Here is a 136,394-nt window from a genome sequence, read left to right on the forward strand (position 1 = left end):
CATAACCTTAAATATAGATTAGATTAACTATGTGGAAGGCTTTATTTGATTACAACACTGAACGTTGTTCATACATGTTCATTATCCATCATTCTTGCTTATGTGCTAACAATCTGAAAAATGAGACAGCCTACTACCCTTCTTTTTCCCTTACCATTATTCAAGAAAAATATCTTTTTTTCCACGATCAAGAAGCCATTGTATAATAGAGCCTAGAATTTGTCCCATATACAACCCGGAATGTCATGTCTATTTGAAGAAATCTTTCTGGATTACGTAGAGGAGGGGGAGATCATTTCCCAAACAGAATCCTATCATATCTCTCCTCCAGGGCTGAGCTAGTAAATAAGGTTAGTATGCAACATAAATAACTAATCAGTCTCCTTACAGAATAATCTCTACTTGTATATGTAATGAGGATGAGATTCAAATAAAAACAGAGGCAACCTAGAGCCCATGCTCCACAACAAGAGAAGCCACCGCACTGAGAAGCCACGGAAATGAGAAGCCTGTGCACCACAATGAAGAGTAGCCCCCGCTCGCTGCAACTAGAGAAAGTTGGCACGCAGCAACAAAGACCCAATGCAGCCAAAAATAAATAAATAAAATAATTAATTTTTAAAAAACAGGCAAACTGGCTTCTCCCTGGACTTTGCCTCAAATCAGAGTCATTATGACATGTACCTTTTTTTTTTTTTTTTTTTTTTTTTTGCGGTACACGGGCCTCTCACTGTTGTGACCTCTCCCATTGCAGAGCACAGGCTCCAGATGCGCAGGCTCAGCAGCCGTGGCTCACGGGCCCAGTCGCTCCACGGCATGTGGGATCTTCCCGGAGCGGGGAACAAACCCGCGTCCCCTGCATCAGCAGGCGGACTCTCAACCACTGCGCCACCAGGGAAGCCCAAGATGTACATTTATTCACTCAGAATCTACTATGCTCTAAGTACTATGTTGAGTGCTGAAGAAAAAGCAGTAAATAAGCAGTAAATATTTTGTAAATAAGCAGTAAATACGTTGTAAATATGTTGTAAATAAACAGTAAATATGTCAGGTGCTGAAGAAAAAGCAGTAAATAAGCAGACATGGAATCTACCTTCACAGATTTCATAGCTAGGAGTGGAAATAGACATTACAAAGTTAACGACACAATTTTATTATAATTGTGGTATCTACTAAATGAGAAGTAGGAGCTTTTAAGAGAGCAACTCACCTACACGGAGGGTTAGGGGGAGGCTTCCATGAGAAGGTGACACTCAGCTGGACGTGGAGGATGAGTGGGAGTTGGACAACAAAGAAGGAGGTGATGAGAACCTTAGCAGAGAGAGCCACATATTTAAAGACCCCTTAGAACTACAAAGAACAGGGGCAGGGGGTGTCTCTGAAGCAAGGGTAGTATCATTTGTACTGATACTAATTTGTATTGATAGCCAGGCCCTAGGCCCTCTTCAGGACCCTCTGACCTCTCCATCCCCTCTCATGTTCTGAGGCCTGGAAGTAGGACAGAACTTAAACTGTTCAAGGAAATAAAAAGTGAAGCACAGCAAGAGAGGGACAACATGCATGAGATTTAAGATGAGCTTGAAGCAATGGGCAGAGTTAAAATTTTTAGACTTTAACCTAAGAGCAAAGGGAAACCATTGAAGGCTATTAAGTAGAGAGGAAAATATGTATTTTCTGAATGAAACCATTTAGGGACCATTTGATAGCAGTCCAGACAAGAGGAAATTGCAGTCTGGACTAAGGTGGTAAGAAATAGGTATTGAGGGCTTCCCTGATGGCACAGTGGTTGAGAGTCCGCCTGCCGATGCAGGGGACGTGGGTTCGTGCCCTGGTCTGGGAAGATCCCACATGCCGTGGAGCGGCTGGGCCCGTGAGCCATGGCGGCTGAACCTGCGTGTCCGGAGCCTGTGCTTCACAACGGGAGAGGCCACAGCAGTGAGAGGCCCGTGTACTGCAAAAAAAAAAAAAAAAAGAAGAAGAAAAGAAAAGAAATAGGAATTGAGAGAAGTGCAACTGATCAGATATTCAGCAACTACTTAGATGAGAGTGGTGATGGCAGGTGATGACCAAAATGAACAACTGGGTAGAGAAGAAGCCAGTTTGGAGGGCGAGGTGATACACTCTACACTGGCCCCATTGAATTAGAGGTGCCTCTGAGACTTTGAGTGAATATGTCCAGAGTGGTCAGCTGGACAGAGAGATGTAGTCTGGAGATAAAGCACAGTAGGTTGGGTGTCATTGCTATAGAGATGGAAAATGAAATCCTGGGGCTGGAGAAAATCACCAAGGGGAAGAGTGTAGAGTGACAAGAGAAGAGAGCTTGGAACCAAGCCCCAGAGAAGCCAGATATTTATAATTCAGAGCAGGAGATGCTGTAAAAACAACCTGAAAGGGTGACCTGAGTGGTAAAGAGAAATAACAGGAGAGAGTGGTATCCCTGAGGGCAAGGAAAAAAACTATTTCAAAGAAAAAGGATTGGTTGGCTGGATAAAATGCTATTGGGAGGTGAAATAAGATCAAGACAAAATAGCCCCTACTGAATATAGCAAGTAGGGGCACTGGTGACTTTATCAAGAATAGTGCAGGAGAATAGCGGGAGATGGGAGATAGATGATTGTATACATGGGAGGTGGAAAAGTGGGATGATGTGTGTGGACAGCTCTTTCAAGATGTTGGGCCAATAGAGGAGGAAAAGAAGTTGAAGACAGAGGAGAGAGATGAGAGAACTGATAAAGACAGATTCTTCAGAAAGCAGGAAAGGTAGGATGCAGGTAAAAGGAAGGAGGGCTCTTGAAAGGAGGAGGAACTCCTTCATTGAATAACAGGAAGGAAGTAGGGACAGTGGGTACAAAGGCAGTTTGGTTTGAAGATTTGTTGGCAGGAAGTTGAGGTTGTCTCCATCAGATGGTTTCTATTTTCTCTGACAAGAGTCAGTAAGGACGAGAGAATGCAAGGAAGTTTGAGGAGAGAAACAAAGATTTGATATGATGTTGGTAAAAATGTGGAAAGCAAACAACTCTCGAGAAACGTGGCAGATTTCCAGGCAGTGCTGAGCTCAGTTGAAGTAGGTGAGCACGAATTGAAGTGGTCTGCCAGGTTATGTAATCTTTCTCAGGATTCTCTTGGCAGCCTGGGGTGAACATAGAGAAGGTAGAATTGTTTTGCCCCATGAATACCACAAAAGGACAAGGGGAAGAGGGCATTGAGAATACAGGTAAGAGCCTGATTGGAAAGATGGATCCAGGATTCAAAGTTGAATAATGAGGGAAACAAAGACAGGAGAGAACTGATAAAAAGAGATAACGTAGATAAGCCAGGCAATGGACTGGAGGTTCTGCTGAGAATGAAAGGGAGAGGTGGAAGATGTTTGAGCGTCCTGGAGCATCTGGTGGATTCTTATTTCCACATACATACAGTTCTCAGAGTTTCATACACTGGACACATGATCATGTTAGATTTTCCAAATCTTAGAGGACAAGAGATCTACATTTCTTAGGAGATTCCCTAATATAGATTTCTTGGACTTTCCTAATAAATAAAAGGACCCATATATTTGTAAATATATCTCACCAGATTGAAGTCATTTTTACGTCAGAAAAATAACGATGTTCAAGTATTAACCACACACAACCCTAGAGTCACTCAAATCAAGAAGCATATATTTTTTGCCAAGATGAATCATCATCCAATGACACATCCAACTGGGAACCTCCAAACACAGATCTTTCCTCTGGTGTGCATGTCCTTTACCCCCTCGGGGTCTCTTCTATCTCACATATTATCATTGTGTATCAATTTTTCCTACACAACAGGAGGACAGAAAATCACCATCAAGAAAGTGTTTTCCCAAGTATAATTTGTCTGTTGATGAAAAGTGAAGGCCCCATGAAAACAACAGTGCAAAATCTAATCTCTTCCTCTGATGTTTGGCTCAACAGTACAACCAGTAATTCTCCCATCCTCATCTTGGCTGAGGCCCCCAAGCATCAAACATTCTGAGCTGCAGTCTAGGAAAGAGAATGGAGGCAGAAAGCTGTCTAAATCAGTGCTGCTCTGGGTGACCTGAAGACCGTTGTCGGACTACCAACAGTGACAAGACCGTGGCAAGGGAAGAAAAGAAATGAAGAGTAAGTGCTTAAAAAACTTCATAGCAACTTGGTAGGGTATGTTTTTGTTTGCTAGATTAGATTGAATCATTGAAAATGGGGTTTGTATTTTGTATGTTTTTAATAATTTTTTACTTCATTTTCCTAGTAATTCCTGTTATTGTATTTTATTAAAATGTTGATCCATAATGGATTGGAATTTTTTCTTCAATCTGGTTCTTAGCCTAAGACAGTTTGAGAAGCAAGGTTCTAAATCACACACAGCCAAGCTTATTCCCAGACTCATGGAAAATCTAAATTAGAAGAAAGAGGTAGTGAGATACAAATGGTAGAAATAAGATATATGCACCCCAATGTTCACAGCAGCATTATTTAAAATTGCCAAGACATGGAAACAACCTAGGTGTCCATCAACAGATGAATGGATAAAGAAGATGTGGTATGTGTGTGTGTGTGTGTATACATGCGCGCACACACACACACACACACACACACACACACACACTGGAATACTATTTAGCCATAAAAAAGAATAAAATAATATGATTCATAGCAACACGGATGGACATAGAGATTAGCATACTAAGTGAAGTAAGTCAGACAGAGAAAGACAAATATTATATGATATCACTTCTATGTGGAATCTAAAATGTAAATACAAATGAATTTATTTACAAAACAGACTCACAAACACAGAAATCAAACTTATGGTTACCAAAGAGGAAAGCGGAGGGGGAGGGATAAATTAGGAATTTGGGATTAACAGATACACACTACTGTATATAATATAGATAAATAACAAGAGCCTACTGGGAATTCCCTGGTGGCCCAGTGGTTACGACTCAGCGCTTTCACTGCTGGGGGCCAGATTCAATCCCTGGTCAGGGAAATAAGATCCTGCAAGCTGTGTGGCATGGCCAAAAATATATATAACGAGGGCCTACTGTATAGCACAGGGAATTATATTCAATATATTGTAATAACTTATAATGGAAAAGAATCTGAAAAAAAAATATGTATATAAAAGTGAATCTCTTTGTTATATACCTGAAACTAATACAATACTGTAAATCAACTATACTTCTATTTAAAAAATATATATATATACATATATTATACTTAGACTAACCCAATTTCAAATCCCCACTCTACCACTTACTGTTGACCTTGGGTAAATTAGCTAATCTCAATTCCTTATCTGAAGGTAGGGAAAATAGTCCTTGATTTGCATATTAAGATGAGAATTATGTGAAATACTATGCTAGTGGCCTAGCACAATACCAGGCCCACAGTAAGGACTGTGAGTTGCCTTAAAGACCATGGGGTTGAACCCACAACCCATTGCTCCAATTAGAATCTCAGGCCCCAACAATGTACCAACCACAGGTTGGTACCTAGCATAGGCAGCATATCCTGACAAGGAACCCAGCTCAGGCAAGCCAAGTTGTACTGGCCAGGTCACCTCTCCCTTTTCTCCATTAAACCAAAAGAACTTAACATCCTAACCAGGAAGGAAATGTGGCAGCTGCCCGTTGGCTGTCATTCTTCCCTTCTCTCTTGATAAAGAACCTTTATTTTGTTCAGATGTCAGGCATCTGTGTGCTTCAAGGGAGCTGGGTCCCTCACATGGTAATTTTATTTCCCGTCCAGTAACTGATTTAGAAAAGGGTCTGTGATATAACTTGGTCAAAGAAATATGAGGTTGGCTGAGGGACTACAGGGAAATGTGTTTCTCACTTTTTTATTTTTTCTTAATCCCTAGAATAAGTTACCAAAGGGACTGTGTTCCCTCAGCCTCTACGATAACCCAGGCTTTATTTGTAGGAATTGGATAATAAATTCTGTGCCTATTCTTTTTTTTTTCTCTTTACTTTTATTTATTTATTTGTTTGTTTGGTTTTTTGCAGTACGCGGGCCTCTCACTGTTGTGGCCTCTCCCGTTGCGGAGCACAGGCTCCGGACACGCAGGCTCAGCGGCCATGGCTCATGGGCCCAGCCGCTCTGCGGCATGTGGGATCTTCCCGGACCGGGGCATGAACCCACGTCCCCTGCATCGGCAGGCTGACTCTCAACCACTGCGCCACCAGGGAAGCCCTACTTTTTTTTTTTTTTTTTTAACATCTTTATTGGAGTATAATTCCTTTACAATGCTGTGTTAGTTTCTGCTGTATAACAAAGTGAATCAGCTATACATATACCTATATCCCATTATCTCCTCCCTCTTGCGTCTCCCTCCCACCCACCCCATCCCACCCCTCTAGGTGGTCACAAAGCACCAAGCTGATCTCCCTGTGCTATGCAGCTGCTTCCCACTAGCTATCTGTTTTACATTTGGTAGTGTATATATGTCCATGCCTCTCTCTTGCTTTGTCACAGCTTACCCTTCCCCCTCTCCGGGTCCTCAAGTCCATTCTCTACGTCTGCATCTTTATTCCTGTCCTGCCCCTAGATTCATCAGAACTTTTTTTTTTCCTTTTAAGATTCCATGTATATGTGTTAGCATACGGTATTTGTTTTTCTCTTTCTGACTTACTTCACTCTGTATGTCAGACTCTAGGTCCATGCACCTCACTACAAATAGTTCAATTTCTTTTCTTTTCATGGCTGAGTAATATTCCATTGTATATATGTGTCACATCTTCTTTACCCTTTCATCTGTCGATGGACATTTAGGTTGCTTCCATGTCCTGGCTATTATAAATAGTGCTGCAGTGAACATTGTGGTACATGACTCTTTTTGAATTATGGTTTTCTCAGGGTATATGACCAGTAGTGGGATTGCTGGGTTGTATGGTAGCTCTATTTTTAGTTTTTTAAGGAACCTCCATACTGTTCTCCAAAGTGGCTGTATCAATTTACATTCCCACCAACAGTGCAAGAGGGTTCACTTTTCTTCACACCCTCTCCAGCATTTATTGTTTCTAGATTTTTGGATGATGGCCATTCTGACCTGTGTAAGATGATACCTCACTGTAGTTTTGATTTGCATTTCTCTAATGATTAGTGATGTTGAGCATCCTTTCATGTGTTTTCTGGCAATCTGTATGTCTTCTTTGGAGAAATATCTATTTGGGTCTTCTGACCATTTTTGGATTGGGTTGTTTTTTTTTTGATATTGAGCTGTATGAGCTGCTTGTATATTTTGGAGATTAATCCTTTGTCAGTTGCTTCATTTGCAAATATTTTCTCCCATTCTGAGGGTTGTCTTTTCATCTTGTTTATGGTTTCCTTTGCTGTGCAAAAGCTTTTAAGTTTCATTAGGTTCCCATTTATTTATTTTTGTTTTTATTTCCATTTCTCTAGGAGGTGGGTCAAAAAGGATCTTGCTGTGATTTATATCTTCTGCCTATGTTTTCCTCTAAGAGTTTTATAGTGTCTGGCTTTACATTTAGATCTTTAATCCATTTTGAGTTTTTTTGTTTGTTTTTTTTGTTTTTTTGGTATGCGGGCCTCTCACTGCTGTGGTGTCTTCCCCTTGTGGAGCACAGGCTCCGGACGCGCAGGGTCAGTGGCCATGGCTCACTGGCCCAGCCGCTCGGCGGCATGGGGGTTACTCCCAGACCGGGGCACGAACCTGCATCCCCTGCATCCACAGGTGAACTCTCAACCACTAGGCTACCAGGGAAGCCCCATTTTGAGGTTATTTTTGTATATGGTGTTAGGGAGTGTTCTGATTTCATTCTTTTACCTCTAGCTGTCCAGTTTTCCCAGCACCACTTATTGAAGAGGTTGTCTTTTCTCCATTGTATATTTATAGAGGATAAGGTGACAATATGTGCATGGGTTTATCTCTGGGCTTTCTATCCTGTTCCAATAATCTATATTTCTATTTTTGTGCCAGTACCATACTGTCTTGATTACTGTATCTTACTCTTAAAGGCATGAAAACTAGGTTTTTTCTGCCTCTGGTTGTTGTCCACATTTGAAGCCTGGAATATCTGAGCCCTTCTTGAGACCAAGAGAGGACTCAGCCTAATAGGATAAATCAACAAGCAGAAAATAACAAACAGAATAATGGAAAGAACTAGGTCCTTGATGACTTTGTTAAATCCATGAATTAACCGATCGATCAGTTAACCAATCAAATTCTGAGAACTACTTCAGGATTTTCAATATGTGAGATAATAATTTTCCTTTTGACTAAGTCACTGTTATTTGGGTTTTAGGTTACTTACAGCCAAAATCTGTATGAAAAATATGCATGAACTCTTGGGCTATAAACAGTCCAGCCACTTCAATCTTGAGGCTCCCCTTATCCCTTCCTCTTTCTGGGTTGCTGAGTCACCTCTGACTCATCCACTGAAACCCCAATATTTGAGGGAGTTCAGGATAGGCAAGGAGTTCATTCCCTTTCACCACAGGACATGAATACTGAGTTTTAGCAAATTTTTAAGACAGCCCTCATCCCACCTTCTGACTGCTTTCATCTAAGGAAACCAGAGCTCTGCAGAGCTAAGTCCACACTGTGATGCCAGGAATGAAATGTGTGAGGAGCACCAGTTTATGTATCTTGCCCACATCTGCCTTTCTCACAGGGCTCTACCATCTCACCTCCTTTCTCCTGAGGTGGAACCTCCTTTACAGCTCTTTCCCATCCTCTAAGGGCGTTTTCAGATGATTCTTCTTCTATGAAGCCTTCTACCACAATGAAGACCACACTCTTACTCCACTCATTGACCAAACCTCTGTATAACATGTTTAGACAACTGATGATAGTCTGAAAGATTTTGTCTTCTAGTTATTTCTTATAAACTTGACATTGTTCCTCCAACCTGACTGTGAACTTTTGAGTGCAGGGTCTTGATAGTCCTATATCCCCAACAGCATCAGCACAGAGAAAGCATTTAAAAAAATGCTCGTGTTCAATGAAAAACAAAACTTTCTCTTTAGTCATAAAATCACAAACATTTTGAGTTACACCTTCAAAGGCTCTCTTGTCCACTGTCCAACTGCCATCCACAATGATCCTAACAGATAGAACTCAAGCTTATTCTTCAACATTTGCAATAAAACAGAACCCATCACTTTGTGTGCCATCTGTTTCATTTCTGGACAGCTCTCATTATTGAAAAGTTATTTGAATTTTATTATCAGGCCCAAATTTGTTTCCCCATAACTTGCCTTCAGTTGTTTCACTTTTATTTTCTAGGATACAGTAGAATAAACATATTTCATCTTCACATGGATAGCCCTTCAAATACTGAAGGCAGCTATTCTACCTGTTCTAGTCTTAATTTCTTCAAGCTAACTATCTTCAGTTACTCAAATTATTCTGTAAAAGTTGTGGTTTTCAGGATCTTTTCCATTCCCACTTTTTTTTCTTGTATTCACTCACTAAGAGAGTCATTTCTCTCTTACACCTCATTTATTAATTCAACAAGTATTGACTGAGTTCTTCCTGTGTGCCAGGAATATAGCAGAGAATCAGACGTGGAGCATGCAGCCTCAGGAGGGAAGACAAGTAAAAAACAACACTGAGGAACCAAGTGTGTGTGCCTGGTCACTGCATTGCACAATGTTGGGGGCAGCATTCACACATAATACAACACAAATTTCACCCCTTGGAGTTGTGCAATGGGGTAGACTAGTCACTGATGGGAGCAAGAGTGCATCAGGAAAGGCCTCCCTACAAGAAAGTATATTTAAACTGAGACCTGAAATATGAGTATAAGTTAATTAGGCAAAGAGAGAAAGGAACAGTGTGCTGTGCTGAGGGAACAGCAGGTACAAAGACATGGAGGAGAAGGAGGAAGGTGTGAGAGTCAAAGGCAATACAGAAAAGTGAATCTTGAGAAGTAAGCAGGGGTCAGGCCATACATTTTCTATGAGACCATGTTGGGGAGGTTGACTCATATCCTAAAGAGGGTGGGAATCCATTGAAGGGTTTTAAGCAGGGAAATAACATGATTATATTTGCATTCTGGCTGCTGTGTGGAAAGTGGATTAGCTGAGAGTAAGACCAGAGACTGGGAGACCAATTCAAAACCTGTTACAGTTATCCAAGCAAAAAAAAAAAAATCAGACAGTGGCCTGAACCAAGGTAGTAGCAGTGAAATAAAAAGGAAATTATATAGACATACTTGTGCAACAGTTCAGATGTAGCATCAATTAGATTTGATGTCTCACTGAATGTGGGGAATGAAGGAAAGGGAGAAATCAAGGATCTCTGAGACAAATGGTGGTGCCATAGACTGAGACTGGAAATCCTGGAGGAGGCCCAGGTTTTAAAAAAGGAGGAAGATGCAAATCCCAATTTGGGATATATTCAGTTGAGATACCTTAAGATATCTAAATGGATATCTAATTTGATTTCAGGAGATATTGGCACAGATTTTGGAGTCATCGGTATGTAAACACTTACTGAAGTTGCGGGAGAGGATGTCAACTCACTCAGAAAAACTACAGAGCATGAGAACAGAAGATTTAAAGCACCGAGGGATACAGTCATTTAATGGGTGGGCTGAGGAAGAGGTATCAGAAGTGGAGACCAAGGAGGAACAGCCAGAAGGATAAAAAGAGAAATGGATTGTGATGCATGGAAGCCAAGGGGACTGGGAGGAGTGAAGTCCTGCTGAGAATCCTCAGGATGTGCCCACTGGCAGATTAGGACCACCACTCTCTTTCCCCAGGATTATCTACCGTGATGTCACCTCATCATTGTCTTGCAGATCCTTCAGTTGCAGCCACACTACATTGTTGGCTGTACTTGGTGTTGTGGGTTGAAGCGTGTCTCCCAAAAATATCTGTTCAAGTCTTTTCAATTAAAAAAAAAAAAAAAAGATCTGGACTTCCCTGGTGGTGCAGTGGTTAAGAATCTGCCTGTCAGGACTTCCCTGGTGGCACAGTGGTTAAGAATCTGCCTGCCAATGTAGGGGACACTGGTTCGATCCCTGGTCCGGGAAGATCCCACATGTCACAGAGCAGCTAAGCCCATGCGCCGCAACTACTGAGCCTGAGCTCTAGAGCTCGCGAGCCACAACTACTGAGCCCACGAGGCACAACTACTGAGCCCACGTGCCACAACTACTGAAGCCCACGTGCCTAGAGCCCATGCTCCACAACAAGAGGAGCCACCGTAGTGAGAAGCCCACGTACCACAACGAAGAGTAGCCCTCACTCGCTGCAACTAAAGAAAGCCCATAGTGCAGCAACGAAGACCCAGTGCAGCCAAAAACAAATAAATAAATAAATAAAGATCTGTTCAAGTCCTAAACCCCCAGTACCTGGAATGTGATCTTATTTGAAAATAGGGTCTTTGTAGATGTAATTAAGATGAAATTATACTGAAGTCTTGTGTGCCCTGATCTAATGACTGTTGTGCTTATAAGAAAAGGGAAATTTGGACACAGAGACACAGACACACAGAAAAGATGGCCATGTGGAGACAGAGGCAGAATTGGAGTTATGTTGCCACAAACCAAGGAACACTAAGGATTGCTGGCAACCACCAGAAACCAGAAGCGGCAAGGAGGAGTCTTTCCTAGAGCCTTCAGAATGAGCATGGCCCCGGTGACTCCTTAATTTTGGACTTCTAGCCTCCAGAACTGTGAGCAAATACATTTCTGTTGTTTTAAAACACACAGTTTGTGGTGGTTTTTTACAGAAGCCCTAGGAAACTAATACCCTGGGGTCAGCTAAAATCCCAATCTTTTGAATTTGAACTAAGACCAAGTTACCTCATCCTCATTCTGTTGTATACTGAAGATTTTTACAGTAAATTTATGGCGTGTGCTCATCCAGGTCTGCTTTACTCTTAGATATTTGGACAACTGATCTAGCTTTTGATAAATGTGGCTTCTATACTTTTGCCCAAGTTGATAGAACATTAAACATGGTGTGTCAAGGCCACAGCACATCAGCTAACAATCAAGGTCCTTCTGTCAGCTAGAAATAATAGACAACTATAGCTTAACTAGAAATTGACTTTCTCAGATGCCTTGATGAAATCAAGATACTCAAGTCTGCATAATGGAAGTTCAAACCTACCAGTCCAATGACCATAGGAAACAAATAGCTTATTTAGAGCAGAAAGACCTCAAATCTGTCCTGTCCACACAAGACAGGCACTGTGTAAAAGCATCTGTTCATTTTGTTGAGCCTCAATTTCTCTGACCCACTGACAATCTTGCCCCAGCCTTCAGATTTGAGGTACTTTGTCTCCCAGGCATGAGTTTAAGGCCCCTCTAACATATGACTCTGCACCCATATCTGCAGACTCTTCCTGACTCAGGTGTCTCCCTAATGACAAGTGGCATGGCAGCCTTAAAGTTGAAAACTTAAACAGTGAAAATTTACTGAGTCCTAGTGACAGCTGCCTTCTCCTCCACTTGCTCACACACCATTGGTTTAATAATCTGGCATTCCTCTCCCCTCCAAAGGTAGAGAGAGGCAGTGGGGGCAGTTTCCACATAGAAACTGGGAGTGAGTGGGAGACTGAGAAAGGAAAGATGCTCACATATTAGGAAAAAGAGATGTCACAGAAGCTGAAATTTGTTCAGTAGGAGATGGGACAAATACAACTCCATGTTTACTGCCAGAAACCAAAGCTTTGGATGAGGTCTTGAATTCATAGAGAGGAGGGAGGTTAGGGAAGTTCCTGACCTGCAGCTCCCTTGGGCTTTGGTGCATGACTGGGGTGTTTATTGGGTGGTTGATTTTGCTGTACTGGGTTCTTTTTTTCCCCTCCCTTCTCCTATTGTTTTATAACACATGATAACTTTCTCGTCCCTCTCCTCTTACTTCTATAGGAAAATACTATGAATGAATAAAGTCATATTAATACAAATAAATAATCCCTCATTCCAGAATCACCACATCTTTATTCCTATATCCTGAATCAAATGGCTTTGCTATCCACAATCTCTTTGATAGACAAGCAGTCAGCACCTTCTCTCAAGCCAGAAAGGAAGAGATCCAACGTTTTGGGGTTTTTCTCCAGATTTCCCAGAAGCTTCTTAGGATATAAGGATTAATTAGACAGATATGATTAGAACTACAGAGTCAGATTTATCATCAGCTATGTTAGTTAAGGTAATACCATAATAGCTTGCTGTGACAGATAAACCCTGAAATCTCACTAACTTAACACATTAGAAATTTATTTCTCACTCCCGGAAAGAATGTGTGTGGACGGGGAGCAGCAAGGGGGGGTATGAAGAGATACAGACAAGAACTCTGTTCCACATGGTCATCCATGCTGATGGAGGTTCTGTGTCAGAGTCACCCTCAGAGACAGGATGGACCCCAAACACACCCAAAATGTGGTTCAGATGACAAGACTGATCATCACACACGCGCGCGCACACACACACCTCAAGAGGATATGGAAATGTTTATTGTTTACATAATGAGGCTCTCTGTGGGGAACAAGGTGGCTTCTCAAACAGGTCCAGGAATGGCTTGAGAGAGAGCAGGGGGTTGGGATTTCGTGATAGTTAGGTGAAGGGCTTGCTAAGGATTCCCAGGCACAGGCTGAGACCTGCATGGTTTGAACCTCCCACCAGTGCCAAGGGAGGGTGTGCTTAAGCTTCCTTATCAGTCTCCTGGGGGCAGAAGAGACAACGGGAGTCGCAGGCTCTACGGATGTCAGCAGTCAAACATCAAAAACGGAGTCAGGGCCTCCCTGGTGGCGCAAGTGGTTGAGAGTCCGCCTGCCGATGCAGGGGATACGGGTTCGTGCCCCGGTCTGGGAGGATCCCATATGCCGCGGAGCGGCTGGGCCCGTGAGCCATGGCCGCTGAGCCTGTGCGTCCGGAGCCTGCGCATCCGGAGCCTGTGCTCCGCAACGGGGGAGGCCACAACAGTGAGAGGCCCGCATACCGCAAAAAAAAAAAAAAAAAAAAAAAAAAAAAAACGGAGTCAAACTTAATTCACTTTGCTATCATCGACCCATAGCTCTCGTGGTTGTCTTGAATGTCGACATGGCAGCCCGAAGAGAAGGTATTGAATGGAAAGGAAAATGGAAGATTTATGGGAGGTTTTTATAGGTAAGGCCTGAGAATGTGGGCATTTCCTTTCTGCCCACATTCCACTGATTAGAACTCAGTCACTGAGGAAAATGTAGTCCCTGGCTGGGCATCCACTTCCCAGCAACAACAATAGAAGGGACAGAAATCTGTAGTGCAGAGCTAGCCTTTCCTGCCACAGTGAATTACAAGCAGTGAGGGATCTAGGCTTTGTGGGGCCCAAAGCTTGAATAATTTGGAGGCTGTCTCTAAGAAAAAATAAATTAAAAGTTACAGGTACGGACTTCCCTCGTGGTGCAGTGGTTAAGAACTCGCCTGCCAATGCAGGGGACGTGGGTTCGAGACCTGGGCCGGGAAGATCCCACATGCCGTGGCGCAACTAAGACTGTGAGCCACAACTACTGAGCCTGTGCTCTAGAGCCCGCGAGCCACAACTACTGAGCCTGCGTGCCACAACTACTGAAGCCCGCGTGCCTAGAGCCCATGCTCCGCAACAAGAGAAGCCAGCGCAATGAGAAGCCTGTGCACCACAACGAAGAGTAGCCCCCGCTCGCTGCAACTAGAGAAAGCCCGCGCGCAGCAACGAAGGCCCAAGGCAGTCAAAATAAATAAATAAAGTTATTTAAAAAAAAGTTACAGTTACAAAATTAGAAAAGGCCCGCGCAACTCAGCGCTCTGAACTGAAGCTCTGTTAGCTTCACTGTAAATGCCTCGCAGGACGATTCTAAAGTGGCCACCACTTGCCACTCTTCAGGGTCACCGAGGACAAACCAAGAGGAAAGTGTTGTGGGTTCTGACAGGGCTACAGAACTGTTTCCTGGCAGGGGGTGGGGGGCTGGGTGGAGTAAACTCTGACATTGGTGACAAGCTATAGAGTTCATGGAACTCCAGTCCAGATCCTATGAAAACAATGGCAAATGTGCTATAAGAATTGGGAAAAAATATTGTTACATATTTTCTGTTAGTGAAAACATAAAATGTTACCACTTTTGAGACAACAATCCCTCAAGAAATTACTTCCCTTTGGTTTTTGCTCTATATGTAGCTACTCAGTGGCTTGCGGCAGGGATACTTTTTAAGTAATAGGTTTATAAGGGTGAAGCATGAGCAACATTATTTGGTATTCTATGATTTCAGAAAGTCTGGGAAACAGCGGTATCCCTTTGTAGGCCTCCAGCCCTGAGATTCTCTGATTCAGGGATGTTCTCAGAATGTCCATCATTCAACCTATTCTCTGATATACCTGGATAGGAGCATGTGATACAAACCAGAGAGGTTTTATGGGGTCTTAGGATCCCATAAGAATTGTGACCCTCCACTCTCCCTATAAACAACAGGAGGACTTTAAAGATTTTTTTTAAAATTTATTCGGCCATGTCAGGTCTTAGTTGAGGCATGTGGGATCTTTCATTGCAGGGCATGGCCTCTCTAGTTGCGACATGCAGGCTCAGTAGTTGTGGCACATGAGCTCCAGAGCGCTTGGGCTCAGCAGTTGTGGCACACAGGCTTAGATGTCCCGCAGCACGTGGGATCTTTGTTCCCGGACCAGGGATCGAACCTGCGTCCCCTGCATTGGAAGGTGGCTTCTTAACCACTGGACCACCAGGGAAGTCCCAACAGCAGGGCTTTAAATATCTGGGTTTCAGCTCTACTGCGTAAGAGCTTCTATGGGGTGTACTCCTCCTTACTACCCCACTTTTCTTTTTTCCTTGATTTTCTCATTTATTTTTATTCAGCTTTATTATACCACATCGAATACAGTTTGGGAAGCTTCTATGGAGAAAAGTGATATAAAAATAAAATACTAAACACAATAAATAATAAAGTGAAATAACCAAAAACTTGTTTAAATGATGTAGCTGCTGAAATCTAGACAGACGCTAGGTTATTAAAAGGATTCTCAGGGTATCTTTTAACCTTCAGCCACATCCATCCACTCACCCAATATTTACTGAGCATCCTCTGTGGGTCCGCTTTCTGACAGGTGCCAGGGATTGTGCCTCCAGGGGTTCACCCTACTCCAGGTGCAAAGCGTTTTCGGCTTGCCCTCCCGAGCTGCACAGGTTTGTGGCTACTTTGTGGCAGCCCCTGCTGGGCCTTCTGGGACGTCAGGTTGAGGAATGAGATGGGTTGGAATGGTTGGTGCGGTTCCTGCCGCAAGACCCACTGAGGGCAGAACGAGAGGAAACGGGCTGAAGCAGCAGCAGGAGGGATGGGGGTTTGGCAGAGGGAGGGCTTCCCCTCTGTCTGGGAAGGAGGAGCTGACTCAGGTGACAGGAGAGCTGGAAGGGTCAAGGTGCCAGCTGCCCTCTGGCACCTAGACCCAGGGTGGCTTTCCCTGTGTCTCACCGACCTCTGGGGACTGCTCCTAGCCCCAGCACGTGCTGCTGTTTCCGCCACACCCTTTGGCACTTAGTCATACAGTGCCTGGTGTTGCCTCCTCCAAACTGTCAGGGAGGTGGAGTCACCGTCTTGTGCTTGTTACTAGGACGTTACTAGGTTCCCGCCAACGTTCAACAAATAGGGACTACTGTGTGCCAGGCGCCGGGATGTATCGGTGAATAAAGCAGACACTAATTCCTGCCCTTGTGGAGCTTGCATTCCAGTCATTATAAATAAGTTAGATGGCTTTTTAGAAGGTGATCAGATCTATGGGGGAGGGGGGATTAAGTAGGGTAATTGTTTTGTATGTACATCATACATCAATAAAAAACGGTTTTTAAAAATAAAGCCATGGAGGAGAATCCAGTGCCCAGAGTAAGGAGGTGGGGGTGGGAAGGAAGCCGGCAGTTTGAACTAGACCTATAAGTGCAGACGTTATTGAAAAAGTGACACATGAACAGAACGTAAAGGAAGTAAGTTGTGCAGATATCTGAAGGAGGACCGTTCCATCCGGGGGACCTGGGGGCTGGCGGGGGGCGGGAGGTGCTGCACTGTGCCCTTCCAGCCCTCAGGTCCACGAGTGCTGTGGCTCGTTCACTGACAAGCGGCCGTGAGCCTCTCTGAGCCTCAGATGACTTCACTGCCTCCTCTTTGCCTTTACGAGGTGTTCCAAGCAAGCTGTAAACTCCTGCTGACCGTGTCAGGGCCCTGAACTACAGAAGGTTTTTTTCTAGGCACTCAATCAAGTTGAGCCTCCACTTACAAGTCTATAAAATGGGGATGATAATACCACTATCTCATAGGGTTGCTGGAGGTCAAAATCCATGAGAAGAGAGGTCACAAAGGGGGATGGGGCCTTTGAACTGAGCTGGGCGGTTCCTTCATTCACTGTGTGCCAGGAACTGGGCTAAGGGTTTACACTGATTAGCTATTTAATTCTCACAACACAGTATGACAAAGATGCCCTTTCTGTCACTGTTTCACTGATGGGAAATTGAGGCTTACAGACGGTGAAAGCTTTGAGCTGGCAAGTGGAAGAGCCAGAACGTGACCGGGATCTGTGGGAGTCCAGGGCGCTGGCCCACACCGCCTCTCCTGCTCAACCACTCAAGCCACACTGTATTTGCTGGTGTGAGCACAAAGAACCAGGTTCTGAAACCCAACCTAGACACAGGTTCTCTCACATTTCCTTTCAATCAGCCCCAATCTCTGTGGCCTCCTTTGCTGGGATATAACCCAGTGGTTTTCACCCCTGAAGTCAGGCACCTGATTAATTTTGTCAACTGTGGGAGGGAGGGAAGGGGATGCATTCTTAGAACTGGGGCCGAGGCTGGGGCTGGCGGGCTCCACTTTCAGCTCATGCTAGATACCAACGGCATAGGGGTTTTGAGAGAAACCCTGTGACTCAACCTCATCTCTCACAGCCCCTGTTTCACTCGAAGGCACACCGTCTTCCCATCAGCCTCCCTTGGCCCGCAACTCTGCCCAGCTGCTAACGCCCCCCAGTGACACTACCCCACCCCCCCAGCTACTCGCGCTGCCTCCCAGCAAGTCACGTCCCAGCATGCGCGGGGGTCCTCTTTGCGGGCTGAAGAGCAACAGATCCAGTGGGTCCGAACAGCCCCACCCCAGACCCTATAGCAGACTTGCTCAACCAAAGCCACCCAGTGTTAATCACCTTTACCCAGGCAGAGAGCAACGGGTGCCAGTCCAAGACACTGCTGGGACAGCTGCCACTGTTATTATGAAAGGGCATGGGTCAGCAGGAAGAGAGAGCTCAGGAGGAATAGAGCAGGGAAGGGGCAGGAAGACACATTTCCAGATTCCCAAACCCAAACTCTCCTTTTTAGTTAAGTCAACCTGCTCGCACCGATACAATAATCAGACTACTTCCTATGATACATAATAACGAGTGCTGTGTGCCAGGCATTATGCTCAAGTTTTACATGTCTCTTACACAGTTTTTCATTTGTTCCTCAAAACAACTGAATGAGGTCAGTGATATTATTTTGTTAGTCTGGGTCCTCCGAGAAGATGACAAAAAGGGATTAAACATGCAAATGTTTTATGAGGGGAAATGCCTTTACGAGAGAAAAGAGGGTGGGAGCCAGGCCAGGCAGGGAGAGCCATCATACCACGTCTGACCCCATCGAGGAGCGAGGGAGAGGACTCTGGGCACAGGAGTACTAGAGATTCCACAGAGTTGCCAGGGAGTCCTCCAGCCAAAGTCACTAGAGTTCTGGTCCCCCCAGGAACCCATGTGCCTTAGCATCCCTGCTATGCCCAGTAATTGGTTGGGGGCAGATGCAGGAGAGGATGGCCTCAGTGCAGATGCAACAATGGGTTTCAGAGCAAGCAGCTGGGGCCCTTGGATGATTATGCTGTAATTGGATATCTGTGAGGCACCTGCTCATAATTAATAATTAAGTATTATAAATATTAATATTTAATTAATAGTTGTGGGGTGCCACAATTATTATCCCCATTGTACTGGTTGGTAAACTGAGGCTCAGAGAGGTCAAGTCACCTGTCCATAGTTTGAACCCAGTTGAGTGTAACTCCAAAGCTTTCTCCTGTGCGGTGTGCATCTGAGTTATTGACCACCGTGTCACAAGCCCGATCTCAGACTCGGTAATCAGCAGAGGGCTGAGCACACAATCAGTGTCCCAGAAAGGGTTTTGGGGGGAAAATGTGGTTGAGCTCCTGAATAGTAAGAAAAAATCCTTGCATGTCTCCTGTGTCTCCCATAACACCTAGGACCCTGAGTCAGAGCTATCTCCTCTGCCATGTGCCTTTCTTTCCCCACTCTCCCTAATCAGAGGGGCCATCCCTCCCAGGTAACCTCCCATGGGCCTCTTACAGCACCCACCAGTCTATCTTATGTCAAAGTCATTTGCACACTGCAAACTCCTAGGTGCTCCACCTGGGACACTCGCTTCCCAGTCTGAGGAGTGGGTCAGGTAACCTGCTCAAAGTCAAATACCAGTAGGAGGCTGAACAAGGCTGAACCTCAGAATTGTCTTTGAGCCATTCTGCCTACACACCCAAAATTTATGCAAATAACCATAATTGAGTGAGCAGAGCTGCTGATGTGTGAGGAAAGGTTTTAGGAATCCCCTTGCCCCCTCCAGATCTGATTTTTCCAGTCGCCCACCATGTGCCCAATGGCATGCATCTTGCATCTTTTGGTTTTGAGAAGTGCTTTGAATGTCCTCTTATTTTCAGCTGACTTATTCTGTCCCCAGATTGCCCCACCACTGGCAGCAAATCCTTTCATGGACCTCTCATTCAGAAAACAATATGCAAAGTGCATTCATTCATAAATCGATACTGTCTTTTTGGCAGTGCTTACCAAATCCTAAAATGTGTACACCCTTTGATGTAACTATTCCACTTCTAGGAATCTATCCTACAGAAATCCTTACACATGTGCACAAAGATATTGTACAAGATGTTTGCAACATTAATACAAACAGTTTTTAAAAAAAGAAATGAGACATCCATCAGTAGCAGATAAATTATTGTATAGCCACACTATGGGCTGTTAAAAATAAATATAATGGTTCTGAGTTCAGTCATGGGCACCCACTAAGAAATGCTAAGTTAAAAAAGCAAGTTGCGGGCCTCCCTGGTGGCGCAGTGGTTAAGAGTCCGCCTGCCGATGCAGGGGATACGGGTTCGTGCCCCGGTCTGGGAGGATCCCATATGCCGCGGAGCGGCTGGGCCCGTGAGCCATGGCCGCTGGGCCTGCGCATCCGGAGCCTGTGCTCCGCAACGGGAGAGGCCACAACAGTGAGAGGCCCACATACCGCAAAAAGAAAAAAAAAAAAAAAAAAAAAAAGCAAGTTGCGTGTTGATTGATGGTATGAAAAAGTTCTGGGGATTGGTTGTACAACAGTGTGAACATACTTAACACTACTGAGCTCTACACTTAGAGATGGTGGTAGTAAACTTTATGTTATGTGTATTTCACCACAATTTTTTTTTTTTTTTTTGGCCGCGCCATGCGGCTGGTGGGTCTCTGTTCCCCGACCAGGGATTGAACACATGCCCTGGCAGTGAAAGCACCAAGCCCTAACCACTGGACTACCAGGGAATTCTCTCACCACAAGTTTTTTAAAAAGCAAGTTGCCGAACAATATGCCTAATGATTTCATTGCTACTTGTTACAGCCTTCAAAGGAATTTCTCACCTGTGTTTCTAAGCATATATGTATGTAGACAAATAATTAGAGTTTTTGGTAAGACTGGATAAAATCAAAATAAAATCAAGCCGCTAAAAGTAGTTATTTCTGAAGAGGAAGTTGGCATAGTTAGGTGAGGAGAGGTTATAAGGAGAAAACTTTCACATTTCACTCTGTATGTATATGTAATTATGTGTGTATCTAATTTCTTTTAGTGATTGGACTTGCTTGTGTTAATTGTTCTTTAGACGCATTCATCCAGCCAGCAGGTACTGCACACGCACCTACGCTGGGTGAGCTGTCATCCTCAGAACCAGGGCTTCCCTGGTGGCGCAGTGGTTGAGAATCTGCCTGCCAATGCAGGGGACACGAGTTCGAGCCCTGGTCTGGGAAGATCCCACATGCCGCAGAGCAACTAGGCCCGTGAGCCACAACTACTGAGCCTGAGCGTCTGGAGCCTGTGCTCCGCAACAAGAGAGGCCGCGATAGTGAGAGGCTCGCGCACCGCGATGAAGAGTGGTCCCCGCTTGCCGCAACTAGAGAAAGCCCTCGCACAGAAACGAAGACCCAACACAGCCAAAAATAAAAAAAATAAAAAGAACCTGGAATAGGTGGATGAAACTGGATTTCTTGTCTAGCTCTTCCTCTTCTTTGCAGACTGGCTCAGAGAATGGCCTGCCCTCGTCTCACTGTTGGGTGGGTGGGGTGAGAGGTAGGATTAGAGTCTCACTATGAGGACCATTTCCATAAAGCAGGTTTCTGATCAGAAAAGGAGACAGCTGAGTGCCAGGGAACCACTGGCCCCTCTAGGTCTTACTACAAACATCAGATCTCCCCATACCACAGGCTCCAGTCACAACTAACCAAGGTTTCGTTCTCAGAGACAGATGAGATTGTGATTTCTTTGAAAAGTAAACCTCTGCCTGGTGAATTCAGAACCACTGGCCTCCAAATCAGAGGCTTAAGGGCTGGGAGAACTCAGCTCTTTCTGAACCTTAAGGCCTCACAGCCTCTGGAGGCTCTAGCTATTTGAGGAACAAGAGACAATCAGCTGCAGGAACTGAGGAAGGAACAAGATCACGTTTCACATGGTCCCAGGCAGCAGTGACCTGAGCCAGCAATTTGGCAGGAGCTTGGGCCAGAGCCACCCAGACTGGGGACTCATTTGCATGACTTCTGCAGTACTTTGCATCATGGGGCCCGGGAACACTGTTACCCTAGGATCAGAGAGGTCAAGACCAGTATTTGGTCACACGGGGCCTGGGGGACAGAAACAAAATTCAGGGGACGAGAGGACTCAGGAAGGGAGGGGGATGGCAAAGGGAGAAAGCCAGTCCCAATACTTCCCTTGCAAATACTGGCAAGGGTGTCGGATGGGGTAGGAAACTTCACTGCCCCTTAGAGCAAGAAAGTTATGCAAACGAATATATTTGCATGGCAGCCTGGCCCCTAAAATGACTTACCACATGCAGGTTCCTGGCCTCAGGAGCAGCCACTCCCCCCAGAGCCCCACCTGAGATCCTGCAGGCTTGAAGGCCAAGATTTCCTGACCAGAGGCTCTGGGTACTGACTTCCCTGCAGAGCAATCATTCCTTGCAGAGTGTGGATGGACATTCCAAGGTAACTCCAGGCCTGAGATGCTGGTGTGTGACAGAAAGTGTGGAAGCTTAGGTACACTAAAATGTGTATTTGTTACAGGGAAGCTCCTAAGGGCTTCAGGTTTAATACACCTGGAGCCCATGGTGTAGGGACCATGGTGAACGGGGATGAGAAAGACCTGCAAAGAACTCTGGCTTTTCAGTGACACTCAGAGGGGAGAGGGGCAAGGAAGCCCTTGACAACCATTCACCCCAATTTTCCAGGACCCCCAAATCTCATGTAACGTTATCCTTTTCTATAATGATCCGTAAAATGCATAACTAAAAATGATCTAAGTTTAACGTATAGCCTTGTAAGGATTCTTTAAAAATTAATGAACTTAAGAATAGGTGGTGGTGGCGGGGTTTGGGGGGGACTTCCCAGGTGGTTCCAGTGGTTAAGACTCTGCGCTTCCACTGCAGGGGCTGCAGGTTCGATCCCTCGTCGGGAAACTAAGATCCCACGTGTTGCGCGGTGCAGCCAAAATAAATAAACAAATAAAATAATTAACTAATTAGTTTAAAAGACTGGGGGGGGGGCGGCACTTCCCTGGAGGTCCAGTTGTTAAGACTCCGAGCTTCCACTGCAGGGTGCACGGGTTTGATCCCTGGTTGAGGAACTAAGATCCCGCATGCCCCATGGCACAGCCAAAAAAAAAAAAAAAAAAAAAAAAAGAATAGGCAGGGGTGAAGAGAAGGAAGGGGCAAAGGGCAAGATGGAGGGATTAAGAGGTACAAGCTACCATGTCTAAAATAAATAATCTATATAGCAGCTATTGTACAGCACAGGGAATAGAGCCTACATTATATAACTATAAATTGAGTGTAAGCTTTAACAATTGTGAATCACTATGTTGTACACCTGAAACTTATATAATATTGTAAATCAACTATACCTCAATTAAAAGAAAAAAAGAATATGTGGGGAAATCCCTGATAGGCTAAGTTTTGGTTTTGGGGGAACAAACATGGTGAAAGAGGGGAACCCAGCTTGAAGGGGCTGAAAAGAGAAAATGAACAGAAAATATCAAGGACCCCCCACTGAGGAGAGGTCAGGTTTCCCATGGACAGAACCGATGGCCAAAGGTCCAGCTGGAGTGATGAGCAGACGGCAGTTCAGACCAGAAGACAGAGGGGTGAAACCAGGAAGGAAGAGCTTTACTCTTACTCTGCAGAAACCGGAGCAGAAATCTGATGGCAACACCTCCACCATTCTGCTCCCTCATTTTCTACCATCAAATTTGTTGAATTTGCCAGCTTGAAGGCCTCCTGAGTCTCCGCCAGAAAAGCTCTACCCTCCCCACCGAAGCCCCCTGCTCTATCCCTGTCCCAAGAAAGCGTTGATCCTCCCTGCCTTCCATCATATTAACCCCCACCTATACCTCTGAGTCCCAGGAGAGCTGGACCCACTTCTAACTCAGCTGTGTCTCCCCGAAATCCCAAGCGCTGGGTGTGGCACACGGCAGGTGCTCGAGACGAGCTGAATAGGAACGTGGCACTTCTGTTCCTGGAGGGAGTCTCAAAGAACAGCTCGGGTCCAGGAGGCCAAGGCACTGACCCTGCAAAGGGCGGCCTGTTTGGGCCCTGCACACCCGGACAGTGCTTCCCTCCTCTTGAAGTCCTGGCATGGCCACGTGTCATCCTCCTGTGCCTGGGTCAGGGAGGACCGACTCTTGTTGTCCTGAGCAAGGCATGCATGGAGGGCTTCGTCCAACAAGAGATGAGGATCCAGGATCCAGGATCTTCTGACCTCACTCATCCCTCCAGTCTCAAACCCTCTAGGGCCCTAAGAGGCCACTTGGGCTGGGGCAGTTTTGAACAGATTGACTCAGACCACAAAGTACGTGTCCAGGCCTCCGGATGCAGAGAAAGAAAAGACAAGGCCTCTGATGGTTGCACGCAGATTTTGTATCTCGCTGGGCAGCAACTGGGTCTTACACTTGGTTTTTCCCAAAGCATAGCACATATAGTAAGTGCCTGGGTATTTATTTGGTGATTTAGTATGTTGGGTCCGACTGAGTGCAGGGAAAGGAAGATGAGTCCACCAAAAGGCCCCACCAGAGCCTGGTGTCCCTTCCAAAGAATGGCTACTCCCCAACGCAGCCAGCCTCCCCCTGGGGTGGCCCCTAAACATGGGCTTCAAGAGACAGAGCCAGGGAGGGGCTGTATCCCTGGGGCTGATCAGAGGCTGGCTCCCAAAGCCTCCTCCAGCCCCCTCTGGCCCCCTGGAGAGCGCCCAACAGGTTTGTTTACATTCACGGGGGGGGGGGGGGGGTGGGGGTGGCGCGGTGAGACAGCCACCTTCCCCAGCCTCAACTCCACCCTCCTCCCTTGAATAACTGAATTTCCTTCGCACCCTGAGCAGGCCAGCCTACCCACTCTACCCACTGTCATTCCCAGCCATCCGCGTTTCCTGTCTCCAACCCGGTCAAAGGCAAACCCCAAATTTTCTGTTATTGTTTACCAACCCAACTGCCTCCTCACCCCAAGGCACAGGTGATGCCCTCAAGCTGACAGGAACATGGACTCAGCCTAGACCACCAACCCTGCTCCAAACCTGGGCTTCCCTGTGCCCTCTGGGCAGGGCAGCCCACCAGAGGGTAGGACACCAATAGTGATAAAGGCCACCTGGCCCCTGACCAAACATTTAAATCCATCATCTTGCTGCATTCCTCAACAGCCACAGGGCCTAGGAGTGCCACCCCCATTCCCCAGAAAAGGAAATTCACCTCTACTCAGTGGAGAGGAATCCAGCTGTCTCCCTGCTTGGCCTCCCTTATCAAGAGGACTTTGGTGGTGGTGTTGTTTTTTAAGAAACTCTAAACTTGGAAGCAGGAGACCCAAGTCAGATTGACCTCTGCTTAGTCATGAGGCCTTGGGAGAGTCACTTTACTTCTCTGATGCTGAGTTTTCTTACAGGTAAACTGGAGGCTAGACTGACTCCCTCAGAGGGCTTTGATGATGGTGATGAGATCAAGGGAAAGAGTCCAGCACAGCACCAGTGCTTCCTAGGTGCCTGCAAGTGTCCGTAAGCCCTCCTTACATCTCACACCGCTGAAGGGTGTTCAAGAACCATCTCCTGTTGCCCTCTGCAACCATGCAAGCCAGCATCTGCCTTTACAAGGCAAGAGAATCTCCTAGAGCCTCCAGAACACAGCTCTGCTGAGACCTTAGATTTTAGACCAGGGAGACTGTATCAGACTTCTGACCTCCTAAATCTAACATATTAAATTTGTGTTTTAAGCCACGAAATGTATTACAACAGCAACAGAAAACTAACATGGCCTCCAAAGACAGCAGAGCACTGACAACGCCCTTCCCCTGTACCCCAATTCCCACCCTACCACCCCTTATCCCGTTTTCCCCCAAGTTGTTATCAATCACCTCTGATACCCACATAAGCACAGACAACATGACTGGATTTCTCTGAAAGCAAAACCTCATGCTGCTTCGTTCGAATGGTGGTTCCTAGAGGGATGGGTAGAGTTTCAAGGTAGGAGCCGAGCACATTCGGGAGCTGTCGGGGGGAGGCCATGGGGCCACAGGTGTGTCCTGCCTCTGCCACGAACCCGAGCAGGGGGATGCGATCCCACTGATGACTGGGGAGCGAGCAGGCCTCTCCTCCAGGCAGGAGACCAGGTCTTAGGATGAGACCACCCCAGGCCTTGGGATTCTGAGTTCTAGTACAAACCCATTAGCTCCGGGATCCCCAGCATATCCCTTCACTCCCTTGGTCAGTTTCCTCGTTCATTAAACAGGGATAACCATCCTGCCTTGCCTTTCTCCCTGACAGCTCAGAGGATCAAGTGAGAAAATGCACGTGAACTTATCGACGACTATTTTTCCATCTGACTGGGAGGGAGAGCAGTGGGGTCAATAGACCGATTTCTATCTTGGGCCCCACTGTGAACCAATTCACTGTGCGTCTCAGATACGCCACCTCTGAGCCTCAGCCTTCTCATCTGTGAATCGAGGGGAATGGGTCATAGGAGCCCTGAGGCCTCTTCCAGGTCTGAGGTGGAGTATTCTGGCTTCTGCCTGACCCCTATCACCTCCTCCTGCAACTTTCAGGAACTACGCTGACCTGCTCCTCTGGACTCTTTCCCAGGATTTGAACCAATTCACCACCAGCAACTTCTTCACAATCCTCATACCAGCCAGCCCCCCAGGCTGAGGGTGTCAGCGCCTGATTGTGGCTAAACAAGTCGAAGAACTGGGCTGAGAAGCAGCTTGGCTCCTGATTCAATACTTGGCAAAAGAGCATGGGCTCCCCGCAGCGTGGTTGGCACCAGCCCTGCTCTTCGTGTCCCCATACCAGGTCCTGGCCAGGCCCTCAGCGGGGCGTGCGCTGGCTCCCTCTCGCCCGGGAGCCCTCCCCTCCTCTCCCAGGACACACGGACTCTGCCCTCCCAACTCACAGAACCGCTCTCCACGTGTGGAAAGAGGACAGGTGGGGGGTCAAGGGGCTGAGCCCCACAAAGGAAGAGAAAGAAAACCTTTCAACTATTAAATCTGTTTAGTAAAGACAATTTTGCTCATACAAAACAACAAGTTTACAACAATCTGAGTGCTGGACACGCCATCAGAGATGGGAGGCGCCGCGGGCACGCGTAGCCCTTCCCTCACACCCAGAGAAGACCCTGGGTGCGCCCCCCAACCCTGCCCCTGAGGGAGATGAAAGCTGAAGCATTACTGTCACCCCTGCCCCAAGGGACCATGGCACAGAGGGTCTCTCCCCACACCGCTGCAAATTAATACTGGGGAGGGAAGGCCCTCCCCCCCTCCCCCCCACTGGCCTGGACACACGACGCTGAGTTGTTTGGGGTCGGGGGGGAAGGGGCTGATGGGGAGGGGGCAGGATCGGGACATCTTTGGTGTGAAGCCTCCCCCGCCCACCCGCTAGGCCGCACGGATGGAGATCTGCAGGAGGGCCGCAAGAGTGGTGCTGTCTTTGCCCACCAGAGGGTGCTGCCGACGCCCCAGAGCCCGAGAGGCACACAAAACGCAGCAGCTCTGTGTCACTCATCGACTGCCCAGGCTCACCCATGAGGGCTGAGAGTGGGCCTGTTGAGAAACAGCAAAAAATGTAAGAAAATAAACACGAACGGGTTAATAGTGGCAGGAAGGGAAAGCAGAGAGATGACGTGGTAGATGAGCGCCTCGGAGGACCAGGGCCAGCACTCAGCAGGGAGTGGGGTCCTGGGCGAGGCTCCAGTCTTCCTGGTCGCTGTGCCAGTGCTAAGTCACTCCTCTCCACCTCCCAGGACCCGCTTACAGAGGCAGGCACGGACGGCCTGGCTCAGAATCTGGACACGCTTCCCAGGCACTTTGGCAGAGCCAGCGCGGGCAGGGCAGGCCTGAGGAGGGAGGCAGTTCCTGAGCCCCGACAGAGGCCCTCCCTCTGCAGCCCTGCACGCCCCTGGCCCCTCAAATGCACAGGCCCAGGCACTGATCCAGGCACACGGGCACGGGCACACGCACACACACAACCACACTCACTCCTATCCGTCTGGCACACCGGTGACGTCTAAGGGCTCAGCAGAGGAGGTGGGTGGCCTCCTGGCCCCAGCCCTCCACGGCCTGCAACTCCCGGAAGGCCTCAGCCAGCGGGGACCTGGGGCTGTAGTGGGGAAATTACAGGGCTGGTGGCACGACACAGGGACGCCCCCTATAACAGTTTCCACAAATATCCTTTAACAAACCCCAAACCCTTGTAGTATCCAGACAGGAAAGGGTTTGGGGGGAAGGAGCAGGAATGAGGGCAAGAACGATAAAAGAAGTTTCATAAAAATTCTAAGTCAAATTATCGATAAAACTGCAAAATGAGCACAGGTTCAAGAGCACCTTGCTCCTTCTCTCCACGCCCTCCCAGCCTTCCAGGCTCTCCCTCTCAGGGGTGGCCAGAACCAAAGGCAGAATTCAGCCTATGACGAGGTCCGGGCTCCATGAGGCTGAGGAGGAGGGGAGGCGGGAGTGGACAGTTCTGTGTCTCTTCATTTAAAAAATAGATTCAGGTCACGAGTTATTGCTTGTCCTCCAGTGGAGCAGGACGGGCCCAGCGGCTCAGTGAGCGAGGGCCGCGGCCTCCAGGGCCCGAGCTTTCTTCCGCCTCTTCAGAAGCAGAGGGTTGGATGCGTCTTCAATCTTTTTGATCTTGATCTGCTCATAGTCGACCCGCATCGTGGCCAAGGCACTGGTCATCTCCTCCTGGGGGGCAGTGACCGAGAGAGCCGTGAGAGGCGACAGGCAAAGCGAGGGCAGGATGCGGGTGACGGGTGGGAGCAGAGGAGACGGAGGGCAGGCCGGGTGACGGGCCCAGGGCTGGGTCAGCAGAGCCTGGCCACCGTGCTGCCACCGCTCTCCTAGAGCCCTCCAGCGACCCCAGGGGAAGGCAGAAAGACTGCCGACCAGGAGTCAGGAGACCTGGGTTCATGTCTGCCCCAGCCAATCACTAGCTGCATGACCTTGACCAGGTCGCCCCCACCCCGGACGTCAGTTTCCTAGTCTGCAAAGCGAGGAGATGGTACCAGATGACCTTTCAGGTCCCTTTAGAGACCCAGACAGTAGAGGGCTTGTAGAAAACAGCCACGGCCAACTTTAGACCAAACACAGAACCTCTACCCACAACCCAGCAGGGAAGTGGCTCAGAGCCGCTGTTCCTGTTGTAACAGACACCCCCTGGGGTGAGCAAGTACAGAAGCAACCCCTCTGGGCCAGCACAGCCTCTCACAGCCAAGCACCTTGGCGCGCACCCTCTGAGCCCCTCTTGGCCAGTGGTCCCCTCACCTTGACGTCCTCCCACCTCTCCTTGTCCTCCTTCAGGACCCGGCTGGTGTGCAGTGGAGTTTGAGGGACCTTCGTTGATTGCTGGGGATAGAGAAAAGTGTCAGGGTGAAAGCCTGGGTGGGGTGGAGCCCCAAGGGACAGTCCGCGTGAACCCAGGCCCCTCCGGCCCACCAGGCTTACCATGATCCAGGGGTGGTTCATGAACTCGGTGATGGTCATCCTCTGGGTGGGCTCTGTCTTCAGCAGGTTCCGGATGAGCATCTTCACTGTGGGGGAAAGCGAGGTGCGGGGAGGGGACAGAGATGGCTAAGGGGCCACCCCCCTTCTGCTGCTCCTTCCCACAGTTTTCAGGGAAAAACCAGATTCAAAGGGGCATGGACACACACCACCCAAGGAGCCAGCCTTGAAGACCATTACGGCTCCAGCCCTGACAGCCCCACGCGCCCCATACCCCAGCTCTGCCACAGGCCCTTCACACAGACAGGACGTACCCAGCAGCTGTGGGCCAGGTGCAGATCCACATCCACGCCACCCACGTGAGACCACCCCTGCACACGCACACACACCTGCACACACGCACATGTACACGTGGGTTCTCTACCTTCCTCTGATACTTCTGACCATTCTGGGTTGGGGAATTCATACTGGCCCATTCGGATGCGACTCTTCATGCCCGGAGAGATGGCAAGGCCATGGTTGGAATAGAAGGGGGGATACCCACACAGCCTGAGCCGAGAGGAAGTGGGAAGAGAGGGACAGAGCTGATGTTATTTAGGGTCCTGCGCCAGGACCAGAGCGAGACACAGGCTTCTCCTTGCAAAGGTCACAGAGAAATTGGGACTCACTGACTCAGGTACAATATACAAAGTCAAGGACAGGGACCGGGAATCCAACATACTGAGTATCTAAACCACACATTTTCCTGCCCATAAGCTAATTTATAGCATTTAGCTGTCAGAATCCACTAAACGCAGAGAGACAGGGACATGCAGGGGATTCTCAGGGCATCTCCCATCCAGAAGGGGAACGCTAATCTTTGCCTCTTCTTCTCATCCCACCCCTGCCCCAGCCCAGCCCCACTTCCCCCAGGTCCCTCCCCACACACTCACAGGATGTACATGATGACACCCAAGGACCACATGTCACAGGACTTGTCATACTTCTCTGGGCCCAGCACTTCTGGAGCTGCAAACCAAAGGTCAACGTGGGTGGGCCTGGCCCTCAGAACACTGGGATCCACCGCAGTTCCTCGGTGGCTGGTGCTCCCCATCCAACCCTTCAACCCATCTTGATGGGACCTTAGCTGGGCTGGGAAGGGGAACAGTCATAGCCCAGACCCAGGGTTGGACAAAAGAGACCAGAAGACCCTTCTCCAGGAGAGCCCTAGGGCTAGAATCTCAAGATAAAACAAGTCTTGAACTGCAAAGCCTTTCAGACTGCCATTTAATTTGACAAACACGTTTTGAGAGTTTATTCTGTGCCAGTCAGCTGGGGCTCCTGAACCAAATTTGCATCCCAGACTCCACTGGGAATCTGATGGGAATGACAGCTCTTCTCAGGAAAAGCGTGCATGTGTGCAAAATCCCACCCATAATCTCAGGCAGATAATTTCCTATAATGCTTCAGTCCCAGCTGAGTTCTGACGAGCCCTAGTTTGGGTCGGGTCACATCAGAACCAGTGCTAGAAAGGGCCTGAGGACTCAACTCTCCTAGGACCTGTGGCCCTGAGCCCGGCAAGAGGAGGGTTTGAGAAAAGCTCTGGGGAAGACAAGCTCCCCAGGCCTCCTCTGGACTTACCCACATAGTATGGCGTGTAACAAGGAGTGGTCAGAGAGTTGTGGCTGGTGGTTTCCTTGGCAAAGCCAAAATCAGTGAGTTTGAGAATGGCGTTGGGCCTTTTGGAGGTGTATAAGAGATTCTCAGGCTACAGAGAGAGAGACATAAATAGAACCTCTGCTGAACCTGTGAGGGGCTATCACTCCCTCCCTCCCTTCCTCCTTTCCTTCCTTTCTTCCTCCATTCAACAACCATTTGTCCAGCCCCTGTGATCTGCACAGCTGAGGGTGAGGACCCTCAGCTCTCTGCCTCCCAAGAGCTTACAGCGTGCATGGGAGTCGGACACTGATGCAGAGAACCGCAGTGAACACTGCAGTGACAGAGACCGAAGGTGTGGCGGTGAGGTGTGGCTGAGGAGCGCCGCAGGGTGAGGGTGGCCTCACAAGGCTTCATGACTGGGGTGCGGGTTTGCCCAGCGAGGGCAGGGCCTGCGGGGTAGAGAGTGGCACTCCGCCCCACTCTCGCTCAGGAACCGGGCAGCGGGGATGCAGGATGACTCTGGGGACCCTCCCTAGGGTCACCACGACCCTGACCCCTACGGCCTCCATGGCATCTGAGTTGGGGGGACTTGGGGGGGGGGGACAAAAAGAACAGCTGGTACCTTGACATCCCGATGCGCGATGTTGATTGAGTGTAAGTACTGGATCGCCTCACCGATGCTCTTCATGATCTCTGATGCCTCTGCAGAGAAGAGGGAATGTGGGAGCGGGAAGGAAAGTCACAAGATGTGTCATTAGGTTTGAAAACCCAATACACCGATCCCCCCACACAGCCTAAGGCTCCCTACGTCCACTCCCGCCCCCCAGAAACCAGGGAATGAGGAGCAGCCCTGGCTCAGCTGAGGAAGAAGGCCCCAGCGGCGAGCCGGAGAAGGCAGCAGGCCTTCGCACCTCTCACGAGAGCCCCTTCAGACACCCCGTGCCCCTGCCTGCCCAAGCCCAGGCCCCACAACAGACCCTTTCTACCTCTTTCTGTGAATGCCTGGTCTCCTCGGTCCTGGATTCGGCTGAAGAGTTCTCCACCATCCAAACTAAAACGAAGCCACAGTCAGATCTGAGGACATAGCATCCCACTAGCACTCTCCCCACTGCCCCTCCAAAAATCAGGCGTTTACATTTTAAGCTTCCGAGTCCCCATCTGGCAGTCCTCAGAAGGTGAGAGGCCTGGGTGGGGAGTGGGATCAGGCTGGGCCAGGAGTAAAGCGGAAGGGCTGCTCACCACTCCATGACGATCAGCAGGCACTTCCTCCCCGCGTACAGGTTCTCATAGACGTCCACGATCCGCACAATGTGTGGGCACTGGGAGGCCCGCCAGTGCAGCTCCACCTCCCGGCGGGCCTTGGGGCAGTCCTGAAGCATCTGCAAGCCAAACGTCTCCTGAGTAACCTCAGCGGGGCAGCCGGCTGCTGCGCCATCTGGACCTACTGCAAGGCCTGGCCCACGCGCTCGCCCACATCCCCACCGACACACCACCGACTCTCCTGACCCTGGTCCAACACCAGCCCTTAGCACTTTCCCTGCACTTCCTTCTCCTAAGCCCCGACTCAGAGCTCTGCAGCTCCCTCATCTGCTCTAAAAGGAACCTCAAGATGACCCCTCGTGGGGTCTCGACAGCTACTCTGAGACCACCCTTGACCATTCAGGGGAAAGGCCCAGCTATGGGCACGAAGTCTATTCCAGAAGGCGAGCAGAGTTGAGCATTGGGAGACAGAGGGTAAAGGACACCTGGGCAGAAAGACAGACCAAGAAAAACCCAAACAACAATGGAAAGGGGCCTAGAGACAGAGGAGACTCCAGATCAGTTAGAAAAGGTACCTCCAAGATCCCTAAACCCAGCATATCAAATCCCGAGCAATGTCCTTTCAACCAACAGATAGCCTCAGGAGTCAGCCCGGTGTGGTTTGAATCCTGGTTCTTACTAGATCTGCAACCTTGAGCAAGTTACTTAACTCACGGGCCTCGTCCTTGTCCCCTCTTCTTCCATGGACCAGGTGGCCAGGGGTATTAAAGCAGCCTGGTGCCCTCACCTGCCTCAAGGGCTGAATCTTTTTTTTTTTTTTTAACATCTTTATTGGTGTACAATTGCTTTACAATGGTGTGTTAGTTACTGCTGTATAACAAAGGGAATCAGCCATACGTATACATATATCCTCATATCTCCTCCTTCTTCCGTCTGCCTCCCACCCTCCCTATCCCACCCCTCTAGGTGGTCACAAAGCACCAAGCTGATATCCCTGTGCTACGGGGCTGCTTCCCACTAGCTATCTATTTTACATTTGGTAGTGAATATATATGTCCATGTCACTCTCTCACTTCGTCCCAGCCCACCCTTCCCCCTCCCCGTGTCCTCAAGTCCATTCTTTACATCTGTGTCTTTATTCCTGCCCTGAAGGGCTGAATCTTGACTAGTCTAAGCCAGGCCCTTTACTAAGACCTGACACTGGTCAAGAAGAACTTTATAGGAAGTCTGCTGAGAGGCCTCTTAAAAGGAGCACAAGGAATGCACACCACCTCTCCTGCATATGACACCTAGTGCCATGGCAGTCATCTTGGTACCAAGAGGTACCCTGGGGTGGTGGGTGATGCATCAGGAGCACTAACAGACCTGCTGGAAAGTGCATGAAGCTTGGTGAGTAAGATCAGATGGCCAGGACGGAGCCAGATTACAGAGGGCAGGGAAAAGCAAACACAGGAATTTCCAAAAGTAAAACTAACATTCAGTTATGCTATGGTCTATGATATGCTGGTCCTTTCCTAATTGTACAACGGCTGCCCATTTTACAGGATGCGGAAACTGAGGCTCAGAGAAGTAGTGTGTCCCAGGCTCAGTTCCTGGGGAAAGGCAGAGCTGGGGTTGGAAACCAGGCGTGGTGGATTCCAAAGCCTAAACCTTTTCCACGATAACACGTAACTTTCAGAGGAGGGGCAGAGACCGAGATTTGTCAGTCTCAGATCACCAAATGCAAACTGGCTTTGCAGAGGCAATCTCCCAACAGCGGCCCAGATAATTCAGTCTCCTAGAGAGCAGGCAGAAGACAAGGTCGCCATGGGGTCACACTGCCACCTGGTGGCCATCTAAGGACACTGCACAGGTCCTGAGTTTTGCCACCTTCAACTTCATTTATTTGGATGGACCAAGGAAAAAGGTTATTTTCCTTTCCCACGCACTATGAGAAGGAGGAGGAGACGCTGGCCAATTTCATTTGCATGTATTTCAATTTCAACAAGCATTTATCGAGCTCCTACTATGGGCCACACACTGTGCTAGACGTCAAGACCAGATAGAAGAGTCCCAATCTGAAAGAACTCAAACTGGGGAGTGAGGGCATGAGGGGAGGTAGACACACAGAAAATGCTTCTAATCCAGAGAGATAATGTGCTGTAAGACTTATAAGTTCAAAGCGTTCAAGAGAAAAAGTACTCAGAGCACCCAAAATAGAAAGACCTCTATCGCCCCCTACAGGCACATAGGAACTGAAGCCCAGAGAGGAAGAACTGAAGTTGTCAAATTTACTCAGAGGCAACATGAGGTCATTGGATTTACAATCATGAGAGACTTGGGCTTAGTCTGGAATTTGTCAATTTCTGGTTGCACAGCCTTGGAGAGGCTATTACCTTTCTGAGCCTGTTCCACATTTGTAAGTTGGGGGTTAAAATACCTGCCTGGCCCTCTCCCTCACAGAGCCATTGAAAGCATCTAATGAAAGAATACCTCTAAAGTGTGCTTTGTTATCAGAAAGGCACTCACCACTGTAAACCATCAACATAACTGTCACAGCACAGGGGCCCTCTCCATCACCTCTGAGTTGAGGCTGGAACATCCTGATATAACCAAGAAACCCTGATATATACAAGTCACCAGCAAGACTATAGGCTGGGTTTCTGTCTGCAGCCCTGTGAGACCACTGCCTGGAAACCAGCTCTGTGCTCTAACCAACCACAGCTGTGCTAAATGAGGACACACCAAGGCCCAAACCCAAGTGCATGTCCCTCGGCCCCTCCTAAACTCAGAGCACGCACTGCAGGTTCTGCTTGCTCTCTTTGCTATAGACACGTTAGCGTGTGTGGCATTAGGTAAAAGAGAATCTACAGCCAGAATACCTGGGTTCACATTCCACCTCCAGGTTTACACACAATTCCTTACCTGGAAGAGGAGCTGGATTGGCCTAGCACAACAAACCTGGTCTTGGGAATCGCACACAATTTGCATCCCGGTTCTGCACTTCCTAGCTTGTGTCAGGCAAGCCAATCTACCTTTCTGAAAAGGGTTTCCTCATCTGTAAAACTGGATTCAATGTGGCAAAATAAGAAAATTGGAAAGAGCAGTATTTTTAAATTCTAAGAGAAACATAGTAAGAATTTCCCACGAAGACTGGTAATTGACAGCCAGGTATGTATTTATCAGAAATCCTTGAATGGATATAAAAACCAGGCCACGCAATGAAGGCAAGACCTTCAACCCAGTCAGGAGGACAGGCTGGCTGACGTCACAGGGGCAAAGCCATTAAGAGCCAAAGAGGCTTTGTAGACAGCTGTGGGGTACAGAAGCCTGGAGAGAGGAAAGCAAGAATGTGCTAATCTGGAGTACCATACCAGGCTAAGTAAAGATCCGCAAGGGGGGTGCTGAGCTCTGAGCCAGAGAAGAGTCAGGGAGAGAAAACAGGATTCCCGGGGTGCTGCCAGGGGCCACCAGCAGAGGAACACAGCAGGTTCAACCAGAAGCCAAGAGAGTCACGTGGGACAGGCTCCTACCCCTTTGGCCTGGACAAGGACAGTGGAGGCGAAAGGGCCCAGAAACACAGCCCTGAGGGCTCACGTCTGAAGGAAAGAAGGGTCTTCCCACCAAAAAGCCACAGGCACTGAGACAAGGAATGCCTGAAAGGGATTATAAAATATTTTAAGCCCATGCTAAGCCTGGAATGGATACTGTGACTTGCCTCGGCCCCCCTGTAGTTTGCATCTGAAATTCCCTTGCTCTGTAGAGAAGGTTAACTGTTCCATGTGCTAGACTGCAATGCAATAATAGGCAAGGTCACCTACCTACCAAGTGTGGCGGGGGCCAGGGACCAGGCCACAGAGCCCATTGCCTGGGGAGGAACCTCTAGGGTAATGGTGGCAATGAGGGAGCTGTGGGAGCTCTCTCAAAATACCGTTCCATTACCATGCAATCCAGCAATCCCAATCCTGGGCATATATCCAGAAAAGAGGAAAATTCTAATACAAAAGATACATGCACCCCAATGTTCACAGCAGCGCTATTTACAATAGCCAAGACATGTAAGCAACCTAGATGCCTGCCAACAGATGAATGGATAAAGAAGATGTGGTATATATATATATGCAATGGAATACTACTCATCCATTAAAGAGAATAAAATAATGCCATTTGCAGCAACATGGATGGACCTAGAGATTGTCATATTAAGTGAAGTAAGTCAGAAAGAGAAAGACAAATATCAAATGATATCACCTATACATGGAATGTTAAAAAAATGATACAAATGAACTTGTCTATGAAACAGAAACAGACTCACAGAGAACAGACTTGTGGTTGTCAAGAGGGAGTGGGGTGGGCGAGGGATGGAGTGGGAATTTGGGATGCAAACTAGTATATATAGAATGGATAAACAACAAGGACAGCACAGGGAACTCTATTCAATATTCTGTGATTACCTAAATGAGAAAAGAATCTAAAAAAGAATGAATACATGTAGATGTATAATTGAATCCCTTTGCTATACACCTGAAACTAACACAACATTGTAAATTAACAATACACCAATAAAATTAAAAAAAAAAAATACTGTTCCATGCCTGTCTTTGCCAGAACGTGGAGGGAAGAGGATGGTGCCCCCTTATAAATCCCCCACCAAATCTTCCATCATGGGGCCACATGAAAAGACTCGGGAGTAATCAGCATCCTAAGCCTAGGTGAGCCAGAGAAAAGGAGAGAAACAGAGGCTGGGGCCTGAAGCGCAGCTCACCAGCAAGGCCGATCTGAGGACAAGACAGGAAGGAACAAGCCCCAGGTCCCAAGGCATCATCCCCTTCACAAGCTCCACCGCTTACCAATTGTGTGAACTTGGGGAAGTTTTTAATCCCTTTGTGCCGTAGTTTCCTGATCTCTTAAATAGGATAATAACAGAACCTACCTATATTAACTGAATTAATACATATGCATTATGTAAATTACTAAGAACGGTGCTTGGCACATAGTAAGCACTGCATTAGTGTTTGCTATTATTGCTCTGCCCCCCAAACCACCCCCCACAGTGTGCCAGAGTCCCACTGGGGTGGGCAGCTGGGATCCCACTCACACCCATCTCATTTAAGGTGCTATTAATAGCTCCAGGCGCTGGGTGGAGGGGGATCCAGAACACTGGGAGAGAAGCGGGCTTAGGCATCCTAGCCCTGAGTCTCCCTCTCCCTCCCACACCACCTAAACTAGACAGCTGGGGGGTGGGGTGCACAGGTCCTGAGAGAATGAAGCCATCCATCCCTTCCCAAGACTGATTCGGTGCCAAGAGTGACGCAAACGTCTGAATCAGGCAGAGCGTGGTGCCAGCGTGTGGTGCACCTTGGTAAATAAGACCTCCTCTGCACTCCCAGCAGGAGGGCACCAACCCTGCTGTGGGCCAGGCTCACCCACTCCCCTCCCCCCAACAAGGAGGGGGCTGACCTGGGCACTCTGCAGGCCAGAAGAAAAGAGGAGGACTTGGGAAGGAGAGGTGCTGCTGTGGGCTGAGTCCTAGCAAGCTCCTTAGCACAGAGCTGGCAGCAAGCAAGCAGCAGCCAGAAAGGAGCAGGGAGAAGGGAGCCCCTGCTTCCAGGGAGGGCTCTGAGCTAAACGTGTGCTAAGCACCTCCAACGGGGAGCCCTCAGACCCGCCCCAGGAGGACGCATCCTATTTTATAAATGAGAAAACATAGGCTCAGAGAAGCTACGCGATCACTTCAAGGTCTGAGCTGGCTGTCCCCAGCAGGGCTGGAGTCTGAACCTCATTCTCACTGCTCCCAAAGCCTCTTTCCCACCACCCCGTGGTAAAGCAAAGGGTACAACATCTGCCCAAGACTGTCCATGATACCAACAGCCAAAATGGGGGCTGAAAATGTACATAGGCCTTAAAGTGCAAACCAACCTTTAGCTCCGAGATTCTAGAATTCAAGAACTGTAGAATTTTAGAATTTTACCCTATGGCACTAATCACAGGTGGAGCTTTAAGGCTATGTATATTCTAAGAGTTGTTCACCTTAACTAGAAATGGCTAGCAAACCAAATGCCCAGCAACAAGCAATAGAGGTTGCTTGTTCAAAAAGAGTTTATCTATACACTCTTCAATCATTAAAATGATGTTTCGGAAGAATATTTAATGCGAAATGGATTCCTAAGTGTCTCAGTCACCTTGTCGCTATCAGCAGTAGCACTTTATTTTTTTTCTTTTGCAGCACAACTCCCAATCTGAAATTTCCTTAAATTTATCTGACAGTATGCGAAAAAGCAACCTACAAAGCTTTATGTACAGTACAGTTCTATATGTATACCTATTTATATTCGTGTGTATACATATACATATATATGGAAGTGCATTCACAGTACAATGTTAATATTGATAATTATATATCTCAAAGATAGGATTACAGGTGCCTTAATTTTCTTTATTATATCTTAATTTTCTAAGTGACTTACAATTAGCATATATACTTTTTAAAGAGGCAAAGAAGCTTACTCTCCAAATTCTACTTGGAGGCTGTCACCCATACCCCCAGGCCCTGTGGCCAGGGAACAGCAGCTATGGGCTTCCAGGCAGTTCTGCCAAGTGGCTTAGCCACAGACCAGGGGCTGCCCAGTCGAGTCTTGAGCAAGAAAGCAGCTCATGCCCAGTGGGCGCTGGATGCTGCACAGCCCTCCTCCAAGGAGAGAAGAGCAGAACTGTAGTGCAACCTACACAGTCACTCTCCGTCCTGCTCCAGCTCCACCTGGCCCTTGACCTAGCCTCCCCAGCTCTCCAGCTAGGGGTGGGGCATCCATGTCTGGCTCAGAAATCACTGGACCTCTCCTTTCAACCTGAAACCTACAACACTGGGCCCCCGGATCCCTGAACAGTGAACAAGGAGGTTATGAGGAGTCACAAGGCTGCAGGACCAGGACATGCTGTCCTGGCATCATGTGTTATCTCTCTAAAGAGCCAGGTCCCTCCAAAGCCCCCGTCCCTGGCTCTGCAGCCATCGAGGGGATGGGGAGACATGTGGCACTCACAGCACTTGACCTCACCTGCCCAGATTGCCATCACTTGGCAAACCCGGAGTGCCTGGCACGTGCCACACGCTTGGAAGGTGCTGGGAAACAACAGAGAACATGACAAATAAGGCCTGCACCCCCATGGAGCTCACGTTTTAGTGCAGGAAGTACACAACAAGCAAGATTTTTTTTTTAATTACACATCATGATTTGTGCTATAAAGGACATAACTTGTGTGCTGCCACAATATCTCCCAAATTTCAGAGAGACGAAAGGCTGGAGAGAGGTGTCACACATCTCTTTTCATCTAGCCCAGCTCGGGAGCATAAGACATGACAAACAGATAAGTCTTGGTTGAAATGATGGTTTTCCTCTACGTCTATAGGGGCAGGAAGAGTATGTCCCTCTTCTAGAACCTCTGCACAGGTCAGAGAGGAGCAACTGATGGGCCTCCCCAGGAAGTGATCTAAACAAACAAATCTAACAGCAGATTTTTTTCCGATCTTAGAAGGTCACTGAAAAAAAAGACACACAGAAGTACATCATCGGGTCCTTCATGTTGGCACACACATTCCCAAACATTTGGTTGGGAGGTAAAAGCGGTTTTCTATTTTGCTAATTGATTTTCATTAATGTGATGGGGGAAAATCCCGACCTAAAACAAAGCTAAAACTTAAAACGGGGAAAGAACCCAGTACAAAAAGCCTTTAAAAGCACTGAGCCACACTGCCCAGAAGAGGAGCATGACCTTCCCTGTGGTCCCCGCCCTCGCCCTTGCTCTTACTCTCCAGGACCTTCCCTGGGGAGCCACAAAGGACCAACCTTCAACGAAAAGACAAGAGGCTTAGAAGTTACACTGTAAATGACAAAGTTTTTTAAATACTTGCAACACATGACAGATAAAAGGTTAACTTAACTCTGGCAAATCAATGGTAAAAGATTAACAATCCAATATAAAAATGGCCAAAGAATAAGAACAGGCAGTTCAAAGCCAAAGAAACACAAACAAAAGATGCTCGATGCAACTCATTAAAAGAGAAATGTTTATAAAAACAGTAACAATAACTTCACCAGAATGGCGAATTTTTTTTTTTAATGTTTGACCAAAAACGAAACAAAAAAGGAACTTCCCTGGCTGTCCAGTGGTTAGGACTCTGAGCTTCCACTGCAGGGGGCACGGGTTCGATCCCTGGTCGGGGAACTAAGATCCTGCAAGCCGTGAGGCCAAAAAACAAACAAACAAACTCCTGAGTTTACGCAAAGATTGCTGAGGAAAAGGCACTCTCTCATACACTCAACAGGGATATAAACTAGAATATTTTTGGCTATATCTATCAAAATTGTAAATGTTCAAACCTTAGGCCCAGTAATTACTTAGCTAGGAAATCATCCTACAAATATGTTCCTAAAGTATCTTAATGGCAAAAAAATTGGTCAGAACCTAAATGTCTACCACTGAGGAGATGGTCAGATAAATGGCAGCATCTCCACATAACAGAGTGTGGCACAGCCTGCTGAAAGAGCGTGGCAGGGTTGCATCCGCCACTGTGAGGGGAACTGGGTGTTAATAAATGGAAAAGCAGACAAAGAACATGATGATACTTTGGCTTTTTTGTTTCTGTTCTCATTTTTTTTTTAATGGAGCTGCATTCACATTACTTAAGTAACTTTTAAAGTATATTCACATAGACAAGAAGCAAACACACCAAAAGGTTCATTAGTGGTTATTCATAAATGGTGGTAATATAGGTAGCATTTTCTTTTTTGTGTTTCTTAAATTTCCAAAAATAAAAATGTACTAAACAGAATGTAAAATATACCACTTGGGTGGTTTTGTTGTTTTGTTTTGTTTTGTTTAAGGCAGAGGGAGAAGATATACAGATTTGTGGATGCTTAACATTTTTCTGGAGGTATTTACCCCCTAAAGCATCGACAGAGTTGACCCCAGGGGAGTAGGCACTAGAGAGAAGCTAGTACCATTTTCCATTTTTTTCCCTTTTCATTTTATATCTTTCTGTATTGTTTGGATTTCTACCATCTGCGTGTATTTCTTCTTAAAAATTAAGTCTAGGGATTCTCAGGGGCAGTATGCTTTGGTCCTATAGTTGACCCCCAGCCTGAGTGCCCCAGAAGCAAGCTGACCTGCTTGTTACAGCAGGAGGTGGGTGGAGATGGGGACCCCATGCTGACCTCGGAGGGGGAAAGAAGGACCTGCTGGAACTCAAGAGTATGACAGAAAGACCGGGCATCTTCCTGGAGAGTATAACCCAAATATGATAAAGAGCAGGCTGAGGCCCCAAACCGCTACTGCTGACCACTTCCGACTTATTTGGAAATGAGCCCTGCGCACAGCAGGGATGTCAACCACGGTGGAGTCTTGGGAAGGAAAGTGAAAGGCTACAGGACACAGATATTTCTGTTTCTTCCAGCCGACTTCGAAAGAGAAAGAAGAATCTTCGTGTATACCGCACCAACCATGCGTCAGGTGCACTTTATATATAGAAAATATGCTATATTTAAGCCTCCTAACAGGCTTCTGGAATAGAGCCAATGGCTGACTCCATTTACAGGTGTGGCAACCAGGGCTGTCGAGGTAACTTGCCCAAGGTCACACAGCTAGTGACCGACAGAGTCAGGATTCAACCCAATTCAGACTCTAACCTCCAGGTCCCTTTTTTCACTACAAACGAGGCTTTGACAAACAAACCCTGAGCTGCTGATATTAGTGTACTGTTACCCTGTCTCCTTCCTCCTAAAGGCCTCCTTTCCCTGCTCTGTTTGCTGGTCAGCCCCATTTATCTCTGCATCCATCAGGCCCAGCACAGAGCTTAGTGCAGAGGAGCTGCAACACACACTTACTGAGTAAATGGGCAGCCTGTGTATCAGAACAATTCTACAGGCCATGGCTTACAGCAGGATACAAGGCATCTTTCCCCAGGAGACAGGGTAGATGACGGTAGGAATGAAACACACTAGGCTCTCCAGGCTGGCTGTAAGCTAAAATCTGAGTGGCAGGGAGAAAAAATGCTCTGCTCTTTGTAGTATGTAGGCATGACTTTACGAAACCCACAGAGATGGACAAACTATCAAGAGAAAATAAGACAGAAGGAGGGCACGAACACAGCTTCTGGTCCACACGTAGCCCCCATCCATTTGACCCTATACAACTGACAAAGCCAATATAAATTTTCAATTGGAAGTGATAAATGCCACTTATCTTCATCACCCCAGTTTAGCGGAATGAGACTCAAGGCATATATACCTTAATCAACAGATCTAACGGGAGGTGGAGGGAGTTGAGAGAGAAAGTAGAGGAGAAGGGTCTTACAAATGACACAGACACACACACACACACACACACACACACACACCCTGACAACAATTCCACACACCTAAGACTGGAGGACAGCTGCGTGAAGAGAGAAGGAAAAAGAACAATAAGTAGCTATTGTGGTAACATATGGAGGAATATGTGGTAGAAGATATGAACCACTCTTTCCTACACAGTTTACAAAATGGCCCAGATGCAAGACAGAACTCAAATCACCCACCATGAGCACGAGGACATCTGCGAGAGAGACTAAAAGTCTTTTTCTGCCAAGAGCAGGGCACCTGATACATTCCTGTCTTGCCTTACTAAAGAGTTTGCCTCTCACACAGATGAAGATGGAAGAAGGGAATTGCTACCCAGATCTCGATTCTGACCAGAAAGCAAAGCCTAGTAAATTATGTTTAAAAAAACAAAACAAAACCTTAATTAGCAAAACAATAACAAGAATACCACATTGGGAGGAAGTAACCTTGTCAATTCAGAGTTCAAAGGAGGGAAGAAAAAGCCTTAGGACAAAAACAATTGTTTAGCCTAGTCTTCCAGAAAACCAGTATTTAAAAGTTGAGACAAAGGAATAGTATGAGCAGAGATCCCAAAAGGGAAGGCATTTTGAAGGACAAGGCCTGGCCTCCAACAAGTGGATTCTGATCATCTAAAGCATGATAATCCCGGAAAAAGGAACCAGGAGGAAGCAGCTGCCAATGGCAAGGCCATGCACAGGGGGCTCTAAGGATGTGTCCAAAGACACAGGCACCTGCCCATAATCCAGGACAGATCCAAAGACAGTGGTGTGGGCTCATAAAACAGCATGAGCAGAGCTTGTGAAAATGCAAGAACTACTAGAAACGTGGCTAAAGCCTACATGCAAAGCTTTAAGAAGAAGCAGGGAGGAAGCGGGCCCCTCATGGGGACAGAGGCTCTAATCTACCAAAATGACAGAGAAGGGGGGAATGTTCATCTCCAAAGTGGTCCAACTTTTCTATCCAGGAGAAAGCACTTCAAATTGGGACATACTTAAGGGAAACCTCAAATCCAAGATGGCCCAAGAACCAACCAACTTATAATCACCCAAAGATGACTGAGTTAAAAGACACCAGTCTTAGAAGAATCACATCCCAGGATACAGAAGGAACCTGCAGGTACGATTCCCGAACCACCGTTGGTAATCACTGAGGGGCCATGGGGAAAACAGGCAACGCCCTGCTTTTTGGCAGCTAGCATTCCCTCAGTACCCACTCTGCTCCAGGCACCAGGGGGTTCAAGGAGTTCAGTCTAGTGAAGGAAACAGAGTCAAGGCAAAAGAAACAATATGTACACAGAACTGTTAAGAAGAAGAACTGCTTAACTTCACGTCTGTCTCTGGCAAAGCTCTGGAGCAGATCATGAATTGGACCTTAACAACGCAGCCTGCTTCCCTAAGAAGCCATGGCACACTAGTCTTGTTACCTTTTCTAGCAGGGTTACTAAATTATAGACCAAACAAATAACAGATACAAGGATCCTTGACTTCTACAAAGTACATGGACAAAGTCTCCTGCCAGACCTTTGGGATGACAAAGAAAGAGGGGGTGAGATGACAAAGCATTTTGATAGTATTTGTAATTGTTATAAATGACCAATAACAACGTGTTATTTAATGGACCTAGGACAGGCTGAACATGCACCAAATTGAACTCACTGCTCCCTCTGACTTGTTGCCCAGTCTCAGTAAATGACAATGACATCACCACGTAGCCAGGTTCCCACATATAAATCTTGAAGTAGTCATCTGCAGCTTCTCTCCCTCCCTCACCCACAGAACCGATCCAATCTTGTCTACGGAAAGATCTCCCAAATCTATCTTCCCTTTTCCAGTCTTGCTGCCGCTTGCTTGGTTCCCTTTTCTTTTATGTGCTTTCTAACTGGTTTCTAGACAGTAGACCTAATCTGCTCTCCAAAACATCCCACATCAACCCCTGAAAGGCAAATCTGAGCAGGACATTTTCTTCCTTAAAGATGTCCATTGGCTAAGAGGATAAACCCCAAATTCCTTAGCTTGGTCTTTCCTAACTCCTAGCCGTAATATCTCTGCCCTCACCTCCGAACACATCCTATTTAAGCTACACTGAACTTCACTGTCCTCAAACATGCCATGCCTTGTCATGACTCCATGTCTTTGCATCCTTTGAGCGCCAGCGCAATGTCACCTCTTCTGTGAATCCTCCCTGATGACTTCCAGGCACAGTCAGCCCTCTTTCCTCTCTGCTCCCACAAGACTCTTGTTAAACTCTTACTGCAGCACTCACTGGTGTTGTTTACAAGACTGGTCCTCCTTCTGCTGTATACACCACGTGCCTTTTGGAGACTAGGACCATGTCTTGTTCACCTTTTGATTCCTAATCCTGGGTCTAATACATGGCATTATGGACGTACTCAATAAATATGTGCTTGTTGACTAAACCCAGAGAACACCTCCAGTGACAAACCAAGGCATGCAATCTTTGGCTTTGCCTAGAATTTTACCAATAAGCTGGCTGAAGACATAGTAGACAGCAAGCTCATCAAACTTGCAAGTGACCCAAAAATTGGGAGTGTGCTAGGTAACAGATTTGTTACAGATCACAGTAGGTGAAAATACGGGCCAAAGTAACCCCCTAAAAAAGTCATTATGTTGGGGCTCAAAAAATCATCTATAACGGCCTGTGATGAGAGAGACCTTTCTCAAGTCAGATCCATACCACACGATGAGTGAGAGCAAAGGCTCTGAAGCCAGGCTGCCTGGGTGAGTCTCAGTTCTTCCATTAACTAACCATGAGATCCTGGAAGTTTCCTAACTTATACCTCCAGTTCCCTTCATTGTAATACAGGGATAATAATAGTACCTACCGTATAGGGTTGTTGTTTAATAAAAATAACAATAATGTACTTGCACTTAGAATTGTACTTAATTCAATAAACTCTACTACTGTTTGTTGGTGATATTGTTGTTGCTGTTGTTAAAAGCTACTTCTAAGAGAAAAGAAGCTATAGAGCACTGTGAACAGCAAGGGCCCTGCAATTAAGACTATCCTGAATGCAAGCCAGCTCTAAGCTTAGTAGCTGCCTGACCTTAGGCAGTTATTTCGCTTTCTTTCTTCCTTTTTTTTTTTTTTTTTTTTTTAATAATTTCCCTGACCAGGGATGGAACTCAGGCCCCCTGCAGTGGAAGCACAGAGTCCGAACCACTGGACCACCAGGGAACTCCCTTCACTTTCTAATCTCCATTGTTTCATCCATTAAATGGGGCTAATGATAGTATATGTCAGAGATACTCGCTTTATCATTACGGTTGATCCTTGATCAACATGGGGTTAAACTACACAGGTCTACTTACATGTGGATTTTTTCCAATAAATACATATTACAGGACTACAGCATCCCCAGTTGGTTGATTCCACGGATGCAGAACTGCAGATGTAGAGGGCCGACTGCAAAGTTATACGTGGATTTTTGACTGCATGGGGGTCAGCACCCCTAACCCTCACACTGTTCAAGGGTCAAGTGCATTTCAAATGGGTAAAAACAAAAGAGATAAACTAAATGCCCATTAATAGATACTGGTCAAATAAATTAGGGTATACCCATAATGGTGCATTAAACAATATGCAATTATAGAACAGAAGGAAGTAGATCCAGACAAACTGAGATCAAAACTTCTCCAAAAAAGATATTCTTCCATGAAAAAGGCAAGCTGCAGATTGATACATGTAGTCTGGTCCCATTTTTATAAAATGTTTTGAAAAAGAAAAAACAGACGTACGTGTGTGTGCGCGCACGCATGCGCACGCGTGTGTATTTACCCAAACTTCTGTAACTATAGACAGCCCTTGCTTTACTTAGTAACATGGAACCATACGAATGACCACACAGAGCAATCTTAATCATCAGTGGGGAAAATTAAGATTGTTCCACGACCTTTAAAAATTTTTGTCGAAACATTAAAAACTCTTTTACTGTCAGCTATAAATGAATAGAGAAATGAAAAAAAAAATTTAGTATAAAACTAATATTTATTTAGCACACTGTAACTAAAAAATATCAGAGACATTGAGAATGAGTGTTCTGTTGCTTTGTAAAGACTCATCCAGAGCCCTCTGAACAGGGCTTGCCTTTTTGTTATTTAACACACAATACCGAACAAGCATCGCCTTTGCAAATTGCCACACTCCTTTCTAAGTTTGGATCAGTTTCCAACATTTTATCCTTTGTGCTTTCGATGTTGCAAAATATCTCCAAGAGTGCCTTCAACGTGAAGTTTTTTTCCCAGTGTCGCTTCCTCTGGAACTTCTTCATCCTTTGCGTCACAACCACTGTGTCAACGAGTTTGCCTTCACTGAGTTCCTCTGGCTGCATACGCAGAGTCTCAAACAGCGGCAATGTCAACATTCCTACAATCAGCTCTTTATTCTATAATTTCACTTATGTTCAGTTATGGAATTTCACTTTTCATTTCTTTGCTGAAATTTCATCAACGGTGGGCAATTTCCTCTTTTGATTATCCATTTTTGTAAGATGTCACACGAGTTTATCGCTAGGAGACAAGGAGGCAACACAACTGCACACTGTCTTGTGTATGTGTGAACTCAACAACAGATGGGCGGTGACCACCACCAACAGACTCTGAAAGAAGGGCTGTGACTGGTCACTGATCATAACAAGCATCTGTTCGTTACTTAGTGATGTGTGGACTGAAGAGCTAGTAGCAAAGCTTGTACTCTATGCAATCACTCAGAGCTCATATACCATGGCATCTGGAATTGGAACCATGCTGTTGGGGGACTGGTGTTATGTAACTAAACTGTGATAAATGAAATTCATGTATATTGTAGCTGTGAAAAGCAAGGACTGCCCTTACAAAGAACATAATAGGGAAGTATATATGCTAAGGTGTAGCAGTAGTTACCCTTCAGGAAGAGCTACATTATTTAAAATTATTTCAGGGCCTCCCTGGTGGCGCAGTGGTTGAGAGTCCGCCTGCCGATGCAGGGGATACGGGTTCGTCCCCCGGTCTGGGAGGATCCCATATGCCGCGGAGCGGCTGGGCCCGTGAGCCATGGCCGCTGGGCCTGCGCATCCGGAGCCTGTGCTCCGCAACGGGAGAGGCCACAACAGTGAGAGGCCCGCATACCGCAAAAAGAAAAAAAAAAAAGAAAAAAATAAAAAAATAAAATAAAATAAAATAAAATTATTTCAATGACTAAGTTCTACACCGTGGCAATGGTTCTGAACCTGAGATGATTTTCCCCCACAGGAGACATCTGAAAATGTCTGGAGACATTTTTGATGGTCGCAACTTGGCAGGGCACAGAGAGGGCTGCATCTGGGATCTGGTGGGTTGAGGCCAAGGATGCTAATTCCTAAGAAGCACAGGACAATCCCCACAACAAAGAATTATCTGATCCAAAAGGTCAATAGTGCCAAAGCTGACAAGCCCTGTTTTAAACCAAATAGTTTTTATTAAGTTCTTTTTAATAGCACCTTTCTCATAAAGTGGTGGCAAAGATTAAATGGGATGATGGCAAGCAGAAGGTACACAGTAGATGCTATTAATATCAGAGGCTCTGTCTAAACGACTTTGAGCTGCATGAGTACCTTAATATCACCTTAGATTTGCAGTATTTTTTGCGAACATTAACTCGTCTGATCCAACACCATGATGTGGCTCCCAAAAAGTCAGCATCACCTTCAGTTCACTAGCAGATCAAGTACCTAGATCAAGACAGGATCCAACCACACTCTGTACCTCTCAGACCACATCTAGAATCCAGTGTCACCTGCTAAGCAAAAAAAGTATTAAACTTCCAAAGAATGATGAGCAGTGCATAAAAGGTCTGAGAAGCAAGTCACAGGAGAAACGGGTCAATAAACTGGGACAATTATCCTGAAGAAGAGAAACCTCGAAGGAGCAGCTGAGGGACTAAATGTGATTAACAGTCCCAAAATTCTATAGGGCTGTCACAGAGAAGAAGGCTAAATTATTAGACTAGCCCTATGTGGACCCCCAAGGCAGAAATTAAAAGGAGCTATCCCCCAACAGCAGGGGCCTGTAAGGTAGTAAGCTCCCTATCCCTGGAAACACTCAAGCAGAGGCTCTCAGGTGGGCTCTCCGGGGATTCCTACATTGAGTGAAAGAATAATCTAGATGAGCAATAAGGCACTTTCTAATACTCTCGATCTTGGGTGCAGAATACAGGGTGTAATTTCAGGAACAAGAAATTAACAGGCTCCTTTGACCCAGCAATCCCACTCCTACGTACTGACCCAAGAGAAATGAAAACATTACGTCCACAAAAAGACCTGTGCAAGAATATTCATAGGAGCTTTATTCATCATAGCCAAAAATTGGAAACGCTCCGAAGGAGAATGGATAAGCAAACTGTATCATAACCATACAACGGAAAACTGCTCCATATAGAAAGGAACGAGCTACCAATGCAGGTAACCAGGTGGATGAACTTTACATAAAAGAGTTCATCGTGATTATTCTATTTATACGACATTCCAGAACAGGCAAAACTAATCTCTAGTGAAAAAAGCACCAGAATTGTGATTGCCTGGGAAGGAGCATGAGGGAACTTACCAGGGTAATAAAATTTTTTGTTCTCTACCTTGACACAGGTTCAGGTTGCACAGATGGAAGCATTTATCAGAACTCATCAAATGATACACTTAAGATCTGAGCATTTCACTGCTATATAAATTTTACCACCAAAAAAATTACTTAAATGCATGAACAAATATTGAACTCTAATTAATGCCTACGTATGCTATGTTTAAGGGTGAAGGGTACTGATGTCTGCCACTTACTATAAAATGCATTCCCAAAATAAGATAGGCTGATAAATGGGTGGAGAGATGGAAACATGGAGAAAGACATGAGAAAGCGAGTAAAATGTTAATGGTAGAATCTAGGTTGCTGTGTATATGGGTGTTCACTGCACAGTTCTTTCAAGTTCACTGCCTATTAAAGTATTTCATAATAAAGGGGGGAGGTGGAGGAAGTAACAGCCAATAGGGAGCACTAGGGAAAGAAGAGGTGGCCGGGGGGTCATGGGACGACAGCAGCAAGGGGAAGAAGAGGGCCTTCAGACAACACAGGGGCCTCTCAAGGGCAGAACTGCAAAAGGCCCAGCTGACCTGGGGACAGGCCATCTTAGCCAAGATGGAGGATATATGAGGTTAGTGCTCAGACCTTTGCTGTCATAAGTTCTTGTTCCCATGGGACCAGCTCCATCACTATCTGACTCTAGCCCTGCCCCTCTCTGGCCTTGGTATTCTCCCCCGGACAGTGAAGGGACCAGCTCTGACAGTCAACTATTCACATCTTTGCGAACCATGTTTCTAGACAGGAGCCAAAGGATGCAGAGATGCAATTACAGCTGCAGTAAGCTCCAGCCACTTTCCTACAGGCAAGTTTCCTACAGCAAGAAGATTGCTATCGTATCAGTATGTACTCAAAAAAAGGGACTGGGTACAAATAGCTCTGTCGGCACGAGAATAATCCATTTTGTGGATTATCCACCGCAAACACTGAACCAATGAGCAGAAGCACCCTGCCCCCCAACACCCAGCAGGTTTCTGGGACACAGAACATTATAGAAACCCAAGAGAATTAAGGAGATATATTTGCTGGAGAAAAACAAAAAAAGTCACTGATATTTTGAAAAGTTCAATTTCAATAATTTGAAGATTATCTACTTGACTATCCCTGCTCCCCTGCCCACAACGGCATAGACCATGTAAACCTGACTGCATACAAGACTGTCAGATTTTCTGTGGTATGATTTGCCTTCTCTGGTTCTCCACCCGGAGGACACATGTCCTGGAGTTGGCCAAGTGAAAGAAGGAGACGCCAGAAAGCTGACTGGCCTAGTTCTAGTCCCAGCTCTACAGTTCCCTTGCTGAGAACCTGCACTCTGTTCCCTCCTCTGTGGATCTTAGATAAGCCTAGCCTACCTGAGGGCAAAGGTTTCTTCTGATGCTAAATTCTTTGGTATGATTCTCTCTTTCTAGGTAGGTAATATAACCTGAAAATGTGTTTAATTTTCACATATTCCATAGCCCTTTAAAGTCACAATCCGGTTGCAGCCGACAAGATCCTCACTCAGGCACGTGGCAACTAGGGTGCAGAGAGTTTAGGACGTTTGCCAAGGTTCCACACTGGCTGCTGATGGAGTGAGGGGTACAACCCAGGGCCCTGAGAAGACCACACACATTCCCTGGAAAAGCACAGGAGACCCCAGGAACCCCTCTTAGATTTCAGTACCTACAACCAGTCCCTTCTTTCTCTGCCTTATCCATTCTGGTTTCCCTGGAAACCAGAGAATCTAGTACTTTTGGCCTCAGATCTTAAAGGGAAGAAGGATATGTTATGTGCTTCTCAAACCAAAGACAGTTACCTCACAAACCAAAAAACAACTTCCAGCAGGACTTCCTTCCTGCCATTCTCCTTGTGGGGAGGGGGTGGGGGGCAGGCTGCTTGGAGGTCAAGACTCTTATAGGAGCCTGGAGTGCCTGAGGGTGGGGGAAATCCCACTCCTCCCCTGGAATAACTGTGGCCAATCACCTAGGGGAAATCTGGAATCCTCATCATGCAGGACAACAGGACACCCTGTCTAGGTCCAAATGTGTCCCAGATGCAAGGAGGGCCAAGACAGGAAATGGAGACCCAACAAGGCTAGGACCTGTGATAAAGAGGAACACCAGGCGTGCAGTGCCACCCCTCCCCCAATCCATGCCTACTACGCACCAGGCTAGAATCAGGTGAAGACAGAAGGACAAGTGAAGGGAGAACAAGAAGGAGAGAGGACAGGAATGGGGCTCAGGCACTGCCCTGCCTTCTAGCCTTGCGGGGGCAGCAGGTCAACAGCTTAGTGCCTCGCTGCCAGGACCTGGAAAGAACACATCTGAAGGTTCTTCTAAACAAGGAAAGCTCCACCCTGGAGTAAGAAAGGATTTCCACAATGACCAAGTTGCCTAGAAGTGGCGGGAATGCATTCCCAGCAGTGGTGCTGCATGCCAGCTGATGGGGGAGGGAGAAGCCACCCCTTCTCCTCTCCTCCTGCCCAGCCCCCCTCCACCCTTACCCAAGACCCACCAGAGGTTCCTGGCAAGGGCTCCCTCCCTGGGGGCCGCCAGTCCTCAGGGCTCAGAGCTACTGGTCCCTCTGGGGACGCCAGAGCCTGGGAGTCTGCAAACACAACCCCAGTTGGCGGCAGCAGCTAATACTCCTGCTTCCCAAACCAAAGCCCGGCCCACCCAGACTTCCTGTTCAGGGGGAACTGAGGGCAGCATCTGCCCTTTCTCTACTCCCACAGGCAACAACCAGAGGGCCTGGGTTTGCTCCTCCCGCCGTCTGAGCAAAGCCAGGCCGCTGCTGTGGCTATGGCTGAGGTAAGACAGGGAGATGGCCGGAGAAGCTGGGAGATGAGGGACAGCTCACCGTAGTTCCTGAGGACAGACTACCTCCCTGCCCTTTGGGAAGGGCAAAAGAGGAAACACAACATAAAAATATAAATACATACACACACACAAACAGGAAATCCTGGGCCTGCTTTCATGACACTGAGCTCTACCTACATTGGAAGTGCATAATCTCCAGGAAGAGGGACTGATTCCCACTAACATTCCCTTTTTCCCTCAGTAAGCAACCATGACCCTCCATGCAAAGCTGCACCAGGAGGCCGCAGAGGCCCACAGTGGGCTTGGAAACTCCCTGGGCCTGGGTTTGTTCCAAGTGAAGAAGCCAGTGAGGCCTTCCTCGGGAGCCGGCCATCAGGGGGACCACGGACAAGTCACCAACGGTCTGAAAACAATTCTAGCCGGGACTCTTGAATTTTAAAACTCCACAAAGTTTATTTAGTAAATCCACTTCCCAATTCTGAATTCTTCCTTAAATTTAAACCAAAATGCCTTCACCTCAGTTCCCCCGGGTGATGAAAAGCCAAGTGCCTTTCCACCCTGGTCTGCTCTCCAGATGCCCTTGGATGGTGGGGAGGGAAGGAAACATCCAGCCCACCTGTTTCTCCCACACTGCCACCTCAAGGTTCAAAGTCCTCCCCCATTGGACAAGGAGGACACACAGAGGTAAGGGAGCTAACTCCTGCGCCCTTACACTTCCAGTCCTAGCCAGCAGCTGCCTCCGGATCACCAGGCCCTCCCTTCTCCGATGGTGAGGAGCTCTCAGCAGCCTGGGCCTCAAGCAGGGGTGTCTGCTCACTGCTTGTCGTCGCCCCCCTCCTCCCTTCCCCCTCCCCCAAACTGCACACTGCCACTTCCCAGGCATGACAGATGTAACTGCTATTCAGTACGTTCAAGCCAGGACAAAAGCCTTCTCCAGAAGCACAAAGCCAGCAGGAATGCAGACAGGCCAACTTCAATGGAAGCCACCTGCCAGGGGCCCTTCTCTGCCACACCCCCAGCATGCACACACACAGTTTTTTAAGCCTCTCAAACCTGTGTTAACATATAGTCAGGTGAATTTTTCTCTGAATCACTGGACAGTTCTCCCAGAGCAGGGAGACTGTACTGCCATTTCTCAAATAGTATTCTGTAGGATGTTAATAAGTGATAGGTAAAAAGGGGGCCCTAAATGTGTCAGAAGCACCAGGTTATATGAAGTCAAATAGATTCTTTTACTACAGAACTTCTCAGAGCCTTTAGAATGTTAATGTGCACTGCAGAATGTTTCCCAGACTCATCTGATCACAGAGCGTCTCAGGGTTGGTGATGCACCGACACATTCCAAGACTGTCTGGTGTTTGGAGAAATGGGTGGCTCTTTCTTCCATGCTCACCCAGTCCCCAGTATGCAGCTCTTCAACCATTTGGAATATATAAGAAATATTTTGCTTACATGTTCCCCCCTCAATAAGCTTCCAGTGAACAGATGAATGAACAGATTCACGAGCGCGCAAGCACTGCGGTATCTTCACAATTCAGTTCAACCTGTGATGAAACTTCCGCGAGGACCATTAGAACTTCATCCAAAAGACTGAACTTCTGCACACACTCAAGCCAACACTGGCTGTGAATCATATGTGCTTATGTCACCAAGGACAAGGGTTCAACTCCAGATAAGCCAGCTGGTTTTATTCCCTTATCAAGTCTCCCCCTAGACTTCCCCAACTGTTTTGCATTTGGCCATAATGGTAACTGGATGACTGCATTCAACGTACACATCTGTGGTCAGGGAGAGGCCACCACCAAAAGTATCACACATGGTCTGGGTGAGCTCAGCCACTAATACCACCAATTCCAAAAGAGAAACCTTAAAGGAACAGCAGGCTAACCAAGCTTGACCAGCAAGGGTTCTCACCCAACCTTCCTCTCATCATGAGAGTGACAGACACTCAGACATGACATTAACTGTCAACATCTCCCAGAAAGTACAGTATTTTTATATTCAAACTATATATCTCAGACCGTCTCTTGGACCTGGAAGTAGTCCCCCCTGGAAAAAAATGGTTTGTCTGACAGATCCTTCCTTTGCATTGGAAAAACAGAGGCTGTGTACGTTGGGGTGAACTTGTAGAAAAGCCCCTTCAGGAGCCTCTGTGGTTTCTTGGTGTGGGCTTTCTGCTTCATTCACAATAAAGCAGACTCTGAAAGGGCATCACCCACTGACCTCTGCAGCTGAGCATAGAGGCAGGTGCCCCCTGATGACAAGGTGAAGGCACTCTCCAGCCCGCCACCCCTCACACAGGAAGCCTCTTAAAACCTCTGCCCTTGCTCTGAAGCCACAGACTGCTCCTGGCATGCATATTTCTTAGAACACGTTCAGTGGAGATGCAGACTGTGGTTAGTATCTGGGCAGCACCAAGAGGTTGGGGAACCTCAGGCTCTGGTTCTGACCCAAGAAGGGAGGAAGCCCTACGTCAGCTCTCCCCTCCCAACCCTAGTAGCATCAGAAGGTAACAAGGTGAGATCCCACGAGGTAGTACTGAACAGTCTCCGTCTATCACCGAATACAAAAGTGCATGTTTCACCACCTTAGGAAAAAGTCCAGAGTTTATTCCTACCCTACTTTTCGAAATTTCTTTTTGCCCACCTAGCAAAATTAGTTCAATCTATAGAAACTGGGAGTGAAAGGGAACACTGAGAGTTCTTTCTAGGGAAGCATCCCCCCATCTCCCCAAGCAATCCCAGACCCCACCTCCAAGAGCAGAAACAGAAAAGCCCCTTTCCCGCTCCTGCCACCACCCCCCCAGCCCCCCCAATCCCCCCCACCCCGGCCTCTTCCCCCTGGACTCCTCAAGGCTACAAAGAATTCTTGGGCTCCATTATTCCACTTATCTTCTCTAACTAGGCGGGCTTGTGTTTGGATGTAGTGGCTTCTGAAGCGGACACTTTAATTCTTGATTTTAAAAACTTTATTGTTTAAATACCAGTTTTGCCTCTGAGGCAGCCAAGGCCCTGCTCTGCTTGTTAATTATCAGCTGCTAAACAGTACTTTTTTCATCCAAGCTGATGAGGCCCAAGGCCACTGGGGGTAAAAATGCTGGTGCTGGAAAAGAGGCTTCAGCTCCTTTGTGGCAGTCTCGTCAGAATCCAAAAGAAGGCAAACAGGCAAGAAGCTAACCCATTTCTGTGGGTATGGTGCAGCTCAGCTAAGTGCCTGGCACTGTGCTTGCCCTCGGGGATACCAAAGGAACGAGACACACTCTTGTCCTCAAGGGGCTCAGAGTCCAGCAGGGCGAGATATGGGAGTGACCATAATTTGAATTCAGAGCAGTCACAGAGCTCGTGTGAGCTACCACTAGGATAGGGCAGAAAGGTATTCTGCCTGGAATCGGGGGTCGGGGGACAGGGAAAATCTAAGCCTCGAAGGAGAAACACAATCCTACCAGGAAGAAAAGGAGGAAGAAGTGAAAGGTGCAAAAGAAGATCTGAAAGCAGAAGAACGCACTGCAGCGTGGGATGGAGCCCTCTCCTCTCCTGGAAGGAGAGAGGGAGAGAGGGAGGGAGGGAGGGAGGGAGGGAGAGAGAGAGAGAGAGAGAGACGCGCATACGTGCGTGTGTGTGCATGTGTGTGTGTGTGCATGTGCGCGTGTGTGTGCGTGTTGGGGGTGGGGGAAGAAAGAAAGGTCAAAGCCAGCTTGCCTGAACACCATGTTTAGGAGTTCGAGGGACACACTGGAGGCAAGGGGAGGCCACTGAAAGTCTCTAAATAGAAGTAATGTTTGCGGTCACATCTGCCTGGGTACAGATGGCTGAGTTTCTCAATGCCTCTGAAGAAAACCAGATCAGTGACCTCAAAAAGCAAGCATTAACCATGCAGAGAAACAGCGACTCCTTCCTATGAAGCAGGATGTAAAGAGGGGGAAGTTACGCACGGCCTGTACCAGCTGGATGACCCTTAGGACTCTCCGCTGTCAGGGTCCACTGAGATGTGGACCTTTCCTCAATCTCTCAGCAAGGCCTGATGATCAGAAGAATCCTCGGAATGATGTCACATCCCTGCATCTCTCTAAGGCCCCTAGCAGGTCGAGTAGTCTGAAACCCTGCCATGACGCTGGGGCAGCAGAGGAGCACACACAGCCCTGCGCAATTATCTGCAGAGGGCCGAGTGAGGAAGATGTGACTGATGCGTTCTGTGAGGCTCCGGAAAACACCACTAGCACCAAGGGATGATACAACTTCAGGGAACTAAATTTTGACTCGATGATCATAAAACATTTTTTTGCATTTTATATTTTTTTAATACAGCAGGTTCTTATTAGTTATCTATTTTATACACATCAGTGTATACATGTCAATCCCAATCTCCCAATTCATCCCACCACCCCCACACACACTTTCCCCCCTTGGTGTCCATACGTTTGTTCTCTACATCTGTGTCTCTATTTCTGCCCTGCAAACCGGTTCATCTGTAGCATTTTTCTAGATTCCACACATATGCGTTAATATACGATATTTGTTTTTCTCTTTCTGACTTACTTCACTCTGTATGACAGTCTCTAGGTCCATCCACATCTCTACAAATGACCCAATTTCGTTCCTTTTTATGGCTGAGTAATATTCCATTGTATATATGTACCACATCTTCTTTATCCATTCATCTGTCAGTGGGCATTTAGGTTGCTTCCATGACCTGGTATTGTAAATAGTGCTGCAATGAGCATTGACTGGGGTGCATGTATCTTTTTGAATTGTGGTTTTCTCGGGCTATAGTCCCAGTAGTGGGATTGCTGGATCATATGATAATTCTATTTTTAGTTTTTTAAGGAACCTCCCAACATAAAACTTTAAAACCAGAAAAAAACTATTTTTTTAAGAGTAAGGTTTTCTTGAAAAGGGATAAGCTCCCCTAACACTGGAGGAATTTAAGAATAGATTCAAAAGGTTGCCAAACACAGATAATTATCACAGACAAAAACACACATTCCTGAACACCACCTCTGTAGTCTTGTACAATAAGATACAAAGAGTGGAGTCCAGGAATCTGTATTTTCAAATGTTACCCACAGGTGATTCTGACAGTCGACTTGGCTGGGAGCAACTGGGCTAGATGACCATCTGCTGAAATGCAGCCCTAAACAAGACAAACAAAATACTATTTACAGTCCCTTTCTAAATGATCACCTTCTTTTTACCCTCTCGACTAGGCCCCAAAACCTCTCCTCACGCTCTTACACAAATCCCCTTCCAGTTCCGCTAAATCTTTACCGGGGTGTAGAATGATGACCTCAGAGCCTGGTGCTGTCTGTGAGAACATTCTGCAATGATGGAATGTTCTCTTATCTGTGCTGCCCAACACGGTAGCCACTAGCTCTATGTGACTCTTGAGCACTTGCAGTGTAGCTAGTGCTACAGAGGAACTAACTTTTAACTTTATTTAATTATTTAAATTTAAATAGTCACATGTGGCTAGTGGCTACTGGACCAGCCAGCGCGGCTAGCTATGAAAGAGGGTTTATGTATTCACTCTGAGATTTACACAAGCAAGAAACTTGTGACTCTCTGCTCCTTCCACCACCACCTCTTGGAGCTCATCTCCAGCCTGAAGAGACACATCTGATGACAGGGAGATTAAATTTAAAGAAAACAGCAGGAAGGGAGGAGCTCTGTGACAGCTGTACCAGAGACAACAGGTACAGAGAACAAAGAGCCTGAACAAAAATCCTCACCCCTCAGGGCTTTGCCCTTCTCTGCCCAAGAAAGCAATTAACACCAACAGTGCCAGCAGCCGTCACCCCATCCCGGACAGTGGGGCCTATTGCCTGGTGCAACCACCCAGCTTCCCCAGAGCAAGCAGACCTCATTCTCAAGGATGACCTAGAACACCCCTTAGGTGACTAAAGCTGGAGTCTCAAAGCTGGTTTGTAATGGAACTTTTTGGCTGTTCTGGGGTATAGAAATCCAAGGGAGAAGAAATAAATCTCGCCAAAAAAAAAAAAAAAAAAAAAAAGTCCCACTACTTTTCCAGACCTCGAAAGTTTTCATCAGGAAAATATATCATCTGCACACTAAAAAACACAACTGGATTCCTGCCCAGGTACAGCACAAAGGCCAAATTCAAACCTGACCAAGGACTCCGGCTTCACATGTGTGGTCCTTCAGCCTTGATTCCTGCTCCCATGTTTCGGGACCCTTTTGCCAGCATCTGCCTGGACACACACTCACAATGGACAAGATGCTTTCTCAAGGCTCCCTCAGACCAAGTTACTGACTGCCTCCTCTCAGGAGAGGCACTCAGCCTGCTGCAGAGACACAGGCCCTCAGAGAAGAGGGACGGTGGCAGGGATGGCGGGGGAGGAAGGATGGGAGAAAGACTACAAACTAAAAAATCCCTGTGGGGGAGGGGGAGAACAACCATCCTTCAAAGACCAGATCTTTTTTCTGAAGTTTACTGGAAGACTTTTTCCCCCCCTTCTTGCTCTATAAAAAGAAAGAGAGGAAAAAAAATGTTGCAACTTCCTTTGTCACAGCACATGCTCAGGAAAAAACAGACCTGACCCATTGCTTCACTTTCCCATCTGCACTAACGGTCGGCTCCATCCCGAGCCCTGACTTCCGCTCGCCCAGCTCCTGAGAGGCTGGAGGCAAAGATGGCCAGAGCTGGGGCTCAGAGAGCACCCTGAGTGCACCTGCCCACTGGTCTGCCTGGGAGGCTCAACACAGGAAGGATGCAACTCCTCAAAGCAAAAGAGAGAAACCCTGGGAGGGCCCAGAAGAGGACAAGAGCCTCAGCCACAGCTGCAGCCCGGCCAGCCCTTTCTCATCACCCCCTTCTTCCCCGGCTCCAGGCGAGAGCCAGTCAACGTAATCCCAAGCACTTCCCATTACCAGAAACATCCCTAGGGAGACCTCGGGTCTTCCCCCCTCAGCAAACAGAAGATGGGAGCCCCAGGGGAGTCCCTCAAACTACTCCTCCCACTGGGCAAACTTCTGTCTGCACTGGCCCCGGGCCCTGTCACAGGTGTGAGTCCATACCAGGCAAAAGTGACCACACCCCTGACCCCTCCGGCCTCAAGGAGCTCACCCTGAGTCTCTGTATCCTTTGTGGCCCTGATTCCACCACTTTCCCACCACCAGCTCCCTGAACCTCTTTATGTGTAAAACTTGGAATCAGACCACCTGGACTACCTGTCAGAGAGGTACTGCCTCCGTCAGAGAGGGTCAAGAGGGAAGACATGTGAAGGCGCACAGTCCAGATTTTGGGGGTCAGTCTAGTTTTACTCCTTTTATACACAAAGGTGTTCACTCCTCCTCTAAACTGTAAGTTCCCAAAGGCAGCGCTCCCATCTTATCATTGCAGCAATTTACACAAAGGTGTTCACTCCTCCTCTAAACTGTAAGTTCCCAAAGGCAGCGCTCCCATCTTATCACTGCAACAATTTGCACAAAATAAGCATTCCATACATATTTGATGATAAAATAAAGAGGTGAATCAACTAAGTACTGAATTATAGCGGAGTCAGGGAAGAACTATTAAGAGAGGCAGTTCTGCAAGCTACAGGGAGCCAGGTTTTAGAGCTAGGCACGCCCATCATTAATAGCCTCAGGGCTCTGCACTTGTATTCCTTCCGCCTGCCCCCACCCCAATCACTTCCAGGGCTCACTCAAATGTCACCTTCACAGTGAAGCCTTCCCTGAGCCCCTATTTGAAATTTCAACACCACACACGTGCTCCTTGCTTTCCAGGGTCTCCTCCCTCCTCCCCTCCTTTACTTTCTCCTTTGTACCTATCACCATCGGACATTTATCTGATTATATTTTGTCTGTCTCCCCCTGCTAGAATGCAAGCTCCACGCAGGCAGGATCTTTTTTTTTTTTTTTTTTTTTTTGGTCTGCTTGGTACACTGATGTATCCCCAGAGCCTGAAATAACACTTAGCACTTGGTAAGTGCTCAATAAATAATTGCTAACGAGTGAATGATTCTGAACATGTTTCCTCTTCTGTAAAACGGGGACTTTTTACTTTGCAGTATTATTTTAAGGATTAACAAGCGTGTACGTGAAACACCTAGTACAATGCCTGATACATATAATATCTGCTCAGTAAAGACTTTTTATCAATCTGGGAAACTTGCACAGTGTTGCTAAGCTTTCAACAGTGATCTGAAGGAGACAGAAGATAGAAGATTGTTGTAGGTATCAAAGTCATTCTGCTGTTCTGATCTATCCTTAGGGAGGCAGCAAAAGTCATTCTTGGCATTTCTAATTAATTTTCTTGAGTAGTGGGTGGCTTTGGATCTCAGAGGGGTAGGGAAGGCACCCTAAGGCAAATCCCACTTAGAAAGGCAGGGGTCTAGTCTAAGCTGCAACAAAGAATCAACCCTCATTGTTCTAAATCCCCCTCATATATAGCAGAGGTATTAAAGGGGTCTAAACCCAAGGGGATGACCCTGACTAGCCGCCCTTCTAAGTTAATCCTGCCATCTGGGCCTCCTGATGGCCAGTCAGCAGGGAAGACAGAAGGTAGGCACAGAGAAGAATTCATGTCTATAGACATCGGCTGAATGACTGAATGAATAAAAATACTACAGCCCGGAGAAGGGTGAAAGAACACTGGCCTGCAGAAAGTGAGGACAGAGAGGATGGCTCCCAATCCCGGGATCCCTGGAACCTGAGCTGACCACCTCTTTCCCAGCATCGGGGTCTTTCCCAGCATCGGGTTGTTTTCCCAGCAGTGGGGTTGCAGCAGCAGTAATGAAAAAAGCCCTTCAACACAGGAGAGCCCTTCGGTTTACGAATGAAGAAAATAAGTGAGGGCCAGAAAGGTTCAAGGACTGCTGAGGACCACACAGCCAGGTAGGTCTCTCACATGCCAGTCCAGTTCTGTTTCCCCTGCATGGAATTAACCGGTCCCAAGAGGTTCAAACCTCTGACCTCAGTCCCAGCAACATGATGCTCAATACTGGTCCTCTTGCAACACACAGGAACAAGGCCAGCAGACAGATAGATCACCTTGGACTGCATCTGTGTGTCTCTGCTGTGTCTGGGGCTGACTCGAAGATGCCAAGAACTGTAGGAGAGCTGGCAAGCTCTACATCTGTCCCTCCCTCAGTTAAAGTTCTCCAAGGGGCAGAAGGGTCATCTCCACAGCACAACAGGAAAAGGAGGGGCTCTGGAACTGGGAGGAGGAGGAGAGGCATCAATGGGAAACTGTGGTCAGGGCCCTTACAAGAATGAGAACTCCGTTAGCAGAAACTTAAGGTGGCAGCTTGAGTCAGCAGATCCGAGTGGGTAAAGGGAAGAACGCCCAGAAGGCTGTCCTGAGAATGGCTTTTTAGCCAACAGGAGGAAGAGCAGGGACAGACACTTAGGGGGACCCTCACTATAGCCCTGGCTCATTCTCAGAGAGCCCAGGCACATACTGCCCCTCACCCAGGGCCACCCCCTCCACCCTGAGGATCACCGCTAGTACCTTATACTTATGTAGGCAGCATGCACTATTACTCAGTTTTCACACCTTTGTGAGGCAGCTAGGTATAATGCACAATGCCAAAATACTCTCTGAATGTTTTTTTAATGGCGGCATATAGTCACTACATAGAACTAAGAGGATACAAAAATAGTGGAGACGTGGGTCTTCAAGGAACTTACAATCCAATATCTCCACTTCACACATGGAGAAATACATTTAAAATGTGAAAGAAAATGTAAGAGTGTCTTGGCAAGTGTGACAGGGAGGGATGGCGGAGACCTGCTTCTGGCATGAAAGGCTTCACGAAGGAAGGAGCAGCATGTGTACCGGGTAGAAGAGGCGGATACAGACAGGCTGGGGATGGGGACCAGGGGGTGGGGGTGGTAAAGGCGACATAGGACGAATAGGGTACAGGCCACGGGTGAGGGTGTGGGGCTGGAAAGCAGAGCCCCATAAGGAAACAGCACATATAAGCCACTTAAGCTGAGGCACAGCACACACTCCAAAAAAACCAGATTGGGGTCAGATCTGAGAAGGATTTGGAAATCTCCTGAACTCTGCGTCCAAAGGGAACCCATGAAAGGGTTTAAGCTGGGAAGCAACGTGATCAGAGCTGGGCTTTAGGTAAACTAATCCCCATGCTCTCCAAGGAACTGAGGGGGCAAGATCTCATTCCAGGCCGGGGTCCTCTGGGTTGGCCACATGTTCGAAGGCCCAGCCCGCCCCCACCTCTACTCTCTAGCCCTTCCTTCTCTAATTACACCTCCAACTCAATTTTATTTTCTTTTAACAAATCTAAAGCAAGGTAACCAAAAGAGACCATGAAAGCAGGGGAGACGAGGCACAGAGGAAGGGACGCTCACAGCCCCTTCCTCCTCCCTAAGAGCGCAGGTGACTGGAGTGCCGCCAGGGGGAGGGGACACAGAAGCGAGGAAGTCCCTGGGAATCCCACATGGGCTCCAGTGGAAGGGATATGGTGCTGGGGAGCCTGACGGTCAGAGGGAATAGCAAAACAACATTTCCGTAAGCGTGAGAGTTTGCAAAGCAGGTTACTCTACGCGCTCATTTTGCCCCGTGGCCTCCAGCCTTCCTCAGATCCGGGTGCCAGTAAGGAGAGAAGCACAAGGAAAGGTACAAGAAGACCTTGCTCCCCCAGGCAGCAGCCTGACTGCAGCAAGCTCCAGGGCACACTGGGCTCTTCACCAGGCCACCTGCATTCCTAGGATGCTCTAAGTTCCACACGCGTGGCTTCAAGCGCCCAGGGCTCCCCCTCTTCCTCCTGCCCCACCCCCCAACTCTTTGAACTCTGCAGAAATCAGGCATGAGCAATCTGCAGATTCTTCACTTAGAAAGGCTTCCCTCACCTAAGGCTCCTGTGAAGCCTGCCTTTAAAATCCCTCCTTTAAAAATCCCTTCCTCTAAGAATTACAGAAGCCAGGCAAGGAGGCTCAGAAGAGGGAGAAAAGAGGGAGGGCATGGCTACTCCAAGGACAGGGACTCCTTCTGTCAGAGTTAAAAATACACTCTTAGCAATTTACACCCAACTCCTCCCCTCCAGAGGCCAATGGGCCTTGGCAGATAAATCTCTCCCTGCAGAGGAAATGAGGCCCCGGGGGAAAGACAGGAGTAGGCAGTCACGGAGACGTGGTCTGGGTATGTAACTCTAGCTGAAAGCAGAGGGTCCCCCAAGTCCTACCTCGGCTCTCACCCATGCACTCCTTCTCCCAGATAAACCCTAATACCAGAAAACACAGAATCCTCCTATCCAACAGGATTAGTACCAACACCTGTCCAAGGATTAGAAAAATCAGAAAGAAGAGAATGTCAAAGTCAACTAAAGGAAATACTCTGCCCAGTATCTATCAGTTAAGTAGGTATCTCAGCTACCCGAGCCCGTTTCCCCTCCTAGTTCTATAGTGCCCCAGGATCCACGGGCAGTGGGAGAAGAGGCCACCTCGATGGACCTCAAGGGACACAGATCACCAACACCCCTGCCCCCCACAGTCAGGAGGTAGAAGACACCCATGCTCTCTGTGACATCCTGCAGGTGGCTGAGCTGGAAGGGCCAGAGGGGCCATGGCCTGACTCATGAACAGGCCCTGAGAGCCAGGGCCCAGTTATTCTTGGAAGCCAAAGAGATGAGGTCACACTTTTGAATCTGGTAACCTGAAGCCCCATGCTGCGGAGGTGGAGAGTATAGCTTAGCAACAGGGCAGGAGTCCTGGGGCGGGTAGCACGCTCAGCCACAGGGCGGGCGGCTGGGTGAGGGCCTGGGACAGCCCGCTGGACTCCTCTACTCATCCTCACACTCCTTCTGCCAGGGAGGCTAGCTTGCGGGTGGAGTCTGGAGGAAGCCAGATCTGGACGCAAGCACACACACAGTCTAACAGTGCCAAGCCCGCTCACCTCCTCCCTGGCTAATTCATCCTTCCCCAAGCTCCACGGAGCCTCCACATATAAATCTCGACACCTGGAGAAGCAGCAGCCACGGCTCACTCTCAGCACTCAGAAAAGCCAGTTGGCCCCAAACCACCCACCAAGCTCAGGCTGGAAGAGAAGGGGGCCAGTGGGGAGGGGGTGCAAGTCAGTGTGAGAAACAGCTCAGCAGTGTGGCAGGAAGACCTGGGACAGGCGTCAGGGCCTGGCTGTGGGGGGAGACTGCAGCAGTGGCAGGTTTATTTTTAGCCGTTGAGACAGAGGGGCTGAGTGACAGTTCTGGGCCCTGGGCGGGAGGCCCGGTTACAAATGTCCAGTGTGGGCTGGGAGCCTCATCACAATATGAATAATCAAAATGGCAGCAAAGTGATCAACTCAGTCACCTCCTGGGAGGGCCCGGGAAGGTAAGGAGCATGAAGGTGGAGAAGCTGGCGGGGCCGTCAAGGGCTCTCCTCCCACGTCCCTCTACCTGTGACTAGAGAGATTTCACCTTTGCTTCAGGTTCAAAAGAACCATCCCGGACATAAGCCAAACAGAGATGTTCGCCACATCTTCTCTGAGAGAGAAAAGGCTTCACCACTCCTCACCTCCCTGGAAGAGCCCTGGATGGACAATGGCCATGGAGATGCCTGGAAACGTCCCTCAAGAGTAAGATGCCCCTTCATACGATCCTTCTGGACAGCTCAGGTTCCTGGCGGAATGAACACACAGCTTGGCTGGTCTTAGAAGGGAACATCAGTTACAGATAAAGTTGACCTTGCAGCCACCTCCCAGCCTATACGACCTGGCAGATGGCACATTAAGGTGTTTACCGGATCACAGAATAAAGACCCCCAAGAACTCTGCACTGCCAGAGAGGAGCACAACCCTATCCCCGCTTCCACTCAGTCTCCTCTTCCTCCAACAAAGTCTCCTGGCCTGGCACTCAGGACCTCAGTCCAAAGCTCCAGGGCTAAAAGCACTGCTTTAGCCCTGAATGGCAGGAAGAAGAGAAATGAAAACAGACCTCGCTAGGCATCTCCCTCTCCTCTTGCTTCCTCAGTCTCCTTACATCCCTCAGTACCCAGTCCTACGGGTAAGAAGTGGTACCTGGTTGTACATCCTAACTTCCCCATAAGCTCTGGGAATCAGTCCCCAGCTCTCACCTCAGAACAGCCCCAAACCCATACTACAACTCCAAGTGAATTAGAAGGCGGCACCCATCTGTATGGACCCAGTCACACATCAAGGCAAAGCCTGACAAATGGACAGTGAGTTGGATCAGAGCCCTCCTCCTCCCTCAGCCAGGTGCCCTGTGCCGGGCACAGCCTGCACAGCCAACCACAGCAGCCATGTTTGGCCCCGTAACTTCAAATGGGAAGGAGTTTCAGATGCGGAAAAAAATGAAGAGTTCCCATCTCTACCCTGAGCCACCAGAACACTAAGATTCTTCTGATTTCAAGGAAGGAGAGGATTCACACCCCACTGAGTTACACAGTCCATCCTCTCTGCTGAGGCACTTGCTGGAACACTCACCAAGTCTTCACACGAGAGAAGGCGCAGCTGGTCAGTGATGGTTATTAATTAACTGGACAGGAGCTGCCCTGCAACGCAGCAGCAAGCCTATCAAAAGGGCATCCACGCTGGCCCAGATACTGCTGATGGTCAGACGTGGAGCAAGTCAGCAAGCTCTCCTGCCTCTTGCCTCCAGCACAGCCCTCCACTATCCCACACTGCTGTGTCCCAGGAGCCACTGGTAGCCTGACCCTCTGATGTGTACACTGAGGCCTAGAAAGTTTAACTGACCTGTTCCAAGTCACATAGCTAGTTAGCAGGGCACCAAGACTAGCTCTACCTATCTTTCTTCCTTTCTCTCTCTCTCTCTTTCTTTCTAATCTAGCACATAACCCATGGTATCGGGTTTATCCCTAGATATTTATATCCATACATATCTTAAAACACAAAATATCACTATTCCCCTAAGGACTAGAAAAGGTATAAAATCTGATTTTGGTTACATATTTGGTGTACATCAAGCTGCTCAGTGGCATGGTCCCATCTTAATACCAATGTCCCCGTTTCTAAGATGACTAATGTAGAAAGATCCTAGTGACCAGTTAGTGGAGAAGATTTTTGCACTGCCAGGTCCACAATCCCCATACTATTACCTCTAGCAACCAAAACACCAAAGGAACCCAGACCAAGAGGAGGTCCCAGTGAACCAGGTCCCAAGACATGGCTCTGATGCTGATACCAGGTAAGACCTTGGATATACCACTGAACCTTTCTGGACTGGCCCAGCCTCTTCCTCGGTGAGGTGGAAAGGGTCAAGAAAGATAAGCAGGGAGTGTTGTGAGCTCTAAGGAACTATGAGTTGTGGGTCCCTTTGCCACTGAGCCTTGTATCATTACCAAGAGCAGCTGCAGCCCCTTCAAACACGAAGAACAGCTCTGCCCTGCCCACCCACTTCTGTCCAGGACACTGCAGCAACTGGAAAGGTGCAGCACAGGGAGGAGGGGAAAAAAGAGACCCCACAGGATCCTTGGGAAGTCCTCACGCAGAGGAGAGGGAGCAGGAAAGTATGAATCCTGTGCCACAGATGTCAAACTACCAGGGAGAGTCCTGCATCAGAGCACAGGAGGGCCACCTGGGAATCGTGAGAAGATTCAGATGCAGATACTGACGCCCTGTCTTCCCCGCCATGGCTGGCATTCCTCTTGGCACAGACTCCACACATCCCTGGGCTCTGCGGGTAGGGAGGGGGCCTCCGTCATCCCCAGGATGTGGCCAGGGGTTAAGTTTGCCTCCAGCAGTCCTGAAGCTTGGCTCCTCCAGGCCTCTCCCTGAATCCCCTGCACCTGCTTCTTAAATAAAATCGTCAACTGATGATGGCCCAACTCCTCAGATTCCAAGCAGTCAAAACGTCTTAATTATGAATACCAACACCATCATCCTCTAAAAAGGACCCCTTCATTTCCCAGACACCCATCAATATTTGGTCCTGAGGCCTGGGGCTGCTTTTCTCCCCCTTTTGTCAGCCACTGATCCCACATCTTAGCTGGAGATTATTTTCAAGCTCTATCAAAGCCCAGAATTCATAAGTGAAAAAGAACCATGAGCCGCCCCAGCTTTGATCCTGCCTCAGTGGATGTCAAGGGCCCTGCTGCAGTAGACAGCAACCAAGGCAGGGCCCAAAGCAAGGAACAGGGTCTCTGAACCCAGAAGCTACACCTTCCCTCAAAAAACCACAAGCCCCAACCTCAGAGATTTGTAACCTTCCTTTACAACATCCTGTTAGTTTACTTCATGCTCCTCAAACACTTTAAACCCTGCTTTTAACACAAAGATCGGTTAGGCTCAATTCTGAGTCACCAGCCCCACTTGCTCCTTACCAACTGATCCACTCTCCCCTCAGCTGCCCCGAGGGCAACGCCACCATCACCTCCTGCAGATGTGCTCATTCCTCAGAGACTGTCCTCAGCTCCTTCGGTCCTCACAGATTGCCTCTTCAAAGTTCTTCTATTCCCAACCACACAATTTAACCCCTAGACCAGCAAAGTACAACAGAACTTTCTACAAGGTCGAAAATGTTCTTCTCCACTGTTCAATTCAGTAGCCATTAGCCACATGTAGCTACTGAACACTTGACATGTGGCTAGCAACTGATTTTTAAACTTAACTTAGCTTAATTTAATTAATTAATTTTAGCTAATTTTAAATAGCTATACACGGGCATTGGCTACCATACTGGACAGCACAGCCTTACACTACGTTTGTTAATTTCACCTTCTCCAAATCAGCTTCCTGACCTCCAAAATTTTAAGGTCACTTTCAATGTCCGTATCCTCCATACAACAAAGCATATGGTAGGATGCTCAGAGAATTGTTAACTACTGTAACAACAGTGGAGATAAAAGAGATTGGTTGATTACTGAAACTTTCCTCACCTTGTGATTCCATCCAGCAAACCCCAATTTGGGACACTGCCCCTCACCCAGCCACAAACTCTCTTGCTCCCTGACTGGTACACAGCACGAGGCGTGCTGGAGAGGGTGCAGCCTGCACTGTGGGGATGTGGGAGCCCCGGCTCTCCCTCGCAGCCATGAGAGGTTCTGATCAGCTCCCCTTCAGAACACCAAGGAAGCCACATGGCGGTGACACGAAGTCAGCTGGAGAGGGAGGATTGCTGGAGAAAGGCAAGGAGAAGGAACAGTACTTCGTTTCCTCTAATCCACACAATGGAAAGACAAACAGAGATAAGTTATGACAACATTCTATATTTTGTAAAGCAATAATATGCTTCACCGAATCAGAGTCACACGGCAGAGAAGGACAACGGTGCTGGCTTTAATTAAATTTGTTCAGCTAATACCTAAGAGTCACCATGACACAATGAAGCAGTAAGCAACTGAGGAACCCCACAGGGAATAGGACCAATTACTGCACAAGTGAGCTGGGACCAGGCGTCCCTACCAAAGAAATAGTGAATAGAATTCTCACGTTCTTGCACAAAAAATAACACTAGTAAATAAGACTTCTAGCAAACACTTCCTAAAAAGGGGAGGGTGTGGTAAAAAAAAATATTTGTTACTGAAGATTCAAAACTCATGGAGCTGCTGAGTTGGTTTATAAGCTGCCTCTCCAACTCTGGCAATCTCTGCTGGGAAGCTGCTAAGTCCCTACCCAGCACCCCCTGGCTGACAGTCAAGGAGGGCCTGCGGTGACAGTAGCTCCTCGGGCTTGAGAGGCTCTGGAGCAGCAGCCCGTCCCAGGGCCAAGCCTGCTGATGTCAGTGCAGTTCCCAAGTGGGAAGTGGTCAAGCGTCCTGGGTGCTAATCCTGGTTCTGCCCAGTGCATGGCTGCACTACCTCAAGCAAGCCTTTGCTCTGGGCCTTGGTTTTCTCATCTGCAAAATGAGGGGGCTGGATGAGATGACCTCTGAAGTCCCTTCCAACTCTGAGAGAAGTATGAGTATGACTCAGAACTTTGCAAAAGCAGCCAGGAGAGATGGTGAGGCAAGGTCATAGCACCTACCAAAAAGCATGTAAATGTTACCTCTCTCAGGTGGAGGTAGAGAAATAGCAGGGCGGAATGGGACTATTTTTTAAAGCACTGATTACATTTAATAGGACTAAGAGGTCACCAGACCACAGACAGGGAGCAGGGCATCAAGGCAGCCGCCACCTCTCATCAACTCTCAGGGCTGTGAGATACCAGATATCAGAACCCCCATGACAGGCCCTGCTGCTGCTCTACAGCTCTTTGACCTAACTCCCCAGGAATGGCCTAACACCCCGGGTAGAGCAGAGGTCTCCTCCCTTTTTCTTCAGGCACCTTTCCGATGAGGCAATCCCTCCTGCCCCACCACATCTTCCTCCCTTGCTTAATAATCAAAACACTCCTGGTTTCGAAAATCATTTCAGTACTCAGCACCTATGGTTAAGTTAATCAAGATTCAAGATCTAGAAATCTCTTTGGTGTGTGTCTCTGGAACAGAATTCTTTGAACCAGATTCCCCCCACAGCTGTAATTATGTCTCAGCCAGTATTTGGATATTGGAAGTGCTGTTGACACTGCTATCAGTCTCTGAATGCCTCATCCCTTCTTTCTTCCTCTATTATGGAGTTTTTACACAAAGATATGTGGGAAATCTACAGTTTAACAGTTGAGTCAACTTGTAAGATCTGGAAGCAGGCTGCCTGTCAAAACACACTCTGACTTCAATCTTCATCCACTTCTAACCTGAGAAGGACAAACTATGAGTGTTACTTAAAATACTCCTGGATCTTTAGCACAGGGAGATCAGTTCGGTGCTTTGTGACCACCTAGAGGGGTGGGATAGGGAGGGTGGGAGGGAGACGCAAGAGGGAGGAGATGTGGGGATATATGTATATGTATAGCTGATTCACTTTGTTATACAGCAGAAACTAACACACCATTGTAAAGCAATTATACTCCAATAAAGATGTTAAAAAATAAAATAAAATAAAATACTGCTGGATCTTTCCTTTCAAAACCATTCAAAGGGGAAAAAAATCCAAATCTCTCTCCTATTAATTACAACAGAAATCTGAATTGCCACCCAAAAGCATTTTAGAGGGTGGTTTTCTGTGTCTATTAAACAGAATAAGGAGCAGAAATTGACAGCTTTTGTTCTGAAGTCTTTATACCATATTCCAGGTATCCAAGAAAATGAGCAGCCAGAGTCCCCAAACTGCTGATGGGTGAAGGCAGATGGCGTCTCAGAGGGGATAGAAAACTCTCCTGGAAAGAATGTCTGTCACTTCCTCAACAGTACAGGTTAACTGTGTTCAAACAGTATTCACTCAACTCCACTCCCTGAGGTCAGAGCCACGGGGTCAAACAACCACTCTCCTTCCCTGCCCCCAGTTATGAGTAGGGAAAGAACGGTCTAAGGCACAAATATTAAAGGGTTCAGGATACTGATATATTCCTTCTCCAAAAGTCGACACCAAACAACCAAAAGCCCTCAGCAACAGCTTACAGTAAAAAACAAACAAATCTGACAGTGTTGAGGCTAGCTGAAGTTCTCCCCCAAAAGGGAGGATGAAAGCAGCAAGAAAATAATTTTAGAGGCCTTAAAACCTGTTAAGTTGAACATGCTTGTCTTCTACAACCCCCAAGTACCAGTGTCTTATTATATCTAATTATATATTCCAACATTTCCACCCATAACACATATCTGAGTTTTGTATGAATAGCTGAAACACAGCTAGCCACAGGGATTGAGGGGGAAAAGAAAGTATAACACAGGAAGTATTTTTCTCCTCCTCCAATCATTAAGACACCCCAGGGGGAAGAGGCGTTTTTGGTCACCTTTAGAGATGTGGTTTGATCTGAAACCCCTCTTTGGGGAAAATCTTTTTCATGACCCTGAACAGTGGCTCACACTGCACTGGAGACTCATCAGACCTCCAAGTCCATTCTGTTTAACTTCCGAAGTAGATACTCTCACTGAAATCCCCATTCTCCCCCCTACCAGATCCCCTTAAAAAAAGAAAAGAAAGAAAAAAAAAAAGAGGTTGGTTTTCCCCAGATCTAGGAAAACGCTCCCTCCTCTGTCCACCAATCGCCCATGTCCAGGACTCAAGTGGCCATCTCCGATTTGCGGAATCAGCACTGGGCCAAGCCGTGGTTTACGGACCCGGTTTACAATGATCAATGGAGCTATGTAAACAGCAGACACCGAGAAGGAGCAGGCTGGCCTCCCATCTGGAGCCTCACAGACACTGAAGGTAGGAGGGGGCACGCTCTCGGATCAAAACAAACCCTCCCCCGCGCCCGGGGCGGTCGTGGTGGTGGGGGGGGTGTCGGTGTCCCAGCGGAATCTCCAGCCTTGCACCTCCCCGGCCGGCGCGCCCCAAGGCAGCACAGCCGCACTCGCAAGGCCCAGGGAAGTGAAATCACACATTCCGGCTCCCAAATAAGGAGCGAGGCTAAATAAACCTCTGAGATACGACTTCTCCAAACCAACCGACCAACCAGCTCAATGAGTAATGGGCCTTTTGTGCCCACAGAAAGAAAGGAGCAGAGGATGGGGAACCACAACCCCCGAAAATCACTTCCTTGAGACTAGGGGGAAAATTAGCAGAAGTGGTCCCGAAGCCAACCGTTGCAACTCGGCTGGATGCCGCTCAAACCCAAAATGGCAGGGTCCTCACGAGTCCTCTCGAGTCCCCGCCACTCACACCCGGAGGTGACCGGAAACTCGGTCTCGGCGGTGTGGTGCGCCGGGACCTGACCTTCCCGCTGCCCCCCGCCCCCTGCCGCGCACTTGGCACCCCTCACGCGCGCGGGACAGGCAGCCCCACCGCGGCCACTCCTCCGCGGCCCCGACGCCAGTCCGAGGAAAGCGTCGGCGCGACCACGCTGAGCCACCGAGAGCTTAGGCCGCTGCGGAGTGCCGGGGGTGGTCCCCGGGAGGCCCCCTCCGCCCGTCCTCCCCTCCCTCGGGCCCCAAACCTACTTTTAGGGCGAATTTCTCCTGGGTCCTCTTGTTGAAGATCTGCAAAACTTTCCCGTTGATGCCCAGTCCCAGGACCTGGGTGGTGACCTTGTAGTCGTCGATGATGGCGTTCTTCTTGATCTGCAGGCTCGACTTGACGTGGAACTGGGGGAACTGCTGCGGGGGCTGCGGCGGCGGCTGGGCCGGGGGGTGAGGTTGGGCCGGGGCGGGGGGCTGCGGCGGCGGCGGCGGGTTGGGGAACATCGCCGGCGTTGGACAGCATGGTGCGGTGGCGGCGGCGGCGGCGGGCTGGGGAACAGCACCGGAGTTGGACAGCATGGTGCCCGTAGGCGCGAGAGCAGCGGCGGGAGGGCCCGCGGCGGGCCCCTCCTCCGGCTCCGGACGGGTTCCCCGCCACCCCCAGCCCGGCTGCGAAGTTTGCTCCGGGCTGGAGCCGGCTTCCCCGCCCCGGCCCGGCTCCAGGCTCGGCGGGTCGCGGGGCTCCGTGTGTCCCGCTGTGCGCCGCTGGCGCCCAACGACCCTGCTCCCTCCCTCCCACCCTCCCCCCGGGGGCCAGGCGCTCGGTGGAACGCGGGACGGAGGGGCCCCGGCCGGGGGGGAAGCGGCCGCGCGACAAAGTACCCAGCCCGAGGGCCGGCGGCCGCGTCACAGCCTCGTCTGCGTCCGGGGCCGGTCCTTAAAGGGGAGGGTCGGAGGGGGCAGGGCTTGGGGAGGCGGGACGGAGCTGGGGAGGCGTGGGCGTGGGGGAGGGGCTGGCCTTAAAGGGGAGGACGCGAGGCTTCCGGAGCGTGAAGGGCCAAAGCTGGGGACCGGGTCTGGGGACAGGGAGCGGGGACCGAGAAATCTTAGTTCTTAAATACTCAGGGCCACGCAAAGGGAAAGGGGAGGCGTATGAAAGTAGCTGCATAATCAGATAGATAATCCACTTTTCTCCAATTGTCTGGCTCTTTTAGACAGCAGCAGCTGGGGGTGTATTTCGAAGGCGGGGGATGACTATCAAGTATGAGCCAGATGAGACCTCCAGGGTGACCTGGAATTACAGAGGCCACTCATTCTCGGAATAGGGTGAGGCAAATATGGAATATTTTAACTTGAACACTTTCCTCTGAGTTTTGCATTTCTTTTCTCACAAATTTGTTTTTCGGTAAAGATTTATTATCATATAAATATGAACAATTTAGTAATTATACTTTTGAACATTTTTTCATGTAAATTAGCTAAAAAGGGCTACAGGGCAGGAAGAGGATGGATTGACATTCAGACTACCTGAAGTCAGGGAGCCTTTTCCCCTGACTGGCTGTGTGATCCTGAGCAGGTCCGTGCATCTCTCCCAGTGGGAAGAATAGGGTGTGGAGAGAATTCCCTGAGACAATGTACCAAAAAGGGAAGGTCTGGGGAATAGGTCCTGATTTCCAATGTGGAAAAGTTAGGCCCTAAACCTACAGGCATAAGAAATGGGTATTTTTGAAGAAGCCAAGTTCTAGTCCAATTTAGCCCCCTGTCTCTGAGGAAGATACTAAGGATCTAGCTGGACCTAAGCATAGCCCAGATCAAGGGAGGAGATTGGGGAGGCCCTAAATTTAAGCTACCAGAGGGTCTCGATACATATTCTGATGGGGGTTTGGGGATGATCATGAAATAAATTCCTGCTGACCTCCTCCCCACTCTGACTAGTAAAACAGCTCAGAAATAAGACAAGGAGGCTGAGGTGAAGACAAAACCTCAGCTTAATTACTGGTAAGGCCGAATTAGAGAATGTGACTTTACCTATGGCCACACGTGGCCCCTAACACGTTCCCCCAACACTCTAGAGCCCCCTTGTCTAGGGAGACCTAGCTCCGGGAGAAGCAGAGGAGGGAACATCCTAAGGACAGGTGCCCTGGGGACCGAGCCCAGGCAAGGGTAGCCTGAAAGGTAGAAGTTACCCTCCCAGCAGAGTCCCTTCCCGGGACTCACTCCAGGGCCCACTCCATGGACCAAGGAGAAATATGATTCCCCTAACACAAATACTCGCTCCTTCTGAGCACAGTTAATTTAGCATACACCTTGACTTTGTGCAAGGTGCCGTGCTCAGGCCTGCAGTGGTGGATGGTGTTGATCTGTGGGGGAGAAGATAGGTACAAGCAGACAGCATCAAGAGAGTGGCACTGACACAAGTACCAGCTTCTGGGAGGTGGGGGCAGAGGAATTCTCTGCAATAGCAGGCGGCGGAAGCTCTCCTCTCATGCTAGAGGGTGGATAAGTTAGATAGTTCCCCATTCCTCTGACTCCTCAAAGATAAAAAGACAGCCTACGGCCACAGAGATTGGAAAACACCTCACCCATTCTGCAGCACTACTATCACCTCCCTGAGGCACACAAGGGAGAAGCCCAAGGACTGAGAGAAGGACGCAGGGATGGGGAGGTGGAAGCACCTGCTCCTTGCTTCTCACCTCAGCTGGGCTGGGGCTGCGCAGGGCTGGGAGTTGGTCTTTTTTCCTCTGCAGAGAGTCACCGGTGGCTTCCTACTGCCTGACACTGAGTTTTCACCTGCTTCCCTCCACAAGGCTAGAAAGAGGATAAGCTCTTTTTGCCCTTTCAGAGAAGGCACAGTGGAAAGAGAACAGAATTTAGAGACAAATGACCTGAGTTCAAGTCTCTCCTCTTTGTATCTGAAAAAAGGAGAAAAATAATAAAGTCGAATATCAGGGCTGAGTGAGAATTAAATGAGATAGTGTTCATGAGAACTCCCCAAAAGCTAGAAATGATCATGAAATAGCAAATCTTATCATGACTGAGGCATTGTTGGCTTGCTCCTCTGGTCTGTGCCCACTGCCTGGGGATCTGCCCCTGATATCAAAGCCGCCTTCCTATCTAGCTGGGACTCTGGGGAGATGCTGCAGCCCAGTGACCTAGGAATAACTAGACAACTGAAACCACAGCTGGGGCATCCTCCTGGAATTACAAGGACCAATTAGGCCCAGGGGGCACACAAGGACTCAGTACATAGAGATTGCAGAAGCTGCACACACAGCACCCAGAATACATATATATATATATATCAACACAAACACATAAGTGCAATGTGCCTGGCATGTAACAGACATAAAATAAATGTCTAATGGATGGATAATAACTGGGGAGTGAGATGGGCTAAAGGAAGAACGTAAGATGAGCAAGAGATCCAGAGTCTTAAGTTCCATTCCAGTTCTAACTAACCATGTAATCTCATGCAAGTCCCGTGCCCTCTCAGTTCCCTCTTTTTCATCTGTCCAACAGTGATGATAACATCTGTCCTGCCTCCCTTGTAGAGCTACTGTAAGAATAAAATTAAATATTTTTCCTTAGGACATGGAAGTCCAAAGTCCTATTTGTATAATACCAAGCTCTCAACCATCTGTAATGAACTACTTAAACAATTTTTATGGATATGTAGAAGCACTTCAAAAGTTAAAAGTCTATGCAAATAGAAAGTACTATTTTTGTCTACTATTGACAGGCAAGCACATATGCCATGAATACTGTACACACAAAGACAATTTAAAGACCTCAGGTACACAGAATTTGGTTAATTATAATCCTCCTCATCATTGAATCACTGGTCCATCTCTGCTTTTATTTAATTAGTTATTAGTTTGGTTGTTTTGTTTTGTTTTGTTTTGGGGTGAGTTTTTTGGCTGCACCTTGCAGGGATCTTAGTTCCCTGACCAGGGATTGAACCCAGGCCATGGCAGTGAAAGTGCCAAGTCCTAACCACTGGACAACGAGGAAAGTCCTTAGTTATTTTTAATAATGCAGTAGGCACCTGTGAATCCACTACCCAAAATGAAAACTAGGACTTTGACAGTAGCATACATCTAACTAGGTGGTTCCTCCATTCATCCCCAACCCACCTCTGTTTTCTCTGGCCAAGATAACCATTATCTTGAATCCTAAGTTCATCATTCCTTTGCTTTCCTTTTATGTAGTTTTATTTCATAAGGACACATAAAGGTGTCTGACCTTCATAAAAGGTGAAGCTCATAGTGTCTTAAAAGGGTGGTGGATATTGGTGACTTTATCAGAAAGATGAGGTTAAAATAAGGAAATGTCTTGTCATAGTTTCAAAGTATTCCCCACCTCCTCATGATGATGGCGATGGTGATGATAATGATGGCGATTACTGAGTGATCACTCTATACCCAACACTGTGCTCAGCCTGCCATTGTCTCATTTAAATCTCATGAGGGTCTGTGGTAGAGATTGCTGGTTGTTTCCGCCAGTATCCATTTCCCCCTCTTTGATAGTAAAGAATCTTCAGTATTTAGCTAAGCACATGACTGCCCGGAATAAAAACTACATTTCCCAGCCTCCATTACAGCTGTCTGTGTTCATGACTTGTAAATGGAAGCTGTTGAGAAAAGAGGTAAGTCCTCCTCCTTCTCTTCCTCTTTTCTCCTTCCTGGTGGCTGGAATAAAAATGTAATGGCTGGAGGAACTTCCCTGGTGGTCGAGTGGTTAAGAATCCATCTTGCAATGCAGGGGACGCCAGTTCAATCCCTGGTTGGGGAACTAAGATCCCACATGCTGCAGGGCATTACTAAGCCCACGCGCCACAACTACTGAGCCCAAGCTCTGGAGCCCTCGCGCACCACAACTAGAGAGAATCCCGAGCACTGCAGCAAAGAGCCCATGTGCAGCAACTAAGGCCCAATGCAGTCACTAAATGAATAATTTTTTTTTAATGTAATGGCTGGAGCTTGAGCAGCCATCTTGAATCATGAATTGGAGGCCACAGGTTGAGGATGACAGAGCAAAAGGATAGAAAGAGTCTATGTCCTTCTATCCATGGAGTATGGGTAGAAGATGGAGCCTGGATCCATTGTATCAGCCCTAAACAACTTACCCAGCCTTTATATGAAATAGAAATAAATGTCCTTCTTATTACAGCAACTGATGTTCTAAGTTTTCTATCACTCACATCCAAATTCCATTCTAACTATTATACAACCCTATGAGATAAGTACTGTTATCCTCATTTATCTATTTTTAAAATGAGGAAACTTAGTCCTAGAGAAATTGAATAACTTTCCTAGGGGTACATAGTTAACAAAGCACAGAACCCAGGTGTTTCTGACCCAAAGTCCATTTTCATGGCCCCCACTCTAAATCCTAAGCAGACATACACCCACATATCCTTCTTGATGTCCTAAATATGGTATCTTGCCATTTCTGGGCAGGAATGACCTAAAGAGGTATGGCCTATACTTTCTATTTTAGATAAACTTTAAATCTCCCACACTTCAATTTCCTTCAATCTTGACCTAATCTGTTACAGAGTATAGGTCTGTGTTAATTTGCATGGCTGGGTTATATGATAGGATTACTTGTGAATCCATGGCAATATCTCTTCTCAAGGCTTCCCCCATCCTGCCTTCCACCGTCAGAGAGTAAAAATTTCCTATTTTGCTGTGATATGGCATTCTGAATGGATTACAAGGGTTGAAAATCTATGGAGGTGAATTTCCTGCAAATTTTCAGATAACACGCTCTCGATGAAATATGATCATCCGCAAGCTGTTGGATAGATATATGCACACAGATAAAGTGGCCTTTGTATCTATTGCTGGGGCACACAAAATACTGCAGAAGGCAGCATGATTCACAGGAAAAGCTCTCTTCACTGAAAGCTCACTCTTGGAAAGGAAAATGACTTGAGGCCTGGGAGAGATAAGCAGTCTTCATCTTATAGGCTAGTTTTTCTTTGAGAGATTGAGAAATTCTCCAAAGCAAAAATGAGAGATATATAAGAATTATTCGTCACAAAATTTCTGAAATCTCTGAAAGTGTTAGGGACTGATCCACAGAAAGAAATTTTACCCAAAGTCAATTTTGTGGGCAATGCCCTATGTGAGGACATCTCAGAGGGGAAGAAATGCCCTGCTCCCCCACCCCAATGCCCTTATCTGCACCCCATCCTTGGACTGTTTAATGCCACAGCAGGAAGCAGCCGGAGCAGAGGGGAAGAATGGGAATGGGAAGAGAAAGAAGGAAGTACCTAAGGGGGAACACAAACTTAGCCTCAGCACATCGACAGACATGACATGGTCCAAAGGGACGGAAAACGGGACTAATTAAGACTACAGGTTGCTTAACTGTAAATTCTGTGCCTTGGTATGGGAAATGGAGAGGAAAGGGGTAAATATTCCACCGTAGTCCAGATAGCCCAAGACCGTTGTCCCATATTAAAAGCTTTGCCCCTCCAGTCTAGCCTGTATCTGGCATGTCCATTGCAATTCAGATGAGCATTCAACCTGGATAGTGAAATGGGGAAGGGAGAAAGGTAAAGGGGATTTGCCATCCAGGAACACAACCAGGGTGTGTCAACCCAAAGGGTCATTGGTCTTTGTCTGGTAACCTGCTGACCCCTGGAATTTTTTTCCATCCCTCACTTAAGATGAGTAAATGGGAGTGGGAAGGTAGGAAAGGTAGGAAGAGATGTGTGTGTGTGTGTGTGTCTGTGTGTCTGTGTGTGTGCACTGGGTAGCGATTTCCTAAGTGTATAAGAATAAACAGCTTCCCATGAGACCATAATTTTGAGGCAGCAGAACAGGGCGGAATCAAGTGCTGGGTTCAAATCCCACCTCTACCACTTATGACTATAATAACTGCACCTCTGCATTCTTTTTGTATAATGAAGGGGGAGATAATATTCCCTAGATTAATATTCCCCTGTCAAGTTTTGAGCTGTTACTGACACATACTGATTGGCCTCTGTGGAGCAGTTATTATGCAGCAGGTACGTTCATACCAATCATCTCCTTCAATCCTCTCGACAGGCTGTACTTAGTATTATTTCTGCTATTCCAATCATTAAAAGCACTGTGGCTCAGAAAGGTTAAATACCCAGCCAAAGTCATCACACTAGAGCACAAGAGCTGGAATTCAAAACTCATGCTGTTTCCACACATGTCAAAGTCCATGTTCCTAAATGCCCCTGTAAGTTGTCCAGCTACCTGACACCTGCCAGGCCACTCCGAGGAAGCCATCCCAGCCTGTGTGCATGGCTCAGGAGAAGGAAACAGTCTGCAACCTGCATCTTACTCAGATTCCAAAGACTCTTCCTCCAAGACAGAGAGTTAAAGGCAATGAATAAAGTCATTTAAGCAGTAATGAAATTAGGATCCTAGGATGTATAAGCTTTTGAGAAATGTCCTAAATATATGAGGTACATGTGGTATAACCCACATTTTGTTTTGTTTTTGCTCATTAAATGACAGAGGTAGGAGTTAACTTTTTCCCCCATGTTTCTCTTTAGGTTATGAAAACTGTAATATTGTAGAGATGAAAAGGACCTATGAAGACCACCTGATCTGTCAACTTTCTCAAAAGACCACACCTACATGTAGACAAGTAGGTGTGTGACCATAAAAACTTTAGGCTCTCAGAACTTCCGGTGTCTCACTATATCATGAAAGGAAGTTCTTTCTTTTGTGTGACCTATATAGTACATGTTGCAGGCAAGTTCCTCTCATTCCTGGAAGCTCGCTCACTGATGCTGGCAAGGGGTCTCCCCACAGCTTTGGATAGATGTCTAGAACCCTCCCTTCACTGGAGCAGTAGGTGCAGGGGAAAATTGGATGTGCTGGAAGAGAGAAGTTGGCATGTGGGCCAGCCTGGTACCTGCACCTGACCCCCACCATCAACTTTGCACCTCCTTTCATATCCACAAACATTGACTAAGCACCAGTTCAGGTCAAGTATTGTACTGGGCATAGGAATGCTCAGAGGACCCTGATGGACCTTGAGTGCCTTGAGAAGTTACATATATATATATTTACATACATATGTAAATGGTGACAGTTATATATATACATAACATAAAATGTATCATTTTAACTATTAACTAGTTCAGAGGCATTAAGTACACTCACACTGTTGTGCAGCCATCACCACCATCCATCTCCAGAACTTTTCATCTTCCTAAATTAGTTCTCTGAACTCATTAAATAATAACTCCCCACTCCCATCCTCCTCCCAGCCCCTGGTAACCACCATTCCACTTTCTGTCTCTATGGATTTGACTACTCTAGGAAACTCATATAAGTGAAATCATACAGTATTTGTCATTTTATGACTGGCTTGTTTTACTTAGCATAATGTATTTAAGGTTCATTCACGTTGCAGCATGTGTCAGAATTTCCTTCTTTTTTTTAAGGCTGTACCATTGTGTATATATATATATATATATATATATATATATATATATATATATATATATATATATATATATACCACCTTTTACTTATTCACTCATCCCTCTTGATGGACACTTGGTTTGCTTTCACCCTTTGGCTATTGTGAATAATGATGCTACGAACATGGGTGTACAAATATCTGTTTGAGTCCCTGCTTACAATTATTTTAGGTATATACCCGGAAGTTGAATTGCTTCATCCTATGCTAATTCTATGTGAAATTCTTTAAGAACTGCCTGGTTATTTTCCATAGCAGCTGCATCATTTTACATTCCCATCAGCAATGCATAAGAGTTCCAATTTCTCCACTCAGCTAACACTTGTTATTTTCTAGGTTTTGGGGTTTTGTTTTTGGTAATAGCCGTCCTATTGGGTGTGGCCTTGAGAGGGTTTAAGTTTGGGTCTTCAGGGCTCGCAAACAGGAGAGAGTCATCTAGAAAGTTCTCACCAAAGAAATGACATTTGACCTAGGGATCTAAATATGGGCAAGAATTCTCCAGGCAGAGGAGGAGAAAGGGATAACACTAAACAATGGAGCAAAGGGAGACGAGAAATTGCACAGCCTGTTTAGGAGCAGCAGGTGGTCAGCACAGGCTGGAATGCAGGGTGTGCAGGGGAGAGTGTCAAGATGTGAGGCGAAAAGCAGATTCAAGGGCTAGACATTCCACTAAGGCTTTGGACTTTGGTCAACAGGGAGCCATTGGTAATACTACGTGAAAGTGCTGTGCAAACTTCAACACATGATATAAATGCAAGAACTTAGAACAAAAAAGAAAGAAATGTTTTTAAAGAAAAAAAATGGGGACTCCCCTGTGGTTAAGAATCCGCCTGCCAATATGCAGGGGACATGGGTTTGAGCCCTGGTCCAGGAAGATCTCACATGCTGCAGAGCAACTAAGCCTGTGTGCCACAACTACTGAGCCCGCGTGCTGCAACTACAGAAGCCCGAGCGCCTATAGCCCATGCTCCGCAACAAGAGAAGCCACCGCAATGAGAGAACCGCGCACTGCAACGAAGAGGAGCCCCCGCTCACCGCAACTAGAGAAAGCCTGCGTGCCACAACTAAAGAAAGCCCGCGCGCAGCAGCAAAGACCCAACACAGCCAAAAATAAATAAATATTTTTAAAAATAAAATAAAGAAACAAATGTACTAAGACTAATACACATTACCTGGAGATTGGAGGCAGTTTCTGGCATCTACCAGGAAGGACACTGGGCCCCCGGGGTGCTGGTTCAGGCCAGCCCCCTGGTGTTGGGTCCCAGTGCAAAGGTAGCCGAATGACCCGCCCATGTCGACCTCTCTGGTACGGAGGGGCTGAACTGTGCATGAGATGGGAGAGTGGCCTTCCAGGCCTAGAGGGGTCATAGATCCCCCCTCCTTCCTCCTGGATCACTGCACTCAGCAATGTGTCACCTTTTAGTGCAAGATTCCAAGTCGTTCAGACACTTGGAAAATCTCCCCAAGCAGCCACCTGCCTCTAACAGCCCCTTCTAAGCCTGAAGTCGGACCCAGGTGAGGCCTCCCCAATGAAGCTGCCTCACTGTCCCTTCTGCCTTGGAGGAGCGAGACAAAGGACTCTTCCCTATATTCAACAGGTAGAAGATTTACAAAATTACAGAATATTCCATCTCTCTCTCTCTCTCTCTCTCTCTCTCTCTCTGAACCTTTAATACAGCAGTCCCCAAACTTTTTGGTACCAGGGACCGGTTTCGTGGAAGCCAATTTTTCCACAGACCGGTGGGAGGGGGGATCGTTTCGGGATGATTCAAGCTCATTACATTTATTGTGCACTTTATTTCTATTGTCATTACATTGTAATATATAATGAAATAATTATACAACTCACCATAATGCTGACAGGAGGTGGAGCTCAGGCAGTAACGCAAGCGATGGGGGGCAGCTCTAAATACAGATGAAGCTTTGCTTGCTTGCCACCGCTCACCTCCGGCCCGGGGCTTGGGGACCCCTGCTTTAGTACGTGAACATGGTACACAATGCAAAAGTCCCAAAGGACATATAGTAAACAGCTCTCTCCCAGCCACCCAGTTCTCTGCCCCATTTTCTCGTGCATCCTTCCAGAGGTATTTGAGCCAGTCCAGCTTTTCGCTTAAGAACTAGCATGGACTGTGTTTGGCCTAAATCCCAGGACACCAGATCCTAAACTCCAAAGTCACACTGTCAAGAGGGAAGCCCTAGATCAGCCATGTTACCCAAAGTCAAAAGGCTTGGATAGCTCATGGCCATGCCAGCCTGCAGTACAGCCTTTACTCTGTGCTTCCTGGGATCAGGCATCCTCCTGAGTCTGAGGCTTCTCCCAGCATCAGTGAGGGAAGGGATGGGAAGTGAGCGATGATGGCCTGGGGTGGGAGCTGGGTATAGATCAGGGAAGAGGGTGAGACCAATCCTGGAAGAGGAGAGACGGGGCTATGCTCCCCAGTTCTGTGGGGGAGGCCTCCGAATCTGGGCCCACTGGCTGCCCCGCCTTGTGTCTGCAGAGCCATCTGGTGCAAAAGCCCCTGTCAATAGGAAGGGTAGCAAAGAGGGCTGTGTGGGCAGCCTTCCCCTGGGCCTTCCCCAGACAGGTCAGGGCCCAAGCAGAGGTGTTTCTTCAAGTCTCGGTGCGATCGCAGCTGCCTCGGCCACTGAGCTCCTGCCTGCGTCACTCCCCAGGAATCTGGTTCTTGTTTACCACCAAGAAGTGTGGTGATTACAGAGCCAAGCGGCCCTCCTCCAGCTTCCTCAGGGAGTGTGTGGGGAACCCAGGGCCTGGAAAGGGAGACGTACTGAGTGGGAAGATTAGCGGGCTTCCTCACCAGGATGAGTCAGGGAAGGGCCTGGCGGGACTCCAGCATGGCCTGGGCTGGGACACCTGGGACCATCTTCTACAGAGCTGGGAAAAGAAAGAGCAGGGCAGCAGAAGAAGCAAATGAAGGTGAACAGTCAAGGACCAGGGGCAAGGAACCAGGAAGACTGGAGTCAAGATGACACTACCTGTTGTGCGCTCCACACTGTGTTAAGAAAGAACAGAGACCTGGCAGGCAGTGAAGCCTCCTGCAAACTTCTTATCCATCCCTGGTGACTGTCCAGCGCCTGCCAGAGAATATGACGCTTATTTTTGCTGGGCAGATGGAATGGAAGATGGTGGCTGGCACTCAGGGAAAGACAAATAAAAGTCATAATAATCACGCCATTGATCAAGCACTTCCTATGTTCCTGACATGGGTCTAAGTGCTCACCATGTGTTAATCAATCCCCAGAACAACCCTACAAGGCAGGTGTTACTAATATCCTTTCGGGGACCCAGATGAGGAAATTGAGGCCCAGTGTGTTTAAGTGACAAAGTAAGGATTGGAGTGGTGATTTGAAGGCAGGAAGCTGGGACCCAACCCTGTCTTCTTAGGCACCATGCTTTCCTGAGCAGGGAGCGGAGGCCACCCAAAGATAGACAGCTTGGGGCAAAAGGCTCTATCCTAGAGTTTCTTCTCCCGTCAGTTACCCTGCTGTGACCTCACTTCCATGCCAACCCTGGATGGGCTCCACTGGATCCTGTTCTAGGCTTGGAAAAAATGGCAGTGCAACTAAGATGGTTATTTTTTTCCCAAACCAAAATTCCAATAATCTATTCCTCTGGATCAAGATCTTGGTCCAAAAACCATTAAAGGTGTTGGGAGGAGAACAAGAGCTGAGCATCCTACTCTCTCTTCCTCTCCCTGCTCCTTGTCCTGGAGGCTTTTCTCTTCTGTTCCCTCTGTATTTTTCAGAACATTTTCGAAATGCGGGGGTATTTCCAAAACACCAGCTTGCTCCATTTACTTCTCACACAGCTGTCTGCTCTTTTCTCCCTGGGAAGTTGAGCTAACAAGGCAGTCTGAAAATCAGGTCATTTCTACTGCTTTTCAGCATTTCCAGGGGCCCTGGTGCAGCGAATGGAAATGTCAACTTGGGGTAATTACATGGCCCCATGCCGTTTTCCGACTACCGTTTATCCATAATCGATTCCTGAGAAAGACAAAGGTTGTGGATAATCAGCCAAGCAGATGGAGTATCAGGCTGCCAGGCCAGAAGAGAAAACATAGCTCCCCTGAAGGGAGAGGGAAGAAAGGCCTCTGGCTCAGGGAATGTCTGCTGTGGGGACAAAACAGGCTCCAGAGAAAAGCATCAGGCTCAGACCTGGCCTCAGTAGATAAGGTGTGTGTAGAGGAACCAATTAATCACTGGACGTGTCCTTTAACATCTGACAGCCTTTGGAAGCTCTCTCTAGGAAATGGGGAAGGAAGTAGTAAGGAAGGACCCTGAGGATATCACATGAAAGAGGAAGCATGGGCATTAGAATAAGGTGGAAAGATCACAAGTCCTGGAAACTAGTTATTTAAAGACACTCCTTGGGCCTCCCTGGTGGCGCAGTGGTTGAGAGTCCGCCTGCCGATGCAGGGGATACGGGTTCGTGCCCCGGTCTGGGAGGATCCCACATGCCGCGGAGCGGCTGGGCCCGTGAGCCATGGCCTCTGGGCCTGCGCGTCCGGAGCCTGTGCTCCGCAACGGGAGAGGCCACAACAGTGAGAGGCCCACATACCGCAAAAAGAAAAAAAATAAAAAATAAAAAATAAAAATAAATAAAGACACTCCTTGTAACACACACACACACACACAGGAGGTTGATAGAGCCTGCGGTGGGACCACAGTTTTCTTTGGCTGGCTTCTTTGCCTTTAGGTCTGGCTGAGAAGATGGGGCTAGACATTTATCACTGGGCATTTTAGTCAGTTTCACTTCCTGTTCCTCATGCTGAAAGCATAATAATCATCATAATGATAATAATAGTTCCTCAGGCTTGCCTCTGCCTCCTATTTATCTAAGGCCTCCCAGAAGTGTGTGTATAAGTGGGAGGGGGGAGAGTACAGCTTATCTACTCTATCAGTCAACAGCTGAGGGTGGAGGCAGGCATGGAGGTGAGGGTAAGGGATAGGAATTAGCAATGGAAATTATTAAACTCATTTTTTTTTTCAAGAAGAGGAATCTAAGTGTGTTGGTAGTTCCCCAATTGGCTATGCTCACCACAGAGATGTTTGTAAATCCCTTCTCCCAGGGTCCTCCAAAAATAAATCCTTCCCTTTTCAGCCTTCAATCCGTCCTAATCTAGGAAATCCTTGTAATCTGAGGCCCAGAGACTTTAAGCTGACTTCCTAGAGTCACACAGCAGGAAAGATAGGACCAGACCAGGCTTCTTGTGTATCCATTAAAAGCTGTAACCAGGAAGGGAATTTCCAACTCTATGGGGAACTTGCAAAGTTGTTAGGAAAAACCACAACTATTTCTGCTAAGGAAAAAATATGCAGTCCTCCATAGACTTGAAACCCCAGGATACTTAAGAGAGAGCTCCGTCTTACTGGGAATGGGTTGGGACCGTCTAAGATTAGGAGAGGGCAGGGGGAACAGCTTCCAGACTTTGATCAGGACAACTGTTCACAGAATAGAGGTGTCGGGCCAGTATTTTAATTTTTTACCGCCAGTAAAAGGAGCTGTACTTTAAGGACAAAGGTTGAGCACTTTACAGGCTCTGGGGACTCAGACGGGAGTGGAGGGAAGTGGGGGAGGGAGCCATTATCATGATGACAATAGTAACATAGTCCTTCCTTTAGATCCTGCCCTCCCCTTGGGGATCTGAGGACAAGTGGAGGGAGGGAGGGAGGAAGCAGGTGGTTCAAGAGTCTTTTCTGTATGAACAAAAAAGGCAGGTAAAGAAAAAAATTAAACCACCAGAGAGAACCCCTAATTAATGGAGTTAAGATTAAAAAAAAAAAAAGCTTCCTCTCAGACACAAAGACACACACAGACACACATCCCACGTGGACAGACGCAGCCTGAAGCACTATTTAGCTACACTAAGGATGAGAGGATGTGAGATCACATGTTTATATATTGTGATATTTATTATTGTTGGATTTTTTTTCCCCAAAAGACAATCATAAGCCTAGGGCTGGATGGTGAATGCCAGGCTAACAACGTAAAAATGAGAAGTTAACTGTGGCCCTGTGAATAATCAACCTGGGGCTGTCAAGTGAGGAATCCATGCAGGGAGGGAATAATACTAACACTAAACATGCACATAGCAATCACTACGTGCCAGACACTGTTCCGAGCCCTTTACAGGCATTTGCTCATTTAACATTCACAGCAAGCCTGTGAGATAGGCTGCGACTCTTATGATCCACACCCTTCTCATCCACGCTCATTTCAACCCTGGCTGCCCTCGCATTTCAGAGCCTGTAGACAGACTGGGTTATCTAACCCTCACCTCTGCCTCTCTTCCCAGCAGCAACTGCCACAGTCCCAGGACCAGCCACATAGTCTACAGGACCCAGTGCGAAATGAAAATGCAGGCCTCCTTGTTCAGAAATTAGGAAGAATTCCAAGGGAGCGACAGAAGAGCATTAAGCCAAACATGGGGCCCCCTAGGCACAGGTCCCTGTGTGACCACATGGGTCACACACCCATAAAGCTGGCCCTGCAGCGATACCCCTGAATCCCTGCACAGAACACTTGTGGAATCTTCTGTTATCTGACCCTGGTGTGTGCCCTACTCCTGAAAAAGGAAAGGGAGCGAGAAAAACACATTGTATCCCACATACACTGGACATGTGTGTATGGCTTTGTTGAGGAAGGTATTCCAAGTTTGGTTTTCAGACTCGATCTAGCTGATTTTTTTTTTTTTTTTTTTTTTTTCAGTAAGCTGGCCTCTCACTGTTGTGGCCTCTCCCGTTGCGGAGCACAGGCTCCGGACGCGCAGGCTCCGGACGCGCAGGCTCCGGACGCGCAGGCTCAGCGGCCATGGCTCACGGGCCCAGCCGCTCCGAAGCATGTGGGATCTTCCCAGACCGGGGCACGAACCCATGTCCCCTGCATCGGCAGGCGGACTCTCAACCACTGCGCCACCAGGGAAGCCCGATCTAGCTGATTTTTAAGGTCTCTCCCAATGCTGTATTAGGAGATTCGTCCTTTTATTCTTCCCTTTCCTCACATCCCCCATTCAACTGGTTGGCAGTTCTTGCTGCTTCTGTCTCAGCAAGGCCTCCTGTATCCTGCTCTCCTTTCCATCTCCCCTGCCACTGCCCTAGTTTTCTCTCACCTAGAATATTCCAGTAACTGGCTAACTAGATTCCTTGCTTTCAGTCCCCATTGTTTCCAGTCCATCTTTCTCTCTGCTTGTTATGTTTAGGCTTTTTTGTTTGTTTGTTTTTAATAGATCTTTATTGGAGTATAATTGCTTCACAGTACTGTGTTAGTTGATGTTGCACAACAAAGTGAATCAGCCATATGCATACACATGTCCCCATATCCCCTCACTCTTGAGCCTCCTTCCCACCCTCCCTATCCCACCCCTCTAGGTCATCGAAAGCACTGAGCTGATCTCCCTGTGCTATGCTGCTTCTTCCCACCACCCAACTATTTTACATTCGGTAGTGTATATATGTCGATGCTACTCTCACTTCGCCCCAGCTTCGCCCTCCCACCCCATGTCCTCAAGTCCATTTTCAATGTCTATCTCTTTATTCCTGCCCTGCAACTAGGTTCATCAGTATCATTTTTTTTCTTTTTTCTTTTTTAGATTCCATATATATGTGTTAGCATATGGTATTTGCTTCTCTTTTTCTGACTTACTTCACTCTGTATGACAGACTCTAGATCCATCCACCCCTCTACAAATAACTTTTTCTTTTTTATGGCTGAGTAATATTCCATTGTATATATGTGCCACATCTTCTTTATCCATTCATCTGTCGATGGGCACTTAGGTTGCTTCCATGTCCTGGCTATTGTAAATAGTGCTGCATTGAACATTGTGGTACATGTCTCTTTTTGAATTATGGTTTTCTCAGGGTATATGCCCAGTAGTGGGATTGTGGGGTCATATGGTAGTTCTATTTTTAGTTTTTTGTTTTTTAGTTTTTTGGGTTTTTTTAATTTTTATTTTTAGTTTTTTAAGGAACCTCCATACTGTTCTCCATAATGGCTGTATCAATTTACATTCCCACCAACAGTGCAGGAGGGTTCCCTTTTCACCACACCCTTTCCAGCATTTATTGTTTCTAGATTTTTTGATAATGGCCATTCTGACCGGTGTGAGGTGATACCTCATAGTAGTTTTGATTTGCATTTCTCTAATAATTAGTAATGTTGAGCACTTTTCATGTGCATCTTGGCCACCTGTATGTCTTCCTTGGTGAAATGTCTATTTAGGTCCTCCACCCATTTTTTAACTGCATTGTTTGTTTTTTTGATATTGAGCTCCGTGAGCTCTTTGTATATTTTGGAGATTAATCCTTTGTCGTTTCATTTGCAAATATTTTCTCCCATTCTGAGGGTTGTCTTTTTGTCTTGTTTATGGTTTCCTTTGCTGTACAAAAGCTTTTAAATTTAATTAAGTCCCATTTGTTTTTGTTTTTATTTCCATTACTCTAGGAGGTGGGTGGAAAAAGATCTTTCTATGGTTTATGTCAAAGAGTGTTTTTCCTACGTTTTCCTCTAAGAGTTTTATAGTGTCTGGCCTTACATTTAAGTCTTTAATCCATTTGGAGTTTATTTTTGTGTATGGTGTTAGGGAGTGTTCTAATTTCATTCTTTTACATGTAGCTGTCCAGTTTTTCCAGCACCACTTACTGAAGAGGCTGTCTTTTCTCCATTGTATGTTCTTGCCTCCTTTGTCATAAATTAGGTGCCCATATGTACGTGGGTTTATCTCTGGGCATTCTATCTTGTACCACTGATCTATATTTCTGTTTTTGTGCCAGTACCATACTGTCTTGATTACTGTAGCTTTGTGGTATAGTTTGAAGTTGGGGAGCCTGATTCCTCCAACTTCGTTTTTCTTTCTCAAGATTGCTTTGGCTATTCGGGGTCTTTTGTGTTTCCATATGAATTGTAAAATATTTTGTTCTAATTCTGTGAAGAATGTCATTGGTAATTTGATAGGGGTTGCATTGAATCTGTATATTGCTTTGGGTAGTATAGTCATTTTCACAATATTGATTCTTCCAATCCAAGAACATGGTATATTTCTCCATCTGTTTCGGTCATCTTTGATTTCTTTCATCAGTGTTTTATAGTTTTCTGAATACAAGACTTTCACCTCCTTAGGCAGGTTTATTCCTAGGTATTTTATTCTTTTTGTTGCAATGATAAATGGGAGTGTTTCCTTAATTTTTCTTTCTGATTTTTCATTGTTGGTGTATAGGAATGCCAGAGTTTTCTGTGCATTAATTTTGTATCCTGCAACCTTACCAAATTCATTGATTAGTTCTTGTAGTTTTCTGGTGGCATCTTTAGGATTTTCTATGTATAATATCATGTCATTGGCAAACAGTGACAGTTTTACTTTTCTTTTCCAATTTGTATTCCTTTTATTTCTTTTTCTTCTCTGCTTGCTATGGCTCGGACTTCTAAAACTATGTTGAATAAAAGTGGTGAGAGTGGACATCCTTGTCTTGTTCCTGATCTTAGTGGAAATGCTTTCAGTTTTTCACCACTGAGTATGATGCTTGCTGTGGTTTTGTCATATATGGCCTTTATTATGTTGAGGTAGGCTCCCTCTATGCCCATTTTCTGGAGAGTTTTTACAATGAATCAGTGTTGAATTTTGTCAAAAGCTTTTTCTGCATCTATTGAGATGATCATATGGTTTTGATTCCTTAATTTGTTAATGTGGTGTGTCACATTGATTGATTTGCATATATTGAAGAATGCTTGCATCCCTGGGATAAATCCCACTTGATCATGGTGTATGATCCTTTTAATGTGCTTTTGGATTCTGTTTGCTCGTATTGTGTTCAGGATTTTTCCATCTATGTTCATCAGTGATATTGGTCTACAATTTTTTGTGTGTGTTATCTTTTTCTGGTTTTGGTACAGGGTGGTGGTGGCTTCGTAGAATGAATTTGGGAGTGTTTCTCCCTCTGCAATTTTTTGGGAGAGTTTGAGAAGGATTGGAGTTAGCGCTTCTCTAAATGTTTGATAGAATTCTCCTGTGAAGCCATCTGGTCCTGGACTTTTGTTTGTTGGAAGATTTTAAATTATGGTTTCAATTCCATTACTTGTGATAGGTCTGTTTATATCTTCTAATTCTTCCTGGTTCAGTCTTGGAAAGTTGTACCTTTCCAAGAATTTGTCCATTTCTTCATGGTTGTCCAGTTTATTGGCATATAGTTGTTAGTAGTAGCCTCTTATAATCCTTTGTATTTCTGCAGTGTCAGTTGTGATTTCTCCTTTTTCATTTCTAATTTTATTGATTTGCATCCTCTCCCTTTTTTTCTTGATGAGTCTGGCTAAGGGTTTAATCAATTGTGTTTATCTTCTCAAAGAACCAGCTTTTAGTTTTATTAATCTTTGCCATGAAAACATGACGACCCAAAACCTATGGGATGCAGCAAAAGCAGTTCTAAGAGGGAAGTTTATAGCAATATAATCTTACCTCAAGAAACAAGAAAAATCTCAAATAAACAATCTAACCCTACACTTAAAACAACTAGAGAAAGAAGAACAAAGAAAACCCAATGTCAGTAGAAGAAAAGAAATCATGAAGCTCAGAGCAGAAATAAATGAAATAGAAACGCTTAAGCTTTTATTAGTTACTTTTGAGAACTTTCTCTCCCCTAGGTTGTACATTTCTCCAGCAGCCCTGAGAAAAGCAGCCTGTACCTTCTGGCTACTTCTGCAATGCCTCCTTTGCACATCTCTCCTTTTCCTTCAAGTCCATGTTCTGGACTGGAACCCAGCCTACTGAACTCTCAATCAAGAGAGCACTGCTCTTCTGTCTAAACTCCAGAGGAAAGCATGACGTCCAAAGTCCTGTCTCCTATTACGATCAAAATGTGGCCAATTGGAAAGGTTAGGAATATCTGCCTCCCAGTGGATCAAGAATGACCGATAAGGACTAGAAGGCATGGAGAGGGCTAACTGACATTTCTTGCTTAGAACTGTAGATGTAGGCTTGTTTAGCCTGGCTTCAAGCAGAAAGGCAAAGAGATCTGACTTCCATAATCTTCACTACCCTTCACAAAGTAATCGGCAACTCAGGATTGTTTTAAAGCGTGATGGTCTTGACTTCTACTTTAGGGAGGAAGCCCCAATCAGAGATGCTTTACTTCAACATCTTTAAAAGTTTTACTGGTACCCTGATCCCATTTTAAGACCAACCTAAATTACTTTGGGTCCAGAATATAACAACCTCCCCATATCAGTAAGGATGAACTCAGCTGGAAAGGTGACTAGCAGTGGCTTAACCCATAAAGCAGGTAACAGTTTCTTAATAAGACCTAACAGAGGTGATCTCAGGTTTCTCAGCAGCTCAACAAAGTCGTCAAGTACCATCAAGGATCTATGTCCTACCATCCTCCTGTATTGCCATCCTCAGTGGACTGGATGTCACCCTCCAGCTAGCTCATCCCTTCACTGTTCCAAGGAGGCTGCAGCAGCTCCAAGCTTCTCATCCTCAGAGGACATGGTTCAACTGAGCAAGGAAAGAGGCAGGAGTGAAAAAGAGAATGCAAATAAATTTTAAATGCTTTTTTTTTTTCCTCCTGTGACTGTCTTATTTATCACGGGAAAACATATTTCCAGAGAACCTCCACAGACTCCCCCTTATATCTCATTGGCCAGAAGTGGGTCACATGCTCATCCTCAACCAATCACTGGACAGAGGCAGTGGAATTCCTCCAACTCCTCCCCTGCCCAGAGGGAGGAGCCCTCCCCAAGGGAAGAAAAAGGGGTATGGGTTTTGAGTAGGTAACTGACAGTATTTGTCCCACTCCCACTCAGCTGACTCTTTCTCCTGATCCTGTAACACATTTAAGTATCCTTGGCCCTCAGGCCTGCCTCTCCCTGACACCTGCCCCTTTTCTCCTCTTCCCTTCCCCAGCAAACTCACTGCAGGAGCCATATAACTGCATTGCCTCTGATGAATGATTGATAGGCTCTTGTTACTGTTAAAACCTGGGGCCCATAATAAGCCCTATGTCCTCTGTCCCAGGGGAGTGGAACCAAGTTTTTGGATTTGGAAATAGTAAAAGATGTGAAAGTTTAGTTTAAAGGATGAGAGGAGTGGCCTGTGGGGGTAATTGTGTATGGGGGTGGGTGGAAGGAGGAAAAAAATGTGTAACATGAACAAATAAATCACAACAACCATATCCAATAAAATAGAAATCAGGAGGCTCGATGTCAGATAAGGGGAAAGCAACATTCCCCTTTCATGGTTTCTCATTATTAAAATCCCAACTTTAAAAGGCTGAGGTCAGAGCTCAGACAATGGGGAAGATGGGGAAGATGCTCTTTCTTAGGATCTGACAAAAAAGGAGCCAATAAGAAATGGAATCAAAAAGGAGAAAGTCATTTCTGGAAATGCATCTGTGAGATCCTCTCGTAGGTGGAAGGGAAAGAGAATTAGCGTAATTGAACTTCTACCTACTCTAAGGTAAAATACGTCATATACATTGCCTCATTCAGGCCTCACACCATAAGGTAAGAATTATTCCCATTTGTGACCTAACAAAGAAAAACCTAGCTGCATATTTTGTAAGGGACAGAGCCAGCACTTGAACCCAGATCTTTCTGACCCTAAAGCACATGCTTTGTCATCTCCCTATGACCGTGAACAGTCATGAAGTCTCCTTTCCAGGGATAGTGATCTATCTGTACAGGCTCATTCATTCATTAAACAAATCTTTATTTGAGCCCATTATATGTCAGACACAGAGCTAGGCTGTAGGTTAGCTGTGGTTCTGCTTTGGGGAGGGGTGTTCAAAAGACCTCTAGGGGTCTCTTCTGGCTACAGAATTCTGCAACTGTAGGAAACCAAGGCAGTCATAGCTTCTTTCTCTGCTGTTGTCCGTATCTGATGAATTGCCACTGGGGAAGGGGCCAGAACATGGTGGACACTACTTTTCTGCCCAGGCTAGGAAGAACAGTAGAAGGGAGAGTCACCAAGAAGTTCAGTGGTCAAACTGGACTCTAGCAGTCTCTTCCAGGGTCCAGTGTTAAAAAGAGGCCCGGTATAGAGTTTCTTTTGGGGATCATGAAAAAGTTGTGGAGATGGATAGTGGTGGTAGTTGCACAACATTATAAATGTCCTTTAATGTGACAGAATTATACACTTTAAAAATGGTTAACATTGGGCTTCCCTGGTGGCGTAGTGGTTGAGAGTCCGCCTGCCGATGCAGGGGACACGGGTTCGTGCCCCGGTCCGGGAAGATCCCACATGCTGCGGAGCGTCTGGGCCCGTGAGCCATGGCCACTGAGCCTGCGCGTCTGGAGCCTGTGCTCCGCAACGGGAGAGGCCACAGCAGTGAGAGGCCCGCGTACCGAAAAAAAAAAAAAAAAAAAAAAAAAAAAAAAAAAAAAAAGGTTAACATTGTAAATTTCATGATATATACATCTTATCACAATAAAAAAATTTAAAGTGCAATTAGCAAAATAAAGTCTTGAAAATAACCTTGAAACACACTGTGCAACATTGCTTCTAAATGTACACCTATGCAAAGAATTAACCATTCAGAGCATTCATGCACTCAGTTCATTTTAGTTTTGAGCTATCAGTACAAAAAGGAAGGAAGGGAGGGAGGGGGAGGGAGGGAGGGAGGAAAGGGAGAAACAGTAGCAAAAGCTCCATTAATTTACACATGGAAAGACTCACAACCATAGTTGAAGCATAGAATTTATTCTTCTGGCTTGTTTTCCACCAATAGCATCCAGTGTCTGATAGATAGAGTCACAGTGCACACTTTAAAAATGTCCAGTAAGTTTCCTAAAAATAATTGTAAATCATACAGACTAAGTGACAACAGTAACAACAAAATAGACCCAGGACTTTGTCTTTCCAGCCTGAGCACCACAATCACCAGGTCACTCTGACCTTCCCTGGCAGGCAACCCTGGGCAGCTGGAAAAAGTGACTTCCTGACAAGGATGCAAGGAGCCTGGCAGCCACGAGGGGCTGAGCCATGTGGGATGTCTTGGTCCAGGCTGGAGTGACAGCCAGCTTCCAACAGGGAAGACCACCCCAGCAATGAGACTAACTGGGTCCCAGGATCAGGAAGTGCCCCCCTTCCCCATACATACAATGACTCCCCACTCCCTACCTGCAACACTAGGAGAGGCAGTGGCCCCTGTGGAGGGTGGGCAGGCAGTGTCTCCATCATCTCCACGTTACAAATATGGAAAGTGCTAGGCTTGACTAAAGTTACGAACAGGTAGTTTCTTTTCCTCCGTGGAGCAAAAAGGAAAAGTGACTCCATGTTCTCATTGGAACCAGGCTGCTATTCACAGCATAGCTCCAGTGTTTTTTCCACTAAATATGTCAATCTGTAAAACTGAAAGAAGATCCTGGCGAACCTGCTGCGTACCAAGGTAGAGGGTGAAGTGGCTTTATCCCTTCACTCACCACCAGAGGGGGCAGTGTAACTTTATCCCCGTACTCACCACAAGAGGGGACAGTTGCTCCACATCGGTGGTCTCTGCAGTGCTTAGGAGGTACTTGCTAAGGGTGAGACCCCCCCTAAGGCTCTAAGGGTCATTTTAGCTCTCCCTTGCCCCAGAGCTGCCTGCATTTACTTATCAAACCTCACTCTTAGATAAGGAAGGCACTGCAGGGATCATCTGGTCCCAGACAGCTGGCTGTTTCCCCCCGCTCTTAAAGAGCTCCAGAAATAAACTCCAGCGCCGCGCCTGGCTGTGTCACAAGGCTCTCAGTGTGGGCTGCCTACAGTCACCGAGACAGGAGCCAGGTGAGGGCAGATGAACCCCCTCGAGGCAGGCCAACTGTGCATTAGCCCCTGTGGAGGGAGGCGGCTTCCTCCTCCTGCCCAGGAGACCCAGGTACCTGCTTCCATCCTCTGGCTGCCTCACAGACCAGGCCTGAGAGCAACAGACCCCTGCCTGTGAGCCCGAGGGCTGGAGCACCTTCATCTGCCTCTTGGGCTCCTTGCTTTAAGAGGCACCCTTTGTGGAGGTGAGTTTGGGCTCATGAGACAACCCCATTTAACATCGACTCCCACCCCTCCTTGCCCCCGATGCATCTGTCTCTGCTTCATTCCATCTGGTGTCCTCAGAGGAATGGCTAATTAAATTGAAAAGAGCTGGCCTATTTTTGGTGTTTTTCAGCTAAGACCTGGAGGAATAGCCACAAAATTTGGAAGGAACCACAGGGAGGCTGAAAAGCTCTGGGGTTGGCCGGTTATTCTAGGACTGTCAAGTCCTAAGTCCCATAGGCTGGCTGTTCCAGTTAAGGTTCCTTCCCATTCCCTGGGTCATCAAATTAGGGGATGGGGTAAAATCTGAAAGAAGGGGAAATATCTTCTTGGGTATTCTCATCCCACGTTGTCCTAGAAGAAAGAAGCGGATTTATTTGGCTTATTTGTTGCAAAGTCAGAGCAGCAACAGCAGACCAAATAAAGATTGGTCTCTGCAGAAAAATGGCAGGAGTCAGGGAGGGTGCAGTGGGTAGGATGTGGGGTGGGACCAGGGGTACCTGACCCCTAGCTCACACTCCACTACCTGCATTTGAACAAATACTGTTTCCTTCCAGAAAATTACTTTCTTTCCAAAAAGAAAACACATCATATTACTTCTCTACATTAAAACATCCTTTGGTTCCTTATTTGTCTGCCTAACTGACAAAATCCTTAACTGTACTCCTAATGACCCTTTAAACCAGCCCAAACCTTTTTCACCAGATTCAATTCCTGCCATCCTATACACTAGTCGTCCTGAGTTTTTCACCATCCCTTTTCACCTCTTGCTGTCTCAACACACTTCAAGTCCTCCGCCAGGAATTCCCTTCTCAGCCTAGCAAATTCCACTCATTAATGGACTTGCAGTGCAAATATTACCTCTCTGAAGTCTTTTTTTTTTTTTTTTTTTTTTTTTTTTTTGTGGTATGAGGGCCTCTCACTGTTGTGGCCTCCCCCGTTGTGGAGCACAGGCTCCGGATGCGCAGGCTCCGGATGCGCAGGCCCAGCGGCCATGGCTCACGGGCCCAGCCGCTCCGCGGCATATGGGATCCTCCCAGACCGGGGCACGAACCCGTATCCCCTGCATCGGCAGGCGGACTCTCAACCACTGCGCCACCAGGGAGGCCCTGAAGTCTTTTTTTAACACCTCCAGGAATTAGTCACTTTCTCTGTTGTGCTTCCCTAGAACTTGGATCATACCTCCATGACACCTCCTGTCAAGCACATTCTAATAATTTTTTTACATGTCTCTGTTCTGTGTAAAATATGACCTCCTGAGGGCAAGGAGTGTGTTTTATTCACCCGTACTCCCAGCATGGAGTTCAGTGAAATTTTTTTTAAACAATGTGTTTTTTTCCCTTTAGTTTTCCTGATCATCTAATTTTATTTTATTTTATTTTTATTTATTTATTTTTGGCTGCATTGGGTCTTCATTGCTGGGCGCGGGCTTTCTCTAGTTGCGGCGAGCGGGGGCTACTCTTTGTTGCAGTGTGTGGGCTTCTCATCGCGGTGGCTTCTCTTGCTGAGGAGCACAGGCTCTAGGTGCACGGGCTTCAGTAGTTGCAGCACAGCGGGCTCAGTGGTTATGGCGCACGGGCTTAGTTGCTCTGCGGCATGTGGGATCTTCCCGGACCAGGGATCGAACCCATGTCCCCTGCATTGGCAGGTGGATTCTTAACCACTGCACCACCAGAGAAGTCCAAGTGAATTTTTACTGATGAATTGCTTGATGAATTAGGACATCACTCTTGGAGGTGGAGAAACCTGTCCTCAGAAACTCCAGGGGGAAAATAAAGTTCGACAAATTGATCCCTCCCAGGGGACATGAGAAGCAATGTGTGGACTAAGACAGCCCCGGTCAGGTGGGCGTCGTTGGCCATGGCTAGGATGTAAAATCTCAGGGATGGAAGATCTGAAACTTGACCTTGGGACGGATCCAGTTGCAAAGTGGCATTCTGCTACCAGAAGGAAAGAACTCCCAGCCCTTGTCTCACCTCTCCTCCGAGCCCCATCTCACATTCCCACTTCCTCCAAGAAGGATTCCCTGAACACTCCTGCTCCTGCATCCCCAGAAGTCCCAGGTTCTTGAAGTTTTACCCCAGGTGGGTGGCACAGTGCTGGTACATATTCTATGCTCCAAAAATGTTCATTGATGCTGATGAAATTGCCTGCTTAGGATCATGGAGACTGCTGTACCTACTCTGCCCCTCTGGATCCACTCCCCAGCCTTCCCCACTGTGCTCTGTGCCCCAGGGAGTTGGTCTTTTGGGACTGCACCAGTCAGACTCTCTCATCCTTTCGCTTTGGTTAGGTTTGGTCAATGGAGGCACAGGAGTGAGAAGAGATGGCAGCATATTTGTCCCCTTGGTTCCTCCTTTCTGGCCAGAGGTTGGCAGGGCCACCTTCCTCTGCAAAGGGCCTCGTGTAGAGGGGCCTCTCCTGCAGCCTCATCCACAGCCATGTTCTCTAGGGTTCTCTTGGCCGTGAGGCTATGCCTGTGTGCTTCACTGTCCCTTAATAGTTTCCTATAAACTTGTCCACATTTTGTAAGTGGCCTCTTCATCAGACTCTCCCCAGTTCCTCTGTGTTTGAGCGGGGACTGGACCCAGTATCCATAGGAAACTTATTCATCCTCATGTGTAGCTTGGTGCCTATCCGGCTTCTTCAGATCCTCCTCTACATTGGTGCCTGAAGTTGGCTCAGAAGCAAATGTATTAATTACAAGAACTTAGATGTTTCTGCCTATGTCTCAATCCCCCACTGATTTCATAAATTTTCCAGCCAGAGAATGCGGGCATCTGGCCCCAACCTTAGGAGGAATCTCTATGGAGTTTGGAGTTCCAGAATAGTTCTTGAAATCACAAATGATCCTGTTGCCTCCCTATATGGTCAGTGTTTTTCTGGACCAGTTAGATTTGCTAACTGGGAGTGGGGTTTTTTTTGGGGGGTGTGAGGTCCCGATTTCTCCCTTGAACAATCAACCATCTAGTCAGTAAGAATCTCCAGAGCTGTTGAGTGAGCCCCGCCTGCCTGCCCCCAGGCCATCACCCTATTCAGGCTCCTCGAGGTCAAGCTGTTCCACTGGCCTCCCCATTCCGCAGCACCCTGTGGTCCTGCAGAGAACAAGTTTTGTCTCCTTGTTGTCCCCAGGCTGCTATCTAGCCACCCCACTGCAGTGGGGTTACACGCTTCCAGCCATTCTACACAAGGTGCTTTCTCACCAGGAGGATCTGAGCAAATGAGTCTCTTGGCCCAAGGTTCCCCAACATCTCAGGGAACTCATATCTGAACAAGAAGGTCCTGAGCTTGCTGAATCATTTCACCTAGTTCAGGGACTTCAGTAACAGATCAGTTCCAGAGTAAAACCTCTTCTCCCGGGAGCCTCTCTGTGTGCTGCCCTAGTTTGCCTGGAGAGCCCTGAGGACCAGATCTGAAACATGCAGCCTGGAGGGAAACTGAGGCCTGGAGAGAAGCAGCCACCGGCCTGTGTCACAGGAGCCGGTGGGCGGGAGAAGGGAGTAGGGTCAGGTGCGCTGCTGAAGGGAGACGGATGCTGACATTCTGAGCTTGGGGCCGGGGTGGTTGGAGGTGGGGCAGGAATGCATGCAGGGGGACAAAGCTATGGGAGAGAAAAGTTATACAGTGGGTGGGGCGGTGTGCACACACATATCAGGGGGCAAGTGGTATGTTTGCAACAATGGCTTTGGCCATATTAAGACGTGATCAGGGAAGTTTTGCCAAGCGTTTCTCCCTTCGACTTCTCCATCCACACAGCCCTCACCAGACTTATCACCCTGTCCCAGTGCCAGGACCTGCGGACTGATGGTTTTGCCTGGAGTCAAGGCCCACTGGCCGGCTCTCTCCCTGGCCCGAACTGCCCCTTCCCCCTGCTCGTCCCTGCCTACCCAGGCCCCATGAAGAAGAGCTGGCACCCTTGCCCACATAGCTCCCCATGCCAGAGGAGACACTTGAGCCGGGAGATTACCAGAGCTCTTTTTAACCAGCTTCGGCTCATGTGACTGGCTTTCATCCAGGCAGACATATGCAGGCCAGCCCTCCAGGCAGGGCACACAGCGCTATTTATTTCCTGCTGGGTTCTCTTCAGGCAGAGCTGGCAGGGTGGGGCTTTCTCATTGTATTTAAGCCTCAGCTGGCGCCACTGACCTGCCCCAGCCTCAGCCTTTGCCCCTTTCCCAACCCTGTCGGTAAAAATAACCCCCCCCCATTTTGGCACCTTTGGGGAGTCAGATGGGGACTGGGGAAGGAGGGTTGCTGGGAGTGCAGTGTAAACACTGTATGGAGGCCGGGTGTTGAATGGGGCATGGTTTTTTGATAGCAGCAGTGGAGAGTCTGGCTCCAAACCTTGGCTCTGCTACTAACCAAAGGGACATGGGTATTTGCTCTCTCCAGTTTGGGCCTCAGTCTCCCACATTTTCGTTTCGAAGAGCCTGGGCACCATTCACCCATGATCACTGAGGCAGGAGGCATTGTAGATAGTGGGTGGTCAGTGGGGGAAATGGTCATGGCTAGTGATGGACAGGGCAGTCACCACAAAAACCCTTTGCTGACCTCCACCCCTACCCTTCTTCTTTTGGGGGGGTGGACAGGAGGAGACTCCATAGGGCATCTGGTCTGCATCTATCATCATATGTATCCCATTGTATGTCAGTTCTTCACCAGAGTTTAACTTTCCACTGAATTTGAGAGCAAGGACAAATGTCTTAATCACGTGTGAATTGCCCAGCACACTGCCTGGCACATTCATTTACTGAAAGAATGAAGAGAAGGTGGTAGGGGGGACCTGGTGCCCACTGGGGGAGTCCCTGCAGAACACACAGCTGGGGGCAGGGAGAGGACGCTCCCAGAGCCCGGGGCTCCAGCTCCTGACTTTACAAACTGTGACTCTGTGGTTGAAGAGCTCTCAGCCTCGGCGGCACCTCCTCCAGCCTCAGCCCCACTCAGGCTTTCCCCACTAAAGTTGCACCTCTCTCCTCTGGGTGTAGTAGAATTGAAGGCTGGGAATAAATCAAGAATGGAGGGATTACTCTTTGACTCGCAGCTGCCAGGTTGAGGTAGTAGGGGTGTCGGGTGTGACACAGCAGTTGGGAAACAGTTGTCCCTGCAGGAAGATCCACCGCGGAAACCCTGGACCCTTATTTCAGCAGGATCAAGGGGAAGCACCTGTGGTCTCCTAGAGAGGTCTGGAGGCTTCTCCCTCTCACTCATGCTGCCTTGCCTGGAAATTGCTCTGACATTTTAAAGCAGAGAGTGACTCTGGGTTTCAAGGAGAGGAAAGGGACTCCTGGATGACGAGGGTTTACTGAGAGGGCACTGGGACCAGGACAGTGTGGGACGGCTGCTCGAAAACTGTAGGAAAGGATCTCAGGGATGAAGTTCCTGACTCCATCCCATGTATTCACCTCAGTCTTGGGCTCAGACAGGGTTTGATGATGGGACAGAAGTAAAGAATGTTGATTTAGCAACCAGAGAAAACAGCAGCGCAAGCCAGCTTACAAGCCAGCTTATTGTCGAGGGAAATAAAGGAGAGAGAGGCAAGAGAAGTGGGGAAGCCTGGTGCCTGCCCTTTCCTCCTCCCCCAGGGTTGCTTTGGATGGCAACTTAGGTACAGAATTGATGTTTGAGGAGGGAACAGCAAGAGTCACACCCCTGACCTGAAATCATGTCGGAGAAACCCGAGGGTGACCCCATCTCATCTTCAAGGTCAGAAACGGAGGGAAGTGAGAGCCACGTAGCAAGGGGATAGCGTGTCTCTACACCATCTTTCCTCCTCCGCCTTCAGCTCCGAACACTCCGCAGACTCAGAACATTCTCTTCTGAAACTCTCTCCCCTTCCCACCTCATTCACTTGCAGATTTATTCAAAGTTTAAAACCAGAACGGACTGTAGATAACTTGGCATTTTCTCTAACTCCACTGCCTGGCTTTTTAAAATTCTGAACAGTCTACAGTGCTTCTGGCGCGCTCCAACCCTGACAAATGCCACTAGAGTCCTCTTTTTCACACACACAGCAGTTGCTCAGTAAGTCACTGTCAAGAGAATAAATGCACCAATAAAGGCCTGTATGGATGGGCTTCAGGAGGGCAGAGGTGAGTTTAGTTTGGGCCAGGGTTCCACCCCAGGGACGATTAAGAATTGTCCGTGGTGGTTTGGATTGGGTGTCCTGAGTCTGCTTGCCATCAGAAGCTGTCAGCAGCCACTTGCAAAGGCAGGGCTGAGCAGCCTCTGTAAACAAGCAGGGCGCATTGCACCCAAACGCATGCTACAGAAAGGTCAAGATCAGCCCTCGGCATTGGCACCATCTAGCCACAGTCAGTTCATGTGCCTCTGGACTGATGCCTTCCCGGACATTGAAAAGCAAAGGACAACACACCTTGAGGTCTCATTGCCATTTCACTGCCTTTTCTAAGCTCTGATAAGCTTTTGCCTTAAATGGAACAAAAAACCATAGGAGTGTCCTGGCTTGGGGTGTACTAGATCATGGGGAAATCTGAACAGCTATTTCTCTTAACTTCCCCCTGGTCTGTAGTTTCTCCAGCCGAAGTTAGTTTTTCTAACATGCAGCAGCTTCATGTGAGTTATGGGAAGGTCCTTTTCTAGCTTTAGGCCCTGCTCTCATAAGGCAGGAAGCCCATTCAAGAATCCAAGGGACAATTCAAGGGTGGCAGAAGGCAGTTCTTCCGTGTCCACTTAGCTCCTGTTGCCAGGGCAGGAAGGGCTCAGGGCCAATCAGAAGCAGGCAGCAGCTAAGGTGCCTGGCCCCTAAGAACATTCTTTCCCTTTCCATTTGCTCAGTTCCCTTAAGCTTTACATTACCCACAGACAAAAACCCCAGAAACTTCCCAAATAAGCTGCATTCCTTAAACTGCTTGCCAGACCTCATCCTTAAGCTAAGCTTAGGCCCCAGGAAAGTAAATGTGATAACTCTCTCTTGATGGGAGAGCTGATCGTTAGAGCTCCGGGAAGCAGGCCATCCCTGAGTACTGCGCCTGTTTCCCAATCTCCCTTCTTTACAACAATGCCAGAGCTTATGGACAGACGCTCTGGGGAACTAAAAGGATATTATAGGATGAATCTCTACAAGGCTGTTTCTCATTCCACTACTTTTCTCATCCCAATATTTTCTTTTTCGAGCATTTTCTTCCTCTGTCATTGTCATCAAATTAAGAGAGGCTGTACCTGCAGCACAGCCCTAAAAATTCAGTGATTGATAACTTGCCTACCACACTGGGAACATTTCAGAGTATAGCACTCAGGGCCTGCTGGGAAAGTTGTCAGCCTTGGTTTTGAAACAGTTATGAGATGCTGAAAAATTCTCAAAGCAATTTTTATCTTTTAAAAAACAAACAACCTAAAAAAAAAAAAAAAAAAAACCACTGACTCATCCATGCCAAACTGCGCTTTCCAGAGGAAGTGTGTCAGCAGATTCAAGTGAACAATGATAGAATCCCATGATCCCAAATGATTCAAACCTGATGCTTTAGAGGCTGACATCCTGAGCTGAAATAGCCACAGGTCACCACCTGGCCTGATTTAGGGGAGTCCTTTTTAGTTTATTTCTGTGGTAGCAGAAGAGGTGAGAATCTTTCGAGTCAACTGTCAGGCAGGCTTCTCCTGTTATAGAAAAAATTATGAGAGCTTGGGCTTGACTTAGTGGTTGGTGAGCTATATTAAGAATCATATCCTTTCTTTCAAAGTCTAGACGATATATTTGTAGCTCTGGCTTATCTCAGGGGCTATGGCTCTCAGGGACCAGAGAGCTTTTAGTCCTTACATGGTTGGGTTCACTTAAAAACTTTTCTCGCTGAAATTAGCAGGCATAATTTGACAGACACTTGGAGAGGATTACCCCTAATCACATTCTGGTTGAAGGCCAGGTTTGGAAGTAAATTCTTTTAAAATCTTGGGCTTTAGGAAGCACAGTTTGAAAGTGAAAGTGGGACATGTTATGTTGAAAAGAGGATATTAAAAATATTATTAAAAACCGAGAGGCTGATTCCTGGCAGAGGACAACTCTTCCTTGATTTGCTGATCCCTGGCCTTGTCTCTCTCCTTGTTTGGAAGACTCCAGGTTGTTCACGTTGTGGATGCCTACAGTTGCTCTGTGCATATTAAGTTATAGGGCTATACAGACTGGTCACCTCTGGCGAGACTGAAGAGACAGAGGAGAGCGTGTTCCGGCAATTCTACCTGGTTCAATGGATAAGCTTTTATCCTTAATTCTCAAAGGAGAAAAAGCATACAGACGCAGTCTGGAACAATCATTGTCACTCTTCCAACTTCCATGTTCATGACATTGAATAATAGATGAAAGAGAAATAATCAAAAGTAAATGAGAAAGAGTTTTCCATGATTCACTAAAGTAGTAGGAGTATTCTGTTAGGAAATCCTAGAACGATTTATCGGCTGCTACCTAAAATTTTGCATTTAACTTTAATTATGCCCAGTTAGGAATTAAGCAAAACAGAAAGTTTCAACATGACCAGCTGCTACAGATCCAGACTGTTTCACAGTTGAAATTTTTGTTTAATCTTTTGTTCAGTTTTTTGATCACGCAAGAAACCCCGTTCGTAACAGATCCAGTGTCATGAAAACTAAAATATGACATTAGCCAGCTAACCTGTCTGTCCCAATCCACACCTTAAAACACCTAGGAATAAAGTATACTACTATGGTCATAAATTAATTTCATCTGGGAAAGGAGATGCAGGTTAGACTCTTTCCTTCTTCACAGAGCCCCTGGGAGACAGAAGTAGAATCTTTATATCATAGTTAGTTATGGTTGCATTTTCCTTTTCATTATTATCAGTGTCAAATACCAGACCAGAAGAAGGTGGCCTCACATAACCCTTCTCCAATTACCCTCTCTCAAAAAGAGATCGGGGTTTTCCTGGTGCTCAGTGGTTGAGAGTCCGCCTGCCAATGCAGGGGACACGGGTTCGTGCCCCAGTCCAGGAAGATCCCACATGCCGCGGAGCAGCTGGGCCCGTGAGCCATGGCCGCTGAGCCTGCGTGTCCGGAGACTGTGCCCCGCAATGGGAGAGGCCACAACAGTGAGAGGCCCGCATACAGCAAAAAAAAAAAAAAAAAAAAAAAAAGATCGGAGATTGACTACGTAGGTCAACTTGAAAGAAGACAAGAGGTGAGCACACTCCTGGTACACGGAGGGAAACGAACCCCCATCATCTGCACATGCTTGGTAGCATCACAACCGATTAACTCGGAGCTTCATGATGAATGGGAATACCCGTTGGAAGCGTGCACTCTATTACAAGGAGAAATCATGATAGAACACGATGAACAGATCAATCACTGTGGGGTGGAGTCTAATAAAATGAGCAGGTATTAGCTGGATTAGCCAATTTTCCATGTTGAAAGGAAAACATGATTTTAGGAATGAAATAAAACAAACATTCCTACCCAGCTCTGTACTGTGTCAATAACAATTTGGAAACTCGGTTGATTTTGTGAATTTAAAAATCAATAAAAGGGGTGAGAAGAGTCCCTGCCTGGATGGCAGTTTGGAATGGAAAGAGATTGGCAAGGTTGCAAGGAAAGCCAAATGGATCTGTCTTAAATGCTTTTTTTTTCAAATAATTTTTTTTAAAAGTGTTTAAAAGTCCCACCTAGAATTGTATTTAAATTTTCCTATAAATTAAAATAAAGTGAAAAACAGTGACCCCGCTCCACTCTTTGCGGCCTGGCTTTTGTTTCTCACTTTACTGTTAGAAAAGTCGGGTTAGAGTTGTGTGGGTGCTGGGCGTTTAATCTCCATTCTCCTTAATCAGGAGAAACACCTCAATGTTGTGATGCTCCAGAGGAAGCAGCTTGCCCAAGTCAGAGATGAAATATATTCGGAGCCAGGCATCAAACCCAAGTCTCCTCACTATTTTATTCGTTCCTAGGGCAAGGGGAGAATGACGGTTGTTAGTGTGTATTTCAGAATCCAGTTCTCAAACTTTGGTGTGCATGTGAACCCCCTGGGAATCTTGTTAAGGTGCAGATTCTGACTGATAAGGTCTAGGGTGGGGCCAGCACTCTGTACTTCCAGGAGATGCTGATGATGCTGGTCTGGCCAACAGCCCACTTTGAGTAGCAAGAGAAGTCCAATGCCTGCTAGTGAAGACACTGAAGTGGACTGGCTAAAAGTCAGCCACAGCAAGTTTGGGTCAGGAAGATCTGGGACCGTATCACCCACCCATCTCTGCATTCCCTGCTAAGTCCCCGTTGTCTGCTACACCTCACTGCTGACTCTTACTGAATTGGAGTGAACTTTGGGAAACACCCAAAGGACTGCTGACAAGCCATGGAGTAGTTGGCAAGGCTCTGGGTAGGCAGTGCTCACAGATCAGTCAAGGAATACATTAGAACACGGTTTCTCCCATTTCTCAACTTAGAAACAGTGTATCTTTAAAAAACCTGAACATCATCTCCAGAAGTAAGATATGGAGAAGACACATGGAAGAGAATTAGCAGACAGTTTCTGGCATTCTCTTGGAGCTGAGTGGTTAAAGATAAAACTAACTCATACAGTAAGATTCAATGACCTTTATATTCTAGTGACAATGATAATAATAGATGATATAAAGAAACCTGCCACCTCATTCCTAGAGCTCAATCAGAAACTTGGGACTTCACCCTCATTTCCTCTTCCAGATTTTGTCACCTTCAGAGATTTAAGGAAAACAAACACTTTTGGTTTCTACTGTCATCCTTCTCATTGGCTCCAAAAAATCTTGACCAAATAAAGTGATAATTTAATCAAGATGGGTGGGGCGTCAAAAAGACACTGACATTATAAAATTAAAATAGCAGCAACTATTCTTAGCTGACAAATAAATAAGGCATAAATAATTCTATCTCCCCAAGATGCTCCTCAAATCTACCATCGAAAAAGAACCAACCAAGCCTCAGTTTTCTTGTCTGGTTAATGGAGATAATAATTCCCGTCCTGCAGAGGCAGCAAATGAGATAATGCTGCAGGTTCATTGCCTGGTAGTTTGTGGGGTACCCATTTTCACAACTGAGCATTTTCCCCCCCAAAAGTGGACAGTGCAGGTGAGAATCCAGATGTATATTTGGTCCATGTTGAGGGATTATGAGGCTAGTTCAGTGAGAAGGGCAAGGAGGAAGGGGAATTGAGGATGCCAATGATACACGATCATGGGATCCAGATTCAGAGGAACCAAGTGAGATGAGGAAGGAGTGATGATGGTGGTGGTGAAGGGTGAGGAAGGTGTTGGCTGCTGCTCCCAAGTGAGGGGTTCACAAAGATGAATCAGCCCGGCCCCTGCCCTCTAACTACAAAAGCCATTCCACCCACACACTTCAGGGAACAACGCAACCCAGCTAAACTGCCCTCATCACTTTGTCATGATAGTGGAAATGTTTCTGTCTGGAAGACTGGTCAGATCCTCCTGAATGCCCATATACCTTAGGTCTTCTATTGAAGCCAAGATTTTCTGAAGAGCTGACTCCTGGAGAAAGTTGCATTGATTTTGAGATTGGGAGCCTCATATCCAGTTTCCAAATAGCAATACAGAGTGTTCCTCATTCATGTTGCATACTACTTCATTTACTTTGATTCAACTAATGTAGTTCCAAGCCCCCCAAACCCACACCCAGGAACAAACCTTGGAGTACCTTTCTGCTCTCCAACTCCACACTAAAAAAAAAAAAAAAAAAAATCAATAAAAGAAGGTGGGACTTTCCTGGTGGCACAGTGGTTAAGACCCCACGCTCCCAATGCAGGGGGCCAAGGTTCGAGCCCTGATCAGGGAACTAGATCCCACATGCATGCTGCAACTAAGAATTCGCATGCCACAACTAAGGAGCCCACATGCCGCAACTAAGGAACCGGTGAGCCACAACTAAGAAGCCTGCAAGCCGAAACTAAGGAGCCCGCCTGCCGCAACTAAGGAGCCCACATGCTGCAACTAAGGATCCGGTGAGTTGCAACTAAGGAGCCCGCGAGCTGCAACTAGGGAGCCCGCCTGCCACAACTAAGACCCTGTGCAACCGAAGAAATAAATAAATATTTTTTTAAAAAAAGTCAACCAACTTGACCTGTTTAATTGAAATGACAAAATGGCTGAAGAACAATCCAGCAACTGTAAGGCACAGCCTGAATCTCTGTACTAACTCTGATCCAATTTGGTCATTTAGTGCTATGGCTGGGCAGGGATCCAAGCAAAAATCTGACAGTGGCTGGAAAAAGGGTGACAGCTTTTAAAAACTACAATTGTCCCTAAACTTGAAACGCACTCATAAACCTCCTCAAATCCATCTGGCACAACCGCCATGTTTTAGAGCAGCCCACTCTCCCCAAACTTGAACCGGCCTGCAGAAGACAGTCATGCCAACTTGAATGACTCTGCTCTGCATCACCCTCTAGGTTGCCAAATTTAGGCATAAACACATCCATTCACCCTCCTAGAGCTTTCTACGATTTGTACAGTGTCATGGGTTGTCTATATCCTGTCGCTTGGCCCAGGTTCTGTAACCTCATGGTCCATTCACTACACAAAAACAGACCACATGCCAACCTCAGCCACAGGCTCCCTTCTCTCCCAAGTCACACACAATGCTGGCTGACCAAGGTGATATCTCACTGACAACACAAACATCGAAATCCTGCACGTGGCAGATGCATCTGGGGTTGCAGTCCTTTCAACACAGTTTGCTTAAGAGAGTAGGTCTCCCACACAGATAACGACTGGAAAGGCCACCTCACCATATGCTCTGCCTAGATAATGCAGGAGCCTTACAAAACTTCTCTGTAAGTTAGAGGACTCAGCAGGAGTTAGGGGGCTGAAAGGAGTTGCATATTCCATTGCCTTCCATAAACTAGGGGTAGGGGAAATAATTAAGGTTTTAAATAGTCCACTTGCTCAGTCCCCAGAAGTACCAGGACATCCCCCTTTTAAGAGGCTGAGGTCACAGTCTGAACCCTTTTCTGCCCTGTGGTCCTTGTGCCTGAGAGGCTGGGGCCATGCTCTGGACATTTGTTCTCACAGCCTGTGCTGTGAGGAATACTTTTGGTTAAGGCAAAAGTTCCTTAAGTAACATGCCCATGGCATTTTCCTTCTTTTTGTGACTGTGCTGCCCAACAAAAACAGCCTCGTTCCGACCTTATGGAATCTGTAGAGACTAAATTCTATCATAAAAATGGAACTGGATAGTCCTGAGAGCAGTGTTGGAGAAAGCAACGGTCTACTCTGAAGAACACACTGTCAGGACAGAGTTCAGGTGGACTCTTGTTTTGGAGGAGGGTGGAAGTAGAGGCACGGCAGGGGGAAGAAAACAAAACTGCAGCAGTGAGTTAGTTACTGTCCCTTTCACCATCCTTCTGAATAAGCCATCTGGCTAGCAATTAGTTTTATTACCAGCCTTCCCTGTTTAAATCTTAGCAGAGAAAAAGAAAGGACGTTGAAGTGAAGAAAAAATGAAATGGATTACCACCAGTTTCTGGATTTTCTTCTTATATCTGAAGCTCACTCCCAGTCTAGGGAATAGTCTTTGGTTTAAACTGAAAGTGAGAAAATTGTGGCACATCAAGGTGGCAGAAAGATGGAAAGAGGAGCGAAAGCAATGAAGCTGTAGTTAGGGTTATGTGATAGCAATCACTTTTATAAGGAAAGAGTCCATGGAAATGCAGAACTGCAGTTTGAAGGCTGATTCTACCTTTAACGTTCTGGGTCATTTGGGGCCAAGAACTTCTTTATCTTCCTTGGACATGAGAGGAGGGATGCATATGACTTGTTTTAAAGCCAGTACTTTGTGAAGTGGTAAGATGTCTGTAAAATGCTTCGAGGGCCCGGGAAACAAACCAGTGGCAAAATAATAAATAAAAATAATAACGACAACATACAATAAAAACAGCATGCATCACAGAATTGAAGGGCAGAGAAATGAGCCACTTGGAAGCACTGATGAGACTTTTCTAGGGGACCCACAGCTTGCCGGAGCTTCCCCCACCCCATACTCTGCTGTGAGCCCTTTCACCTAGCATAAGCCCACAGGACAGGCTGCTGGCACGAGAGATCTAGTTTTCAGTCTCATCTATAACTACGGCCATGTCCCAAATTAAGCCTCTGGAACAGATGCCGAGGGAGACTAGAAGTGAATGTTCAGGATATACTTTCTGGTATATCGTCTACCTTGAGAGAAAAGGATTTAAACCCACAGAATAATACACAGGTTGGTGAACACCTGACAATAAGAACAAAAGATGCACTGACTTATAAAAAGTCTTTTACTATGTATCCCAGGATGGCCAATACAAGCTGGTTAGGTAATTAGCCCTTCAAGAGTTCTTTTACAGTCATATAAAAATGCTTTGCCTTGTTAAAAAAAGATATCTAGTCTACCAAAAACATATCCATTAATGGGCTTGGTGTTGTTTCTTTTTTTCCATTTTCAGGTTTGCAAGATAATTAAAAATACCTACATATCATCTCTGAGCACACCAGCTGTCCATTAGCTAATCAGTTTTGGCAATACAGTGCACAGAGGTATACCACCACTGGTTTCTGACATTAAGTTAGCTTTAAGCTTATTGGCTATTCGTACAATTGGAGGCAGCTTGGAACCCAGGCCCTGGAAAGCATTTGCAGGGTTTACTACCCTTTTGCCTGACACCTTTTCAATGGTGAGAGGTCTGGGCACAGACTTGCTAATCCAAGGGTGTCTTAGTGCTTGAGCTGGGGTCAGGCGGGCAGAGGGGTCCCAGGTAAGACACCTTTTCAAAAAGTCTATGAAGAAGTAATCATCACACCCCTTCAGTGCTGTCCGCCAGTCTTTGCTGCCTGGGGGACCCCGCTTCTTACCCCTCCGTGAACGACCGCCCACAAACACAACCCTCCCATCTGCCTGACTGGTCACAAAACAGTAGCGAGGTAGGCCCCTGGAGTTAATAAAGTACTTGGCACGTTTGGATTGCTCCAGGAGTTTTGGTGGTGGCATCCCTAGAAGCTCCATCATACAGGCCAGCTGGTCTCCTTCATCCTCTCCAGGGAAGAGAGGATGTCCTGTTAAAAGTTCTGCAAGGATGCAGCCAAAACTCCACATGTCAATGGACGTGCTGTAGCGGCTTCCTAAGATGATCTCTGGAGCTCTGTAGAACCGAGACTGGATATAGGTGTAAAGCTTCCGGTACTCAAAACAGCTGGACCCAAAGTCAATGACCTTAGTCGCACTGTGCCCATAGTGTTTCAGGAGAATGTTTTCTGGCTTCAGGTCACAGTGAATGATCTTGTTTCTGTGGAGAGCATCCAAGGATTGCAAGATGGATTGAGCAAACTTGCGAACCAACTGGATACTAAAACCCTGGAACTTGTTTTTTTTCATGAGCTCATAAAGGTCTACGCTCAGTAACTCAAAGGCCATGCAAACATGGTTCCGGAACGTGAAACTTTCCAGCATATGAATAACGTTCATGCTACCGGTTTTATCCCGCTTTTTAAGATGCTCCAAAATCCGGATCTCCTCGGCTGCTTGGCGATGGAAGTGCTTTTCATTGCGTACCATCTTCAGGGCCACGTACTGTCGAAGTTTGTGATCATAGACCCGGGCTACCTGCCCAAAACTGCCCTTGCCAATAATTTTCAGCACCTCGTATCGATAAGCTAGATGGTCTCGAGGCACGTGAATGTAGGCCCCATCTGCATCATCATAACCCCCATTATTGGGACCACCGATAACTCCATGTCTTTTTTTGGCATTTGGACCCACAAAGTAAATTTCTGGATAATTGATGATTTCCAGCTTCTCATAAGCAGTGAGGTGGTGTTTATACTGCTTCAGTGCTTGTTCTGGAGTCAGAGGCAACACTTTGGATGCTTTGGATGAACTGCTGGATTTTACTGTATTCACACGATCTGAACTTTTACCCTGAGAAACTGTAGGAGAGCATTTTTCAGAGTCGTTGATGCCATCTGACTGAAAAGTATCAGATCTTCTGTTGCCAAATTCTTGAAATAGTTGTTCTACCTTCATCTCACCTCCATTCAGGAAGCACTGAGTAGGATCTCTTGTTAAATGCTCAGTGGTGATCTACGGCAAAGAGAAGTGAATCTATGTTAAAGTCACTAAAAACGGTGGAAGAACGAAAGAATCGTCCCCCTGACTGAACAAAAGAACAAAACATGCCAGTTGTGTAGTTAAAAGGCCCAAAAGTGAGATAAGAAAAGCAGGAGTCTCTAGAAACTCGTGTTATGTTAATCCTTAGGTTCCCTGACTGCTGTGGCCACCCCAGCCCCACTACGTAGGCCTCCCTTTGTTCAAAACAAGACGGTCATTTTACCATACCCGAAACATGCTAGATTCCTTCTAACTGGTATGTCTTCCTACCGAGAATCTTTTCACCCCATCCACTCAAATCCTACGCTCTTTCAAAGCCCAATGCTAGTCCTCCCTCTTCCACTTAGAACTACTCCAAGCCCATACTAACTACGGCTCCACTCACATCTTAGCTGCAGCTTTTCGAGTCTACCACGTAATCTGGCCCTTGTTATATATATACTGTCCTATATTGTTCACAAACTGTTTCAAGTATCTTCCCAAATCTTAAGGGCATGTACCAGGAGCAAATGAATACATATTAAAGTGTTCTGTAAATGATAAAGGGACAGAGGCAGGATGTGATCCCCAGGTCTTCTGAATCTGGGTCCAGAACATTAACATAACCTGGTACCAGCTTCTCCTAGTGCCTGTACTATTCTCCAGTAGGGCTGAATGTTGACCTTGGCCTGGAATCAACCAAGGCCTCATCATCTACTCCTGGGTCCCCAAATAAATGATCGCATCTTTCTATCTCAGTTCATTGAATCACAAAATTTCTAATCCAGAGAACTCTTGAGATCACCAAGGCCAATTCTTTATGTATCTGGTGAGTAGCAGTGAGAATCTAAGGCCCCAGGGTGCTTCTTGTAAAACTCTCCTAAAGACAGAGAGTCTCCTTTCTCTCTCCTTCCCTTGCTCATAGACACATACACTAGTCTCCCTCAGCAAACGCCTACGTGACAAAGGCATACAACTCTTTTTACTTGATTTGGCATCACCTTTTCCTGCAAGGAACAATAACCCACAAAAGAAAACTCTGCTTATTAAATACCTCTGAAATGAAATAAGATTCTTTGAAACTCGATGGAGGGAAAGACAATGAAAAAGCCAAATGCTAAAAAAAATACTAAGAAAAATATAAGAATGTGCTAGAAGGAAAGAAGAAAAAAAGTGCTAAATCTGTTGTTTAAAAAAAAAGTCTGGGATACTTCAAAGAACAACTATTTTTCTTAACAGACCCTGAAGAACTTTACCCCCGATCTGTATGATTGAGAGCCTCTATGATCAGGGATAGATAATTCCAGAGAAGCTCTGAGCTATCTTTATGATCTCTTAAAATATAACGCAAATTATAAGGTAATGATCCAAAGTGGCCAACCATTTAAAAAAGAGAATTTTAGGGCCTCCCTGGTGGCGCAGTGGTTGGGAGTCCGCCTGCCGATGCAGGGGACACGGGTTCGTGCCCCGGTCCCGGAGGATCCCACATGCCGCGGAGCGGCTGGGCCCGCGAGCCATGGCCGCGGGGCCTGTGTGTCCGGAGCCTGTGCTCCGCAACGGGAGAGGCCACAGCAGTGAGAGGCCCGCGTACAGCAAAAAAAAAAAAAAAAAAAAAAAAAAAGAGAATTTTAATATAACCTAAGCAAACAACACCTGACCCATCACCTATATAAATAAAAATATAAAAGATGTGAATATAAAAAACAAAAAAGGGATGAAAAAAAAATTAAGTGTTGGCATACTTTAGACAGCCCCTAATTTAGTTATAAAAGCACGACATTAGTTCCTGCCTGCTTCTTTTAGGTCATTTAATCAATTTAAACATTTATATAGTACTACAGTTACAAAAATGAGGCACTGCACCATCTTACATATAAGCGAAGCAGCCAGTACAACGGTAGCCATACTTTGGCATTGAGTTTCTAAATAAAGAGGCAAGATACGGACCAGGAGAGATCTCTGATACCAAAATAGAGAACTATCACTAGTCAAGAAAATAAAACAGGCTGGCAGACAGAACCTAAATACCTTGCTAAGATGTAAATATAATGCAACATTTTGTTTATCAGCAACTAAGTCAAATAACCATTCCTGTTTTTAGGGATGGGAAAAAAAAGGTCTCATCCATCCATCTAACATTCACATGAGCACTAATTGTTCACAATTATAAAAGTGCCAAAAAACAGGTTACCTCAAGGCACTACAATCTATTAGGAGATAGGTTTGGCTGAACTAGGGAATTACAATTATTTGGTTTTAGGTAGATTTACATAACAAAACCAAATATTTGCATGCATCTAAACCAGTTTTCCTTAAGTTTTTACTACCTAACCTAAATGCATCTAAATATTTACTGCTAAAATCTTGGGGACACGTTCTGAAGAAATGTGAAGTCAGAAGGCCTAGGTTGGGGTCCTGGCTACACTGCTCAAAAACTGTAGGTCCCAGGGTAGGCTTAACCTTTAGCCCAGTTTCTTAGCCTCAATTTCTTTATCTTTAAAGTGTGGATAATAATACCTCCTTGCAGGATGTTGTGTGAATCAAATTATAATTAATAATATATGTGAAAGACCCTCAGAAACTATAAAACATGTTAAAAACACTGGTAACAATTAGGCAAAATTCTCAATATATTGTTTAAACTCCAATACACCCTCCCTTTCCCCTTTCAGCTTATCTTTTCTCTCCGTGGTGCCTTCCTCTGCAGTTCCAGACTCCCTCCACCAGACATCTGGCATTAACTATGCCTTCTGCTCCGTGAAGGCCTGCACAATCAGCCTTCCCTTAGGATGCATGGAAACACCTCACCCACTTTCTCCCCCACATAAAACCTCCTTTCAACTTGCCATGCAATTTAATGGGTTATCTCTCCAGACATATTTGACCTTTAAAAAGAGCAATGCCTTAACCCAAGGGAATGACTCTCTAGGACCCGCGGTCATCAATGACAAGCTGGTAGGAAAGGTATTTGTGGTCCAGGGTCCACCCCTGGGCATTTCACCTACTCTACCTACATGTAAGGCTGTGCTGGCTCTGGAGGTATTCATTTCTGTTTGTGGTAAAGAGAGGGTCTCAGGTACAGACTGTTAATAAGAACAGAGATTTAACTTCCACAGAACTATTACAATAAGATTAAGGATGTCATTTGGATTTCCTGACTCATGGTTTTTCCTTAAAGTGAGCCTAAATCTCTCTCTCTGCAAATTAAGTCTTATTTTGCCCTCCGGAACTACACAGGAGTGTCCAAATTTCCATGTTAAAGCCCTTCAGATACCTAAAAGGGGCTGTCCTGCCTTCACCATTTTTTCTCGAGGCTCATCATCCCCATCACATCCTCCACCTCACACAGCCTGGGTCAGGCTGCCTTACTATATCCTATTCACGTTCTCAACACGTTATGGGCTGCACGTTATATCTCTCTGCAAGTGTGGCTTCCAGAACAGAACAAGACACTTCAGGTCTAGTCCCCTGTAGACTGTCAAGGTTTGAACCTGCAATGAATCTGAAGAATTCCAGAAAGAAATTTTTCCACACAGGGAGGGGTTCTCGCCTTAGCTTTCTTTCCTTTCCTGTAATAACTCAAATACTGGTCTGAATCAATTATGTATCAAGTCTGCTGTGCTATAAATAAAATCTTCCTTCCATTGTTCTAGGAGAATCTAGAATTTTCACACATATTAAAGTAGTTACAAAACACTATATATTTCTAGTCTAGGGTTAGAATCACAATAACTGACTAATGTCTGCAATCGACTTCAAATATTTTAACTATGTAATTATATCCAGAGAGTCAAATAATGCCAGATTAATCATGTTTTATTTAAGAATGCTTCATGTACATTGTTAATTTGGAGCGCTCTTTTTTTTTTTTAACACCCTTGTATTGGAGTATAATTGCTTTACAATGGTGTGTTAGTTTCTGCTTTATAACAAAGCGAATCAGCCATACATATACATATGTCCCCATATCTCCTCCCTCTTGCGTCTCCCATCCTCCCTATCCCACCCCTCTAGGTGGTCACAAAGCACCGAGCTGATCAATTTGGAGCACTCTTGACATTTCAAATAGAATCTTCAACTGCGTTAATCAAGTCTTAAACATCTTGTTGAGAAATTCAGAAAAGGAACATCCTTCTCGTCCAGATATAAAACACCCCCCCTCCATCGTTCTCGACCCTAAATCTCTGCAACACAAGGCTAACCCAATAAAAGCCTATGAGCAGATGATTTATAGTTTACAACAAGAATGTAAGGGCATCTTGGATAAACAATGAAGCCAAAGCACTTTGTGAAATGAGCAATAGCGTCTCGCAATGGAGTCATGGCATAATGAACTATAAGTGTTACTAAGAGGTCAAAAGCACTTTTTTCAGCAAAATTTGCAAAGACACCATTGTTTTAGAATCTAAAATCTTGTGTTTTGCAAGCTGTGTTACTCTGAATACCATACAGTAAAAAAATTCATTTTGATCCTGAAACATACAATTTAATTGCCCTACTATATGGTGATTAACACTGGTCAACTCTGAAGTAAAGTTAAAATAGACTTTAAGTCACATGATGACGGACTGTAAAAGTTTCCCAGAGAGATGTGCTAATTGTCAGCAAGTAACCACGAAATCTGAGAGTCAACACACGAGTATATAGGTGGTTCTGGAGCTCTTAGAGGTTTTTACATATTAAAAACAATAAGCTTGTGGAGAATGGAAACTTACTGCACTTTAGAATGGAGATTAAAAATTGGGTGACCATACTTCCAAATATATGTAGCCCGTATTTTGTAATATTATTAGCCTTGAAAGTAGTGAAGGAGTTGATTTTTAATGGCAAAAGCTGACAAACCGTTGGGAAGGACTATGAAAAATGCAAGCAGTGTTTTACATAGAAATAATTTTAGGTCTTAAACAGAAATATGAAGGAGAATTATTGATAAATTAGTCTACTCAATTATTCAGTTTGTTTGTTGATGATATATGCAGCAAATTTTAAAGTCACAGGATAGATTCTCCCTGTCATGGAACTTGTCCAAAACCCTGCTCTCCCTACCACTCTATGAGTGCTGAGGGAATGGGAATTAATTTATTCTCTTAAACATAAAACGGTGTCAAAAGCTAAATGTCTGCAAGCTCCAAAATGATTAAATGCATCGAAACCAAAATGTATTGCTCAAGTTTCATTTATGATCTCTAAAATTGTTCTCTTAAGCATACTAATAAGCTAGGACTGCATTTCTACCGTGCAGGAAAAATCTGCAGATCTGTAAGTTCAGAGGTATTTTCTGTTTCTTGTTCTTGTTAAAATGAGCCATCATAATATACTGTACATATCATTCTATCAAAAAAAAATAACCACTATCTAGGGCTTCCCTGGTGGCGCAGTGGTTGAGAGTCCGCCTGCCGATGCAGGGGACACGGGTTCGTGTCCCGGTCCGGGAAGATCGCACATGCCGCGGAGTGGCTGGGCCCGTCAGCCGTGGCCGCTGAGCCTGCGCTCCGCAACGGGAGAGGCCACAACGGTGAGAGGCCCGCGTACCGCAGAAAAAAAAAACAAAACAAACACTATCTAGATAAAAGTAGCATGTCGTTTTTTTCCCTATTTACCCCAGTGATTGAAAGGGATAGGTGGGCTCCAAATCAAAATCATTCTGAAAAGCTGAACTTGGACCACAGAAATTGTTATTTCAAAGTCAAGAGAAACCAAAAGTGAATAAAAAAGAGCCTGGGTTACCAGTGACATGTAACTGTACCTTGACCATTTAAAGTAGCACTTCCTCCTTTCCAGGCCCATTAGAGCTCAAAGAATTACTTCATTTACTTACATTTAGTCTTCTGGGTAGAGGTGGTTCAGGAGGATTGCAGAGTGCATTTGAACAGGGTGAGCCTTTGGTTTCATCTATTATCACGACACTGTCATAGACAAAATCATCCAATCTAGTTGAAAGGATTACAGATAAAATCTGTCAGTAACTGAAGTATATAAATTTGTATTTCCAAAACACCCTTTAACTGCTTCATATCTGCTACAAAGAATAATTAATACAAACAAATGTCCACACTGCATTTTGGCACTGAATACACACCACAGGGGTATTTGGCAGAGGAAGGGAGGAAACCCAACTTTTCCTCCTTTTTTTTATTTTTAAAGAAAGGACAGCATTTCTAGGTTTATAGTTTGAAATTGTTAAAATAAGTCTTACTTTCTGAATGTTGTTAACAATAGGGACCATCAAAAGAATCTCATTTAACCTACTACTTGAAAACGAAGGCTAGTTGAAATCTGAAGCCTAAAAGCTAACCAGAACAAACAAACAAGACAGAGAACTGTATTTTCAAGTCGGAGACTTGGATTCTAATCTCAGCTCTACCACTGGCTACTCTACCTTCCTCTCTGAGCCGTTGGCCACATGTTGTAAAGGGAAGAATAGTTCCAGTCTACGCACTTCTGGGTCTCACAAGCAAGAAATAAAAGGCCTTCTTAGGGCTTTCTCTATATTTATTTATTTACTTTCCTACTTAACATCTATCTAACTTGTAGAAAACTACAGTGAATTCTACAGCAAATACTATAGGGATTCTCTAAATTACAAAACGTACTGGATTTCACATCTTTACCCACTTAATTTTCGGGTGGATGGTGGAAGCTAAATGCCAAATGATAATTTCTCTGCTCTTTAACGCTGTGCCTCCCTCCACCGCTGTAAGGGAACACAAAAGACGGAGAGGATTTATTTAATCCACAAGATGGCTCTGAATAATGTATTTCATCTGCCACCAAGAACATGGATTTGCCAGTAACACACATCAGCATTTCATTGTATCATTGTTACATGATATACTATGAATACAATGATAATGAGCCAGCTGCAAGGGAAGAATTTTTTTTAATCTTTAAAACTATGCTGGAATATTTTAGTGGCTTATAAAAACTGTTTTGTAAAATTCTAGAGTTTTCTTAATCGATGTGTTATAGGAGTACAAAGAGAAAAAAAAAACGAAAAACAAAAACCAAACAGAAAACCCACTACAAATTATTTTTGGAATGTTCTCTTTTTAAAAAACATGCTTACATTCTGATAAAATTATACCTTTAGATGCATGGGGGAGGGGATGTGGGAACAGATGTATATGTATGACTGATTCACTTTGTTATAAAGCAGAAACTAATAAAAAAAATAGAAAAAAAATTATACCTTTAACGGGAACTGCTTCATTGACAAGAACCAAAAATTCTGGATGTGACTGATTCTTTGCCAACAGCACGAATAAAACAAACAAAATGGGACAGACGTCCACATTTACAAAGAAAAAGACAGACTGAAGACCTACAAGATTTCCTATAAAGAGCCAAAGGAAATTACCCAAAGGTAGTCTCCATGCAAATGAGGTGGGCAGGTGGTCCCTACTCTCCGTTAAGGTGTAAAATCCTATGAAAGGTGGAGAATCTCTCAAAACACGATCCACAAAAAGTCCTACTCGGCAGAGCCCCTCACCTACACCCCTCACGGCAAAGCCCTTGGTTATCTGCTCTGAGCAACAGGGCTTATTTGAAAAGGTATTGCTCCCTGACTCCCCCAGTTTGCTAAAAAGCCCCACCAAAAAATCCCAGCTTCTCAGAGTTCCTACCATATACCCCTGATGTAGGACTTCAGAAATAATCCCCAGGGTTGGAATTCTTCTTTCCCTAACTCCTTTCTAGCCCACTCCCGCGCTGGGCTGGGGGCAGGGGAGCTGATGGAGAGGAAGAGGGTGGGCCAGTCCCGGAGAGGGAGTCAGACCCCTTCCCTAGTCCTTACTGCTTGGGGGCTCGCTCAACCTGCAGCCCAGTCCATCCACGCCCCCCGACCTCGCCTGCCAGCTGCAGCGGCTCCTTCGGGAGCCCCAGCGCGTTATCCCCCGGCGCCGTTACCTCCGCGGCTGGGGCGGGAGTCCGACTCCTGGCGGCCCCGCATCTTTCCGCCCGGGCCCGCGAGCTGTGCCTCCCATCCGTTAGCTCCGGACCCCCCGGAGGGAGGGGCGGCGTTTGGACGGTCAGGCGAGCAGCGTCCACCTGAGCTGGGGCGGCTGCCTCCCAGGCCGCGACGTTTCCTCGTTAACTGTCTTCCACACAGTGCAGCTCCGAGCGCGTCCGCTCGGGACTGGCTGGGGTCGACAACTGCTGGAGGAGCAGCAGGGGCGTGGTGTGGTCGCCTAGCAACCGCGACACGCCCCTTGAAACGCCTCGGAGCAACAATGTGGCCACGCACAGGGGCGGGGCCGAGGCCACTCCCCACTGAGCGGCGCGTGTCTCGGAAGCTCTCGCTGGCCCCGGAAGGTGGGAGGCGGGAGGCTGGGAACCCGCCGCCTGAGGTTTTCTGGTCGCTGGCTGAGGCCTGAGGGCCGCGGCTGTGGAGGTAGAAGGGCCCTGACGGAGGGTTTGTGAAATAGCAGCCCCCGATTTCTGCCTCAGAAGTGGCAGCCGGCACCTCACGGTCAGCTAGCTATCTCTTAGCAAGTTGCAGCCTAGAGTTCTAACACCTCCCTTGATTATGAATAAAATGAGAACGAAAGACGTGGGTAATTTCTCAGACTTCTCCACTGAGGGGCGTCCCTCCGGAGGGTAATGAGTTAACAAAGGAAACCAATAATAATAAACCCATTTTGTGACACCACCGGCGCCACGAATCTTTTCATTTAACCTCGGTAACCATACTAGATGACATCCCTCTTTTATATAGATTTAACTAGGATCCGGAATTTACGCTGAGGTATGTCTGACTCCCCTGCAATGGGATGCCACGGATGGTAGGGCTCAGAGCCATTTTAAGGATGAGGAAAGTGAGGCCAGAGGAGATCTGTGGTTGGCAAAGCCTGAACTAAATGTCTCCAAATTCCCAGCCTTCGTCCTGCTGCACCAGACCCCCTGGAAAGAAGGCTCTTCCTGTCTTCTTCCTTGGAATGGGTGGGGGTTTTCCCTTTACTTTTCTGAAAAGTTAAGATGCCTCGGCAACACCAAGGGTAAGCGGATTTGGATAGTTGGAACGAAAGTGAAAGGGAAGGAGGTTAAAACAGAAGAACACAAGTGTTGTTTTCTTGAGCGTAACAGCCAGTCGGATTATCTAAACCTACAAAACACGAGGCAGGCTGTCTGACCCTTGAGGAGAGAACGAAACGTTATGGAAATGCCGAACACGGGCGCCACCTGGTGGGGTGGGGCTTGGGGACTCATTGCCCCAAGCCTGCAGAGCATAGTCCAGAAACCTGAACATTTGCATCCAAGGCTCATTTCCGTGAGACTAAAAGTCAGAGTCCCTGTTCTCATGTCTTTAGTAAAAATGCCCTTAAAATCCAAAGGCTCTTCACTTTATAAATTACTAATGTGTCAGTTTGGGGAACTTTACACTCAATGTTTTCTTTAGCGTATGATAAAAATATAAATTCAAAGATTTTCTTCCATGATGATTTAAAATTTTTTTCTAATCTTATGAATAAGCTTTTTTTTCCTAACCTCGCCCAGCCCCTCCCCCACCCTTCCCCAACCAGAACAATCCTGCTTTCATGTGGGTTTGTATTTAGACTCCTATGGAAGATTTTGTTTGAAGGAAGAGTTCCATGGCAGCGAAAGGTTTGGACTAGATTGTTGCTGAGGTCCTTTCCAGCTCTAAGGTTGCAAAATTGTATTAAATAATCATTGTTCTTAGTACTTATGTGGACCCCTCAGACCACTTTACTGCACTAAACGTTTCGATAGGACTTGCCCCCCCAAGTTTTCTTACCTCCTTCTGAATCACTGCTCTCTCCAAGTCTGCTTTAAGACATAGCTATGTAAGCCACCTTGAAGCATTCTGCTCCCCTTCCTGCCCCTGAGATAGGAAGCACAGAGGCCTCCTTTGTCTTTAGGCTATTGATCCCAAGGTCACGGGAGGGAGGATTACACGAGGATGCTGGCACTTCATGAGCCTCCGACCTTAGTGACCCAAGTAATTTCTTCAAAGAGCCCCTGTTTCATAACAGTGTGGCTGGATTAAAGCCCAATGAGGGATCTAGCAGGAGCCCCCACACCCCAGCAGAACTGCTGCCCTGTGCGCTCCAGCTCCTGAGCAGCTTCTACATCATTTACGCCCTTTCTTCCCTTCCCGTTACCAAGAAACTGGGTTTGCCTCTTGGTGGGTGTTGAGCCAAAAGATGCAATGAAATCAAAGAGTGAGAGAAGGAAGGATTTATTACTTGCAGCAAGTAAGGAGAACCCTGAGGATCTTTCCCAAAACAGTGTCTCCCAGAACTGTTAAACTGGAGAAGTTTTAAGCATATTCATGATTTGCAGAGCTCAAGCTTCAGTTGATTGAAGTCATGAAGTTCATAAAACGTCAACATCGTAAATAGGGCTGCTATGAACATTTTGAACTGTATGCTGACACATATATATGGAATTTAAGAAAAAAAAATGTCATGAAGAACAGAGGGGTAAGACAGGAATAAAGACACAGACCTACTAGAGAATGGACTTGAGGATATGGGGAGGGGGAAGGGTAAGCTGTGACAAAGTGAAAGAGCGGCATGGACATATATACACTGCCAAACGTAAGGTAGATAGCTAGTGGGAAGCAGCCGCAGAGCACAGGGAGATCAGCTCAGTGCTTTGTGACCGCCTGGAGGGGTGGGATAGGGAGGGTGGGAGGGAGACGCAAAAGGGAGGGGATATGGGAACATATGTATATGTATAACTGATTAAATTTGTTATAAAAAAAAGAAAGTCAACATCATTATCCCTTAGGTTCCAGTTGATCTGGTAGCTGAGCACTTCAGGCTAATCTTTGCCATTGAAAGAGAACTGGGACTCTTTAGAACTTCTCTTGCCTAATAACAGGTAATGTTTCTGCAATCTTTTCTTCCCTTAAGATCATTAATAACTGAGACCTGTGCAAGGGCAAGAATTGTGGCCAGGTTTAGATAACAAAATGGCTTCTGTCAAGAAAGCCATGCCTGGTTCTTTTTCTCCAAGGATCCCCTACCCTATCTGCTTATGCTCCCTAGCCCCACTCAAGAGTAGTTCAAAATTTCCATTGTCTCTCTCAGTGCAGCTAAAGCCAGATTTACCTATCGTGGATTAGCCAAATATCCTGTAAGATACCTGCTTGCTTGTTGAAGCCAGTTCTAATATATCTGCAAAATAAGGAACCCCTAAAAAATAAACAAGAAAAATGGAACTATTCCAGCCTCTTCAAAAATCATCAGAACATTCCGAATGTGATTATAACAGTTTCAAATGTAAAGATGAAGAAAATATTCCTATGGCCACATGCACCTGGAATTTTGTGATGAAACACCTGTTGGTGGGTTAAGTTTAAATTCTCTTCAATAACTATAAATTATTCTTTGCAGCATGATGTGCCGTAATGCATAGTATACCATATTAATCACAAAATTGGAATGCACTTTAAAAAATCATTTATAGAGAATTTATGAAACTCACCATTTTCCCCAAGCTATGTCGACCTCAAGTTCACCTGAGCTCCAGAAACATGTATAGCTATTTTCAGAAACAGAGATTTAACTCACTGAAACACTAAAACCATGTCATTTTTCTGAAGTTTCAGAAAGCTGTCTCTCTTCTGAACCTCATGGACTTCTGTTACCAAACTCAGGTTCAGCTGTTCACCACTCAAAAACCCATACTTGAGAGGCAAGTGTTGCTTGGAAAGGAAAGGTTGCTTTATTCAGGAGGCTGGCAACCTGGGGAGAAGGCAGACTTGTGTTCAAAAACCAACTCCAGAGATTCTGCTGGACCATGAATGTTTTCAAAAGGAGAATCATTTGGCGGGGGGGGGGGGGGTCAGAGTCTTCATTATCTTCTACCTTGTACAGACTTCTGATTGGTTGGTGGTGAGGTAAGAGGGTGGTGTTCCCAGAATCTAGTGCTTAGCCTGAAGTTACCATCCTCCACCTGGGAGGGGGCCTTAGTTCCTGCAGAAGAACTCAAACATATATTGTTATGTATATTCCTTGAAGAGGAACCAGGAACCTGCCCCATGCTGCACTACTGTTTCTTGATTGCTCCTCCTTTCTTTCTGCAATCCCTCCCTTCCCTGATAAGCAACTGTTTGAATCTGCCCTTTGGAACTCAGGAAAGGTCAAGGAGGCTGAATGAAGACTATTTCCTACAGAGAAGAAACAGGGGACATGGAAAGGATTTATACCTTGGAGGGCCCCACAGGGTCCTGCAAGGTTTCACTTCCTGTACTTCTTCCCTCTCTCTCTCTTCCCCAAGCTTTGAAAGTTGCCCCATTAATGCTTCAGAATCTTGAAAACAACAACAACAGCAACAAATAAAATCCCTATGCTTCTTCCAATACTGTAGACACTTGGTTCGATGTCTCCTAAATCCTGAAGTTTGTCCTTATTAATCCCTAACCCCAGAAAGATTTATCTTTTCCCAAAATATCTGTCACCTCTTCTCACTCTTCCCAAGTCAACATGACCAGTTCCAGCGACAGACCTGAGGGGCCATGTGAAACTATGTTTCTGAAGTTTGAAAACCTAACCAGGACTCTTTCTAATATAATTACCGTTTTTAAAAAATATATTCATTTATTTATTTTGGCCGCACTGGGTCTTAGCTGCGGCACGCAGGATCCTCGTTGAGGCATGTGGGATCTTTAGTTACGGCATGCAGACTTTTAGTTGCAGCATGCATGCAGGGTCTAGTTCCCTGACCAGGGATAGAAGCCGGCCCCCTGCATTGGGAGCGCAGAGTCTTACCCACTGGACCACTAGGGAAATCCCTAATTACCATTTATTAAGTCTATTATGTTCCAGGTACCATCAGAAGTGCTTTACATATATTTTCTCATTTAAAACTTATAACAGTCCTGTGAGATAGGTATTATCCCTATTTTACAATTCAGAAAACATTCTCAAAGATTACCAACTTGTCCAAGTTCACCCAGCTGGTGTGTGGTTCCAACTAAAAATTGTCACTTGCCATCGGAGTTTAGGGTAGAGATCAGGAATGAGGCCTTCTGTGCTCTGGGAAACATTGGCAGAACAGGCCTTCAGATAGTTGGATATTTTCAGAAGGTTTTATGAGCCCAGTTTCTTGCATCTTCTCATATCTAGAGAATCACTAAAATCATAAATGGAGACATCTGCTCCTCATGAGTAGCAACAACCTTCTGCCAAAATGTGTGCTTGACTGCATGTATCCCTCTTCACCAAAATCACATATATACTGACTTCTGCCCTTACCTCTTCAGAGCAGTTTATCAGAGTTATCTGAGAGGCTGTCTTCTGGGCTATAGTCCTCATTCGCCCCAAATAAAACTTAACTCACAACTCTCATGTTGTGCATATTTTTCCAGTCGACAGTTTTGGCGACCATGGTCAGGATTGGCTAAGTGTAGAATAACTTTAATTGAGTAAATGAATTTTAGAAATAAGCTGGTGCAAAACCTGAATTTGGTTTTTCTCTCTGTTAAGATGACACAGTTTTCTTAGAATATTGAGCCACTTTTGATAACAGATTGTAAAGTTTCTTTTACCTTTAACTGGTAATATGTTATAACTGTGTGTACTTGCCTTTGAAATCTTTTTGTCACTTTGGTTAAGTGGATAAGCATTGTTTCACAGTGACCTATGATCCTATTTGACCAAGAGTTTTAAAAACTTTTAGATATTTTTTGACAAAGTTCCCAAATCAAATTCTAAAGATGTTCCTTTGACCTCTAGCTAACTTTGACCTCTAGCTAGCTTCAAAGGGCTCCCTGAAACATCCCAAAGAGAGGTATTAAACTATTTAGGTTCATTTGGTATGTTAAATTACATGGGAACTATTGTCAAATGAGTAATAAATCTTCTTAGGTTGTATTGCATGGGTAAATATCATTAATATACATAGTCTAGAAATTACCTACAATTCCTAAAAATCTGGTATGTCCTGGTAAAATTTATCCGTCGTAATTCTGGTTATTATCCTAAAGTGTCACAGCAGTAACCAAGTTTCTTTGTCAATAGCATTGTAATCAGGTCTTTAACTGTGCCTTCTTAAGTCTTTTGTCCTTCATAGACAGTTATTGTCTTACACTTATGCCTTTGCAAAAATGCTTCCTCTTCAAGAAGATTCATAGCAAGGACTTTTGGACAAGTACAGATTTCTGATAACTTTTAGAGCATTTTGCTGAACTGGGTAAGAAATTTAAAAATTCTAGTGGAAAACCGGATGGCTTCATGAAACTATTAACAGAAACGAGTAGTTACATAGGACTGAGTGAACTGATGAATGTGGTTATAATTTTTATGGTTTCTGTCTAAAACATTACTGGCTTTTAATCTGTGTTTTCCAGACATAAGCAGACCCTTCCCTCAAGCTAGTTATGACTTACAGCAATTTGGTAAGTTATACCTCTGTAAACAGAATTGAAACATTTATCTTTTCTGTCTACCTGATTCCTTCAGAAATTGGAAACTCATAGGTTCCCAGTAGCCTTATCAGGTAAATAAGGAAGGCAACCTCCTGGCTGGTGATATTGTGGGGATCTTGAAAAGGGAGTAATTCACCCAAATCTGTAAGGCAAAATCTGTGACAAGCCTTTGGCATTGCTTTCCTTGACCTTGAGGTCTTTTGTTTTTTTAATATTCATTTACTTTATTTAATTTATTTATTTTCTTCATTTTTTTGGCTGTGCTGGGTCTTCATTGCAGCACGCAGGCTTCTCTCTAGTTGTGGTGCGTGGGCTTTCTCTCTCTAGTTGTGGCACGCAGGCTCAGTAGTTGTGGTGCACAGGCTTAGTTGCCCTGTGGCACATGAGATCTTAGTTCCCCAACCAGGGATCAAACCCGTGTCCCCTGCATTGGAAGGTGGATTTCGTACCACTGGACCACCAGGGAAGTCCCTGAGAGGGCTTTTTAAAAAAAAAATTCAGTCCGAGACTCCTAATGAAAAGTTCTCCACGGCCAATATAAAACATCCTACATGATCAATTACACTTACCTAAGTAATCAGGCCAAGTTTATTAAAATTAGACTTAATATGCAAACAAATTAATCTTCATTTGTCTATATTTGGTAAAAATGAGGGTAATTTTAGAGAGAAAATTTTATGTTTTAGTGGATATCAAATTCTAGTTTTGTTAATTGAGGTCTGTATTTACTGCTTAAACCTCACTTCCGATTCAGCTCCTTGCTATTATGTTATATTATTGTAAAGTTTAATTGAATTATTAAAAGGACACTAATTTGTTTCTGAAGTTTATCTCAGTAATCTATCTTTGGATGAAGATCAGATGCCTCATGACCTGTAGCCAGGGATTATGCATACTGGAAAATACATCATTTAAAGGACTATCTCCAACCTAGATGGAAAGACCCTTATCAGGTACTCTTAACTAGCTCATGCACAGCGAAACTGAAAGGAATTGACTCTTGGATTAATGTTTCCAAAAGTGTCCCTGCACTGGACTGGCCTAGAGAGAGGATTGCTGACCTTAAAATCACCTTAAAACAAGACTCAAACAGAGGAGAAACTTTCAGACTAGGATGAGAAGACGACATCTGAAATAGACATCTGACCCAAGATGCTGGACCAGGCCTGTCTACCAATTACTTTGATAATTGCTCACAACTTTGCTTATGAACCGAATGTATTTCACAATCTTATACTGCGTTTAAAGTTAATCCAATTGTTGGCTTTATGGCTATTTACCTATATCCAGTTCTTCTGGATTACTTTGGTGGATTTCTCCACTCCAAGGCTCTAATTGGATAGCCCTTAGGAAATTTATTCTAGAAGAAAGAAATTATAGTTCTCTTTAGGCCACTATTGATATTACTAGGTGATATCCCTCACCTGGCCAATTAATAATACCTGCTCCGACTCTGACCATAAATATGAATTTTCTTGTAGGGTCACTCAAGCTCAGTCAGAACACCAAGCGGAATCTCAGTCAAAAACCATAACCTCCTGTTTCTGACAAGGAAACCTCACACAGTTCTGGTATGTATCTATGTGGCTAACACCAGGCTATGCTCAAGTTTAAAGGCTCCTTTAGTATATTAAATCATACGAAGGATAACCAGCTAGTAACAGTAGGAAATTGGGTCGGGTGCCTTATAAACAATACCAATATATAATTTCCTTTAAAGATAAGAACTGGTATAGAACAGGCTAAGTCAGATGACCTGGGGATATACTGGGCTGCACCTAATAGAAGTTCTAGGCTTAAATTCTTATTTATAACCTTACTAATACTACTAGCTATATCATTTGTATTTTGCCTGTTTTACAAAATCTTTTTTGTAATAAATTTATTTATTTAATTTATTTATTTTTGGCTGTGTTGGGTCTTCGTCACTGCTCGCAGGCTTTCTCTAGTTGCGGCGAGCGGGGGCTACTCTTCGTTGCGGTGCACAGGCTTCTCATTGCGGTGGCTTCTCTTGTTGAGGTGCACAGGCTTTAGTAGTTGTGGCACGCGGGCTCAGTAGTTGTGGCTCGCGGGCTCTAGAGCCCAGGCTCAGTAGTTTTGGTGCACAGGCTTAGTTGCTCCGTGGCATGGGGGATCTTCCCAGACCAGGGCTCGAACCCGTGTCCCCTGCATTGGCAGGCAGATTCTTAACCACTGTGCCACCAGGGAAGCCCTAAAATTGTTGTTTTTTGCATTATCAATTGTGTGACTGAGACTTTGATAAAATGATGACTAGGTGAACTTGAAACAGTTGACCAGATACATAGTTCTATATCACATCAATGATCGTAATAGTGTAACTCTTGATAGGGGAAAAGGCAACAAGAGGGAATCATTTCCTGTACCATAACAGACTAGTGAGACTGTCTTGTGGTCCAGAGACTTTGGCTACTCTTAATAGGGCCTAGTCCAGTAACAGCACATTGAGTTGCCTATCGACGAAACCCTCACCTGGTGCAGGAATGTCTTAGCACTCTGGGACAAAATGGTCACGAAGTGCCTCCCAAACCATGGTCGAATTTATGACCATGATCAGGCACTGCCAACTAAAAATTGTCACTTGCCATCTGGCACCACAAGAATGAAGTCACTGGCCACTGCAGTGGCTGACCTTCAACACACCCTGAAAGGAGTTCGGGGGAGAGATCAGGGATGAGGCATTCTGTGCTCTGGGAAAAACTGGCAGAACAGGCCTTCAGAAAGATATTTTTAGGGTAAGATTTTATGAGCCCCATTTCTTGCATCTTCTCGTATCTAGAAAAACACTAAAATAATTAATGGAGACATTTGTTCCTTGTGACTAGTAGCAACCCTCTACCAAAATGTGTGCTTGATTGCACGTATCCTCCTTCACCAAAATCACATATATACTGACGTCCCCTCTTACTTCTTCAGAGCAGTTCCTCAGAGTTATCTCAGAGGCTGTCTCTTGGGATATAGTCTTCATTTTGCCCCCAATAAAACTTAATCACAACTCTCACGTTGTGTACTTTTTTTCAGTTGACAGTGGTGAACTGGAATTCAAACCTTGGTCTGCTTGAATCTAAAGCCCAGTCCTGGGGCTTCCCTGGTGGTCCAGTGGTTAAGATGCCATGCTCCCAATGCAGGGGGCCTGGGTTCAATCCCTGGTCAGGGAACTAGATCCCACATGCTGCAACTAAAAGATCCTGCACACCACAATGAAGATCCTGCATGCGGCAACGAAGATCCCACGTGTCACAACTAAGACCTGGTGCAGCCAAATAAACAAATAAATATTAAAAAAAAATGGAGCCCAGTCCTTTGACTGCCTGTATGCTGCCTGAGCATGCAGAGCCTGTCAGGGTAACCCAGACTAGATCACTGGATCCTTTGAATTATGTGACAGTTTCCCTTGATCTAAGATTCCCAAATGTGGTAACAGAATAATCATCCTCCAAAGATGTCCGTGTCCTAATCTCCAGAACCTGTCAGTATGTCACCTTAAATGGTGAAAGGGACTTTGCAGTGTGATTAAGGATCTTAAATTCGGGAGATTATCTTAAATTATCAGGATGGGCCCAGTGTAACCATAAGCGTCTTTATAAAATGGAAGAGGGAGGCAGGAGGGTCAGAGAAGAAGATGTGACAATGGAAGCAGAAGTCGGGGAGGTGGGGAGATCTGATGCTTGGTTTTGGTCTTAAAGCTTGAGGAGGGGGCTGCAAAACAAGGAATGAAGGTGGCTTCTAGAAGCTGAAAAAAAGTAAGGAAACAGATTCTCCCCTAGCGCCTCCAGAAAGAACACAGCTCTGCCAACAAATTGATTTTAGGACTTCTGACTTCCAGAATTGTAAGATATTAAATCTGTGTTGTTTTACTCCATTAAGTTTGTGGTATTTGTTACATTAAAGCTTAAGAAGCTTGGGTACTATGGTAGATTAGACACGGCCACATATTCTTTGCAGCTTCTCCTATTAGGTGGTGGAGATTAGTTTCCCAGTTCCTGACTTTGGCTAGCCATGTGACTTGCTTTGACCAGTAGAATGGGATGGAATTGGTCTTGTGTGATCATGAGTTTAGGCCTCAGAGACCTTACAGTTTCCCTCTCTCTCTCTCTCTTATCTGCTGCCACCATATGGACAAGTTGCAGCTAGATTGGTGGAGAATCCTCAGCCAACATCAACTGCTAGCACTTGAGACAGGAGATGAGTTGCCACATGACAGCAGCCACATGAGGATCCCAAGCAAATCTAACAGAAGAACCAAGTCAGCAGCCCCTTGAGAACTGTGAGCAAATAGGTATTGTTATTTTAAGCCATTAAGGTTTGGGGTGCTGCAATAGATAAATGATACGGGTGCTTTTGAAAAATATCCATTTCTGCCTATCCTCCATTTCACCAGATAGAGTGATCAAGAATTCCTTGGTAAGGAGCTCCACTGATATTTTTGTTGTGTCTGTTGGTCATCAATAAGGTTTGGAACTCACTAGTGTGGACCTTGGAGACTAAGTTCTACTGGGTCACCTGTACTTTGGAAGCCTACTAAGTCTGCTCTACTCATGGCGCGTGGGCCAAGGAAACCAATTCTCTATCACCTAGTGTACAGATCAGGACTTTTTCTATTGCAAGTATCAAAAAACCCAACTAAAACTGCTTAAAGAAGATGTATTATAAACTTTTTTCTTTTTTTTTACAATTTTTAAAAGCAGTAGTGCTTAATTCAGGTATGGTGTATGTTCTGTTCTCTCCGCATTGCTTGTCTCACACTGGCTTCATTCTCAGGCTTCTTCTGTGCAAACAAGATGCGTACCAGCGGTTCCAGGATCAACTCCGTGGAAAAGCTCTCTCAGTGGTTTCCACAAAGTCTCACGATATATTGTGGGCTTTGATTGGGTCGATCCTTGAAACAGATCTCTGGCCAGGAAAATGCAGTACTCTGATTGGTCAGGCTAGAGCCACCTGGAGCAAAAAGCAGTGTCATCTGAAGTACATTAGACAAGGAGTTAGGGAGACAGCAATTCTCCAGAGAAAAATTGCTATAGTAGATTCCAGAAAAGGGATGAATGGATGTTGGGCAGCAAAACTCGCTGATATTTACTAGCTGGACATTGGAGATCAGCTTTACTGGTGTCACTTAAATCCTGATAATCCACATTGAGTCACCTGGCTACTGGAAATCTTCACCTTCCCAATCTCAAATGCCTGGACACCAGGCTTTGAAATGCATCTCACCTGTCACCTGAATGAGGGAAGCAGGTTGCCCTCTCCATCAGAAATGCCCCCTATGCTCTGTAAAACAACTCGTGAAGTACTTCTCATGTGAGATAATTTAATCCCAACTCTAAGGGCCCTACCAATATGTCTCAATGTTCATAACCCTCTAATTTCATGTACCTCTTTGTATTACACTAAAAGCTGGATTAAGGGATGTTGTAGTCAAACATTTTCCCAGGGAGTTAGTCCATTAGGAGGGTTAAAATTAACCAGAAATGTACAAAGATGGAGAATATTGTTTTTATCTGGATTTCTCTTATGGAGACAACCATACGTGCCTGGAAGAAATTCTTGGATAAGTGCCTTGTGGGGACAGTTGGGGGACAAAGGTAGGACTCCCAAGAGACCTTCAGAAAACCATGATGTCGAAACTGCCTTCTGTGGAGGGTGGGTTCAGTGGTCTGCAGGGATTTTAGGTCTGAAAGCTGTTCTTCTCTGCCCTTTTCCCTGACCAGCTCAGTCCCTCTCTCCTCTAAACAAATAAGCACATATCTGGGTTTGAGGAAAATCCGGGTATTTCCACTGGCCCTGATCATAATGATGTGTGCATGGGTCTGTCTCACTCCCTGAGACGGGCACTTTGTTTTATTGATAATCTTCATATTCCCCACATCAAGTACAGTGCCTGGCATATAGCAGGCTCTCAGCAAAGATGTCAGTGTCACCAGAATTTTAGAAACCACTTCCTGAAAGATGGAAATCTGTCTTAATATCCACTACTCCCTTCAAAATAGTACTTGCTGGTCACCCTGATGCTGGGGAGTCTTCACTTTTGTTTGTTTGCTTGCTTTTTTTAAAAAATTAATTAATTAATTAATTTTTAGCTGTGTTGGGTCTTCGAATGTGTGCAAGGGCTTTCTTAAGTTGCAGCAAGCGGGGGCCACTCTTCATCATGGTGCGCAGGCCTCTCACTGTCGCGGCCTGTCTTGTTGCGGAGCACAGGCTCCAGACGCACAGGCTCAGTAGTTGCGGCTCATGGGACCAGTTGTACCACAACATGAGGGATCTTCCCAGACCAGGGCTCGAACCCGTGTCCCCTGCACAGGCAGGCAGACTCTCAACCACTGCGCCACCAGGGAAGCCCCTGTGTATGGATCTTTTTGTGAGCATATGTTTTTACTCCTCTTGTGTTAGTTTCACAGGGCTTGTATTAGTTTCTCTTGTATTTGTTTGCGGTTAACAAATTACCACAAATTGGGTGGCTGAAAACAACAGAAATTTATTCTCTCACAGTTCAGGAGGCCAGAAGTCTAAACTCAAAGTGTCAGCAGGGTTGGTTCCTTCTGGAGGCTCTGAGGGAGGCTATGTTCCATGTCTCTCTCCTAGCTTCTGGTGGCTGCTGGCAACCCTTGACATTCCTTGGCTGGTGGCTGCATTCCTCCAGTCTCTGCCTCCATTGTCACACGGTGTTCTTCCCTGTCATTAATCCTGTGTAGCCTGAGGGACAGTGGAGTTGGTAGATAAGCAGGGCAATGGGGCATTGTGACTAGTTGTAAGGGATACTTTTGGGTCAAATCCTGTCCCCACCCTTAATTTACAGGCTCTCTGAAGGCTGGACCTGAACCCTAGGCTGGGCTGACATCACTGACCCGAGCAAAGATGTTCATCTGCTTCTTTCCAAAGCAGAGGAAGCAGACATCAGCGCTTGCAGACGTGAAGCCCATGTTCCTGCCCTTCCTCCCCAGAGTTGCCCCTCTCTGGATATCCACCCCTAAACATCCAGCCTTCCCATACTCCAGAAGTGTTGCCCAATCCCAGATTCTAGAAATTCTCTTGCCTTCAAGTCCTCTAGAAATGAAATGATAGACAAAACCCAGCCTGTCTGGGCTTGGCTTTGCCGTGGACAGCACAGAACCAGAGGAACTGTGACATTCAGCAATATACCTGCAGCACTTGTCCCCTGAGCCTCTTTCATCTACAGCCTCTGCTGTGTGATCTGGGCAGTTCTAGCTCTAGGTTTGATCACAGGATCCAGAAGTACATTAGGCATCAGTTACAAAGGAACATTTCTCTAAGGGTCTGGTACTATGTGAAATCCTGACTTTGAAGTTAAGGAAGCATCTTGACTCAGCCCCCAGGGCTTTGCCTCTAGACTTTGCCTGTGCCCTGCCTGGTCTTCCCTCTTACAGCCACAATAAGAAGCCCACAGCTGGCTGCAGGGCTTCCATTCCTCCTCAGTCACCCCATGCCCTTGGCTTTTCCTTCCTCCTCACCACAGACATCCAGCTCCGAGCTCAAAGGTCCCTGGGAATGCAGGTCATCTGTGGTGTTTTCCCAGAGTCTATTAGGTTCTGAGAGTTTCCAACGACAGGTTTCTGCAACAGAAACCTTAGATCAGTCCCTTCCAGATCTATCCCAGGCAAGGAAATAACTGTAACTTTCTGAGATGTAAAAGATTTTACTTCTGAGCAGCTATACAACTCTTGTTTTGCCCAATTGCCAGTGTCTGAGGGTTCCTACGGGCCTCACCTGGGATCGCGCAGGTTCATTAGCTTTTGGGTGTGTGAGTTTGGGGGAGGCAATGAAGAGGAAAGGGGATTTTCAAAAGCCCAGCTGAATATCTAGTTTGAGCAGTCCCAAGAAAAGAGAAAGGACAGGTGGGCATCAAACTCACAAAGAAAGTCCTCACCCTGCTGAAGCAGGGGGCAGCTAAGGGCTCCCAGGGCATGTGTGGCAGGCTGGCTGGGAAGTGGATGCAGCTGTTCTCAGACTGGGTGCTCTGGTCTTGGCTGGCACCCACCTATCCCTGAATACCAGGCAACATATCAGTGCTGAGCTGGGCATAGTGGAACTCAGCCTTCTTCAAATTTGCCTTGTGGTTTTATTTTGCAAGTGCAAGCATCCGATGTGCGTATCTTTGCCTCCTGTGTCCCCCTTTTATATTGTGAGTTCAACATCTTAGGCTTTTAGGTTGTCAATTTCCACATCGTAAGCAAAAGAGCCAGTGGAGGATGATTTCCTGGGAGAACACCTGGACTGTACACAGTTGTGGCTTCAATCACAGTGACATGGACCAACTGGCTATCTCAGGATGCACTGGGAGTGAGAAATGCTTGGGTTCCTGTATTAGTTATCCAGTGCATCATAACAAACCATCCCCAAGCTTAATAACTTAAAACAGCAATTACTTACCATCTCATGACTTCTGTGGATCAGGACTTCAGACAGGGCATAGTGGAATGGCTACTCTCTGATCCCTGGTGGCTGGGGCCTCAGCTGGAAGGCTTGAAAGCATGTGGGATGGGACGACTTGCCCAGGGCTGGAGGCTGTGCTTCCAAGGTGGCTCAATCACATGGCTGGCAAGTTGGTGCTAGGAGATGGGTTCCTCTCCACACGGACCTTTTTACAGGGCTTCCTGAGTGTCCTTTCAAGATGGTGGGGGGTTTCCCCCAGAGCAAGAAATCTAGGAGACCAAGGTAGAAATGGCAATGACTTAGCCATAAGGAGTCACACAATATCACTTTGGCCATATGCTAATGGTCACAGAAGTCAGCCCTGGTCTCATGTGGGAGGGGACCACATAAGCACATGAAGACCACTGAGAGCCCTCTTGGAGTCTGGCTACCATCATCTACCCTCTGCCCTTCAATGACGCATGTGCCTCTTAAATGCAAAACATATTAACTTCTTCCCCAGGTCCCCTCAAATTTCACTCCTTTATCTGCTCAAAATGAAGGATCTCATCATCTAAATCAGGTCCAGCTGTGGATAATGAGCCTCAGGTGTATTTCCTTGAGTATAGCTGCTTGAGTACAGTTCTTGATCTGAAGATCTGTGAACAAAAGACACAAGCTTTCTGCCCCAAACAAATTTGACATACAATGTTGGGACAGGCATATTATAACCACCTATAACCATTGTAGACACTCCTCAAAGGGGAGAAAAATGGAGTCAGTGATTATAGCTAATATGAAATGCATCAAGGCATGTGTTGCCAGTTCCTTGATTATGGCTGAAGTCTTGTGAATGACAGTTCTTGGCTCTACCCTCTGGACTCTAACTTCTACCTTTCCTTTTATACAAATCATAAATCAAAGAGAGCCTGTGTTTGCAGCTTTCCCAAGAGTGGGCAGCAGGTTGGTAGCCCTGTGGGGCTGTACTGGAGCCACAAAGGGAAAGTTAAAGAATCTAGGCTTGCTGGACTCAGGGTTCAGCCAGCTTGCCTAGCAACAGGGCCACCGGCAGGGAACACACAGGTCCCTGATGCAGGCAGAGAAGTAGGGATGGCACCCTCCTGGGGAAAGGGAGATCTTGCTATGCCAATAGGGAGGCAGGATGCTGTGTACAGCATCCCCTTGGGTCTTGGCTCCTACTTGTCAACCATGAATTAATTTTTAGGCTGCTAATCTGTGCCTTCTTAGCCAGGACATATGGTGTGTACGATAGTTTCACAGCTTGAAATTTCTAATATGCCCTTGAATAACCTTCCTCGGCTCCTTGGTCAGAGACTGCTTCCATGGCTGTACTGCAATAGGTCTGGTCAACAGCACAGAGTCTGGCATCACCCCCCCCAGAGTGTGGCTGGGTGGGGGCCCAAGCGGAGGAGGATCTGTGGCACTCTCCTCCTCTGGGCTCCTCTGACGTTGGCTTTATGGCTGGGGTGGTTCAGAATAAAGGCATGGTGGGTCAGAAGTGCAGGAGGAGATGGAGCTGTGGCTGACCCCAGATTAAGGGCAGAGATGGTGGTGGACAGAGACTGTGCAAGGCCTCATCTTTGTTATAGCCCAGATGGACTTCTCTGTGTGACTGTATCACCAAATTAAAGCAATCAGGATTTTTTTTTTCTTGGTGGATGGACACTCTGCTCTGAAATTTTCATTAGCAAAATTAAGTTTAGTAGGGGCCAGGACCCCAGGTGATTAAATCCTTGTTTCCAGGGTACACAGCAGTCCCTTTCAGGGAAACCCAGTCCCTCACCCCTGCCTGAGACTGTTTTTTGTTTGTTTGTTTTGGACTAATATCTACCATTTATGGGAAAATTTCAAAGCACCCTGCAATATATCACATGCGTTATCTCAGTGGTTTCTCACAGAAGCCCAGTGAAGTAGGTATTACCTCCACATCTTACAGAGAATGTAAGAGTTTCAGAAAGGATCAGCCATTGGCCCAAGATCAAACTGCTAGGGAGAAGCCAAACCATAATTTGATTTCACTATGCCTCAAAATTATTTTTTTATAAGCACTCTGAGTTTTTAAAATTGCTTTGGAAACAAAATCCCCTCAAATAATGCCTGAATGCAAAAGGTACCTAAAAAGGTCCAAAAATGTGGGGTTTCTTAACCAAAAATGTTTTAGGGCTTCCCTGGTGGCACAGTGGTTGAGCGTCTGCTTTCCGATGCAGAAAACACAGGTTCGCGCCCCGGTCCGAGAAGATCCCACATGCCGCGGAATGGCTGGGCTCCTGAGCTATGGCCGCTGAGCCTGCGCGTCCGGAGCCTGTGCTCCGCAACGGGAGAGGCCACAGCAGTGAGAGGCCCGCGTACCGCAAAAAAAAAAAAAAAAAAAGTTTTAAATAACACATTTGAAGCTCATTTGTATAGTTTTTTCCTCTTAACAGGAGGTCAAACCTCGGACTAAAGTGGATTCCTTGTTATTGTTATTATCACCTCATGTAAATTAAAAAACAGGAAGGAGAAAATCTCGGAAAGAATTCTAGCTGAGGCCCCAAGTGTGCAATAAAATGTAAAGAT

At 46.4% G+C, this 136,394-nt stretch overlaps 2 protein-coding genes and 1 long non-coding RNA gene across 4 annotated transcripts; 1 reads left to right on the forward strand and 2 right to left on the reverse strand.

Annotated features, from left to right (window-relative positions):
- Positions 1-26,770: 26,770 nt before the first annotated feature.
- On the reverse strand, positions 26,771-72,413 carry MAPKAPK2 (MAPK activated protein kinase 2). 2 transcript variants are annotated; one of them, XM_060091006.1, is made up of 10 exons: positions 71,754-72,413; positions 32,114-32,253; positions 31,861-31,925; positions 31,497-31,576; positions 30,857-30,983; positions 30,169-30,244; positions 29,661-29,785; positions 29,240-29,325; positions 29,060-29,140; positions 26,771-28,480 (listed from the first exon to the last, which is right to left on the reverse strand). In XM_060091006.1, exons 1-10 carry the CDS (start codon positions 72,069-72,071, stop codon positions 28,337-28,339), a joined length of 1,242 nt encoding a protein of 413 aa, XP_059946989.1. In that variant the 5' UTR covers positions 72,072-72,413; the 3' UTR covers positions 26,771-28,336. The 2 variants fall into 2 exon arrangements, with proteins under 2 accessions (XP_059946989.1, XP_059946988.1); XM_060091005.1 differs by having other exon boundaries at positions 29,640-29,785.
- Positions 70,939-79,089, forward strand: LOC132484455 (uncharacterized). Its single transcript, XR_009531204.1, has 3 exons — positions 70,939-71,022; positions 72,707-72,818; positions 79,030-79,089. It is a non-coding gene; the product is annotated as an uncharacterized LOC132484455 (long non-coding RNA).
- Positions 79,090-109,237: 30,148 nt separating this feature from the next.
- On the reverse strand, positions 109,238-119,148 carry DYRK3 (dual specificity tyrosine phosphorylation regulated kinase 3). The gene is made up of 3 exons (XM_060091007.1): positions 118,946-119,148; positions 116,859-116,970; positions 109,238-111,034 (listed from the first exon to the last, which is right to left on the reverse strand). The coding sequence occupies exons 1-3, from the start codon at positions 119,020-119,022 to the stop codon at positions 109,460-109,462; spliced, it is 1,764 nt and encodes a 587-aa protein (XP_059946990.1). The 5' UTR covers positions 119,023-119,148; the 3' UTR covers positions 109,238-109,459.
- Positions 119,149-136,394: the final 17,246 nt, after the last annotated feature.

Source organism: Mesoplodon densirostris, chromosome 2, assembly GCF_025265405.1.
Source record: "Mesoplodon densirostris isolate mMesDen1 chromosome 2, mMesDen1 primary haplotype, whole genome shotgun sequence".
Taxonomy (NCBI): Eukaryota; Metazoa; Chordata; class Mammalia; order Artiodactyla; family Ziphiidae; genus Mesoplodon; species Mesoplodon densirostris.

Excerpts from the sequence above, each read along its gene's own strand:
- MAPKAPK2 (XM_060091005.1), bottom strand. The coding sequence starts at position 72,071 with ATGCTGTCCAACTCCGGTGCTGTTCCCCAGCCCGCCGCCGCCGCCGCC. Across the intron at positions 32,254-71,753 it reads AGGAGAAATTCGCCCTAAAA|ATGCTTCAGGACTGCCCCAA; the intron begins GTAGGTTTGGGG and ends TTTGGCTTGCAG. Across the intron at positions 31,926-32,113 it reads CTGCTGATCGTCATGGAGTG|TTTGGATGGTGGAGAACTCT; the intron begins GTGAGCAGCCCT and ends GCTTCGTTTTAG.
- DYRK3 (XM_060091007.1), bottom strand. The coding sequence starts at position 119,022 with ATGGGAGGCACAGCTCGCGGGCCCGGGCGGAAAGATGCGGGGCCGCCA. Across the intron at positions 116,971-118,945 it reads CTCCCGCCCCAGCCGCGGAG|ATTGGATGATTTTGTCTATG; the intron begins GTAACGGCGCCG and ends CCTTTCAACTAG. Across the intron at positions 111,035-116,858 it reads CTCTACCCAGAAGACTAAAT|ATCACCACTGAGCATTTAAC; the intron begins GTAAGTAAATGA and ends TCTTTGCCGTAG.